Consider the following 115,262-nt stretch of genomic DNA (forward strand, 5'->3'; position numbering starts at 1 on the left):
TATTCTATTATATATTTCAAGCAATCACTGACTGACCCAAGGGTGGAACTACATCACTGGTGGGGGACAACATGTTTACTATTTGCTTGTTTATATGGTGCAATAAGATCTGATGAATAGGATGATGCAAGCCCATCTGATACTTGCATGTTAGCAGGGGCATGTCTAAGGGGTGGCCAGGGCCACCCCTGAAATCTGACTGGCCACCCCAGGTGCCACCCCAAAATCCTGAGTTATGATTGGCTGATGGCCATGTTAGAGGCAGGACCATCAAACCAGTCTATTTTTTTGGGCCTTGGATGGAAGAGGATTAGGGCCACATGTAAAAATAGTATTAGAGTTCTGAGATTAATCTCAGAATTTAGAATTAGAGTTTAAAGTCAGAATCCTAAGGAAAAAAGTCTGAACTTTTTTCATAGCCTTGTGTTCAAAATTTCATCACTTCTCTGTAGAGCTTTCATACCTCCAGATAGCCGGGGACGCTGCTGTCCAATAGGTAGGCTAAACACATAAGGCAAACACCATCTCCAATAGTTGAATCCAAACAGCGATTAAAACACTTCCTTTCAACACAACAACACCGACACAGTAATGGGACCTGCCTACATCCTCCTTAAATGCCGCGCTCAGTGCCACCCTTGCTTGAGTCTGTGCCCCACCGTGGCCACCCCAGTCAAAATGGTCTGGACACACCACTGCATGTTAGGACAAGCAACTTGAAGTCACATCTGGCATGAATTGGGATCTAGTGTAAAGAGAACAATCCCATCCTGGGATTAAAGTGTATGTCCAATCTTGCATACACATACACACACACACACGGACACACTTATACAACCTACAACAAAATGTCCTGGTATCACCATCTAGAGCAGAGTAGTGTGTAAAGCAACATCACATGATTTCCTTGAAATCTGTCCTTCCTTGAAATCTGTCCAGATGTAACTTTTGGTTTTTGTCTTACTGATATGAATCCTCAACACCAACTGACAATATATTATTGAGGTATTGTGATTTAGGTGAGCTGGCAAACAGCTAGCTGGTTACTCTGTTACAGTTATATAAAACAGTTTGAATCTGTTGACAACCATAGAGTTATTAAGAGTGACATTATTCATATTTTGGGTAACTTTACATTATAATGTCATTTGCTAACCAATGAGACTGATAAATCTGACTATAATTGAGTTTGTAGCGTTCGTATTTTTACTTCCAATTCATTTGAATGAAGCCATGAAAATAGCCTGAAAACTTCCATTTAACACGTGGGTGAACAGATTCAACAGCAAATCCCGTTGACGTTTGGTCATATTTTTGAGAACATAATTTTGCCAAATAGCATTTTTATTGATAGAAGAGAACATAGCGGAGGGATACATGCCTCCGCTATGTTCTTTTCTATTGGAGAATCTGTTGTTGCCTTCTCAAGCTCTGGAATAGGGGTGGGCGGATCGATCCCAAAATATCGATACTACAGATACTACGTCTCGTTTTTGAAGATCGATTCTAGCATCAATAGGATCGATACCAGTTTCAGTTTCAGTTTCTCTCTTCTACATTGTACCCATTTCATCAAAGAGTAGAACTGTCTGTGCAAACAATGTTCCGTTGTCGTGAACACATCTCTGTCGCACGTGTGCACTCAAACAACGAACATACGCGTCGCGCACGCGCAGCGCGCCACGACGCGCACCCTGAGAACCATTGCTCTAAATGCAGGAAAGAAGAATGGTTGAGGGTAGTTTGTGCTTTTGTTTAGTTATTTGCACTTTGCTTATTTATAAAAGTTGTTAAAGTTTTAAAACATTCATTGTTCTCCACAAATAATTGTGTGCACTTTGTTTATTCACTTTTTTTTTTTCATGTTTGCACATTCAATTTACAATAATAAAACAAATATTTTTGTTATTTGCCTTTAAAAACTGTCCTGTGTTTTAACATGCATGTGATTAAGTAATTAACAGTGGAAAGCAAAAAAAACTGGCTTCATTTATTTATGTAGCACTTTTTTACAAAGTGCTACATAAATGAATGAAGCCAATTTTTTTTTGCTTTGCTTGCTACGTACATGCTTCAGTTGGGAATCAAACCCAGGTCTCACAGGTGGCAGGTAGAAATTCTACCACTCACCTTACAATGATTGCTAACCTTTGGCAAATAATTTAGTGGTCATGAAAATGTATTCAGATTTAGCCTATTGATGATGCATTTACTTCATAAATCATGACACACTGCTCTCCCCTACATGAAAGTACATAAGCCGCTTTTAATAATAAAAAGTATCGGTATCGATATCGGCGATTCTGGCCCTGTATTACTTGGTATCGGATCGAAACCAAATTTTGCGATATCGCCCACCCCTACTCTGGAAGGCTGATTTCAGGGAAATCACATGACAACGTTGGTACAGTCACTAGACAAGATCATTCTCGAATGTTCGGCCCATTTAGCCCCGCCTCTCAGCCAGCCACAGGATCCCTCGACTGCCCTCTTGCGTTATCACCAACGTCTATCGGAAAATTCAGCTCCTTGTCATGTATGACAACGCCATCTTTGACACGGTTCACGAGCTTTGTTATAGGCTACATTAGCTAGAAGCTACTATTCTGTGCCTTGGCCTACATATGCAATAGTGACTCATTGTATCATTGTAGCACAGGTTGGATCAGTAGCAAATTCAGTTCCATTGTTGAAAGTCCTTATGACTTCTGGAATGCTGTTAGTCCTGATTGGCCCACCTGTTTAATTATGCAAAGATTTATCCAAAACATGATGTGACAAGAAGAGCAGCAGGACAGATTTCAGGGAAACCATGTGACATTGCTTTACGCTACTTGGCTCTAGATGGTGATACCAGGACATTTTACAAATTGTAAGTGTGTGCATGTGTGTGTGTGTGTGTGTGTGTGTGTGTGTGTATGCAAGATAGAACTGCAAGTAACTGATAAATAAGGATGGGATTAAAGTAATTATATCACAAAACATGGAAAATAAAATGTTAAAGAATGGAAAAAAAAACTACAGTAAAAAAACCTGTATATATCCAGACACATACATAGGCATAATTTTCATTTCAACTTTGGGGGAGACATCACTCGTGAGAACTGCCGCCACAACTCGCTACAATTATGGTCATACACCAAAATGAATGGTATATATTTCTTTTTTTGTGATCAATGGTTTTTTAATGATTTATAACATAAAAAAGGATCAACAGAACACTTTTGCTTGGTATAGCTTAGTACATAGTCGTAGACATTACACTTTCCCCAAGGATTATTTAAGGTGACAGTATGCAATATTTAAGATATACATACATTAAACAAAGCAGACAAAAAATAAAATATTAGTGAGGCAAGACTGAAGAAAAGGCAAACACATGAGAGGAGCTAATGTCAAACATAGGGGAGTGTTTCCAGCTGACCCATCAGTTTTCCAGAAGTCCATTACTTTTGGACATTCCCATATCATATATACATTGAACCCCTTGAGCACTCAAGGAGAAGCCAGGCCAACCATAATTTATACCATTACTTTATTAGACAGGTTAAGATAGCGAACAACACGTTTCCACAAAGCTTCAAATAGTCTAGTAGCAAATTTTACACTATTAAACTACTATTTCAGTTACAAAGATGGATAATGTGAAAATGACAATGATATTTCTGTCTGATTACAAGTTAAATTCACTTGAACACATTGTTTTATCACTCGCATTGGGCTGAAAATAAGCCAGAATGTCTAGTTTCTTCTTTCCCGACATTTTCACAACACAACTTGTCAGCTCCACTGCTCAGATTAAACTGTATGTGTTTGTCATTTGATTGTGCGTTTGTTTAATGTTGCCCTGCTTCCCGGTTGGGTGGAGTTTTCCGTTTTTAAGCACTGTGATTGGCCCAATGGTCCAAACACCATCCAGCCGGCAAACCTTGGTGCAACAAACTGAACCAGTTGTTTAAGCCCCCAAAACTTGTATAATAACCGGTACTGCTCTGTTTTTTTTTTTTTCCAGAAGTGGAATGTCCCGTCGTCAAATAAACCTGAGGGGGGAGAGATGTCTTCAGCCAGTTCCACTGAGCTGGACCCCCAAAAGTAGGTTCATATAATCACATGAACCAAACAGACAGTATGTTGGCTACCTAGAATATTAGAGCTCTCAGTAGCAAGCAGACATGCAACTTGCATCTTATAATATCACTGGAAAACACCATTTTTATAATTTTTATTTTTTACATGTTAATTAAATTCATTTTGACATTTCTGTTTTTCAGGAAAAGGGTCAAGCTGAAGGAGGAGCATCCCTTTGGCCCTACTTTAGAAGTTTATGAAAAAAAGTATATACGAAAAAAAAAAAAATCAAGATTTACATGCTGTTGTAAATTAAAAAGAAAAACTATTTTACACATTTGTAAAAAATGTAGAAACGGGTTGAACAAGGTTAAGCAAAACAGATTAAAACACCATTGGAGAAAAATAACAAACTGTAAAGACAAAATAACACTTTTTAATCGTATAATGAAAAGGCCTTCGGTGTTTGATTTTGAAAAAAAGTATATACGAAAAAAAAAAAAATCAAGATTTACACGCTGTTGTAAATTAAAAAGAAAAACTATTTTACACATTTGTAAAAAATGTAGAAACGGGTTGAACAAGGTTAAGCAAAACAGATTAAAACGCCGTTGGAGAAAAATAATAAACTGTAAAGACAAAATAACACTTTTTAATCGTATAATGAAAAGGCCTTCGGTGTTTGATTTTGATGTTGTTGCGGAACTACTGGAGCTACACATGGAAATTCGAGCTATGGAAGAACAGAAAAAGGACAGCCAATATGCATATGCTGTTGTAATCAAGAAAAACAATCGTGGAAAGATTTTTCCACATGTTAAACCTTTAAAAAACAAACAAAAAAACACAATGACACACTGTGAAGAAATTCTAATAGAACAAATTGCTGCATATATTCAAGGTTCAATATGCAAGGTAAATAAATATGTTATTATTTTTACAAACAATAGCCCATGTTTAAAAGGTCGAAAAAACATTGCCCCTTGCATGTTAAAACTTTTAGATAAGGCCTGTGAGTGGTACAATAAATATGGAATTATCACTGTTGTGGCCTTCACAAAGTTTTGGGGATTAACTGGTCCAAACTTTTTTAATGATTTAACTTGTGATATCAGTGATTTTTATCCAAATTTGGATGAATGCAAAATCCATTTCAAATTGGACCATACAGAGTTATGCAAAAATTTTAAAAAGAGTAAAATATTTGAGATACTCAAAAGTGTAGACAATGAAAAACAACAAGTAAACAAGTACATTTCATCGGTTCGTAAAAAGCTTTTGAGACTGGCAAAAGAGAGTTCTGACAGACTGTACAAGGAACATTTGGACAGTGCAAACAAGACGATCGCTTCCTTCACATCTCTCCAACAAGTGCCTGATCAAGTTATTGGAAAATTACTGAGCGGGTGGGATGAAATGGTTAAAAAGTGTTTGATGACAACCATTAAAGAAAAAGAAGTTGCAGAATTCAATAGAAAGGTAGTTCAAGTTTTTTTGAATGAATTGAAGTCATCCTGGGAAAGCAAATGCCCCCTATTCCTTTACCATATTCCTCCTGTCTGATGAACTGTTTGTTTGCCAGTCCTGTTGAGAGAGAGATCCACACACATTTTGGTATATAATATAATAGTATCGATAATAGTTGACAGCTAAATTTGTTAAGTAGAACTGACTTTCCCGGCAGGTTGAAGCAATGTAGTCCTTCATGGGCTCGTTGGTTTGTTGTTTTAGTTTGTTGTTTTTGTGCAAAACAGCAATTAGAGCAATTGCTCGGGTACACTTCCATGACGGTCAGGTGGGGATCAGCATGCTGGGACCTAACCGCGTCACTGGGCTCTGTGTTTAAAACACCCGTTGCAGTTTTGCATGAAGACTAGGGTTGAGAGAGCAAGTTAGTTTTGGGGTAGGTAGTCAGCCAGGGGAAAGTCATTCTATTTTGTAGGCTGTCATTTTCTGTCCTGAGTAACACCAGGGTCGGGTAAACCTGTGTTGTCTAGGCCTAAATGGTAATTTAATTTAATTTTAATTTAAAAAATGTTTTATTGTAGAGCAGTTTTTAACTGTGTTGAAAAGTGTCCTATAAATAATTTAATATAATATAATATAATATAATATAATATAATATAATATAATTTAATATAATATAATATTATATTATATAATTAATAATATATAATGTATATGCTATGGACCCTTTGTGAGTCCGAAATAAAGTTTGAATTGAATTGAATTGAATATATGATATTGGTATTATTAATAATAATATTTCTTAACATTTTAACCCACCGATCGAAATCAATTTTAGCGGTTCTATTTGTTTAATACTATTTTATCACAGCTCCATTGGTTTTACGAGATTTCCCAATTGGGTTTTCTTTTTATTGGACTATATTCTGCCAGCTTGATAGCCAAGCCGCCCCGGCTATTTGCTTGGCTAGGCTCGCCTTTAGCCTGAGGCCAAGCTGAACAAAGTTAACTTCAACTATGCCCTGTGAGGACTGTAGCCAAATATGCGGCCCCCTCTCCGGGCAATGACCTCCTCTTCCCGCCATAAGATGGTGAAGGAGGCCGTGATCCGACATTCTGGAGGTCTTCCTCGCTCCGAGCCAGCAGGAATTCACTCCCCTCCCAAGAGTGATGCCACCTTCTCGCCACAGCACTTTCCACAGCGTCCGGCCTCGCTACACGGTAGTCGTTGCTGCTCCCTCATCACAGCCTCAGCCAACAACCCTCATCATCGGGGACTCCATCATCGGGGACTCCATCATTAGGGACGTCAAGTCCAGATCGGCAGTGACCCAGTGCCTTCCTGGAGCTAAGGTAACTGATGTTATCACCGAACTTACTGGCCTACTAACTCTATACCCCTCTGTATGTACGGTCGTCATTCACGCTGGCACTAATGTCATCCCACGTCGACAATCTGAACTATTGAAACGGGATTTTTATCTTTTTTATAACGCACTAAAGTCCAGTGGAAAGGATATTTTTATCTCTGGCCCCCTACCGACAATCAATCGGGGCTATGGGCGTTTTAGCAGACTGCTTAGCCTCCACAGTTGGCTTCAATCCCAATGCACTCGTCTGAATTATGGTTTTATTGATACTTTTATTTTTTTCTGGGAACGGTCTGCTCTTTTCAAAAGAGATTGTCTCCACCCTAACCGCCGTGGCTCACAAATGTTGGCTGTAACATATTTTATTCAACCACATACAGCCATCACTCTGCCTCCCGTGACCACCTTGTGGCAATTAACAGTGGGGGGATGTCCCCAGGGGCCAAGTAACTATAACTTTGGTTCCGGGTCAAAATTAGAATATCCCAGAGTGCTTGGTCTATCAAATAACAGTCCCATTGATAATTTCTCCCCCACCAACATTCCTGTTATTACCAGGGAAAGACTTAATTTAGTGAAGCCGTGCATCAGTTCCAGAGGCGTCAACTCTCAGAATCTTTTATCAATTGTCTGCACTTCACTCTCAGATAAGAAGAGATCTTACACTCCCACCTCCGACCTAGTGGTCAGGTTTGGACTTTTGAATGTTAGAGTTTTCAGTGTTAGGACTCTCACCCTGACCTCAAGTAAGACATTCTACGACATGTGTACGATGTGTATCAACCCCTTGTCTCACAGTCAAAACATTGATCAATGATCCTCTTTTTTCAGTGCTGCTGACAAGTTCATTGTGTGCCAATATATTTTTTGTTTGGGTTATACTAAGTGTTGACACTTGTAATATAATTTGTAATATATTTCTCGTAGGTAAGAAAACAGGTCAGAAACATGCCTGTCTGCAATTTGTTGCTGAGTGGGGCCATCCAATATATGGGTTGCTTGGCTACCCGAACCATCAGGATGCTGAAACTGTTTGGGCTTCAGTGCATCAGTGCCAGCACCTACTTCTGCCATCAGCGCCATTACACCATCCCCACCATCATGCAGACCTGGCAGAGTGAGCAGGCCGGGATCATCACAGAGCTGAAGGAGATGGAGGGGAGGACTAATCCTCTCTGGTGACTGCAGGTAAGACACTATAGGCCTATCATTCAGATAGCAAGCAGGTCAAAACAATATAGCACAACACAAAGCAAATATTGATAGTGTAATTTATCTATTTTCCATGCTATAATGCCTAAATCAGATCATTTTTGATATCCCTAGGTCTGACTCTCCTGGCCATTGTGCTAAATATGGCACTTACTCTCTGATAGAGGGCAAGTGAACAAAGTTTTGGACCTTCAGCTTGTCCAGGTCAGTCTAACCAAAGACACTATTCATAAAGTTATGCATTTGTCTGATGTAATGTCAGTGAGTGAAATTATTGAATAATGTGCTTTACAGAGCTCAGAGGTCCCAAGCAGCACCTGGTGTGAGCTGGAGGATCTGAAGCACAGGAGGAGCAAGGCATGCAAGTGTTAGTCATCATCACCGACAGAAATCGCCAGGTAAACACACAAACACACACACACACACACACACACACACACACAATCTCTGCATACAATTTTCACAGCAAACCCACATTTTCTTACATTGTACTCCAAACTGTAGGTTGCCAAGCGGGTGTGGGAGGACTTGTGTCCAGGAGGAACAGACCATTTCTTTGACGTCTAGCACATTGGTAAAAGTACGTTTCTTTATGTTGGTAGTTCAGTTTAGGTTTCCAGTATTAGAATGACAACATTTCTTTTTTAACATTTTGTTTCTGTTCTGAAACAGGCCTAGGTAAGGCATTGGATGCTGCTGCAAAGGAGAGGGAGTGTGAGGACCTGAAGCTGTGGAGGCCAGCAATCATTAACCACCTGTACTGGACTGCAGCTTCCACCCCAAATGGAGACCCAAATGGGATGGAGGCCAAGTGGCGAAGCATGGTGAACCATGTGCAGGACATCCATGAACATGGCACTCCTGCATTCCCCACCTGCGCACATCCACGTCTGGAGGGAGAAGCACGGGACAAGCAGTGGCTGGAACCAGGTACAGTATACAGATTACAATATATGGACCTGCATCATCTCGTATTTATTCACCATGTGTGACAAATGCTGTATATGTTGACAATTCTAATGGCTAATTCTAATAATGTAACGATGCTGAACAAAGTATTTGTTTATGCAGGATCAACAGTAGCTGTCAAACTGGAGAGCCTAGCTACCCGAACAGCATTGGTGAAGGACTCTTCACCATCCTCCGCTTTGCACCAAAGCACACTGGGTTCTCCTTCCTTGGCATGTACAGCAGGTAACTTCAGTCAAACAACCTAATTTTGTTGTGTTGTGTATAGTGCTAAGGCTACTCTGCCACCCTGTGGCTAAAAGTTGGAAGCAGTAATTCTGTATTCAAATGATTCACTCAGTCAGTACTCCCATTCCTATTGATTGAGTTAATTATTTGAATACAGAAATATTGCTTCCTATCAGTGGGCAAAAAAAGTGTAGCCTTAGCACTATGCACAACACAACAAAAAAGGTTCTACACATGTGCTGTTTCCTTTGGATTTATTCACATCCATATAGTGGTTCCATTGGTGAATTTCATAATTTACTTTGTCTACAGGCTCCTCTTGGCAGCCTTGCATTATAATCACAATAGCAGCCGAGAGGTAGCTACCACCAATGCTGGGGAGGCGCGCTATGCGGTACGCTACCCAAGGTTCTGTAAGGGTGGTTGGGTAGTCCGCCCTATCAAGGAGAAGCCATCATACGGTTAGCAATTTCAATCTTCAAATGTGATTTATGTTCCACATGAATAGACAATAAATATTTACATAAAACTATTACCAAAAATATTTACAATCATAATAAATGTTTACACACCCAAATATATACGAAAAATACCAATAAATATCCTACATCAATAAATACATTCAAACAGTACAACAAACTCCCCCTCTATCCTCTTCCCGCTTGCTGTAACCCTCCCGGAACTAATAATAGGTACGCAGGTCCCCGGGGAATTCTTCTGCCCAAACACCCTGGGAGAAGTTACAATGTGTGTTTATTTAACCTGTGTACCAATATATGCAAATCTGTGCATCAATTAACCTATTTCATCTAGCAATATTATTTACTATTCACGAGAGAACCAGTAACGGTGACCCGTCGTTACAGTGCTATTTACAGCTTCACTAAAATGTGAATGTTTGTCAATGTTACATATAAAAGGAAAAGCTATGTTTTTGACAGCAATGTGAAGATGTCTGTTTGGGTTTAGATATCTGGTGATGAGCACGTTTAGCTTAGCTGTTAGCCTTAATACACGGTCCTTCACTAGTTTTGACCTTAGTGGCTCCGTAGTCCAGCAGTTTTGCTGTACTTTATTTACAAACTGTGTTGCAGTTTCTGTCACCCTCTAGTGGTCAGAAAATCGCTTAGTGCAGCTTTAAGGCTGCAGTGCTGAAAGCTTACGAGTCGGTACCGGAATCTGAGGAGAATTGACAGGAAATCACATGTTGAACTTGCACGTGAGTTGACCACCTTGTTCAACCGGCGGTGCATGGCTTCTGGGGTTAAAACTTTTGAGGATGTGAAAGATCTGGTCCTAGAACAGTTCAAGGAGATTCTCCCTGATCGTGTAGCCATATATCTACATGAGCGTAAGGTAAAAACAGTGTCTGAAGCTGGGGTACTTACAGACGAGTGCCACGGTGTCAACTGCTGCATCATCTCTCTCTCCATCCCAGTCCCCTTCTCCTTCTCTCTCTGTCGCTCCCTCTGTCTCCTCTTCCCCTTCCTCCTATAGTGGACTATATAGTATGTCTGCCATTTAGTACTAGTGTACGAATTCTCAACGGTTGCACTATTCATCTCATTTTTAAATTTATGTATTAGATTACAGATTTCATTTAAAAACTGGTCATCAAACACTGGAGGATTAGTATACATAGAGATTACTAAAATCTGCTCTGTTTCAAATGTAGATTTACCATTTTCCATTGTAATCTCCATAGGAATTATCTTATTTCTTTTGGGACCCATCTTTTCTTCTCTCCTTCTGATCCTTACACATCCTTAGAAATGTTTTCCCTGCTAATCGCAGGTCAGACCACAATTTTTTTTTAACTCATTGTTCCAATACGGTTTCTTTGTTTTGTTTTGTTTTTTTAAGGCTTCTTGAAACTATTAACATTCTTTGCTGCTCCATACTTATCCATTTCTTTGTACAGCACATCACAAAGAAGGTCATAACAGCTCTAAAAGGGCCTTACAGAACAATGCAGAGGAAAGAAAGTTAACGGGACAATCCCTGGGTCGTTTCTTAGACCGACATTGAGGGCCAGTATTGGGGTCATTATCAGAGGGATCATCAACAGAGAGTGGTCGGGTAGTCTGCCACCTATCAAATTAAGGCATTGAAGGCCTATATTTTCCACCAAATCAGAGAGTGTATAGACTTTAAATTCTAGACATTTGAAATTGGTCTGTGGTGTCAAAATATAGTCAACAACAGCTTTGCCCCTAGGGGAGATACAGGTAAAATTATCATTCTGCGGGTTTAGTCTCCCACTGAGCACACAAAAGTGTTCTTTAAGAATTCAAAGTCTTCCCATGTTTATTTACAACTGTATCAAGATTGATCCTTGTGGAAATGTCATCATGGTCAATACAATCTTTCAAGTCGGAGATAATCGACTCATAAGTAAATAGTCTGCATCCAGAGAATACATTAACACCAGTAAGTGACTAAATAAACAACGGTGGAAGGTTTTGTCCTGGGGAGGAGAATAGGAGTGAAAGGCATCATTAAACATTTCAATAGATGAACTGAGAACAAATTTGAAGGGAGGTTAAAGGCCTATTTCACTGCTGTGAATATGATGATTTATTAAAACTAGGTCACCCATATAGTAGAAATGAGCAATTATTTTTGAAATTGGAGCCCTATGACCAGAGAAAACTGAGAAAATGGCTGTAGATTCCCCATATCGCTCTTAAGGGGGAATCCTACAACAACCAGAATGCATTGCGAGCGTCACTGACTCTGACGGTGTGTTCATGGCCAGTGTAGCACCAAAGACAAAGTTAGCAGAGACAAAGTAGCAATATATCTCTTTACTGAGGCTTATTTTCATTTACAAAACATTTTTCCTCATCGTCTGGATAAATCACACCCGTTTTCAAAGGATCAAAAAACAAACCAGCGCGCTGGAGTCAGTTACGTTATGTGGATCAACTTACCGAGTGCTGAACGGTGCCGCCGGATGTAGCCACAAGTTACAGGTAAAGTTAACACAGTTGCTGTTGGCTGTTCTGTATTCAGAGTTGGCAAAGTCCGATATAATATTCTGTCAGAAAACAAAGTCAGGTTCACCAAAGCACTGTGAAGTTTGTTGCAGCGCGGAGTATTCTGTCTGTCCCCCTGACGATCATCACCGGGCGTTCACAGGTGTTCAGCCTCCCCCGGCTGCAGGCGCGTCTCTCTCGGCTGACGCTGTTACAGCTCCCGTGGTCGCCCTCTCCTCCACACTCTGTTTTGTCTGATTCCACAGCACTATATTCGGCCTCATAAGTTGTAATAATGGCGCCACATCTCTGCTCCGACATTATATTGTAAAGCTAGTTGTTTTTTTGTGTTAGATTCAGCTCTTCTGGATGAATCACGGAGAAACTTAGCAGCTTAGCTTAGCTTAGCTGCGGCTGAAACGTCGCTCCGGTCCGGTGGTCGCTTCCTCTTGCAGACTCTGTTGTGTCTGATTCAACAGCGCGATATTCGGCCTTGTATCATGAAACTAGTTTTCTTCCAAATATATTGATATTTTAAAGTATTTAGTAGTATGATATTTTAGTGTCTGCTTTTCCCTATCGCTAGCATAGCATGGGACGGGAGTGTTTTGGGAGACCCACATTTTACCGTCCTTGAAGGCACCACTACAGAAAATGCGGAAACGTAGTTTGTGGTCTAAGGCCGATCTCCAAAGTCCGCCGGATGACGCGTTTTGCGTCACCCAGCGGACTTTTGCCGGCAAATGAGCGGGGAGCTCTGGGTGCAGGCAACATGGAGGGAAGTTAAGTATTGTTCATTTGCATATACTACCCATATTGTAATGATATAATGCTGGTTGAAAATCGGCAAAGTTTCCCTTTAAAGGTGATTGAAACCACAGGTTGTAAAACTACTAAGAGGCGAGAAAAGAGAAACCATAGCAGTGCCACGCTCCTTTAGTGATGAATCTGACCAGGTTTGCCAGGGTTATCTAAGCTTCCAAGTAAAAACATGTGAGGCCACCATAGAGCTCAACAGTGACCGCCCACTTTTTGAACGGCTCCGGTTCCAGGAAGTGAATTTCCCATTCATTCCTCCATTGACGTTTCAGAAAATCCTTATATAAAGAGTTTTAAGCCTGGAACTAAGCCAACCAACTACGAGATGAATCGTGACCATAAAACATTTGATTTGGAGCAAAATAAAAATTGGAAACGGAAAAAAAGGCAAAGGTACAAGACTGTGTACATAATTATTTTAAGAGTGAAGGAACTACTCATCCCATAAACCATTGTGAATCCCATAATCCATTGCGAATGATACCTTTTCCAAAGACCTTTTCCAACCTAATGATAGTTTAGTGCGCTTCTTGAATTTAACCTTTGTCATTATTATAGTGTTTGATGATAACGACATGATTAGTACGACTCATGTAGTTTCATGTAGACTCATGTTAGCTAATGTTAGCTACCTAACTAGGCAGCCTACAAAACTCACCACAACCCTGTATGTCTTGTCTTTCATACTGGCCCTGACAGAACCCACAAGCTGGCCCTCACAAACACTACACTCCAGTACATGGCCTGACTTGTAGTGATTTTCACCCCTTTGGACACTCTTGTCCTCATCTCTAAAAAAACGCAGCATGTCAGAAAGGGAAATCATGGTTGCTCTGTGGTAAATGTAACGTAAACGATCGTAGAGTTCACAGCCGACATGACGTTCGCGGGTGCGGTAAACATTTCCATGGTAACAGCGAGCTCCACCAATCAGAGACGTCACTGTTACACTTTAGGATTGTGGGTAGTGTAGTACTTCTCCATGACATCGCGAATAAACCATGTTTTTCTTAAAACAAGGTTGATATCATACGGACTTGTGGCTTCTACAGGAGCATATACCATCGTTTCACAATCTCATAGCTCGTGGTAAGTCTACCTTGGATGGTTACGACATTATGGCTAATAATCAAAATCCTTGATTCAGAATATGAATGGGATTTTCTCTTCCGGAACCTCACTGTTGAGCTCTATTGAGGTGCTACAAGCGAAAGCCAAATATTTGGGGAAGTAGAACCAAGGACGAGAATGGGGTGATTCTGGAGGGTTTCCTTGATAGTTCTAGTTTGGTAGTTCTGAATGATGGTACAGGCCAACCAGGTTTCAGATGGGACAAGAAGAAAAATCATCAGCAAAATTAGCTAAGTCTCAGGAATGCGATCTCCTGCAATAGATACACGCCGAGAAGTGATCGTTTCTAAGGAATTAGATAAAATACCTCGACCATGGGTGTGACAGAGATATATAGAAGACCGACAATGCCAGTTTTTGAAGATGGAGACAGTGTGGCAGTGTTGCCACTGCCACACTGTCTCCATCTTCAAAAAGGCCAAAGGAGACGTGTGTGAGGGCATTCCAGGCTGCACATAGAAAGATAGTTAGAGAATGTTTAAATGAGGACAAAGTAAACTAGAGTTTGGCGATGATAATGAGGATGTAGCAAATACAGGAGAGATGGATTAAGTTATGCAATGTTCTGCCATCTGGGGGGGCTGGTGATTGAAGAGGTGTTGGCTCTTAATGGAAGTTGGGAGACTCCCTAAAGAATGGAAACATGCAGTGTCTCCTATTGTAAAGCCAGGAAAAGAGGCGACTATATCCAGGTTCTTACCGCTCAGTATCGCCCTCACATCCGTGCTGTGCAAAATGAGAGGATGGTAACTGACAGATTGGTGCATATGGAGGGGTTTCTTGTCTCCTTGTCAGAAAGGCTTTAAAATAGGCCACTCAACAATGGAGTCTGTATTACTATTAAGAGATACTGGAGATCAAAAAAGAATGTGCGCACTATAAAAGGTAAAAACCTCAAAAACAAATTGTACAAACAGAAAATGTTTCATTCGTTTTCTTTTGTTTTTCGCACCCTTTTTTTCACCTTGTCACCATGTAAACTTTTTGTTTTTTACCTTTATTAGTGTGCAAATTCTTTTTGATCTTCCATGCTCTGAATTTTTGAATTGACACACCTGAGACATTTTTAGTTTTTTTGGACTTGACAAAAAGAGCACAGACATTTTCACTTATTAGATAAGAAAAGTAATAGCAAATAGGGAAACAATAATAGCTGCATTTTAAGGCATAGAACAAGCATGTGATATGAATTAGTGGAAATCAATGGGGGCTTGGGGCAAAACTGCCCGTGAAACTATATAAAATACATGTGAAATTAAAAATGAGGGGGTAAAAAATACCCTCGATAATTAGAAGCAGCCAACCCTTTTTTGCATCTCACCCTGTTGTGACGCTGTTGTCAGTCACCGTGGTAATTCGTGGAGCCTATGACCGGGAGGTTCTTTCCAGTGCATTCTGGGCAAGAAAAATGGTGTGGTTTTGATCAGAAAACAACAGAGTATGCAACCTGAATCAGTAGAAAATTTTGGCACCGCACAGCTAGCAGTAGAAGAAAATGCTGACCCCACCCAAACCACTGCGTCAACAAAAAATAAAACTATGAATAAATAAAAAAACGTAACAATGGAGGATGGATTGTTTGGGTACAGAAATTGGAAAGTGGCATCGTCCTCTTATGTAAGGCCTGCTGCCAGTTTCCAGAAGTGGAAACGAAATTAAAACAAATCTTAGTGGTACCAATTGAATGTTTATATGGACAGAATAGGAAAGCACCCAGCTGGCAAATGTGAGTGCCAGAGAAAAAGACGTGTTATGCTTCATTGTAACAAGTATAACAGAAACAGCTTTTTGAGTGCCTACAATAACTGGGAGTCACTTCATACTCCTTAAGGACCCTGCTAAAGTAAACATCAAGACAAATTAGAATACAGAGTAGTAAGTCTCTCCCTCGGATATAGGCTGCGGTGATCCCATCAAAACAGAATCAATAGAATGGCCACGTCTTCATGGATTATGTGAGAGTTATGATTCCATCAACCTGAGGATGGCAACAATACGCCACTGTGGTGTCTAATCTACTGGAAATTTTAAATAGCAGCAGTAGCGACAGTGCCTGCACCATGGTTGATTGCATCTCCAATCTCCAATGGTTGATCTGTTTATGCTGGAGCTAAAAAAAAGACAGAAAGGGACGAAAAAGATTTGGCAACAATTTCTTGTAACCATATTCAAGCAAATTACTCTGATTTCATAGATATTACACAGATGGGTCAAAGAATCCAGAAATGGAGACTACAGAATCTGCTTTTGTAGTTCCAGTCAAAAAGTTGGCATTGTTTTCAAACATCCATCCAATTTTTGAGTGTTTACACAGTGGCGAGTATTGCTTTAAGAAGCACTGCGGGGATGTGAATGCCGTCATTATTTTATCAGAGGAAGATCTGTTTTTCTGAGGAATGATAGCACAGATCAAGTCATTATGAGAAGATTAAGACTGGGACGCTGTGGTTTGGCATGGTTGTTTGCTCGCATTGGAAAGCACAAAGACGGACTGTGAAAGCTGTGGGGAGGCAGAGATGGTTCATCACATCGTTATAGAATGCTTGGCAGATAGAGAAGAGAGCAAGACTGTTTTGTGAATTGTCAGAAGTGGGTTTATCATCTTTTACAAAGATTTTTTTTTTTTTTTTAATCAGTATGCTTGTCTTTTCTACGGGCCTGAACCGGGGTGTGAGCTCTGGAACGGGAGTATAAGAAGACTGTGTAATACTCAAAACAAACTGTGGGCGGCAGCAGCACTCCAACAGGTGTCAAGCCTGCCGAAAGGCCACAGGAAGAAGAAGCCAAACGGCGAAGGTAAAGAAGACGAAGAAGAAGAGATAGCAAGAGAGCGAGAGGTTGCCAGTCGAGCAGTAGTGAGTGAGAGAAAACAATGCCGTGGTGTGCCGTGCCGGGTTGTTCAAATTACAAAAAAGCCGCCGAAGAGGGCGTTATATTCCACACGTTACCGTCGACAGATCTGCCGAGGTGCAAGCTGTGGCTAGCTGCCATCAAAAACGACAGATACCCTGTGACTACACCTGCGGGAAAGTACACCAACATCAGGGTATGCAGCCAGCACTTCGTTCAGGGGGATTACAAGCGGGACATGCGGGCGGACCTGCTCGGTGAGCGGCCGCGGAGGCAGCTGAGCGAAACGGCGGTGCCCAGCGTCTTCCCCTTTCCGGTCAGACAAAAGCAAAAAAGGCGAAAGCCAACGCCGAAATCGGCACAGGAGAAGAGGAGTCGCGCGGAGGTATGTCGCGCACCAACCAGCTGCCTTGCTAGTACAGAAGAGTCACTGTACTCACACTAACTCCATAAATGTCAGTAAATATCACCGGTATGTTTCAATTCAATACATTAATAGGAAGATAGCTAAAAGAAAAACCCCATTTGTCACGACACCAGAAACCCCAGTCGTCCTGGTCCTCCTCCCAGTCCACACAAGTGGTGTGGAACCAGTGGTAGGTGACACACTGGACCAAGACACCAGGCCAGGGCCAGGCTGCTCACACTGGCCACACTGCCACATCTTTTTGACAGCCGCCCCCTGTTGGGAGTGGTGTGACCTGCACAGACAAGAAATGAGGTATTAGAGCACTGCTTGGATGAAAACTGATGATCATGTCAATGTAGTAACACCATATAACATGTTACCAGTGGTTGTCAGTGGTTGACAACATAAATGAAGGTCCAGGAAGGCAGGCGGCTTTCTAAATGAAGAGACATGTTATGGTAGTTTGTGCTGTTTGTAACACTGTTAACTGAACCCTTCCGAAATTAAAACTACTGATTGGCATACATTACACTGGCCTATCCTAATCAACAAAATATTGGACCTAAGACTGATTTGAAGTAGTTAGGGAGAGAAACTGGCAATACTCTACATCAGGGATAGGCAGTCATGTGCCATGGAGGGCAGAGTGTCTGCAGGCTTTCATCCCAACCAAACACTGAATGTCACTGATCAGTTTCTCCTCTCTGGTTGAAGGTGTTCTAATCAGTGACATCAGCTGGTATTTAGTTGGAATGAAAACCTGCAGACTCTCGGCTCTCCAAGGCACATGGTCGCCCATGCCTGCTCCACATGAGGACACCGTTGCCCAAAATGGAATTTAAATGTTTGCACTTCTTACATGTATTTATGAAATGCAGGGTTCCCGCAGGTCCTTGAAAAGTCTGAAAAAGTCTTAAAATAAATTCTTGAAATTTAAGGTCATAAAAACTATTGAGTTGTCCTTTTTCTTATACCTCCCTTTTTATTTTATTTTGGTTTTTAAATTGGTCTTAAATTCAATTCCAGGAGGCATTAAAAATGTCTTAAAAAGTCTTAAGTTTGGCTTTCTGAAACCTGCAGCATCCCTGGAAATATATAATTATGATATTTATGAAATGTGATATTTAGCATGTTTGATTTCACATCACTTGCGGCAAAAGAAAGGAAATCACGTCGGAGAGTATGTGCCGGAATTGGCCACAGTTCCACTAACTTTGCTAGCCTGCCCTGGATCTGCCTAGATTGAGGACTGAAAATATGCAGGATCACTGAATACCCCCTTCCTCTCAATCATCTACCCATCTCAGGTACCACTCCACTTCTGTGTGTGTTGTAGGATATTCCTGAGTGCAGCACTGCGCCTGTGACCTCTTCACCACTGAAGGACGTGGACACAAGCTACTCTTGCGAAGTAACCGTAGAGTCCTACGATGAAAGCATCAGACCGGAGACGGGCTCCAGCGACTCTTCCTCTGGGTCGGACTCGGAGGACGAAGGCGATCCCGACGGGTGGAGAGGATCCAAGACCATTGTGTATGACAAACACATCATGCAGCTCTTCAAGCTCTGCCAGAGATGTGGTCGGGCTATTTTGGAATGGGACGTAAGCCAGATGGGAGCGCAGATGAGAATCAAATGGAGTTGCTATAACGGGCATTCTGGCACCTGGAAATCATGCCCTGACTTAGGAAAAATGCCAGAGATCGACATGCTGGTTGCGGGTTCAACCTTATTTACAGGGGGCACTTATATCCAACTGGAGGAGTGGTCCAAGACTCTCAACCTGAACATGATTTGCCATTCTACATTTTATGAGATTCAAAGGGCGTACCTCCACCCTGCAATTGACGAGATGTACAAGCTGCAGCAGAACATACTCATGGCCCAGGTCTACCTGAAGCAGCTGGATGATGGAGACGAAGCCAAAGGGATCAAACTCTGTGGTGAAGCATGCACGGACAGTCCTGGTTTGTTGACGGTGGATTTAGTGTGTTAAAATTCCGTTTCATTGATCCAAATTATTTATTTAGGAGATTTAATTATTATTTTTATTTTGCTCTTCTTTTCTGCCCTGCAGGTTATTCTGCTAAATACTCGACATACACATTTATGCTCAATGGCAGCAAGAAAATCCTCCAGTCACATCTTGTCCAGGTGAGAACAACATCGATATACATCAGTAGACTAGTATCCAGTCTGTTATCTCATGAATAGAGAATAAATCTCTGTTGAATAGAGTATAGAAAACCTTCTCTTTCTTTTTTTATTGTTAGGTCAAAAAGAATACAAGGTCTTTTGTAATGGAGGCAGTGGGATTTGAGCGTGGGCTTCAGGAGATCTTAAAGAGCGGTTTGAGCGTGGACCTCCTGACGACGGATAGGTCGCCGTTCATCCGAAAGATGATGCTGCAGCAGTTTCCGTGGATCAAGCATAAGCTTGATGTGTGGCACATATCAAAGGGTAAGTGTGAAACGGCATTCAACGCACATCACAAGTCATTTTCTTCCTGTATTCTCATGTATGACTTCAGGGTGTTTGGTATAAGCTTGATACAAAGTCTCAAACCAAAGACATGTAATTCCAGGAGTTCATAAGAAAGAAAGTCTCGTGTTGGGAAGTCTCAAACCAAAGACGTCTAATTCCAGGAGTTCATAAGAACGTCTGGGCCAAAGCTAGGAAACGAGATTACCTGGAGACCTTCCATAGCCTGCTAGTGAAGTATGCACCCAAATGCCAGATGTTTGACTACCAGGGTATGCAGCAGAGAACCCACCTGGCGATTCTTGATCACAATGAAAACACGCTGCATCGACGGGCAAGAAAACATACAGGTATTTAGTCAAATTACTAATTTTGGTTTTGCAGACCAATGTGCTGACACACAGCACACTGAGTACCAACAGGATACAACTAATGACTGAACTTCATGTGTCGACAGGTGAGCTGAAATTGACGCGGGTGTACTGCAGGAGGCCTAAGCAGCGGGTCCTGCGAAAGGTGATTGAGACAAAAACAAGCCTCTTCAGGGAGAAGCTCATGCAGGAAGTCATCAGGATGCGGCGAGGATCTCGAGTCAAGTGCGAAGACCCAAGCGGATCTCCCCACAAGCCCTCGCCACCTGCTGATATTGTCCTTATTCCAAAGCCTCCAAAAGCTGAAACTACCTAGCAACACCAAACACGCTCCACAAACTGAACATGTGGCTAGAACTTGGGAAACCAACTGGGATAGACAAAAGCAGGTTCCTGAACTTTGTTTATTTCCTACATTTCTCAGCATTCCTTAGTGGTGATTCTTTAGTGGTTGACTCATTCCCTATATACCACAATAGCTATGGTCGATATAAGCAAGACAAAACATACCTCAAGCTAAAGGGTATCTGCCTTTTAGATAATAAAGTCATCAATAAATGTATCAAACATGAAGTTACACTTGATTTACATCTCACTTTCTATTAAATAGACAACCAACCTCCCCAACATGCAATCCTGCCGGAGTTACATGGAGAAATACTTCTTGGTGGTTCCTCCAACAATCTGGAACTGCAACGGGAACTGCTACTGCACCCTGTGTTAATGGTTGAATTTTTGGAAATTGTGAGGAAGCTGTCATACAGAATCCTAGTAACAACCCTTATCATTCTAAAATAAAAATGTAAAAAAAAGATATGATGATATTGTACTATTTTGGAACAGAAAACAGCAAGAGGTTTTTGTTTTCTACATTAATAACAGCTGAATTTCACTTTGTTTGGGGGGATTAACCATAACCAAAGATGAAACTAGAGCCATCCATCCCCCAATCTATTGCAAACAGATGGAAAGAAACTCAATGCTATATGCTGTCAGTAACCATCCTAAACATTCAAATGCCAACATTCTGTTTGCCAGTTTTATCTGAAACTCAAAACCAGGGATATGGCCAGCTGATTCAGAGAGAGGGGCTACTCCCATAACTTTTGAGAATGCCGTTCAACAAGCAAAACAGATCATCATGTTAACAAAGGACAGCACTATCAAATCACATTTGTTTTATCACAAAATACAATCATTCATCTAAAATAAAAGATTGTCAAATACTACTGGACTCCAAGCAGTGACATTTCTTAGAGGGGTCTTTCCTAGATGGGGGTGCCATTTCAATCCTTTTACGTTTGGGCTAAAATGTAAACACTAATTTCATTCATGGTTAGGCCATATTTACCATACAAACAATTATATGGTCCCGTAAATTAATTTCATGCAACTGGCCTGAAGTCATTAAGCACCTAGGGGTTTTTACTTTTAGCTACAGGAACAATCGTAGAGTGTTTCCAGATCTTTGGAACCCTCTGCAGCTGAAGACAGAATGTGAAAATAAAATGGAAGATATCAGAGTTGCTCTGCAGCATTATGAAAAATTGAAACGCAGAATCTATATCATAACTGGAAGTTGCAAAATCAGGTTACATTTCTAGAATGTGCACAATTTCTATCAGCAGTTGTTCCGTTACATTCAGCGTGTATTCAGTGACCGGAGCAGAGCAGTGGATTGTGCAGTACACTTGATGCTGGAAGCTTGCATTTTCTACCCTTTGTACAAGGGAGGAAAAACAAGGGAACGCAGGATAATAAATGATCCCTTGTTTAAAAGAAGTTGGGACCGAATCCACTTTGTCAGACATTTTTCATCCTGGCATTTTGGGGATTCCCCCCTCGAGTCAAAGGAACCAAATGCAGCCCTGGGCTCTTCCTGACCTCAGTTTGATGGAAGAGGTTTGCAACACGAACACACCCTGAACACTACTGCTGGTCGCCACGGGAACAACACCCCTTACCTTATATGTATTACTTGTAGCACATACAAGAGCCAAACAGTAACTCAACAGAGAAAAACCCTGGGGAGGCCCAGGAACTTACCGTTTTGCAAATTACAGAGGAACCAATTTAACCCAATTCTGACTATCTTTATGCACAAACTTATGGATCATTGCCTTGAGAGTTTTATTAAACTGCTTAACCAACACTAGTTCTAATCAGTATAATGGCCTGTAACCCACAAAGGACTCTGTAGAGTTTGTCACGTGAATGAGATGCCTTGATCAGTCAGAATCTCTGTTGGGTTTCTGACACGAGATTATGCAAAACAGCCTGTGCGACACGTAACATATGTCAAACAAGGCTACTGCATTGGGATTACCGCGTTGCACAGTCCACAAGGACTAACACAAAGTGATATCTCCATACATTACACTCTAACGGCCCAATGAGAACCATGCCAGTTCTTTTGAAGGGGGACTCTTGATAAGCAGGAGAGAGCACAAAGACACTTCTGGGGTGGACGGGATATTCACTAAATGATATTAACGACAAGCTGCATATCACACATGCACATCACTGTGACTATGCAGCTAGCCAGCCATTGGGTTATAATGAAAAGCATTCCCCATGTGGACACTGTACTATCACACTCCAAGGCCCCAGCCTAAATAAGGTTGTGATGAATCAAAGTCTGCCACCAGCCTGAGTCCACCAGCACCTGGTATATACAATATTTCCTTGGATTCTTACTGGAAACCTGTATATCACAGCTGGATTGGGAGAGGAGGCCGACTTGGTGGCAATGAAGATAACTTGATGGAACTTGGACATCATGGAAGTGGACACTAATTGTAGAAGTGACCGTGCCATCATTCCTGCCCAGACTAACCTTGTGAGTCTGTGTCTATGAATCAGTCTCTGTTCGTTCTGTTTGTCACACTCAATATCTTAGATACCACTCATCTTTGGGGGGAAAAGATGCATCTCACCAGTGCTTTCCAGCATTTTCAAAATTACATTGATCACACTGCAATCGTAGCCCCCCCCCCCCCCCCCCCCCCCCCGACAAGCTAATTTTAAGGTACCTCTAATTAGCAGTACACTATGTGTAGCTTAGGAAACTGAATATTGTACCAGAACAACAAAATCAAGACATTGGACCAAATCTTTGAATCAGTAAACACTTGAATCGACTTAGATGTAGTCTAGTCAAAAGTAAAAACAGGCACAACAGTAATTTTACTCTCACTTCATAATGGGGAGGAAGAGTAACTGTCGGCATCCTTGCTGTGATGATGAGAGGTAACTTTAATGATCCCTGTGGGGAAATTGGGTTGTTGTAGCAGCAAGAGAACATATTAAGTAGAAATGTATGAATGAATGTATGAAAATGAACAACAGCATAATGATGGTATGCAAAATAACAGCAGTAGAACATACATAGATACAGAATGTACAAATGTGCGTAAAGTTAAAATGAACAGGTCTACAGAAAGGCCACACCTGTACAAAATAGAGTGCAGACGTAGCCTATGTTGTGAAAAACTATTCACTTTATATATTACTGTATATTGAATTTACAGATGTAGATAGTAGAATATGCAGATTTCAAGAGATCCTTTGAGTTTTGAAGTATCTCTTTACGGGTGATCGTTCAGCAGTTCACAGTGTGGCCAGGGATGCATAATTCCATACAATAGCAGTGACAAAACGCTATAAGCATTTCCTTTTTACCTCAACATCATGTTAAATGGAAAAAAATAAGATTGTTTGTATCTACCACGGGTGCATAGTCTTTAATATCCACAAAGTTTCTTGCAGAACTGTACCAGAAGAGTCGTTTTTCAACACATAATGTTACGAATGCAAATGTTAAACGAAACATTGTTAAAAAAAAATGCCTTTAGCAGTCCATTTGTAATTACAATCAATAAAGGAAGATTGTTTTCAATGGAAATTGAAGTCTTGTCATGTTTAATTCAGTGTGTCATGTTTAATTCTGTTTGTGTTGCTATCATACTATCATACATGTATAGCCTAGCTATGGCATAAATTACAAAGTCTAAGAAATAGCCTATACGCCACTCTTGGAACCCCACTTTGTTTTGGTGTACATTACATTACCTATGAAGTTTTGAGCGCAGCCACTAGAGAGCAGTATGATACCTTTCCCTACGGTGCGGTGTGTACGGCTGACCCGGAAAATACTGGCAGTGGTTCCGTTATTCTACCGGTTGAAGATGGCCGCTTCGGGAACCGGGACTCCTGGCCGGCTTGTCCAGTATGTTGTTGTCCGGTCGGATCTGGTTCATAAACTGGCCTGGCCTCTGGGAGCCGTCATAACACAGGCCTGTCATGCCGCTACCGCCGCCATTCACCTCCACTACGGAGACCCAGACACACAGCAGTACCTGGCGGAGCTGGACTCCATGCATAAAGTAGTGCTTCAGGTAAGGCCGACACGTCACGCCAAACAACATTGAAAAATCTGGCTGCGTAATGCTTGTTTACTTATCGGCAAATGCACATAGCTAGTAAAACATAACATGAGACGTTGTCTTAAATAATAGGGTGTTCTGGTAACTTCGGCGTGTAGATAGTCCACCAACCAGCACTTTATTTCAGTAAAATCTCGACTTTTTCAATCGCACTGCACGTTCGGTTCGTTCACGCTGCTCCCTACTGCTCACCACGATGTATTTTGGTGGAACATTATACAGCTAGTTCTAAAAGTTGAGGTTTTATGTTTGGTGTGTTGCGTTTATGCCGAATGGAAGAGTGGCTCCTAAAGATTCCGAAAAAGTCTTAATTCGTGTTCTACTAGGTGTATACTTTTGCCGATAAACGAGGCAGGATTAAACTAAGTGAATTTTGAATGGAGTTTTGTCTCTCGTTCTACATACAAGAGGTTATACTTGTACGTGATGTAGACAGTAACGTTTAGGCCTATTGTCTAATCTCTGAATAGAACCAATGAACTCGGAAGGAAATTACCTCAAGTAAGTAATGTAACTGACCACAAAATGTCAACTTGGAAGTGGATAATTTTAATTTTTGGTGTTTGGACATGCGGGTAACCTAAGTCAGTGGGCGTCAAAGTTAGGTCTGGGGACCCCCAGGGGTCCTCGGGGGGGGGGGGGGGGGGGGGGCTCCAGGAGGTCCCCAGCAAAATCAGGACTAATTTAGTTTGACTATAATTTAATTCACTAGAAATGATCCCAATTAGAGAATGTGTAAGAGTGACTATTGTAATCTTATATTTCACCACTATTATCTCCCCACATACAGTTTTACAATTCAATAGTAAATCAACAAGAACTAAAATAGTCCCATATCTCTATCGTCCCTGGGACAAAATCTGATCAAATGGTGATGTGGGTCTATTTGGAGGTCCATGGTCTAATGTGGGTCTATTTAAGGAGCCTGTAGTCTAATGAGTGTTTATGTGGGAGTCCGTGACATAGCCGAAGTGTGTGTATTTGCTCCCCAGGCTCCAGACCAGGCGTCGCTCTCCGGCCTGTCGGAGACTCTGACAGAGGGAGGCGTGGCCCACAAGCTTTGGATCGAACAACCAGAGAACATCCCCACCTGTCTGGCTCTGAAGCCTTACCCCAAAGAGACTGTCCAGCCGCTGCTGCGCAAGTTCAAACTCTTCAAATGACGCTGCCACTGTCCGCTGACCCGGTGCAGGGCAAGTTGTTATCGTCATCAGGAGAACATCTGAACTCATGCATCTGTGTGATTTCTAAGATTAAACTCTGAAAAGATGTAACAGAGGATGAATGGACTTTCTCTGAAATGGATTAATTAGGTCAGAGGTTACCAAAAACACAAGATGCATGCCATTTGATGTTTTTTGTTTACATAGTCTACAATACAAAGGTAGGCATTGTGTTGTGGCTTTATAACATGACTCAATGCATTTTCGAAAGCTTTCTTATTCTTTTCGTTTGGTTTTTTTTCCTCCAAAAAGTAAAAAAAAAAATGTTCTGGAGGATATCAACTATTGGTAAAAGCAAAGTCTTGAAGCGTTTGACTGGTAGCCATAAAACAAGCATTTCCAGTTTTAATTTCCTTATGTCAAATGGCTGGTCTAATCTACTCCAGTGTCTACAAATAAGTTTACATATAAGTAAACAAACTTATATGTACTTATGTAAACGTATATGTTGTATGTATAACAAACCATGCTTTGTTAGCACATTGCTAGTCTTCAATTTGAGAATTAAATATATCTGCTATCCCATGTTCCATGATGGAGCGACTCATTTGTTAATATATGGTTTAAGGTTGATTTAAAACCTAAAATAAAAAGACAGCCTGTGTATTGTGTGTACTGTTGAGGCTCATACTGTAAGTCACACTGATATTTGACTACAATTTCAGAAATATCTCCACCAAACCATATCTCTTTTTCACTTGTGTTTTAAAGTAGTAATCAGCAACATTTTCATATAAATCTGTCTGTTTTGCTACTATACCCAGTTCATGAAAGCCTTTACATTCTCTGTTCTAAACACCCGGTGTCTGGTAGCTCTTTCCTGGGAAAAATCCTGTGACACACGGGAATTTACGTTTTATGTTTCCAGTTTGTTTGGAATAAATATGTAAACATGTAAAACTTATTAGAAAGTCCCCTTAACTTGGTTTCAAACTTTATTAGATTTAGGAGTAAGAATATTATCACCTAAAAGTAGCAGCAAATTCCACTATATTCTGTGAAATGAGCACCAAAGTTTAACAGAACAGGGACATTCATAGCCTGAGTAGACTCATTAACAAACCTTTATTTTGCATTTTGACATGAACCAACTGTCACTGTATAGCAGTTTACATTTGTGCACATTTTGTGTTTTGTCTGTGACCAAAAACATGACACACAGAAATACTTCCTGTTTGTGTTTTTCAAAATTAAAACCACAATGAACTTGGCAGGTAAAGCCAAGGAATTACTTTAATATCTGAATTAAGTTTATGTTCTTATATAAATTAACGTCATTTTACCCGTGAGGTGATAGAACCTCTTTTTTTTTGTCAAAAATTTCAGCTCACATCTGCATACAACATGTTATACAACACCTCCTCTAGGGGGAAGCACTGCACCAGTGCATCTCTTATTGTGGTAGAACTGTTTGAAGGCAATAACTTGGCAGCTTTACAAGTTTGAACAAGTATACTCCTACAGCACATTTGTGGCAATGACATTTAAACCTAATTAATGATTATTGTATTACTTAATGATAGTGTACAGCTATAAAAGAGTGATGTTAATGTGATCTCAGCTCTCTGGTTCCCTAGTTGATCAGCTGCCTTCATTTCTTCTATGGAGAATACAGTGACATACATACATACATATATACATACATACATACATAGAAGCACTGCTTATTCAACAGTGTGATTTATTCTAAATGAGACTGTGTCCATGACCATGTAAACTACGAAATAAAGCCCAGCAGTTCATTATCATCTAAATTAATTTACATCCAAGTAGAGGATTATGGGAGTTGTGTGAAAAATCGTAGCTAAGGTGTGAGGATTCATGGTTAAAGGTACATCTTCACAATAATACAACTTTTACTTTGTTTTATTAATTAGCTACTGCTCAATAAAGAATAGAAATGATTTGTAGTATTTTTACTACACTATGATGTAGTTTGATAGTGTTCAGCTATAGAGGAGTGATTTAGTTTGATCTCACATTTCAAAATTTGAATGGGCTACAACAGAGAAGAGCGTCCCATCCCCACTAACTGAGACCCTGTAGATTCACCCTGGCCAGGCTGTGTGCAGTTTACTGACATCACATGGCAGGATTTCAGGGTGTTGAAGTCCAAATTTTTCAAACAGTTGCCTCTCTCTGCCATCTGGGCCCGCCAACGTGTGAAGTCGCCTAGTGCTGACATCTAAAAAAGCATGCTACTGAAATTGCTATCTGCTATTGGCTGATCTTTGGGGCCAGGTGCTGTCACCTTCTAGAGTACAGGTGGTGACATCACCTGGCACCAAAGATCAGAGGTAAATGATTTACATGTAGCTGGTTATAGTAAAAATAAAACTTTGATGAAACTGATGAAGAATCACAGGGACAGTAAATGATTTGTGGGCAAGCTACATACTGCAAAAAAAACATACTGGCAATTTGTATTATTGACCTACACCTATTTTTCTATCAGATTGTGTACCTTCAGATTCCACCACCCTTTTGAGGCATGCCATAATGAGGAGCCTATCCGCAATTATAATAAATAAAAAAAAGAAAGAAAAAAACATAAAAAATCATAACTCCCATGGAGTCATATGCCTGAGTGTTCATAAGTCATAATCTTGACATGAAGTAAGCCTACAAGCTGTTTAGGAATTTTAGGAATTAGAATGCCCAATCAACATATCACACGCAATGTAATTACTTCTTCAAATATTTCCTGGTATATTCACATAAATCTCCAAAACATCATTGTATGTCAGTTATAAAAGGGGGAACATTAAAGGTGTATTAAGTAATCTATGACTTCTATCTGCCTCTGCTGGTGAGCAGTAGGAATTGCAACAACATTGGACAAGTTTCTGGCACAGACACAAACAATACCGTCACATTTTCACAATGTAGAGGAGTGAATTAAGTGAATTAAAGCAGAGATCCAACAGAAACGTGCAGTGAAGAGGTAATACATCACCATCCAAAGTACTGGAACAATAATATGGCTTTGCCATTTGTTATGCTGGCTTGAGAATGAGGCTTTTTTAGCTTTTGGAGCACTGTCCGCCATCGTTGAGCATTTGAGAATGCCAGGAGGTGAGGGGGTGGGGGTGTCTTGAAATTCGAATGAGTGTTTTGTTCCAAAACAGCGTACAGGCTAGAAAGTGAGTTTTGAAAGGCGGAAATCTCAGCATCTGGCCAAGTAATCGTTGAGTCATTGGTATTGATCTATCAACCCCCACAGATATATTATGCTAATTTTGTGCTATGGGGCAGTAAAAATCTCACTTAATACTACCTTAAAACCTTAAAAGACTGTTAATAAGCCAACTGCTTCATCAACATCTGTCAAGCGTTGCACGACAGAATTACTGATCTTGGATAGTCATCATGTAGTGGTCTTCCCAACACGCTGTGTTACTAATGTAACGGTCAAGAGAACCCACTCAATGATCCAAGATCAAATGTTGCCATTCATAGAATCGGATGGCCTAAATGTAGCAAAGTAGCGCTGACTGAAGCCTTGCAAGTATAGTCTAAGGGAGAGGCCAGGCAAAAACAGGAGAAACGCATGAAGTATATGGATCACTCTTCGTCCTTCTCTTTTCCTCTTTGTCCGATTTGAATGTGAAACATAGACGTGCTGTTTTTGGAAAAAAGCGGGTGGATAATCTGTAAACACAAACATGGATCTCGATAAGCATAAGCTCTTCTCTGGTATTGCCATCGTCCATCGTCCATCAGTGTCATTTACCTTTGCCATTTACCTGTAGCGCGGTCTGAAAAAAAGTTCAAATGGGGTTAAAAAAAAACAAAAAAATACAGACGTTACGTAAAAAAGACCAACACAGACCTCTGTTCTCGCCGTCAGCCACATAGAGAATACACTGGCTCAATCTGTTTTTGACAGACAAAATCTCTGTCTGGCTGCCCCCGAAATCATTCACCAGGCAGAGACGAATCCCTTTTGACTGAGGGGATGTTTGGTTTCCTTCATGGGAGACCAAGTCTGTTGTTGGTACCCACCTCAGGTTGGGTTTTTCTGTGAGGGTGGAGCATAGCTAGCTGTGCCTGAGTCATTGTAAGCCCAGGTACAGAGTGTAACTCAAGAACTTTTCAGACAAGATTTGTTTTCAGGACAATGTGTGCAAAGTAGCTGTTAACACGGGACATCTGTAATGTTAATGGGTAAGAGATCTCTGTAATCTGTGTTAAAAATGCCAGAGATGGGGGTGTCTGTTCCATTTTCGCATTATCATCAGGCCAAAAATTTACCGAACATCATACAACTTCCGCAATTGACGTTGTCGTGGTCAAACAATCACAATACAACGTGACTGCAAGAGCGAAGACGAGATGCAACAGTTGAGACTTTGGGTCTGATCACGACATCTTGATTGTTGTCGTAGAAAAATAAATAAGTCTTTGGACAGGAGTAGCTTTACCTGAGGTTATTTTTGCTATAGGCATTGTAGAGTAGGTAAAAGAAGCCAGGGTTTTTACATGGCAGATTTGGACAGGAAACACTAAAAAAGAGAAATACAAAAACCTTATATAGAACCTTTATACTTGATCCTTGAATACCTATAATGCTAAATACTACCTGCATATTTACCAGCATTTTTTGGTAGAATATTGAATGGAAAGCCAGGGTACTTCAATGTATTTCTTCCCTCATTGTGTCAGCCTAAACACTTTCTGTGTCTGGAAGGGAAGGCCCTATGGATTTAGCAGTGTTTCTTCAACCAGAAAAGCTGGGTTTCATTCTGTTAGATCAAAATCTCTTCTCACATTTCTGAAGAGACACTGATCAAACTGCCTGGTCGGAAAAAACCTAGTGGCGCTGCCAGTCCACCACATTTGTCTTTGCTCACTTCCTTGTCTCTTTTCATGTTGAAAAACAATTAATATGTATGTGTATACCCTGATGAAAATGTGGAATCCAATGAAATGCTTAACACACTATTGTTGGCATATTATGTACACATAGTGCATATGTTAAGAATTTCTTCCACAAAACTCATGTGGTAGATACTGTCTTAACAATCAAATTTTAAGTGTAACCCATCTTTACCAACCAAGTAAAGTATTAAAAACAGAACATTTGTTGTCTCAATAAAGATATAAGTGTTGAATAACAACCCATGTTAGCGATATCATCGCAATCATCAAAAGAGTAGTCTGATATTTAGGTAGTTTGCCTAAGTAGGTCTGATTCACCACAACAGTATTTGATGACATTTGTATTTTTTGCGATGTCCAGAAGCATCTTAATCAATAAAAAGGAGTATTTCATTCCCTGAAAGCAGGGGTGTGTAACAACACACTCTGCTATACAGTGTATAAACACACACTGCGCCTGTATGTATTCAGCACAGTGTATCAACACACACTGCTTCTGTGTGTATTCTGTACAGTGTACCAGCACACACTGATTCTGTATGCATGCTATACAGTGTATCAACACATGCTGCTTCTGTATGCAGCATGTATAGTGTATCAACGCAGCGTATGTGTGTCTGCTTATAGGTCTATGCAGTGCATCAACAATACAGTGCGTCTGTATGTAGCCAGTAGTGTATCAACAACACACTGCTATTTAGTGTATCAAGAATATACACTGCTGTATGTGTTCTGTACAGTGTTTCAACACCCTGCTTCTGTGTGTATTCTAACGATACAATGTATCAGCACACACTGCTTCTGTATGTATTCTGTGTAGTGTATCAACACGCACTACTTCTGTATGTATTCTGTACGGTGTACATACCTATGTCAGTGGAAGCTGCTCCTCGTGAACGCGCCTCGGAGCTCCGCGCGCACGAGCAGCCCTGTTTGTTTGTGTTGAGAGATTGGAAATGGCGGAGAGGAGAGACCAAAGCGACAGTTTAAGATTGAAAACACCACTGCGCCGTCATTGACAAACAGAAAACATACCGAAGTGATTCTCGGAGTTACTTAAGATTTGCTACTGCCGACCGGAGTTAAGGCGGAGACAGCAGAAAAGGATTTTGGAAACAAGGTTTCGAATTAGCAAGCTGGTTAGCTAGCTAAGCTAACCGTGCTAGCTGCCTGGCGTTAGCTAGTTTCAAGTCGTGTGTGATTTTAACCACGCAGGCTTGTTTGTCAACATAAGCTGACGTTAGATTGTTAGCTAGCCAGCTAACAACATCTTTTATCCGGTCATCGAGCTATTCGGCCATATAACATGACCACCACAACTGACTGTAAAATGATCAATGCAAAGTAATAGCGGATAAAAAGTCAAATACATCTGCCTATCCTTGTGAGCAAGCAGTAGGCTGGTTAGCTAAATTAGCTAACTGGCTTGTTTTACGGCCGATTTAGGCTGCCGTTTGCATGGGAATTAATAATCCAGTTTGACAACGTACAGCAAGATCCTGTGGGCAGAATCATTATTTACAACAGTTGAACGGCCGAGAAAACAGGTAAGCCAATCTAGAAACAACGCCACCTGACCTCAAATGATAACATGTCATCTTGACAAAACCTGATTTTAATTGCCCGCTGCAGCAAGGAGGATCCAGGCACGCTGAGGGCTCTTAAACGTGCCTGCCCTACTATTGCTTTTCACAGATAACGTTACTGAAATGCAACAATTCCACCTTTTCCAGCTAAATATTGTACTTGCATGGATACTAAAAGAACATTTTTACTCATTCACCTGTGAAGAAGAAAAGCAAGCAGCCCTTATGTAAGCCAACCCGAACGGCCTCAAGGTGTCACTGCAATTTTACCTGTATTTTGATTCCAAACGCGAACATTGTGAAACCAGAGATATTAAAAATTGAGAGGTTTGCCACTTTGTATACTTTCAGTGTTACTGCTGTATAATGAGTGCACCCTGGCACAGTATGTGTAAAATGCGTAAAAAGTGACTTGATGTGAATGGGGGTACATAACAGACTGTAATGTTTTCGTGGTTTTGGAATTAAATCATTCTCAACATATGAATACCATAGCTTGCATGGCTACTTACTTACAAGTTTTCTGACTCCTATTCCCTAGCATTATGGCTAACCATCGCTGAATGGCCAAGTGGTCTGTGTTGTAAATAGGAATTTTATTTCCCATTGGTACAAAAGTTAAGAAATTGCTTTCATGACAATCATCACTTGTCATCTTTCAATGACATTGCTTGATAGCTCTAGTACATTTGAGATGCATATGGTAACAATTTGCTCACGTAAAATGAAGTGTCATGGTAGCTAACATTCTTTATGTATCATTGATGGCTCGCTGACTGCCAAAACACGACTGGAACCAACATCACTTCTCAAACTAGTTTTCCCGTTTCAGTGTTGAGCATCTAGTTAGTTTTGCAGTCTAGTCATTTAGATAATTTATATCTGCTGATGTTGGGTCTGTGATGCCATGGCGTTGTGCAGCCATTGGCTATTCCAACAAAGCAGCAGAGTTTTCTCTTTTCAGCTTTCCAAAGGATGCAGAGAGGTAACTTAAGCTATGGACCAGTAGCAGCAACACATCCATTAATAACAACCTAGCCTCAAGAATCAAACAGGTTTAAAACTGCATATGAAAGCTTTGGTAACGATAAACACATTTTTCAAAGTACAGCACTTGCGAAGCTTTCTAGCTTTCAAACAAAACAAAAGCTGTATCGTAAATCAGTTTTAGCACATAGATGCACAGACACCCTCATTAATTGTTATTAATTATTCATGATTAATAGGCTAAATAAAAATGCTATTTTCCGATCAATTTACATACCGTAAATTGGTTCATAATTCATATGAAAATGATAATTTAATAGTATCTGCGAGGACACTTTTTTTTTTCTCAAGGAGCCATCCCAAATTAATTCAACTCTAATTTATGATTTTGTACAAATCCTCCATTGACACCAATTCATTATAGACTTACTGTGCGTCGAGTGCCACCTCTGGCAAATCTGTGAGTGGTTTCCCTCCTGCCACACTCCCACCCCCTTTGGTGAAACCTTGGAGGCAATCTTGACCACATAACGTGAGGCAAAAAACAGGTTCTGATGCAATGCCCTCCTCCTTAAATAAATTGCCTATAAAATAGGGCTGCACGATTATGGCTAAAATGATAATCACGATTATTTTGCTCGATATTGTGATCACGATTATTTATCATGATTATTCATCCATTTTGTTTTATTGCACTTGAGCATTTTAAGTTAACCGAAATGCCTTCACATTCATAATGTATTTTATAAACCTATAAATAAAATAACATTCAAATGTACAAATCTTTGAACCTGTGATTCCGGTGCACCGGGTCCGTTGTTTTTTTTTCCGGGACCATCACCTCTGTAGCCTTAGTTTTTGGGCATTTGTATTCTAAGACACTTATTTTGTAAGAAGTCTATTTGGGTGTTTGTGGGCTTTTATTTTGAAGTTTCCCATAAGGACCCGCGGGAGAATTAGTGTAAATAAGGAAGTAGTACGATTGCCTGTGTACTGCGTCTCTGGTCGGAGATTAAAAAGGAAATATTTTACCCCGTAACCCGTGCTTCATTGTATACTACACTTGGATCCAAGCTAATGGAAGAGTTTATACGCACTTTGAAAGGTCAGCGGCAAACTGGGTCAAAATTCAAGTAATTTGAGTTTTGATTACATTGACTAACTGTTGCAGCCCTACACCAGAGCAAGCTAAACCCAGCGTGAATAATCGCCCGCGGCCACAATCAATTAATTGTGGAAGCCAATATCGACATCGCGATTAATATACGATTAATTGTGCAGCCCTACTATAAAATAGATATATGGAAAAAAATAGACATTTAAAAGTATGGTTAGACTGATGTATCAAGACAATATTGGCCTTCGATTAAATACTCAATATCATATTAGCCAGTCAAGTAGGGTGAATGGTATAGGCTTGGACATGGAGTGGTCTGTTTCTGAGATGATTATTTTGACAGCGCAATTGAACTTTTGAGACTGTTTTTTACACAGATCTGTTTCACTTATCCTCAAGGAGCAAAGCATTTTATCAGAACTCGTTTTTGCCGAGTTGCTTCTCGGTATGTTGCACGGTATGTTGTCACGATTTCCTCCAAGTTTTTCAATGGGTCGCTTTCACACTTATTATGCAATTAAATGCAAATGAATTGCAGTGACAACTCGAGGCCATTTGGGCTTGTAAGTAGACTAGATGCTGTGGGATCAGTTAGTGGTGATTGATGATTGATCTAAACCAGTCTTGATCATGTTTTTTGGTCATGTCAAGATGGGCAATGCCTATACACCACTGCTGTCAATCTCTTATTTGGTCATTGGCAATCAACACAGGATGATGATCATAATGTAAAAGTAAGCTTCATGTTGCCACTTTTCATCATATTAAATATATATTCTTACATCGATGCATGCATTTCACAATTGACAACGTATTCCCTGTGGCTTCAGTGTGTTTGGTGATACCAGTTGATCTGATTGTTTGCTTGTGTAGTTTTGGTGTTGCATACTTTGTCAGATTCTGAGTGAGGGCATTGTAGCTGGGCCTCTCTAGACTTAGATGTAGCCTGATAAGGACTAGGCTATAGAGTTCACTGCAGGCCTCAGTTATTCAGTTCAAAGTTTGGGACTCTACTACCACTCCAACAGAGCAGTTGTTATCTGCTGCTGACGGGAATTGCCTCAATATGAACTCGGGGTAGGGAGGTAGGTAGGTACTTCATTTATCCCAGGGATTCAATTTTTCCACCAGCAATATACAATAAACAACAAAGCAAAAATGCTATAAGAAAATAAAAACAATCCTAATAATTTCTTTATTGCTTCATCAAACCACCTCCATCAGAAAAATCCTGTCTCTGTGTTTAGGCCCCGTGTTATTTGTGTCAGCAACTGGGCCAGTTCATAGAATACATACAAATAAATAGGATATCAATAATGCACTTTGCCTACCCCCAAAATAGGACACAACTGTGGAGAAGATGTAAGCCTAGGCCCTTTATCAGACCTTGTCACTGCTTGGTGACATGCCAAAACACTGTAGTCATCCTCACCTTCCCAGTTAAAATAGAGAGTTTCTACACGCTGAAGGGGATGTGGAGGCAGGGGAGTGAGGAAATTGTAGCTGCTTGACTACCTTAGGAGAATATGCTTTGTGTTACAATATAGTCATTCACATTTATGACTTAGCCTATTCCCTTGCAAGCAATGGCATTTTCAGTGTTAGCTCTGTGTGGAGGCTGTCGGGCCTACCTAGGGAAGAGCCACATCTGAGGCATATTGTTGGGAGTGGGAGCCCTCCTCCTTCCAGCTAAGCTCTCTGTATGGAGAATGAGCAGCCATTTTAGCACTCAGCACTGCTGCAGCCTGCCTGCCACTGTCACATACAACATTCTTCCACTGGAGCCGGCAGTAGGTATTCATGCTGTTTGTTTTGAACCCCCAGGGCACCTGCAACCAGCCTGTGAAAATTTCAGCCAGACACTTATAATCAGGGTCCGAAATTAACACCCGGCAAAGCGCTAAATGCTGGTAAAAGTTGCATTTGGCTGATAAACCAGTGAGGGTCACCTGCCACACAGGCCGGTAACTTTTTGAGACAATAACATTTGAATGCATCAGTTGTTGATAGTTTTGTATTCTTTGCCTGTTGTCAATCTTTGTCCTTGCTGGCCACCGTACACTCTCTCTGACCATGAGCCAATCAAATCAAAGCAGAACAAATGGTTCTGTATCAAACAGGCTCCTGATTGGCTGCCTGATAATGCTTATTTTGACACATATCTGTGAAAAATGACTGGTAAAATTATTATTGGCAGGTAAATTCCTTTAGTTCACCATTCCTTGGCGAGTGAGCCAAATAGTTTATTTCAGACACTGCTTATAATCATCAACCCAGAACTCATGTTTTCTTCTTAACTTCAGTGAACTGACATGATACATTTAAACCTGTTTTGTTGTCATTTGTCTTTTGTCAAGGTGTAATGCCAAATTTTGTGGTCCAGTTTCAGCCTGCAAAGTAGGGCCTTGGCTTACCTTGTCCTGAGCAGATCAACGCTATTACAAACCTGAGGGCTTAGGTAACATAAAGTAAACTCAGTGTTTGTTTTAAGTATTTCGGATTGTTTTTGATATTATGCAATGGGACGTGTAGGAGCCTCAGTTTCTGCAAAGCTGAAACAGGCTATTGGTGTAGCCTGTGCAGCACAGACTGCTGTGTGCTGTGGTTTGTCCCTCCACTCTGGCACCCTGAGTCAATGTGAGGCAGACACACACACACGCACACGTACTGTCTTACGCTGCTGTGAGCGAGCAGAATGCAGGGAAGAGGAGAAGAGCGGCGCTGCCTCGACTCTTCGTTGCCTTCCTCCCGTCAGAGCGATGGCCTACATTCTCTCCTGGAAAAAAAAAAAAGGCTTGTGCAGCAGACTGTGAGAATTTGTGGGGGTAGGGAGGAAACGGAGGGAAGGAGAAAGAGAGAAAGGTAAAGCTGCGAATGAGAGAAACAGAAAGAGAGAATACAGCAAGGAATGGAGAGGACAAGTGAGAAAAGAGAGCAACGAGAGAAGTAGCTGTGGTGTTGTGAATGAGCTAACAGTGGAGCCCCAGTGTCCCATTTTTTTCCTATCAAAGTCGGGCCACAATAAGAAGACAAGTGAGACAACAGTTTTCACTCTTCTGTGGGTATTTGTGTGTATCTTGGAGTAGGTCTTTTTGTATGTGTGAGAGGAAGCAACAGTGTTTTGACAAAAAGACAATGTGACTTGTTTTCATCAAATCACTCTATGCCAGAGTGTGACGATGGAGAAATAAAACTTTTTCTTCAGGTACATAATCCTCCAGTGATTTGACTGGATGTGTGCCTAGGCCCTGGGGATGCTGTTTAGCGAATTAGAGCAGTTTAACAGTTGTGGGTAGCTCACCTAAGATGCTAGGTGAATAGTGTGTGAAGAACATAAGGTGGTGTAAATGCCTTTTGTGAAATAGAGCATGTAGATGTCTGTGTGCTGGTGTTTAAGATAATGGGTGGTGAGAGACTTCCAAATTTTCCCCAAGATGTTAGTGGCTGTCAGTGCTCACACTTGCTATTGCTTCCACTTATTTTGATGATCTTTTTGTTGTATCACTGGACCGTTGGATGGTATGTTGTCTAACTCTGAAGCAGCTGATGGCCCAGGGACAAGGGATTTACCACCTAAGGTGAAGGTGCACAGGAGAGTCTTTGGGCGGGAGGAAAGAGATTTTAACCCTACCTTCCATCTATCATCTAGAATGGTACCTCTAGCAACCTCAGAATGTGAGGTTGCTAGTGAATAGTAGGGGTAAGATGTCTCCCTTGGTCAGAAGTCAGAGGGAATATTGGGGATGCAGCCTAATTTGTGACATGGCTACAAAGGAATACACCCGACTCTGCCATCGCACTAGAGTGTTTAGAGTGTGGGGATGGACAGAGGGAAACGACAGTAAGAGGAAAGGGGGTGGTCTTGCTCTTTTTGTCAACTCCATAAAGTGTAATCCGGGACAAGTAGCAAGTGTCTCTAGTCTGGATCTTGAACTGCTGGCTGTGGGCCATATTACCTTCCACAGGAGTTTTCACACCATTGTTCTGGTTGTTTACATCACTCCTTCGGCTGATGCTGTCGCAACATGTGACATCATCCACCCATTCGTCACAGGATTACAGACAGAACATCCCAGCGCCATTGTAATCTCTGGTGATTTCAACCATGCCTCTACCCCGACAAACGTTGCCCTGTATGTAAAATGCAAGACAAGGAAGAACAAGACTTTGGACTTGTATGTTGTATACAAATGTAAATGGTGCAAAAAGCTCTACTGCCCTCCTGCCACCAACAGGCCAGACCACAACCGGATACCCAGGTACATGCCCACTGTCCTGCAGCAGCCCCTACCCACCTAGACTGTGAGCTTGTGATCTCCCAAATCTGTTGGGGCTCTACAAAACCGTTTTAAGCTCACAGATAGAACTTGTTGTGTGGGTCGCATGACGACAACATTGACAGGCTCTCTCACTGCATTACGGATTAAATTTCTTTCACTGTTGGCACTATGATAACTGTGAAAACGGTCCACTTTTTCCCAATGACAAACCTTGGATGATTAAGGACATAAAATCCCTCCTCTACAGGAAAATGAAGGCTTCCAGGGCTGGAGACGGGGAGGAATAGGATGGGGAAGATCACAGGCTATAAGCAGCCAAGGTGCCCGAAGGCCGAGGGGAACCAGGAGAAAGCAAATGAACGAACCCTTTTTTTTTTAAAAGGAGAGTGAGCAGTCCACTCACCCTGAGTGTTGTTATTCTATATTCAGACCGTGGGGCCAGGGGGAAACTAGAGAGCGAGGCGGGAGAGAAGAATTGGGAAGACACAGGAGAGGAAACTGCGGTGGGATTCGAACTTAGGCTAGTGAGGGCACAAATTAGGTTCCAGAGGCGGGGGGACTGAACCACTAAACTATCTCTGAGCACTTTCACCTGCTTCTCAACAGGTTTGGTAAGGGGACCCCAGGCCAGCTGTCCCCAACTCCCTGCCCAGCAGGCCGGTCTAATGTGACCCCGCTTCCCTCTGCCCACGCACATCCTCCACTTCCTGCCCACCCCAAACGTGCCACCACATTTGCAGCTGACAACACCACGGCCCTTGCCCTCCATCCAAGCCTCTCCATCACTGCCATCCAGGGGCGAAGGGAGTTAGGGAGGTTCCACACGAGCAAGGCAGCAATTCATCAGCTTCAGGATGCTCAAAGCATGTACCAGCCAATTAGCAGAGCTTCCCCAGCACCTATTCAACCTATTCTTGAGTCTGACAAGGTTGTTTCAACTATGGAAAACCTGTTGCATTGTACCAGTGCCCAAGAAGGGATACCCCAGTGTCCTGTATTCCACGGAGGAAGTTTACAACAACTTAATAAAAATGAAGAATTTCCGTGTGAGACGCGTCCATGTCCAAATTAAATCAAAAGGGCTTCCAGCTGCACACAACACAGGGGTAAATGTTTCTGGGCTGATTTGTTTATTATTATTATTAAGAAATCAACTTGTCCACTTGCTGTTGTAACACTCAAAAGCTTGCTTGTTATGGTACCCCATAGGACTTGCACTGGTGTTGTGTTTGTATGCCACATCAAAATGTTTGCAAGGTAGCTTATATCTTGTGCCAATACATGCATATTCCCTATCCTCAACCATATGGCTCTTTCTTGTGAGCAGATGAAACATAGAACTTTCCCTGCAAAATAATGCTCAAATTTGCGTGACTCGCTGCTATGGCACAGTTTATGGCACACTCAATTCAGCTCAATTACTCAACAAAGAACATTGAAACCAGGAGTTATGATGTCAGATTAGGGAAAAGAAAACTGAACTCCATCCTGGACAACACCACCCGCTGTTCCGCCACACAAATACATCTGGCCCTGGCACATTAGTAAACGATTCAGCTGGGGCGCGGCCTTGTGTTGAGCGAAAAAAAAATGTCACCAGGTTAACTTCATCAGGTTAACAAACTATGTGACGCTATCAATGGGTGCCACATCTACATGTTTTTTGACATTCATGGCTGACAACTAGCAGCTATATATGCTAAAGAGCAAGCTGTAACTTTTATCATTTGTAGGCTACATGACGTGAGCCTCACCCACCACAATCCCCTTGAGGTTTTCAGCAGCCAGCATATACCAACACTTTTCATTCAGCAAGCAAGCCTCTGGGCTGCCGAATACAAGTCAGCAACGACCATGCAGGATGTCTGAATCGCTGTGGACACCAATCTACATAACTGTGATCCCCAGCTTCATAGCTTCACGGATGTGGTCCTCCATGACAGCGATCAATGGCGGAACAACATTGAAAATCAGGTTCTTGACCGGTTTGCTGATAAATTGAGAATCTTGACGAATCCAGTCGGAAGAAAAGCCTTCACAGCTGACTTCATTATTTAAGGATTGTTGTCCATTTCAGATATAACCGATTCCAAAGCTGCATTTTGATTAAAGTATCCCCAAGAGCCGGCCTTGTTGTTTTCGAAATTCAGCAGCCCCACCTTATAGCGCTGATTGGCCGCTCATATTCTGTGCAGAGCTGAAACCCAATCCAGTGGCTCGGGGCCAGACAGATCTCATGCACTGTATTTTTATCTTAAGTATGTACTATTTTTTTCCGGTATTCTCCATATTGTTGCAATGATCCAATGCCCCCACAGGGATCATTTAAGTTTCATCTATCAAATTGTCTCAAACTGTTTTTGTCTTACAGCTAAATCCAAGTAAGCTTACCTCATATAAATTAATTGATGAAGTGAGGCATAACAGATAGACAAATAATAATTTTCAGTTATTCTACATAGAGTTATTGGCTTTAAGGCCAGGACAGGACTTATCTTTGGACAGGGTCTCAAATTCTCTCATATAGCACCTGTTGGGTATTTTTGGTCACTTTTCCTCAGATGCACTCTCTCCCCCCTTCTTACCTTCTCTTCCCTCAGGCTCCATATTTTTCATTTATAGAATGGAATTGTGTAACGTGAAATACCTCTGAATTGTGAGATAATTGTAGAAATGGAGTAAAAAAGTATTTTCTGTCTTGAACATAAATATCATACTATTGTGAATGGGTAGCAGTGCTGTCATAGTTGAGGGTGCATAGTGCTTGCATAGTACTTACTTATGAATAGTCATGCTTAGTACTGATCCTGCTTGAGTGGCACTCGCAACAGCTTACCTCAGCATAGTCGAGAGAAAAGTAGATCTCATGCAAAAAACAGTTTCCCACACCTGGTTTAGGACCATACTGTGTGTTGCCTAAGGTGATATTGTGAGCAGCAGAATGATGAGGTAGATAAAATAACATTCTAATCCACATTAAAAATTATGGAAAAGTCATGCAATTTTATGTCAGATCCAGGGGTTGGAATCTGTATTATGGGTCGCTCTCAGTTATTCTGTTTGATTTCTCACCTGTAGCTCTTAGAGGTCGTTTGACACAGTGCTCTGTTTGACCAGTCAAAGCAGCTCACCTTCCCTCTCTCATATATATAAAAAAAAAAAAGAAACCTCCATCCTCCTTTCCTTCCTTCCTCTGCCCCTCCCCCATGCATTCGGCCCCCTGCCCCATTCAGCTGAAATACAGGTCACTGAGGTGTGGTTACTCAGCGTCTCAGGTTGGTCGGCCAATACCACAAGTGCTTGGCCGCACTTGACAGCTAATACGTCTGAAAGAAAAACAGGTTCGGTGGTAGTGAGTGCAGCGAGCAGCCTTGACACAAAGGGCATTATGTCACTGCTGCCCGCTTGCCTACACTTTCCTTTAGCTCCCCCTTTGGTGTAATTGAATTTTTATGGCAACATCAGAGATCAGGTTCTCTCTCACACACAAACTCACTCCCAGGCGGCTAGAGAGGATTGTGTTGTTCTGGTTCTGGTCATCTATACCTATAGGCGATACAAACACAATACACATGCTGCACAGCTAATGTCAATGTGAAAGTACCCTTTGGTTCAGATAGAGATACATTTCCTCCCTTTTGGGAGGCCAATATGGCCTACAGCCTCCTTCTCAGGGTTATTTGACTCAGTGCATGGTTATTCCATTCATCCAGTGTTTAACCTGTCGAGCAACAGGTGAACAGAGAATAGCAGAATGGCCATCACTCACTTTTAAAACGCCAGCTGTCTGATGGATGCAAATGGATGCATGTCAGTGGCATATTGTCTGCAGCACTACAAGCAAGAGAAATATGATTATAGGGAGGGAAAGCAGTCGTGTTGCCCCTTACTGGTTGCGTTCAAAGGTTGGCGAGAAAAGGTTTGATATAGAGGGATTTGATATAAAATTTTACTACCATCAACTTTGAAGAAACGTGATTCTGTCTCAGTTGAAAAATAATGCTTGTTTACTAATTATACTGTCTGTTGGCCGCTAAAAATAACTTTAATATTTACTAGGTTTCATTGCAATGAATTTGTTGTATGATGTACTTTAGAACCTCATCAATTCATAAACAAGCCAACTGAAAATCATGAAATCTATTAGTTAGAATTTGAAACTTGATGACTTTGGTGAACCCTTGAGTGCCTCAGTGGTAGTTTTTTACATCAGCTGTTGCAGAGACTTGCCACTCCGAGCAAAGTTAACTAATTGTTACAACTTAAGATAACATTAAAGACATAATGTCAGCATGCCCTAAATTGCTCAGTTAGCAAATAATTTAGTCCATAGGGTTAGCAAACCACAAATTATTTCCTTCATACCATTGCAAACCATGACTTTGCACTGTGAGCACACGCTGTGAGCCTACTACTAAGTTGATACGAATTTGAGTTCTCAAACACAGTGTAAACGAATTAATCAAGCTTATTTATCCTTGCATATTAAACAGAAATAGTAGATAGAAAATATAAGTGTATGTGTTATTTATTTAGGTATTAGTCAGCCACTACCACCTTCGATAATACATTTCCTGTGGTAAACACTGACACTGAAATGGGGACACACAGGGATAAAAATAATTCTAAAGTTAATTTTAAATTAGATACTTGTTCTTTATTTTTTTCTTGACTGGCAGGACTTGCACTATAATTCAAAATGAACAGAAATATGAAAAGGTCGCTTGCACATTTAAAAGCTACGTCTCAATTGAAATCATCACGCCTACGCCATGTGTGTGTGTGTGTGCCCGTCCATCCGTCCGTCAATTCCAAGGGTGGATCAAGCTGGCTTGTTTTTAAAGGCAACAACAATTACCACAAACACACACTGGATGACCACAGCTTGAAGTATATATAAAACAAAGCTGATAACTTGATTTTCAGTTTTTGGTACATTTTAAACGATTTAAAAATGACGGGCGCTCTTGGGCGCTATAGTGAAATATAGAACGGGCGCTCTCTAGCAGCTACGCTGTGTCTTCATTGAAATGTTTTTTTTTCTTTAGATGCGTGCAAGTAGGCAGAGGTGGAGAGAAAAAAATACTGGGGGAATCGCGAACCTGCTTGTGAATTCGAAGGCGAACGCTCGTTTCGATCGATTTTCAATGTAGAATCGAAATCGTGACACTCCTAGACATTACACATTACCACTTTGTTGCTTAATAAATAAAATGATAAATATAACTGCAAGCGGCGATGGCAGGGTTCAGTCCCATAATGGCTAACATTGGGAGAATAGAGAGCCTAAGTCCCTCCCCTTCCGCTGTCCCCCATGGGACCTTATTTCGGAAAAAATATATACGGTAGTCAACGGCGAGAGACAAATAATTGTTTGATCCCGTTTGAATTGTGCCATGACTTACACATATGATGTTTTGTCAATTTAAAAGATAATTTTGCAAGTCAAGAAAGTCGCAGTTTGTTGTAAAACAGTACAGTAACGTTTAGTTTTGTGTGAAACCGCTCAGTGAACTACATCTCTCGTCTCGCACAATATACGTCACCAACACCAACATGGAACGAAACATAGGAAACACACAGGCATCGCGTTAACGTTAGCCCCCACTGTACTAAAACTATCCTAAACCAGTTTAAATCCGTTCTTACTGTCTACCTTCCAGGTTGTGTATAATACTCCTGCTATCTGAGAGGGACTTAGCTTCAGCGGCTCTGGGTAGCTTGTGGAGAGAGGAAGTTACGTCACTTGCGCGACTTTTGGGTGTGTAGTCTTTCTAATTACGTATTTTTACAGTCTTATAGTTCAACAGTTTTACGACAAACTGCGACTTTCTTGACTTGCAAAATTATCTTTTAAATTGACAAAACATCATATGTGTAATTCATGGCACAATTCAAACGGGATCAAACAATTATTTGTCTCTTGCCGTTGACTACCGTACATATTTTTTCCGAAATAAGGTCCCATGGTGGTCCACCGGAAGGGGAGGGACTTAGGCTCTCTATAGATGTTTGACAATAATGTCAGGTTATCTAGCTAAAAATAAATTACATCATTGGAAAACTACATCTACACATTTACAACCATACAAGTCACATTTCTGTGCTAAGTTTGTTTTGGACTTGGTGATACTAAAACCAATTATATTAAGTGATCTAAAGGCTAGGAACTCACCAGTCATGTCGCACAGACAGGCGAAAAATGGACAACAAGACTAATTTGAATATTATGTACGTTCAGCAATAGGACCATCGTCCAAATGCAATATGGCAAATAGTTTAGCCAAGTTTAGCAAGTGTCAAATCAGCAAGCATGATAGCTCAACAGTTGCAAAACGAAATATCTGCAGCTCATCTTTATGCTTATGTGAGCAAAATGCAAGTTAGACAAAACAGTCACAGTCAAAACATAACAAAAGAGATTGTTAAGGTAAGGCAATAAGGTAATTTTTGCATGTGAAGCTACTGATGTTACTGTATTGTAGTTGCTCAGTTTGCAAGGGTAACAACAGAGTTGTAAAAATGCTAAATGTAACATATCTTTGCAAAGATGAAGTTAAAATGATAACATCAAAATAATAATAATTGAATGCATTTACATTATACTGCCATTGCCAAACAATGACAAATTACAGAAGTGAAATGTAGCAAACAAGAAACCAAATGCCAAATTGCCAAATTTCATGTCTCTATCATGTACCATCTCATGGCAATTTGAGAAAGAAGAACAGCACCAGCACAGAAACAAGCAATTTGAGAAACTGCTGTTTCTCAAATTGAGATGGTACATGATAGAGACATGAAATTTGGCATAATGATGGATAATGGTGTGCAAATGCTTCCCAATAAATATGACCCCAGTCGGCTTGATGGAGACGCTATAATTAAAGGCCCAGATTTCAAGCCTTTGAAAGGCCGTAACTCCCACACTGTACGTCCGCTTGACATAAAACGTGCTACGCATTATTCTCTTGTGTTTGAAGTACAGATTTGCCAGATTTGGATTCAACCCTAGGACATTGCGGTTACATGGCATATGCCACTAGGAAGGCACAAAGGATAATATTTTCAGTGACTCAGAAGTATTGTTTTAGTTAATAGAGCTCTGTATACTATATAGCAGTATAGGCTATATATTATGGGAAATTACATTATACGTCAGCTGCCTAACCCTCAGTCAAATGTGTTTCAGTGCAACTCCAAAAAGAACCAGTTTTAAACTGTAGTATTCAGCGTACAAATGGAAAAGTGGGCATAAAACATACTGACATAACATTTATATCAGCATATGTAATATTTTGTAAGAAAAAGAGCTGTGAAAAGTAGCAAACAGGAGAATTAAAATTCCTCAGACTGTGTGAAGTCTTAACCTAATACTCACTATTCAATTCATGCAGGAAGTAAACCTACATTTGGTTTACATTATATTACACTTGCAGTGGGTGAGACCAGCACCCATGACTGGCCTAATGAGTGGCATCGCTTTCACTGTCACGCAGTGGTTCTGATGCGAAACAACAGCGTGCTATGAGATTGAAATGAAGAAACACCAGAGCTCTGATGTTGGGCTTACTCATTGACCTTCTGGCTGATAACACAAGCTTGTATAAGCTGGTTGACCTTTCCACATCTGCATTGTTTGTCACATAGTCTCTGTACTTATTTGCAAGCATTGATAGATGAGGCGAGGAGTCCGTCACGCCGTTCTGAAACGAGTCGGTGTGGACAAGATGTGGCTGGACCGAACTTGGCGAAGTGCAGATGGAGCTTCTTCTGGAACTTACAGAAATCCAGGAACATGCAGCGTTTATCTTCTTTGACCAGGACAGTGTATGATTGGCTGAATATAACATGCGAAGGAAATGGGTTGCTGGTTGTCAACCATCCATGTATTTGGGCAGTTTGTTCCTCGCAAGTCGGTAGGCCTGTTCAAAATGTCTCACCTTCTCCTTGTTTGTAGCTTGTGTGATGCGCACATGCAGATAGCAGCAAAAATGATATGAAGAACCTCCAGTATGTGAGCGCGTTCATTGCCAAGGACTCGTTCCTGTTGAAAGAGGTTACATAGCAGACTTTGACTTCTAAGGTGGAGATGAAGAGTTTGAGAGTTTGATCTTGTGTGAACAGCCTGCAGGGAATTTTAATATTTATTTGTTTAAATGATGACACTCAGTTGAGGTTAAATAAAACTGCGCATTTGTCTTGCAAGAGGAGAAAGCTGCCCATACAGACACACACACACAGTTACTTGAAAGCGTGGCAAGATGGAGGAGTGGGAAGTAAATCGATGTGTTCTGCGCCACAGTTGACTTTTTCCCAGTTGTTAATGAACATGTCATTCACCAGCATCGAACCACAGATCATCATTTTGTGTACGAAATCAACAATGAAATTGTCAAAATTAGAATCACTGTTGGATTTTTTTCCTCTGCTGCCATTGTTTTGGTGTATAGGATGGTTATTGGTCTTTGTCTTTCAAACGTTTTCTCTGTGTTACACTCTTTTCATTTCAGGCCAGCTTGAGGTGGTCATCATATCTAAATGTTCTCCATTTGTCAGTGACTATGTTACACGTGGTACAGAACAGCTTCTCCTCATGCTCATGGAAATCTGTATAAGATTTTGCCCATATGCTTTTTTGACAACCATGGAGCTGAAAAATGACGCCATTGCAGTCATTTTTCGCTCCCAACCCAGACTTGCTGTCTGGGTTGGGTTTTGCATAGCTGTGAAACTCATGTGAGTGACCTAACACGGGAGTTTTAATGTAAAGGCAAAATACTGGCTTAAACAGAATCACACTTGTAATCACTCATCATGAAGGCCCCCCATACACACACACACACACACACCTTTATACAGAAAGCTTCCAGTTCAAAGAATCAATGAAATGCACACACACACACACATACCATTGGCTGTAAATTAATGTGAGATATCGTAAATGACTCCACTCCTCATCTGTTTGTTTCTTGTAACCATTATATGCTTTTTGTAACAATGAATGTCTGTAAGATCCAAAGCCTAACCAGGGACAAGGGTCGCAAATTAGCTTTAGCTAGAAACCCAGTATGCTGTGCATCTGTTTCATGTTTTTGTAACCTGTAACAATGATTTTCTGCATTGTCCCTGACAAATAAACCGATAAATTAAAAAATAACCTGTTTCCGGTGATCCAACCCGTTCTCATCAGCAGCCATAGTTGTGTATAAAGCTGTGATCTCTATGTTGTGGAAAATTCCCTAATTGTAATTTGGTGACTCTATGGGTGGTGACAAGCGATGATCAGTGGGGAACTCCGGCTGGAAGCCAGACTGTGAGTGACAACAGGATAAATTATGTGACTATGTTAGACAGCTCATCTGTCCTTTATTGCTGTCTAGTAGGCGGTGATGGGAAGTTGCAGTGTTTTGCATGAGTTTCTTCATGAATCTGTGACGTTCCAGTAGAGCTATAATGGTAATCCTAACATCATCAAGGTTTTTTGGCCATTCATTTGTAGCAAAGAGGTTTCAAAATAGCTAGCTTCTATGTAGTTCTACTCATTCAATCTGTAGCACAATGTACAAGGCGAGACAAGTGGCTAAACTGAAAGTATGTGTATTTTTTTGTAGGTTTAGAAAAATGCGAAACTCAAAACTGAGAACCTTAACCCCAAAATGGAGTACAAGTTCCAGAATTTTGCGCTAGAGCATGTAGTGTGGTTGACAGTGACAATGGTGCAATTTCTTGTGTGGGATTGCAAGTTATTAAGTTTAATTTTGTCTTGACTTCACAAGCCTGGCACGTCAGTTAATCATCTAGACTCCACACAGCATATAACAGAACAGGACTAGCTACACTGCTCTACATGTGAAGATTTGTAATGATTTTCATGTAAACTAACTCTTTTCATCATCCTTTAAGTAGGACACTGAGAGGGCACAGGTCTCCTCTGATCATGTGATAGGTTGGGATGGGTGATGGGTATTGTAGTAGTTGTAGTAGTTGTTTTCACTATCCAGCACATCAGTGCTGGATGGTGAAAAAGCTTATTTCTTAATATGGAGATTGAAACATTCATATTCAATGACTAACAGTCATGTGGTGCAACACACAAAAAAATTCCAAGCCCTATGATTGCATGGTATTCTGCGTTTGTCTCAATTAAATTTTTAAACTCAGATTTTGTGATTCCGTCTTCAATCTCTGCAAAATAATAAACAATAGTGCCTTAGGTCTCATAATGAAGGCCCGGTTTGAGGGTGCACCTTGTAAGGAATTAATTGACTGATCAACTTCAGCTGTCTAATTGCCACTCTATTTTCCGTTTCCATGAAGGTTATGGAAAAGTTATGGGTCAAGTGTGAATGAGAGCTGGACTCAAAAGTTGTAGGGTTAGAAATAAATAAATAGCCTACATCTGATCTTCAACAGATGAAGCACACAGAAGTTATACATTTAATCGAATTTTGATTTGGATCAGAATTCTGGCATGATGAGAAATAATAGGCACCTGTCAGGGATGGTTAGACATGACAAAATCAGTAACCTCCTTAATTCGTGTGAGATAAAAACAGAAGACATGATAATAATAGTAAAGATAAGTGACATTGATGTTTTCAACTCTGCGTGCTTCTCCGTGAGATTTGTGTGAACCTTCTGCTACTTTTGCTGGAAAAGCTTAATTGGCGGTTACGTGCATCAAGTGTGAAAGTGATAGATTTGTGAAAGTATTGAAAGTCAGCAATAATGTCAACCTAGGCAATTTAAAGAGCAGCATCACTCATTTTAGAAAATCCTAGAAATCCAAGTTCACTAAATCAAAAAAAGAAGTGTTCTTTGGGCATAGGGATCGCACATGATTACTTAAATTCAGTGGTACTCCTGTTTGGCAGCTCAACCATAGTCGGAAGAAAGTTTTTTTGCACAACTGCATGAGTGAAGAACCTACAGTAATGACTGTTTTCTGTTTCTCTGTCTCTCATCCCCAATTTCTTTCTCCCTCCTCCTCACCCACTCAGAGGCTAGTGGGGCTCCTCTCTCCCCCAGGGATGGTGCCACGTGACAGGGAGGCCGTAGAGCCATAGCCCCACCACCACCAACCCATCCTCTGGACCTCAGGCTGCTCGGCCACCGTTGATCTCGCCCCCGACCCCCACTTCTTCCCGTCATCATTGCTCTGAGCCCAGGACGAGGCCACAACAGCCCCCACATGACTCACCCTCTGGAGCCCTAGATCAAGTAGGTACAGAATGTCAAACCAGATTTGTGTGTCCTGTTTGAGCACTGCATTGTGTCTCAGGGCAGGGCTGTGTTAGGCTAACTTTATGTAGCCTAACCCCTACCCTTTGCTGTTGCTTTCCCTGCAACTTCAGCTGATTCTCTGCAGACTCTGTGTCACTCTTGTTTGACCCTCCGCTCAGAAAAAGAGCAGCTTTTTTCTGCCAAACAGCCAAGCGGCACAGTGGTCAAGCACTTAATGGGTGCGTGTATTCTCACCACCACGGAAGGTGCGCAGCCTTGCTTGCGCGTGGAATAGAAGTGTCTGAAAACAACTCCGCTTGTGTCATTGACATTTCATCAAACTGTGAAGTCCCACAGGAGCGGTGGTAAAAATATTGCCGCTGCTGAATGAATGTAGCGGAAACACTGAATCAGAGGGTCTGAGAGTTCTGCCAAGAACATATTTACTGAGCAGATCCTTAATAAAGTCAGGGGCCAGTCTGTTAATGGATTTAAAAAACAAACTATTAATGAATCTTTTAGAATCTATTCTAAAATTAACTGGTTACCAACATAGGTGCTTGGAAACAGGAGTATTGGGTGCTCTCTTCCTGGTTCTAATTAAAACTCGTTGTAGCTGTCCTATAGTCTGGAAGTTCTGAGAGAAGGGCTTGATAGTAGACAAGCCTGTTAGTGATAAAAGTGTGCATTAATTTCTCTATATCATCATGGGTGAGAAAAGGCCTTACTTTGGTAATATTTTTCAGGTGATAAAAGGCAGTTGTAGTTAGATTTCTGATATGTGCTTCAAAGCTTACATCACTATCAAAGATAACCCCCAAGTTCTGAGCATTCTCCCAAGCAGGAGATTTCAATAGTAACTAAACCCCACCTAAATCTGTGGTGAAGCCTGACACCTAAAGGCCCTGACACACCAGGCTGACGGTTGGCCGTCGGCCAATGTTGGGCCGTCGGTAAGCGTCTGTGTCCCTAGTTTTTGCGGTGTGTCCCGCACCGTCAGCACTAGTCGGACCCCTGTCGGCGTCTTTTCGGCCGATTGAGCATGTTGAATCGGCGTCGGAGCCATCGGTGAGAGAGATCACTCTGATTGGTAGTTCGTGTTTTGCCTCTGGATGATTGGACTGATAAATTCCTTCAACATGTGGAACTGAACAGGAAAGAGCCGAGCGAAATTTTTAAAATCGGAGGTTTCATTTATCTCCAGCTCTCGACACAGGTTCGGGAAAGCCCCTTGAGCCTGTCGCTGGAGTAACGTTATTCATGATTTCACCCATTTAGTGCGGTTTCTCCTTATTTTTCGCCTCCGCCTCTTCCTTTCTTCTTCCACAACCAAAAGACCAAGGGCTGACAACGCCAGTGCCATTTGCAACTTCTTATCAGACATAAGGTATGGAGAGTTATTTCCCCTCACGCAGGCGCAGAACGTACGTGCTAGTTGGCCGTTGGCTGTAGTCTTTGCGGTGTGTTCAAGTGCAACTTTTTGGACCAGACGCAGGCGATGTGAGGCGACGCAACAGTCGGCCTTCGTCGCCGCTGGTTCTTTGATGTCGGTTTGGTGTGTCAGGGCCTTAATGGTGAAAAGTAGGGTACTGAACTGGCCATCTTCTATTGGCTGCTCTTTGTGCCAGGTGATGTCACCACCTGTTGTACTCTATAGAAGGTGACATCACCTGGCACAAAGACCAGCCAATAGCAGATGACCAGTTCAGTACCCTACTTTTCACCATTAGATGTCAGGCTTCACCACAGATTTCGGTTTGGGGTTTAGGTACTCTTTAATGTTCTCTGTCAGTGACTTCAATTTAGTAATCAACTTCTCTCGTGGCACCTCGGGCCCAATTACCAGAATTTCAGTTTTATCTTTGTTTAACTGATGAATATTTTACACCATCCATGCATTGATCTCTGAAAAACAGTTACTAAGGATATTCATAGAACACAGATCATCTGGCATGACTGAGATATACAGCTGTGTACCATCCGGATAACAGTGGAAATCAATGTTGTGTTTGCAAATGATGAAATGAAGCAATTGAATTCAACATAAATTGTTTGGAACTTGTTGGGCAGCATTTAGGATCAGGTCCACTGCAGTGTGAACAGCTAACTACTTTATTCTGTGAAAAGTCATTGTTACCAGCTTCATTTGTATGTGTGGCTTGTTTTCCGCTGCTGGCTAATTGCTTCTAAGTTTCTTCTCCATCTCTCACTCACACTCAAACATACATACAGGCTAGTCTTCTGCTTACATACCTCCTTCATCCTATGTCTTTACATACAGTATACACTTGAGATTAAAATGAAAGAATATTTTGAAAAATCTTTCTGGGCAGGAACAAATCTTAAAAGGCAGGCTGCCCAGGCAAAGCCTAGAAACACTGAACGGTACCGAAAACAATTCCCTGACTCTAGTGGATAGCAAGCTAACACTGCAAGAAATACATACCTTAGCCATGGCTAGCCTGTTAATGGCAGTGCTGGCAGGAGTGCAGTCATTGGCCTGGGTGCTGACAGAGTGCTTAGAAAGCAGCGTTCTGTCAGAAAAAAGGTGTAGGTAGCTTGGGTTGGCCAGTTGCAGCCTCTGGAGGACAAAAATGTAGCTCTAACCCAGTGGCAATGCTAGGGAAGAGCTGCCAGCCCATTCAGTACCATGACAGAGTGATAGTCTGTCCCTTGACTTGACCTGTAACTGCAAATGATCTGTTACCGTTTCCTTGGGCCCTTGAAGCAGGTTAAAGGGTAATACCGGTGTTTTTTTTAAGCTTGTGCCCATCGTATAGGTTGCTCCTCTCCTTTACATTATTCCTGGTGGTGGCACACTGTCTGCATAGTTGGAGATATCAGGGCTTATTTTTCTACCTTCAGAGGAAGCCATTTGCTGCCATTCATTCTGGCACAGTATGAAAAATAACTTCCACAGAGTTGGAAATTGCCCAAACTAGATAATCCATCGCAGTAAAAGTGAAGCCTTAATTTGCTTTTGTCAGAGTTTGTTCTATCATCTTTTCATCGTGCCTGAATTGAGTGCGTTCATATCAGTGTGCATTATCTTATGCTCTGCTTACTGTCAATCATCAGACACCCACAGGAAGAAATGGAAGTCTCCGCCAGGAAATTATCTATGTATGAATTCTAAAATAGAGTGGTCTTCACCTTCACTTTTGTCCCAACGCCACCTCCTCTACACTGTTTCTATGCTACACAAGGTGACAATATGGATTGAGTCGAAAATGACCCGATCTGCTTTTTCCACTACCTTCTGTGTGTAAAAAATGAGCAGAATCTTAGTAGTAAGCACACGCAGAGCCCTCGTCAGCATTGCTGTCGCCATGGGAATGTGAAATATGACCCAGCCTGCATTTACTGGCATCATTGTGTCTAACCTGAATGCAGTGAAATTTATCCTATCACCTCTTTTGGCAACATGTTGTTGGGTAGATGTAGAGCACAGAGCATCTTACAACTAGCAATCTTTTCAGTAGCATCAAGTGCTCTTCTCAGGACCATCAAGTGCTCTTTATATTAGAGCAGGATTAATTATCCATACAAAGATGATAGCGTTCTCCCGCACTCTGGAAGGCTTCAGACCCCTTCCACTATTTGTAATTCTTTGATGTTTCTGTACATTAGAGCAAACATTATTCACTTCCAGGTGTTTTTCACAGTCACTCATCAACAGTAAATGGGTTGAAATGGTATTTTCACCCAAAAGAATGAACTGGAACAGAACTGATGCTGATGCATAGTATATGTTGGGTTAAGGGTCAAAGTTAGAATTAGGTTTAGGTTATTACGAGGCCCTCTGGGGTGACATGGTAGAAAAAAAAACTCGATGTGTAAATCCGTGCGAACGGATTTGTAAACTGTGCGAATGGATTTAGTTTACAAATCCGTTCGCACAGTTTACAAATCCGTTCGCACGGATTGTGAATCCGAGGGCACGGTTTAGAAATCCGTTCGCACAGTTTACAAATCCATTCGCACGGATTTACACATCAAGTTTTTTTTTCTACCATGTGACCCCAGAGGGGCTCCGTAGGTTATGGTAAGGGTTAATGTTAATTTAGGATTAGGGCGTAGGTTTTGGGTTAAGTTTAACTTGCACATAGGTGTTGATAAACTGGGTGGGTATTAAATATATAACGCTTAGCTAACATGTTGATATCGCTGAGAATCAGGCAGGGATAATGTGGCTCTGTGCAGTAATCACAGCCTGAGTAAATTCATGAATAAATTCAAATTACTGAGCTGCAGATTTTGCGCACCACAATGCTGTTGCCATTGAGTATCATAAATAAGGGCCACAGTGGCTAATTAACGCCATTTGTATTGCCAATTAGGAATGTGTGTGCCCAACAATCATGATATTGATTTATAATAAGTATTGTGGGCTACATGACAGTTTTGACTCCATATGATGGTTAAAGTGTGCTGCAGCTATCCTTGGAATTTTCCCTCTTAGTCCAGAAGGTCTGTGTAAACACAGTCTATTGTCGCAACAAATTCAACAAGTTCTTTTTGGAGGACAATGGGTTGCCCAGCCTTCTTAAATTTGTTTCTTGGTTTTTGTAGTAGCACGAGCTGGATTCAATATGTGTTTCTCAGTACAGCCCGCTAGACTGCTGAGTGCCTGGGGAGCCCCGAACAAACTAGCTCATCCTCAAGTCTTCTTGTTTCCATCAGGTGCTTGTATATTCGCCATACAAGCCTCCTGGCTCTGCGTCTCCAGGAACCACTGAAATTGAGGATAAATGTCAGCAATACAAATTCAATCATCATTTGTCTCCTGATCACTTTGCTTGTCCTTCACAAACATTCCTCTGTGTGTCACCTTTACTTTTGACCTGAAAGTAAGAGTGAAAACAGAGTGAAAGTTGGCGGGCGGGTCCAAACTAATTTTTTGACCACTGTCCTAAAACACAAGTCTAGTTGTCTCTAAGTGCAGGCGAACAATCCTGGATAAAAAATTCAGCAGCACTTTTCTTAGTCATTTGCATGATCATTACCCTGGTCATGTGTAACATTGTAATATTGTGTAACATATTTCATAACTAATGACAAATCTCATGTGATCTCACAAGATCTATAGTCTGCTCACTTTTGGCCAGAATATTTGATCAGACCTAGTTATTCACCTACATGTGTCCATAAATTGATATGGGAAATAAAAAAAATGTAAGAAATACAACATTCGGTCTAGAAAATATTGTATTTTATGCAGTTGTTTATTCATTGTAAATGTGCACTGATATCATTGTGCCGTGCAGGACTTGTGCTTTTTTTTCCTGGCCATGCTAACATGTAGTGCTTGGTTCAGTTGGTACAGGCTATAGTAACAAGAAGCACATGCAGAGCTTCTTGTCCTTGTTCAACACCAAGACTAATGAGGTCCTTAGAGGGAGCGATATTTTATATGTGAATTTTGGTAGTCAGTAATTTTCAAGACTGAATCAAGAAGCATCAAGGAGAGATATAGGTACAAATTACTGTTAAATCTATCCATACCTGTATTTTATGAAATAACTAAGCTGACATAGTCATTTTTTTGTACTGATACCATAGATCCTACCTAATTAATCATTCTCAATGAATATCCTTAAAGTATTTTTAAGTGTCGTGTTTTGCTTTATTAAAATTGACCATCATTAACTGTTTAGCATTTCAGAGCTCATGCTTTTCTGACATATGGGCTTGCAAGCCAGCACTTTGTTACTAGCTAACTGTAGACCATTATGAGTGCATCCACTGCCATGCATTGACTTCTATTAGGGGAAGGAAGCCAGTTTGACAGTATTCGTGCAACTAACTATATAATAACTATATTCTATATAACTATAATATGTTATATTATAGTTATATAGTATAGAATATAATAATAGTTCATTATATTCACAAATGGGCACTCCAGATGATGCAGTATCAGTGTGGTATAATTACAGACCTTGAAAAATTAAACCTTAAAATCTTTTTTCCCACCCCAAAACAGTAACCAGCTGACTGTAATTACACAGCTAAATAGCCGGCAGCCGGCGCAATTTGAGAACTCTGGACATCTTTATGATATTCCAGTTACTTCCTGTGTTTTGAAACATTGGTTTGTTTGCACAATGTAACATTGGACAATATTAAAACAAGTGAAACAATTTATGTAGGTGAGATTAAAAAAAAAAAAAGGGCCCATACAGGGTGTTTAGAAGAGCAAAACAGACTATTTTGAAAAAATCGCGAAATATTACTTTGTCATAAGCATGCCACAAAACGTGACCGAGACATTAGCTGACTACCCTCCTGTCTTATTTAAAGCTGTCAATGAATGAATCAATTTCTTCCAATCAATAGGCACTGCAGAACGCATAACTGGCTGAATTTGCAGGACTCCAGTCTTCACTGTCTTCACCACAAGCAGCTGAGGCAAACTTAATGGCCTCTCAATTTAATTTTAAAGAGGACCCATTAGTCCAGGCCAAATGAATAGTTTAGAGAGGCAGGAAAGATGTATTTTCTCTGAGCGGCCTTAGTGCTAATGAAATGCTCTGTATGTGTGTGTGTGAGAGAGAGATAGTTACACACGCACACACTCACACCTGTTTTCTTCCCCTGTGTTGCGGGCTCTGAGACTTGCGGCCCCGGACCGACTGCTCAGCTCTGACTCGGCCTCCCATGGCAATTCACGGGTTGAAATGAGGACATACACAAACACACCATTACACAGAGACCAATGGAATATACAAAGTTCAATAAATTATGAATATTAATATGGAATCATAGGGCAGATGGCAATCTTTTAGATAGACATACTGTATATATCTAGGAGTCATGAAGCCAGCTTGTTACAGCTCACCATCCAGGTCCAGGACAAACTGCAGTGCTATTGTTCACTTGTGAATGAAACATTTCACATGAATTTGCAATCGGTAATCGTCAATGGATGCTTTAATTGAAAATTACTTGTTGACCTAAATTTTAAATTTTACTGTTCTGCAGTTCTCAGTAAATGCAAAGGCAGACAGCTATGGAGGCAGAACGAAGTATGTGATGCAAGCAAGCCTATGAATTAATGTTCTCCAAGGAAAGAGAATGCACTATGTATGAAAACAATGCATATCTATCTGTCAGTCTGAAGCCAAATGCATATAGCAGGATCATATGAGGCGCATCTGATTTCGCAGTCCCTTTCCAAAGATGATATTGTTGTAAACCCAGTAGAACGTTTATTTTGAAGAATAAGAATGCTACAGTTTTGAATTTATTATGTTTGAGGACACATTATTTACTTTATGAAAAATCTGATATTTGGACATTCGTTTGTCAAGTAAGACTCTTAACATTTAATGTTTTGCTCTGCCAAAATCCAGAGAAAAGATTTTAAAAAATTTTGATGGTTGGATTATGAGAGAAAAGACTCAAGCAGTGAAAAATAAATTAATGCAATGCAATGCGAAAACCCTTTCTGCAGAACTAATTTTGTGCAATCCTCAGTTCATATCAAAGTGCAATATATCTTGTTTTTTTTCCATTTGCCGAGTTAAATTCAATTGCCCAATCCTAATTTCCATTTTCAAAATTAAATTCATAATTTCTTTACAGCTCAATCCTAAAGATGGCAGTCAGTTCCTCCATGAGCAGATAGATCTGTAAGAGGTGTCAGGTAGGCACATATCAATAAAGGTCTTTTAGTTGACATGCAGCACTTTCAGGCGGCCATATTGGAGGTCCTGAGCTTTCTGGCAACAGTGGCTGTAAACATATGGTTGGGTTTCTAATTGTACAACAACTCAACAGAACTCAATAGGCATGTTTAAATCCCGTACTGTTTTTGACTGGGAACTAATCATTTCCCCCCAGATCTGATCAATAAAAATAATGTCAGCTTGTTAGCTAGCTAACCATAGTATCTGGTCAGCTAACCATCACTGTCTTGTGGTAAACACTTCTGATTTGTGCATTTACTAATCTATCTAATAGAAGCTATCATTGGTAGTGGCTAGTACTCGCATCTTAATATTAACATTGGTTGCTTTGCTTAATTAGCCTGCGGTCTGGCTAGCTAACAAAGCCAAAAAACAACTATTTATGCAGGCTAACTGAGCTGACTCTTGTCTAATAACAACTCTGAGTGCTTTGGAGTAGAGACTAGGGCTAAAGACAAGACAGTTTACTATGTCCCAGTAATCTAAATTTGGAAACAAATTATCTTATCAGACTATTCACTTTTATAAGATTACTGAATCAGCCTTCACCCACACCACAATCTTTTTTGAAATATCTCTCCATGATGGTGCCAGATGTGGTTGCTAGGAGATTTGTGACGCAACTGCAATGCCTCTACACACTACCTTATCCAACTCTGAAAACAGCAGGCTGACTTACAATAAGGAGACAATTTGTAAAATAACTACTTTTTTGTCTCCCCAAATAGGCAGAGTATGAATTATTAACTTATTCATACTTTCATAGTATGAATTGTGATTTTCACAGAATGTGCTTAACTGGTGCTGGTAGATCTCCCCAGCCTAGTCAAGTAAAATGTGTAAAATGACTTTCTGCCAAGAAAGGTTACCCACCCGTTTCCTTCATTTATCAAGGTTTCCAGCACAGGAATGCTAATCTTTTATCACTTGACCACTCTTACTGTATCTGTGCTGTAACATATCCCACACACTGACAGAGTTTTACATTTTGCATGTTTTGTAAGTATAACTTGCCTCATAGATCTCATGGGGGTTCCCACTTAGTTTCTAGCTCCTTTCCTTGTTACACAGTTGTTGAAGAGAATAGCGGCTATGCACAGTACTCCATCGTCTGCAACTTACTATGCACAGGTTTTAACATGTATTCCATACTCTAAGGAGGCTAACTGTAGCAGGGCCTGTAGAGCTTTATGCAGTCCAAGGTAATTTCCTACTCTTGGTAAACATCCTGGATGAGGGTGTACACACAGATGGTGGGAAACAATGGACTGGGACTGAGACAAGAGGAGGCAGAGACTGAACAGGCTATTTACTAGAGATGGGGACTCTAGTCAAATGAATTGTACTTGAGTCTGACTCAATCAATGACACAAGACTTGCTTGGTACATGGAGAACTTGAGAATTATACTTTTATATAATTGATATGTTGAATCTGATACTGTATATATTGATTGATATTTTGCATTTTTTCTGAGCCATGTTGCATACTCGTGGATACAGTTGTAGGTCGATTCTCTATTCTAATTGGACATGTGTTTATAACCCCCCCCCCCCATCAAATTGGAGAGGTGAACAGCTATAAAACAAAACAAAAAACAACAACTTAGTAACTAACTTAGAAGCATGTTTACCATCTTGTTAAAGTCAACTTAAACTTATTGCAGTGACACAATTGTTCCTATAGGTTATAGAGTGGGTTAGCTTAGTTGAAGATCTGGCAACATTCACTGTCAAACCTAATGACTTATGACTCTGGGTATGGAACAATCAATTCTGAGCAGAAGACCGCTTGAAGTGCTCCTTGGTTCACCTAAGGGGAATAGGTCGGGTGCTACAACGCGCTCTGTAGCTCACTGCAGAGAGAATGGGATAGATCGTCCAAGATAGAGTTCAGCTTGGCCCTCATCTTCTGCCACTGTCTCATGACTGTCAAATCATCTGTTGTATATTTCGAAGGACCTAAGTGTTCTTGAGAACAGTCTACTCTGGCCTCTCTTGTACAATGTGTCCATGTCAACATTCATTGCGCTGCCAGGAGAACTGTCACTCCAGAGAAGCCGCCGCAGTGTCAGGCGGATGTACACGTAATAAAGTGATGGACAGCTGCTTGAAATGCGAACCAACGTGTGAGTGATTTGCTGTGTATGAATATGGGTCAGAGGAATAAGGTGACTTAGTTGGTTTGTTAGTTTTTTTAGTTTCATTTAGTATATCTCCATCATACTTGGGATTGCCTATTTCTGTTTTGTCCTCTTTTGCACTTTTGATTTTACACTATATGGGTTGATAGCATTTAGTAAGGCAAACAACATACTTACATGAATGATTTCAAGAAAGTTCTTCATTGTAGTGACCTCACTGTACTGCTTGCATAGTGGAGTCTGCAGAATGCACTTTTACACTTGCATTTGACATATCTTCTCATGTTATTCGGACACATTGCTTTAGACGTTTCTGTGAGTACGTCCTGAAATTAGTTGTTTCCGCTGTAGATGCAGAGTACCTCTGCTGACATATTTATCTATGCCAAAACTTGATGCCAAGTTTGACCAGTTTGTCCTGTACTGGGTGAATGGGCATTGAGATTGTAGTACAACAGTGTACCAGGGTACTACCATGCGTACTGCAGGAATGCCTGGTATGGAAAGTCATAGCATGGCTGGTCAAATGTGTAGGTTAGCCGCTGAGGTTTAATAGTTTCACAAAGGAGCAGAAGCACATAGGGAAACAGCTTGTTTCCATATTGGAGTTTGGAGTTCTTTGCTCGTAAAGCGCCGGCTTTGTGGTTGGCACCCTACTGTCTTTGAGATGTCTCACCTCATTTACAGCATAATTTAACCAACACATAAGTGTGAACCGACACATTTCTCTAACTAAAGTTTACACTTAGGCCTAGCAAGCAAAGCATTAAAGCCTCGGGCAACTTCGCACTGGGAAACTTTGCACGTTGCTGGCTCCAAATGGCAGGAAGAGGTAACTGTTTGAAAAATGTTGTAATCATGTAATGTGACGTTGGTGAACTGCACACAGCACGCTCATGTTTATGTGGCCGGTCTGTGATGCTTTATACCAAAGGATACCAAAGGGACAAAAGAGGCAAAAGATCTAATGTTGGTGAGTCCAGCTTTCTGTGGACAGAGCTTTCACTGCTGTTTAGGGAGATAGTTTGTATTTTGCTCTTAAGTTTTGATTTGTCACTTTCTGCGGATGGAGAAGTGTACATACCCGATACCATAATTTAATCCGGGCAAATACAGTGAATCTACGACGTCTCAGTTAGTGGCGATGCGTTGCTTTCCTCTGTTGCCCAAAATTTCCCAAATCAGGATTTACTCTAGGCCACGCCGTTACATTTGTGTCCTTAAATATCAAATGTCTTGCTAGAATTTGTTTAGTCTGCCCAGTTTTCTCCTTGCAACAGACACTTTATTACAGTTTGCACTGAACATTGCTGGAGCGCCTTCTCTGAAGGTAGCGCACTAGTAAAACCACTACCTGCTATTCTGCATGTTGTGAGTTTTTCTCACAGTCCAAGTGGAAAAATCCAAACAAATTCCTGATTTCTGATTCATTATTTAGAATTATAAAAAAAATCATGAAAGAATCCAGACCATTTCTAATTTAGACAATTTGGTCTCTTTTTTTTGAAAGACACTGTTCACTCTCGACCGCCTAGCCAAAACCCACTAGTCTCTCAGTGGGAACCCTCTTCATATGCTATCTGATGAATGCAGTGTAGTTAAATCATGCATACAGGCTAATATTTGGTTTTGAAAAATATCAAAAACGAATTGCAACATTTTCCCAAATTAACCGATGCAGTCACTGTGCTCTGTACAAACTGAAGTGAACTGAGCTGATCATGAAATGAAGCGATTTGCTTGAATGCCCAATTACAGCCTGTATGTGGATGGCCTGCTCTTCTTCAATTTTAAATAATAATCAGCATGATAATTGCAGTGATTTAAACTCAGAAAAGTATCATAATCAGCCAGACATGATGCAGATTACTGCCTTTTGGATTTGTGGAGAAACATTAGGCTTTAGTGACGCAATTGGGTAGATGTCTGTGCGCAGTAATTTATCAATAGTAGAGTAATAGCAGATTCAATTTCGGTCATTGATTGAATTGTGAGTGAATGGACCCTAACCCCTGGCCTCATGTGGCAGCCACATGTGGACAGCAGCTTCCCACAGCAGAAGAAATCTCTTCAGTCTCTTCAAAGCCAGACTTGAAATGCTGCACAATTATTAGTACTGACTGGATTATAGTCTAGCTATATGCTAAATGGAGAGATTTCAAAATAAATTATATGCCAGTAATTTGGACAATTGTTGTTAATGATCACCTGTCAAAATATCAGTATTTTCATTGTGATATGAAGTGAGAGTGAATCAATATAATCCCACAGGTTCTTGTATGGTATTGTGTTGCACTGTAGGCCTGTTTGAGAGGAGCTGTATACATTCTCTGGTCGTGTCCTATATTCCAGAGGGCGGGCCTTAGCAACAGTGACTGAGCAGCTTCTCATGGGCTGTACCAACTCAGCCAGGCAGGGAGGGGTGGTTGTCTCGTGTGCACGGAGCAGCATGGTCAGTGTGGCGGCCTCACCTATAGGCAGCCGCACACTTTCACACACACACAGTCAATGCGATTCAGTTGAACAACTTCATTGGTGTGCGTTTTATCAGAAATAGTATTACCAAAGCAGTTTACAAAATGTACAGTTTATACATTCAGACCGTATTGAGATGATGAATGATTTGGTTTGAAAGCATGAACTATACAATAGCGCATAATCACAGTTATTTATCTAGGGAAAGTTAACTGAGCACCATACTCCTCTGGTCATGGGATTCATGGAATTTTTATCATGGAATTCCAAGAGGTGTATTCCAGACATGCGAAGTCATTTGATCAATTCTCCGGGGAAGTCAGGAAATATCATTTTTAGGTCATGGAAGCACTCCGACTTAGTTATGGAAAGTCATGGAATTTTGTATCAGAGCCACAGTGGGAACCCTGAGAAGTAGAATAATGAATGAAATCAAAGCTCATACATGTAATACTCATGATGTTGCTCATGTGTATGTGTGTGTCGGTTTTTGTCTCTCTCTTTCCCATCCTCTCTTCTCCCACAGTCGCTCTTTCCTCCCTCTACCATCTCGCACTCGTCCCTTTCTCCTTCCTTTTCCTCCCTTTCTCCGGCCTGCCTGGTAATGCACCTCCCCTACTTCCCCCCCCCTCAGCTCTCCGCCCGGTGGTCTGTTCCTCCCCCCTCCAAGCCATACATTGCTGCTGTTGCTGCTGCTGCTGTGTGTGTATGTGTGTATGCGTGTGTGTGTGTATGTATGCGAGGTGATCAGGATAGCCTGCGGAATGAGAGACCGAAGGAAGAGAAAGCTCCGAGAAAAAAAGAAAGACAGATCTAAAGATAGTGGGACGGCAAGCGATTGGAATGGAGAGCCTGTTAAGGCGTTGGACTGCATTTCTGAGAGGTCCGGCTCTGCCGTGCTGTAGCGGCCGCTTCTTCTTCTTCTTCTTCTTCTTCTTCTACTTTGGCCGCTGAAGGCTCGATCCTCCTCCATACATCACACGGAGAGGGAGGGGGGGTGGGGGGTGGGGTGACATCAGGCCCGAGAGGCTGATCTGGTCTACAGGTGCGTGGATTGAACTTGTGTCTTTTTTTCCCTTCCTCCTACTTTTTCTTTGATTTCTTTTTTTTGACCTGTTGTTTACTCGTAGGTCGGCATGTACGAGTGTGTGACTAAGGCTGTGTTCACACCGCAGCTGAAACTGTTCTAATTCTGTTTTTTTTTCCTCTCACATGTGTCGCAGATCTGATGTTTTTTAATCATTGCAAATGGATACGCGGTACTCATTGGATCTTGAGGCATGCGACCTAGATTCAGTTTGTATTTGAACGCTTAATGTGAAATTTGTCAGCATTGCCATTACAATAAGTAAACCTTATGTCATTCACCTGAGAGTCCTAATTTTGGTGCAACGGCAGCTTGGCCCAGCCAGCATTTAGCATGGAGGAAAGAAAGCAAACTAGCTGACTTGATTGGTGGAGATACATATGTGTTGGCGGGCCTCGTTGCTCTTCACATTGGTATCAGATATGGGTTACCTGTTAAAGTCGATATGAACAGTCATCCCAAAAAATCATATATGATCAGCAATTCCGAATTGAGCATTAATTAAAGCCTGCAGTGTGAACGAAGCCTAAGTGACCGTGTGGGGTTTTTTTGTGTTGTGTAAAGAGTAGGAGAGGCTGGGCAGAGGCCCTCTGGCAATGTGTTTGTATGATACAGCTTTTTGTGTGTGTGTGTGTGTGTGTGTGTGTGAGAGAGAGAGAGAGAGAGAGAGGTTAGGTAGCTCCATGTTTTGCCATGCTATCTGGCTGCTGTTGTAAATGCATGCTCTCTTGGCTGTGCTGTGTGTTTAGATTTTTTCAGCATAGACCTGCTCTACTCTATAAAGGGAGGGAAAGGACTGAATATTTGCTTTAGGAGGTTATTCATTTTATATGTTTGTGTGTGTGTGTGAGAGAGAAAGAGAGAGAGACACACACAGAAAAGACAATTTGGTTACCTTCCAGAGTTGTTAGTAGTAGTTAGTTGTCAGACTTACCTGCCACCAGCATTTGCCTGATAAAAGTCAAACCCTGTTGGTGTACTATGTGTATTGTTGAGCAACAGATCATGCCTAAATGAAAGTGCACAGCTCATTTTTCCACGTGTGACCTGTGTGCCTGACATCTCTCCCTTTTTAACCCTGTCCGTTCACCTCATGTTTTTGTTTTTCCCCAGTAGTGCGCTGGCACCGTGTCATGTTTGGTTTGCGCTCAGCTCCTCTGGGGGACCAATCATGTGGTCTCACAGGCATGTCACATGGACCACATTCTTGTCATGTAAATCACTGCCTTGTTGTTTCCTATGACCAGACCATATGACCACGGAGCTTACTTTATATTAGCATTCTGTGCGTGGGTGTAAAACAGCCTATGAAGCTCATTATTTCTCAATAAGCCCTCATCACACAACATATTTATCATTCATCTTGTGATCAAAGGGACATTTGCATTGATGAGATTCATGTATGAACGTTTGATGTAGCCAGGCGCAGTTTGATTTCTCATGCATGGGACTGCTTGTGATTCACGACTCGCATAGTAACAATCTTTGATACATTACCGAGGACATTGCGCAGTGTAAACACGGTGTAACAGGTTCTTGCAGGCTGTGGCCATAGTTAGCTACCTGCAGTAGATGGTCGGTTGACTGAGGGAATGATCGAATGAGATCTGAGAAGTTGAACTGGCAGATTGTGCCAGTGTTTCAACTGATTTGCAATACTATTATTGACAGTGGAATTGGAGGTAAAATGGTCTTTTCTTTCCGAGACAGATTAAGAATATGGCTCTTAATATGAGAAAATGGCTCTTAATATTAAAAACATGACATGTTCTCAAATTCATAGAAAAAAGGGTTACCTTTTATTTGAATAGTCCAATGTTGATACTCTACTTTCTATCAAGTGACTGTAATGTGTCATTAAAGGTCTACTGAGATTCAAGTGATACTCATAATAGTATGGAAAGTAGTATCAGTGTCTGGGATAGAGTTAATCTTAGGGTTGGGGTTGATAAATAGAGTTAGGTTTAGGGTTAGGGTTTCAAAAATTGGGTTAGGGTTACAATAGTGCATAGAGATGCAGCAAATGACACTTTGTTGAACATCTACTTTTTGTCACCTGATAGTTGAGTATCAACATTGGACTATCCAAATTAAGTGTCAACAGAAAAGTGTTGCACCGCGGTCCCAGGCACAAAGCGCAGACAAATATTCCACAACACTGAACAAAGCATAGCCTAAATGTTGTGCCACTGTAGCCTCACTCTTTATCAAACTTACTAAGGATTTTTGGCAGAAAACGACACATTCTGTAGCTAATTCCACAGCAGCATGTGACAGAATGGAATCTTCCAGTGAAGTTTGCAAATTCACCCCCCAGTCAAAGAGCGATAAACGAGAAAGATCGGGCAACCTTGATTCTCATTCCAAAATAACAAGTCATAGCTTTATGTTTCTATGGATGAACCTGCTGAACATCGGTTGATGAAACACGTCTCTCTGCACTTGATGTTGAGGGGTTAGAATGTGCAGTGCAACCTTTGGACGCATCCATTGTAGACCAGGAGACAGATATGGAAGACGGAAGGCAGGATGAAATGTGTCATCTTAATGGAATACTGTTGCCTCTCACCATCCATCAGTTATTATCTGCTGTCCTGAAAGCAGGATGTGTGTTGGCGATGGCAGAGTTAACTGTAACAAGTACTAGACCAGAGCTCCAGCTCTTTGCCAGGGTCTATCTGCTTCAGAGAATGCAGGACACAGGCCATGGAAACCTGATAAAAGCACACAGGTCAAGGAGGCAGTATGTTTAAATGCACACTAATAATGCGATTATGGCTAATAATCAGAGTAAGGCATTACTCCGATTAAGATTAAGAGACATGACTCGCCAGTTCCTCTATATCTCGTTTACATGCTAATTATTTGCAGAATTGTGGGTAGTTTCTAAATCCGTTCCACCACTTTATACTTCTGTTGTTTCACCATCAGAAAATTCTACAATTCTACAGAAAACTCCCATTTCATATCTGTTGCTGCCATTTTTATCGGCCTGTTCCAGTTGCAAAATGCTGTCCTCTTGACACTTTTGACCTTAGAGGATACTTTATGAATATTTATGTACACTGTGAAATCTAGCCACAAAGTCTACCATTTGTTGTTGCTTTCCCCTGCTGCTTCAGCTGATTCTCTGCAGACTCTCCGTGTCACTCTTGTTTGACCCTCCACTCAGAAAAAGATGAGCTTTTTCCCACTGTACAGCAGAGCAGTACAGTGTTCAAGCGTTTCGGTTCCACGGCCATAATGAATGCATGTATTTTCACCACCATGGACAGTACGCAAACTTAGAAGCAAAAATTTAGAAGTGTCTGAAAGCAACTCCGCTTGTGTGCTCCAATGATTTCAGTGTGATGTCGTCCAAATATGACTTGCTTTAAACATATGGTGTTTATTGGCCACTTAACGCTTTAACAAAATTGTCCCCAAAAAATTTTAAATGCCCCTTAAAATAAGCTCAAGGGAGCAAGATGCTGATCTACACCGCACCATTGTTCTGTGCTTCAATATGCTTGTTTGCGGCCCACCAGTTAGCTTGCCAGATTTGTGCCATTCTCCATTGACCTGTCTCATCAACAAGCTGTTTTCACTACAAGGCCTGTTGCTGATGGCAGCCGTGTGCCAAACTTTGCTTCCCCTAAAAAAATAAAAAAAAAAGAGTTTCCCTGGCGGTGTCTTCGTCTTGATTTCACACCGGCAAAGAAAAGAATCAAATCATTTTTGTGGATTGTTTTCCTGACACTGGCTTTTCAAACGGTAAAGGAATGTTTTGAGAGGATTTCATTTGAAAGAATGAAACTAGCCTAGTGAAAGTAACAAACCTAGTTGCCGGAGATCATGCTTGCTTATGATCATATTAAGTTGTTAGGCTGTACATTCGTCTACTTGACAAATGCATTTCCCCCAAGATAATTTCCTTATGCAGTAGCAAAACAACAACACACACGAGGACAAAACAAGGACACACCACCAGGGAAACACACTTTTTAGGGAATACAACCTACAAAGTGTCCTACTTGGCACCTGCTCAATCTGATTATTAGTCATGTATGAATCAAATTCAGATAATCAAGATTTTTATTACTGGAAGCCATGTGCTGTTTCAAATATTAGACTTTGATACACACTAATTTGTATATATTCAGTGTACAAAACGTGGAGAACACTTAAGCTTTCACCTGGACTCGACTGGTCAGTCAAATTCATGGAAGGAGCAGATGTTCTTGATGTTTTGTACGCCGAGTATTTGTAAGTCTTGGCCAGTTGAACGCAAGATCAAAACACATGGGGTTATACAAGGACTGTCCAACAGTTCGACGCACACACACACACTGATCACGTTCAACGCTAATGATTTTAATCAATGATGGCATGACTATACAGCACACAATGCCTCAGACAGTTGAGAAGTTCCGCTACACTGAGCACTAGCCTGTACATCTGCCCGGCTTATACAATTCTGATCTGTGTCCATGCACATGACCTGTACATATTCCTGTACATATCTCTGTATACATGTTGCTGGGCCAGGATCCGAAATTACCACCCGGCACATTGGCCAGCAACTATATGACACAATGAAGAACTTGTCAAAAGATTTGCCCCAAAAAGACAGAAACCAAATCATAGAGTGTCCAGAATTGGCCACAGTTTGCTAGTGAATTCAACAGTTCAATATGAGCATGACTCATTCATTCATTCATTCATTCATTCAGTTTACATACCTGCTTATTACTATTCAGGGTCATGGGGGGGTCTGAGATGCAGAATGAGAATGCTAAGGTAGTGCTAAGGCTGTGTGAAGCCGTTGACATCAATGCCAATTCTGTATGTCTATTTACAGAAGTTTCTGCAATGATATAACTAATGCACTGTTGCAACTGAAATGTCACGGCCTGAATAGCTGCAAGAGCAACCGTGTGTGGTCAAAAATTCACACCCTACTGCCACAGTGTGTCCAGTACTGTGACGTCTTTTTTCCTTGGATTTTCTGTTGATGCAGTTTGAGTTTCTCTTTTCTTTCTCTGTTCAGTCATGGTGGCTATCACTGCTCATGCTAACTACCCAGTTCTTCTTCTGCTTATTCCAAACAAACCAGAAACGTAAAATGCATCACTTCTTGTGCGGCAGAGGATTTTTCCCAGGAAAGAGCTACCAGACACCGGGTGTTTAGAACAGAAAATAGAAAAGATTTCATGAACTGGATATAGGTGGAGTCATTGTTGTGTTATATCAATCAGATAAAGAGTAAGTAAAGAGTAAGGAAAAGTAGGCATTTATTTGTATGGCAATGTCCCTGATTATTACTTTAAATAGAGACTCAAAACTGATTAATTCAGCACAGCCCATTGCCTACCTTCCTTCCTAGCTGCACTCTGTCCTTTGTTGTCCTGTAGACTGCCTTGGTATTGCCTAGTACTCCTATATCCACTCACACACACACACACACACACACAAGCTCTGGTCCCGTTTCTGGGAGTGTGCGATGTACTTGTTCTGTCTTGTTTTTATGATTCTTATTTTTATCTGTTTTAATCCGTCCTTTGTTTCCTGCAAAGCACTTTGTGACAAATCCGTTGGCTCTATTAATAAACTTGACTTGATTGGCGGAGCGGCATAATTGGGGCTAAGTTTGGTCAATATTCCGTTATGCACGTCTGCCTACTGTGGGGCTATAAAAAAATGTGCTATCGCTGGGAGTCACGTGGTGCGAAGCCGAAAGCGATTTCATTGACCGCAGTCTTTTGCTGTGTATTTAAGCATATCATAAAGCGGCCAGTCTCTCAGAAACTAGGGCTATTGCTATTTTTATTGATGCTCTAATGATGTGCGACGGTATTCTCCCTTCTCGCTGTTGCGGAGGGATCTTTTTTTAAGCGCCGTTTGTTTCGCAGCGTGAGGAGGGCAAAGGAGGAGAGGGGTGATTTGAGGTGAAATGTAAACGAGGCTGGTCAGGAAGGATTAGCATCCTGTGAGCAGCGTGGCCTTGCGGCAGCTCCAGCGCTGTGACAATGGCAGCTTGTTTTCGCTGGTTGCCCACGGATTTTAAGTGCGTTGTGTGTGTCTGTTACTCTGTGTGTGCGTGTGTGTACATCCGTGCTTTACAAATTTCTAGTGTGCAGATACTACAGCATGGATGCAGTTTTACAGTTTAAAGGGCCTAGTGATTCCTACTCAGAATATCCATAGGTCCTGAAAATGTCTTCAATTACTAAACAGTCTTAGGTTTATTTACAGGTCTTATTTTTTGCACCAGTCAGTGATTCTTTGCACTGCATGTCCACTCTTTTTAACAGGTTTTGTAGTACAATATGCATTCTATCTGCTTTACTAAACACACTTTGACTTCATGTCCCTAAACAATTAATTTCCTGGTGTCCCGTTTCTTATTCTGCTCATTTATGGTTTCACAACTTTAATTAGCTATGTTCAGTCAGAAACCTGCAGATACTCTGTTACTCTGTTCTATTCGTGGTGTGCTCCAGTCTCTCCTGTTGTAGTTTCTCCATCGGCGGTGTGCTCCAGTCCCTCCTATTGGTCTCTGTCAGCCTGTAGGGTTGCCTCACACACAGCAGAGGATGCAGCGTTTTCTGTTGCCATGGCTACCCACCTGATGCAGGGAGTGAGGTAGTCTGTAGACATTGCAGATAGGGAGCGACGGTCGTGAATCCATTGAGAGAAACAGTGGAGGAAGGTTAGAGACATTAGCTATGTTTCCATTCAACTGTCAAGCGAACTTTTAAAATGTGGCAAATAAAAAATGTGAATACTTTTCCGTCAGCTGGGTTGAAGTGCATACATCAGCTTCAGTGGTTCCCATATAATTTCAATATTTTGGGCGGCCCATCCAGGTAGATTAAGAGCCACTTAATCGGAGTCATTTTTGTTTCAGATTCATTTTGGATGCTGTGATAGACTGGCATTCAATATACTCAGGTGAGAGACTATAGCACTTGAAAAAATATGAGATACAAGGCTCGCTGCATTAAATGTCAGTATCAGTGCAATTGCCCCCCAATTTTATTGTAAGTGCATTAAGCATCATGAGCACTTTGCAAACATATTGTAAATGCTGATGCAATGCATTGTTCACATCAGAAAATGAAATACATCATTGCGTTGTCATGGTTTGTAATACATCTACCACATACAAAATGTGGTAGATTCTAATACTTGTATTAGCTTTCCATTAGGATTGTTTTATTAAGATTGTTGTATTGACACAGTAGATATAGATGGCAGTGTTAATCTTATCACAAAAGAAATGACAAAAATGCTTGTTGTCAACTCTCCGTCTTGTCTCTTGGCTTGATTTAGTGGATTAACGGATTATCTTTTTCTTCTTTTCCTTCCAAGATATAGCCTAATACAACGGCTTCTAAATCCTCATATTCCCTTAGCCGTATTTTGCTCTTTCACCGCTGCTGTTGTTGTTGTTCTCTTTGAGTTTCGGTCACCGCTGTTTCCCGTTTCCCTTGGTTACGGTTGCCTCTTTAATCTTCATGTGCCTCCACTGGTGTGGAGTGTAAATAAGTGAAAGATATAGGCTGCAGATTCCAATTTAATACAGATGTAAATGGGGTGTAAATGACATCCATGTTATCAATTCTCCCACCTTCCTAGGAAGCTTTATCTAATGGCTAATGTGTGTTGCTGAGCGGTTAAAGGATTGTTTAGTGCCCAGAGATAGACGAGCGGTCCCTTTCAGTTCTCTGTCTGTCTCACTGCTAAACAGATGGATTGGGAAATGTCTAAATGTTGCAAGTATATTCTACACGAATGCAGTGGTGCTAATTTTTCTAATCTACAGTCAAAAGGAGTATATTCAGTTTTAATCCATGAGTAGAGTAAATTGGGTCAATATGACATGACTAAAATCACACTAAATGTAAAGAACATTTTCATCCAAAGACTATGACTAAATTAAAAAATGGCCTGAAAATTAACACTGACAGCTGATGAGTACAGTCGGTGTACTGTCATATTTCTCAACCATAATTGAGTCTGCTCCAAAGCCTCTCTTGTTTCTACAGCTGCGGGAATTCCCTGTAGATAAAGTGCCACTGCTGTTTTCATGGGCTCACTCCAACTGTAGGGCTCTTGTTAGAAGAGACGGTACTCGCAATTGCATTGCCCTGTTTAAAGTTTGAAAACAGGGAAATTCCTGGGTTTTTTATTCTTTTCAAGGGGCTTCGGACGGCCTTAGAGGAGTCTGAAGAACCATTGGGGAGGGACTATATGTGCGTCATGCACATTATCTCGGACACCACTGATCGGATTTTGACAAAACTTCAGGGAATGATGCGTGTCATTGCTCCATTCCGGCATTTTCAAAATTGCACTAATTGGCCTAAGCGGGGCGCCACAGCGTTTAATTGTCTGTACAACACGTACAAAATATCTTGGACGCCAATGAGTAGCACCACCTCTTCCCCTTTCCCTGCTGCATATAATCAAGAAACATGATGTAACATATGATCTACTTATTGCCCCACTACAACACTGCATGATTCGTGGGGGACGACATGTGTACCATTTACTGGTTTGGTTCTCTGGTAAAACAATCTGGTAATAAACATAGCAGAATTTAGTCAATGCAGCATTTCAAATTTTGAGTAAAACCATCCAAATTAGAGTAAGATCATACCTAGATTGTTTTCTTTCGTCTGAACCATAGTGGAAAAATTGACTTTGTGGCTTTTTTTGTATTTAGCTGGTTTATGTTCACACTGCTCAATCACAAGTGAACTAAGGCTTGTAAACAAAAGTCACATAGACTCACAAGTAGCTTGTTTATTGGACAGAGTTTTGGTAACCTGTCATCCCACCAGGTTAGAGATTTTGGCATGTGGGGAGTCAAAACAAATCTAATTCCAGTCCCTGTAGCTTTAGCAAATTGACCTTTTCTGGTGTTCATACAGTTAAGAACACATGAAGAAATAGCTGAATATGAGCATCAGTCCAGACTGCGGTTTGCCCTCGCTTCATTTTGTTATACTAGGCTTTCTAAGAATGAGGAAATACTGGCTATCAGATATCAACATCTGTCTCCTCATACCCATGAAACCTTGCGTTTTGGGGTTGTTTCCTGTAGTTGGTTCTGATTACGTTCTCACTCCTAATGACCCACACCACAGTTCTCTTGGAAGAGGACCGAGACTCGCATTTTCAGGGGCCTCGGTGCAGTTATTTGGTGCCACCCGAGTTTGAATGCCATTGTTTTCACCTGGATAACAAGTCGAACTAAAGGTATAAACGCTCCAGAGTTCGAATTAACCGCTCCACACATGGTTTGTGCGAACAAGATTAAAATAAGATAAAATAAGATAAAAAGATTAAAATAAAGTTTATATATAAATATATTAAGATTAAAATAAAGCAGTGGCTAAATTTGTTGATGTTTGTGTGGTGAACCAAACTCTGTTTTCCAGTTTCACCTTGTTCTTGGTCTTAACCAAAGGTAACTAAAGAATCACTTGAATATCACTTGAAAGAACAGGAATTATCCTTTAAATAGAGACAACCAGGGTCTTAATATCAGCATTTGGCCACCAGCCTCCCATTTGTGGCTCAGAATGAATGGCGAAATTGATGGATTCACGTATTTATTGAAATTTTGTTTCTGACCTTTCTGATCTCCCTCCCACAGGTGAGTTGAAGCTGAAGATGAGTGCAGTAGGGGAAAGCCCCCTGGACCCTGCCATGCCAGAGTCACGCAAGAGGAAGGGCTCACCATGCGACACATCAGGGCAAAGGTAAAGACCCGAGCATGCTTTTTGTTTGTGAGTGACTGTTTAGTGACAAGGTGAAGTAATGTGACGGATGACGGCAGCGGGGGCCGTGATAGCAGGAGAGGGAGAGAGGTAGAAGTCAGTGGTTATGATCGTGAAGTTGTTGATTGACCACTGTTGTATCTACTTGGACTGAGTCTTATCAACTGCTCTTCTTTCCAAAGAGCAAATGAGGTACATTGCTAACTCATTGATCGTGCAATTTGTCATGGAGCCTCAGCAGAGTGTGGCAGAAAGAAAGATGGTGCACCAAACAAGATTTATGATTTATAATTTTACAGTCAATCAGGTAAGGTTCAGCTTAAGTTAACATTTTTTGGCTGCAAAAAGGGGAAACGAAGAATAAAACAAAAAAAGATGTCATGGTGGTAACTTCACCAACGCTGCCATAAGCCTTCAGATACCGCAGTATGGTGGTTATGCAGTTATTGCTGTAGTAAGTTTAAGTAATATATGAGCCAGAAAGTGAGTTTTGAAAGCCAGAAATCTCAGCACCTGGCCAAGTAATCGCTGAGTCATTGGTTTTGATCAACAACTCTATCAACCCCCGCAGATATATTATGGTCATTTTGTGCTTCCGCAACATCCGTACATTTACGTTTACATACAGACTAATAATTAGATCTTAACTCAACTATTACAGTTGTCATGTAAACGCCTTTATCTGATTGCTAATCGGGGTAAGGTCATAATCAGAGTAAGCATAACCCGGTTAACACACCTTGAATTCTGCTCAATCTTTCCATTTATTAAAGCGTGTAAACACTTAGTCACATTTCTTTTGTGTTTTTTTTTTTTCAAACTGCGTGTCAAAGGTCACCACTCGCAGTATCCCGGATGTCGTATTTACAAAGCAAACAACATGGTCCAGTGCAGTGCAGTGAAGTGGACAAGCAGTAGACAGACTATTAACTGAATCCATGTCAACCGAGTTATTAGAGAAATCATGTTACTTTGAACCACGCAAACGTTGTAAACAAAACCCGGCCTCGGGCTGATAACTCCCGGTAATTGGGGTAACGGTGTGCATGTAAGCGCACTCACGGACTTGGATCCGCTCTGGAAGTTCACAGCTCTCCTCACTTCTGGCCCCGTTGCCCTTCACAAGCACTTCTAAACAGCCACTTATCGCCACTACAGAACACAAGGCGAGCTGCTGGTTGAGTGACAGCATTGTGGAGAGGTCTAGCTGGGCATTCACAAACGGATATCAGTCACTTGTGTGTTGAAGGTGTTGAGTGGCCTTTTGAAGCCTGGCTTGTGTGCGTGTGTGTGTGTGTGTGTGTGTGTGTGTGTTCTATAGGGGGACCAAATGTTCCCTCAAGGACAGAGGGATGAAGAAATTCGCTGGTACACACTTCTTTAGGACTTGGGTTTAGAATTTGGCGTAACGCTTTATTTTCCAGGTCCACAATTTCCTAATAATTTCCTAGAAAGGAACTTTTAATTTCTTAGGAAGTTTCCTGGAAAGAACCATGAAATTATGCACTAATTGTAGGGAAAATAGAGAAAGAGTTCAATGGTAGTTGGTAAGTACCTCCAAGTTCTACTGTTGTTTCCTGGAAAGAACCATGAGATGATGTAGCAGTTATATAGAAAATATAATCAGTCTGGTGAGTCGATATGATACTGCCAATTTCTAAAAGAGTTTCCTGGAAAGAACTGTAAAATTATAAGCTATTTACTGGAAAAATAATAGGCAGAGGTCAATTATCAGAAGTCATTATTCATAGAATTATATAATATAGTCCTGGAAACAACAGAAGAAATAAGAAATTGGAGGAACTTACCAACTGCAAACTACCATTGAACTCCCCAAAATTAGAACATAATTTCATGGTTCTTTCCAGGAAACTTCCTAAGAAATGAACAGTTCCTTTCTAGGAAATCATTCGAAAATTGCGTACCCGGAAAATAAAGCGTTCCCGAATTAGGTTTAGGTTAGAGTTAAGGTTAGTTTAGGATTAGGACTTGGGTTTAAGGTTAACATTAGAATCAGGATTAGGTAGAGGTTAGTGTAAGGATTAAGGTTAGGCATGTGGTGTTGATGGTGAAGGTTAGGGGTTAGTGTAGTCGATGTTGGTCTTCACAAGTATAGCAATACAAACGTGTGTGTGTGTGTGTGTGTGTGTGTGTGTGTGTGTGTATACAGTGGGGTCTCCTCCTCCAGGCCTAAGAGCTGATGTAAGCTGATGTAACAGCCCAGCTAACAGTTCCTACAGCAACCGAACGCAGCCACTGACCTGCGCATTCACACACACTGTCCCCCGCTCTCTGTCTTTCTCCCTCTCTCTCTCTCTCCCTCCCTCCATCACCACGCCTGTGTGTTCTGGCTGGCCAGTGCGCTGACCTACTTTTGCTGTTGTCGTCTCCCACACACACACACACACACACACACACACACACACACACATACACTCACACACACACACACGTCTTTTTCAAGTTTACCACATGCCTTGCCGTTAGTTGTTGGTCTGAAAATTTACTCTTTACTCTTTCTGGAACTCGAGAGAAGAAGGTTAGGCACAAGATTCTGTGTGTATGGACAAGACTTAGGCTGATATGGACTTTAGAAGGCCGGTACCGATAGTTTTGGATTCAAGTTGTCAATCGTTATTTTGTGCCGATATTCAGTATCTTTATATTTGACTATTTTCATGGCTGCATATTACAAAAACATATTACAAGTATTCAGTAGGGCAGGGTGAAAAAATCAATACACCAATTCCAACTCAGAATTGATTCCACAAATCCTGATATTGATACTTGTGACTCCCTGTTGTTTCATAGAGAAGCAGGTTTCACTTTTATAAAGGTGTCACTCCAGTGAGAAGAAGTACGGATGCTAGTGATGGGGCAATAAGCTTATCTCATGATTAGATTTGATTCGCGATATGGGGTTCACGATTCAATACAACCACAATACGATATAATAAATAAAAGTTAAATGACAACAAAGTCTGACTGCAGACTTATGTTTATTTCTGAGCCACAAAACTTTCTATGGCATTGCTAGAATGTACACAACAATGTCAACAACAACATCTGCCTTGAGCAAACCTCAAGGCAGATGTTGGGGTGAATTTAAGAATTAAAAAAAACAAAAGAAGTGACATGAACTCAACATAAGTTATCTGTAAGCTTTGACATTTTGTATTAAAAAGCTGCGGTAACACAAATTTACACACACACCTGATGAGACAGATGTTAAATTTAACACAACTGAGCCTGTTACTAGTGTAAGTTCAACTAACTAGAGCACAGAGAGTTGTGTATTTGTGTGTATAATCCCATGCTGTTACAAGTGATTTCAGTTCATTACAGCACACACAAGTCTTCTTTGTTAACATTCAATAAAGAGGAATGGAAATATTAGGAATGGAATTTCAGCTTTTGACTCTATAATCCATATCAATAATCAACTAAATCATGTATCACAATACTAAAAAGATGCATTGTATAGTCCGTATAAATTCACTGTAAATATCAGTCATATATGCTGTGTAATATTGAGTGTGAAGTATCAAATCGATGAGTGTTTCCCCCAGAATTGTATTCTTGTCAGGGTGGAAAAGCCTCTGAAACAGCATTTGACCATCATGGGACACGAAAACTCTCCACTGAAACTCTGAAATTAAATAATAATGTATTGCTATGTGCATGAGGGTCACACCGATATAGCTTTTTGAAGGCTGATACTTTGGTTTGAAGCTGCTAGTAACTGAGATTTTGTGCTGATATTCAATACCATTAAATTTGACAATTTTTATGCCAAATTTTCAGCGTTTATATTCAGTGTTTCCCCCAGAATTGTATTCTTGTCAGGGTGGGAAAGCCTCTGAAACAGCATTTAGAACATGGGACCCTATATGCTTTTAAACCTATAGTAATAATAAGAAAACATTCATTGTGTGGAATCTGATCAAAATGTCTCATTAGAATCAATTCAGGTTAAGGGCTTCCCACTGACAGCCAGTGTTGTATTAATAAATTCAATGATTCAATGAATCATTCAATGATTCAACTAATTATTAATTCAATTTGTTGATGTTAAAATGATACATGTAGCACCTTTCAAAAAGATCAGAGGAGGAGAGAGAATGACATTGGCATGGTTCTTATCTTGACAAAAAAAACCTACCGGCTAAAAGAACAATAAACCACCAGCACAGTCAACACCACTCTTTCTCCACCTCTTTCTCTCTCTATCTCCACATCTCCTCTCACTGCCTTGCCATCGGCAATTTCCTTTCCTTGCTCTGTCGTTCTTTCTCTCGGCAGGATCTCCTGTAAGACATGAATTATTAACGTTCGTCCTGTCCGGGCACATCCTCTGGTCTCTCCTCCGTTCCCTTCTTTTCTCCATCCCCTCTTTCTCCTCCCCTCTCACGCTTTGCTAGTTGGATTGATTAGCTACAGGATAATACCACCCTTTCAAAAAAGTCACATGTGAAAACCCACATGTGAATTCACAGCATATGTGCTTTTTGGACACTTGTTGAGTTTCATATGTGAACATCTTATGTTTTTTTACAGCCTGTGGTGAACATGTGAAATTTCTACATTTCCCATGTGAAATTTCTACATTTCCCATGTGAAAATGACATTTTAACCTGTGAGCTGTCTCTCTGCATGTGAAATTAAGTTTTCACGTGCAACGACAGGTGAAAATGTGAAAAAAAAAATGTTATGTTGAAAAACAACCCTGAAATTTTCACATCTTAAGTAAAAACTGGCATGTGATGTCAGAATACAATGTGAAAAAGATTCTTCACATATACATATACCAGCATGTGTCCAAAAAACACATGTGCTTTGAATTCACATGTGGGTTTACACATGTGACTTTTTTGTAAGGGCAGCGTTTGTTTCCCTGTGACAAAACTGAAAGTCTATGTTGTAATATTGTACGTTGAGCATAGTGACGATACAATATTGATTCAGTATTATTTCAGTTGTGATGTGTCTGTGTCCATCTGACTTATGAAAATCCATATGAAAAGTTTCATTGCAAAACATTTCATCTATATATCTATTTTTTGGGGGAAAAATATGTGTCACCCTATATCTCAAAACTAGAGATGATTCTATCCTCAAAACAACTATTTTGTAAGTAAAGGTTTGAAGTTTAATGTGAACCCATAATCATTCTGTCGTACAGAATGTGAATCTTATGGCTTGTGTGTGTGTGTGTGTGTGTGTGTGTGCGTGCAGCGTGGAGAAGCGGAGGCGGGAGCTGGAGTGCCGCTACATCGAGGAGCTGGCTGAGCTGCTGTCGTCCAACATGGGCGACATTGCCAGTCTCAACGTCAAGCCAGACAAGTGCCACATCCTCAAGAGCACCGTGGACCAGATCCAGCAGATCAAACGCCGTGAGCAGGGTGAGGGAACGCACACACACACACACACACACACACATGCTGGGCTGAGTTGTGAGTAGGGTAACAACATAATTAATCTCTCCCCACAGACTGGCAGCTTGTTGTGATAGCATCATATCTCATTACACACCTTCCTTACCTTTTCTATGACACCCCGCCACCAGTCAGACACTTATGAACACTAGCGATGGGACGATATGCTGATCTCACAATACGATTCGATATTCGATATGGTTCATGATTCAATACAACCACGATACGATGTAATAAATAAAAGTTCAATGACAACAAAGTCTGACTGTGCAGAATTATGTTTATTTCTGAGCCACAAATCTTTCTAGCAATGGCATTGGCTTGTTAGAATGTAAACAACAGTTTAAAAATGTCATTACAAAGTGTAAATAATATAATTTGGATGGAGAGCTTGTGAAATTGTGATGGTGAAGCGTCTCATTTGTGATTACTACAGCAGAATAAAAGCTAACATCTCGATTCATTTTTCTGCCCCACAATACGTATGGTCACATTTTTGTATCGCGATATATTGAATTATCGATATATCGTCCCATCCTTAATGAACACATATGGAATCTGTGGTTTTTAGGGCTGATCTCCCTTGGTCAATACAGCATCCGTCATCCGATTTGGACCAAATTCATTCTTGTTAATGATTCAGATATGAGGAATCCAAATGAATTGTCAGAATCCACCCATTCCCACACCAGCAGACTGTGTATAAGTTCTCATTTTGGCAATGATGATCGCACCATGAAATTTTGATAGAGGTCCACGCCCTCTTTGTTTTTCTCCAGAGACGTTTTTATGCACCAGGTAAAACAAAGCACTCTGCTGTTTGAGTGGATCCACTGCTTGCGTCCTGGAGGTGTCGAGGAAATGTCATCACAGCTGTTGGAATAACCTCATCATGTGAACTCTTGCCAGGGACCTGGGTCTTTTTTTCATGTTTTATTGTCCTCCTCTATTGATCCCTGGCCAGCATTGTCAGGAATGGTCATAAAACAATTAGAGCACCAACGAATCGCTGTTTGTCCTTAGTCTCACACACACACACACACACACACACAAACACCACAACCTCTAAATCCTTGCAGAGTCTAGATACCAGTTAATTTCAAGTTCAACAGTTCATCAAGTTAATTAAATGTGAAATATGGAGATGTTTTCAGATGTAGGTTCTGTTTCCTTACATTCACATTTCATCTAGAAATGAATCATAGGGATTAGGAAAAGCATCACATGAACAATTGTTTTTATTTGTATTTCAGATGTTGACAATCTGAATTAATGATTGACTAAAATGCTTACTTAAAATGTAATGCAAGACTGACAGACTTGTACCTTGGTGGACAATTTGAATATTTCCTCAGGCAGATTGAAACATGGTACAGAACAAGTTCTAGAACTACTAAATTTCAGTTTATATCTTGACCATAGCCTTGCAAGTGGCTCTATTCTCTATCGCCGATTGATATACCACAACAAAAGTGATCCAACCAGTGATAGCCATGGCTGAACAGACGAAGAAAAGAGTGCCACCTACAGGAACTCAAACTTCATCGACAGAAACTCCAAGGAAAAAGACGTCCTGGAAGTACTGGACACACTGTTTGATTAACAGGTGCAGAAACACCACAGCAACGAGCGCTGAGCACCAAAGATGGAGACAAAAACAAAAAAACAAAATCAGGATCTCGTGGTTTTAATGATGCAAAAACAAAACTTACAAAATGGAGTGTGGGAGCTGAATCTCTGTGGTGCAGCCTTATCCTACAGACGGGAATCCTCTTATCACATCCTTGATATGACAATATGCTTGAACTTCACTCCACAAACGAAAAGCGAGGTTAAAAGGAAGGGGGCAGACAACCATCTGACCCATTTTGAGCACACACACACACACACACACACACACACACACACACCCAAGACAGTGTTTAACCTTATAGTAGCCGGTATTGTGGCTCACAGGTTAAACATTAGCCGGTTGTAAGTCGGCATGCCCTTGAAGCCTTGAAGACTGTATCAGTCCTCTTGCTCCTCATTAGCCTGTGGGTCAATATTTGATGTTCATCAGACCTTAATCTAACAGAGTATTTATGTCCTTGAAGAGGAGTGTGTTAATCTATGTATTAATAGCCTATATGCTTAAAGAGTAACTGAACCCAAAACCCAAATCTGTGGTGAAGCCTGACATCTACTGGTGAAAAGTAGGGTACTGAACTGGCCATCTGCTATTGGCTGCTCTTTGGTGCCAGGTGATGTCACCACCTGTTGTACTCTATAGAGGTGACATCACCTGGCACCAAAGATCAGCCAATAGCAGATGGCCACTTCAGTACCCTACTTTTCACCATTAGAAGTCAGGTAAAAAGAGTAAACAGTGCTATGGTAATATTAGCTCATTGATCAGTCTATCTTTCTCCAAATGAATGGCCACTCGCTGCCCAGCGAAGCATGCCATTTGCCCTCTTTCATTCACATTTGAATTAGATAAGGGGTTTTATGTGTGGCGTGTGTGTGCACATTTGATTTGTCGGTGTTCAAACATCTCGTAGTGGTTCAGCGGTGTTTGTGTTGTTTGACACACAAAGTAAAAGCCAGAGTTGCTGGAATGTCTTTGAATTTGGAGAGGTGTGTTCCAGACAGGGAAAGTCAAGGAATTTGAGATGATTACATTAGACCAGTGGTTCTCAACGTGGGGTCCGGGGACCACCAGGGGTCCTTGAGGGGGTTCCAGGGGGTCCCCAGAAAATCTATTAATTGTTAAACTTCACCATTATTTCATTTACATGAAGTTAACACAATTAGAGAATGTAGAAGAATGACTGTTTTGATCATAGTTTTAGTGTTATCTCTCTACCTACAATACAGATAGTCATGGAATACTGGACAAAATCATATCTAACAATAAAAATATTCTCAGATTTGGGTCCAAGAGACAAAATCTCATCAAATGGGAGTCTGTGGCCTTGATGTGTACTACATTTGGGGTCCTTGATATGAAAAAGGTTGAGAATCACTGCATTAGATGGAAATCAGACTGCAACTCAATGTATGCACTGGCCCAACATAATAATAGACAGTCAATGTAGACTGCGGTTAATAAATGATGGCGAAACCTAGCAGTCCAACAGAAAAAGAAACCACATCTCTATCTCTCCTCATTGTCCCTTCTCATCTTGGAGTTCTTTTCATCTTCCAATGCCGACGCTCCCTCTTTCTGGCTCGGAGACAGTCGTTTTCCTTCTTAGCAGCTTGCCTTCCTCTGAGCGATTCATCTGTTTCTTTTCCTTTTGGATTTTCTCTTGATGTCGTTTGAGTTTCTGTAGCTGGTGCAGCCATGGCGGCTATCACTTCACCAAACCAGGAAGGCAGAACATTTTAGGTGATGATAGTGATCTGATTTACATATGGAAAGTCATGGAATTTTAAATCGGGTGTATGGTGAGAGTCCAGAGAAGTAGAGCTCTCAAACGGTAACCTTGCTCTCCTTTATCAACAGTCTTTGGAGGCTTGAAGCCAGATTAATAGAGTCAAGGCCACAAGTACATAGAGCTTAAGTAGTCTCTCTCTCTCTCTCTCTCTCTCTCTCTCTCTCTCTCTCTCTCTCTCTCTCTCTCTCTCTCTCTCTCTCTCTCTCTCTCTCTCTCTCAGTCTTTCTCTGCCCCGTGTGTGTTTTTGTTCTCAGCTTATGGAAGAGAGCAGGGCGTGCAAGAAAGCAGCCAATAGCCAAGCAACCTGGCCCCCTGACCTTGTGTAAGAGGGCCTCTCTCTCACTCTCTCTCTCTCTCTCTCCCTCTCCCTCTCTCTCTCTCTCTCTCTCTCTCTCTCTGGCATGACTGTTTATCAAAAGAAAAATTGCAAAAGCCAAAAATGTATATTTTCAAAAACAAAACCAACAGTTTGTACTCGAACCATATTGAGATGATAAAGTACTTGATTTGAAAACAGGCACTACACACTAGTGCGTAATCATAAATATTTATAATAACATAAAATAGTTCCAAAATGGAGAAAATTAAGTTATACAAATCATTCAGAAGCCAGCAAGGGCATATCAGACATTGTAGCCTGTGTGTGTGTGTGTGTGTGAGGATATGTGTGTGTTCCTCTGTCCCCGCCAGTGCCCTATTTCCCTCTCACCTTTTGCCCTCTCTCTCTCTCTCTCTCTCTCTCTCTCTCTCTCTCTCTCTCTCTCTCTCTCTCTCTCTCTCTCTCTCTCCTAGTGAGGACTAGACTCAGGTTGCTGTGTAGACTATAATTTAATTCACTTGAAATCCCAATTAGTGAATGTATGAACAGTGACTAGTGTAATGCTAGGTTTCACTCTCACTCCCCACGTACAGTGTAGACAGTTCTACAGTTTAATAGTAAATCAGCAACAACTAAAATCTTCCCATATGAATCCCTAGGACAGAATCTGATCAAACTGTGGTAAGTCTAATGTGGGTTTATGCTAAAGTGTTAGCATGGAGCCTGCTATCACTCAACATAGTGTATGCTAAAGTGTTAGCATGGAGCCTACTATCACTCAACATAGTGTATGCTAAAGTGTTAGCATGGAGCCTGCTATCACTCAACATAGTGTATGCTAAAGTGTTAGCATGGAGCCTACTATCACTAGTATGGAGCTAAAGTGTTAGCATGGATCTACCGGGGACACATGGATGATTTTGGTGTCTATGGTCTCATCAGTTAACGGGGAAGTTGACCAACAGGGCAATCTACCAAAAGCTTAGTGTACTCCTTGAAGCTCGTCCTGCAGCCCAACTCTTAATACGAATAGCTTTCATTAACAGTATTTCTCCTATTGTAATTGAAGAATTTACCAATGAATGTACATGAAGTGAGACTCTGAGGCATTCATTCGCAAGTCTTGTTTTGTATCACTTGGTGCTGTGCATACCCATGGACAGAAGTGTGCTTTAATGTTTTTGATTCTGGTTGTAATTGGTTATGAAGTTGATTGATCACACGCTTTCATTCATTCATTCATCAATCCTTTATTTACGCAGTCTGGAATAAAGTATCTTCTTTTGTAGGACATTTCAATGTGTCTCCATCCAGATGCCTGACTGTGTTTGTTTCCTCCCAACAGAGAAAGCGGCCCTGCTCTCTCCAGATGACGAGGTGCAGAAGAGCGACATCTCCTCCAGTAGCCAGGGGCTGGTGGAGAAAGAAGCTCTGGGGCCCATGCTGCTAGAGGTAACTAACACACACACACACACACACACACACACACACACACACACACACCAGACATTTGATAGGTGCTTTCACAAGGTATCCGCCAGTCCTTCAAAAGTCTGAATCTGAGGCTTTAAAAACGATTAAAAAGTGTTAAATACAGCTATTAAAGGACACAGAACAGGGTTAATAGTACAATATACATCCTATCCGCTTTACTAAACACAGGTGGACTTCATGTCCCTTACAATTTGCTGGTGTCCTTTTATTATAGTGCCCAGTTATATTTTCAGAACTTAAATTAGTGACGTTCAATCATAAATATGTTGGTTTTGCATCTTAGTTTATGTTTTTTTTTAATTGGTCTTAAATTCAATTCCAGGTAGCATTAAAAAGGTTTTTAAAAAAAGGTCTGATATGGTCTTTGTCTTTTGGCTTTGAAACCTGCTTTTGTAGAATTAAAACATAACAGAATAAGTGCATGTGTTATGTAATATGTGTGTATAATTCTCCAATCAACACAACTCCAATTAAACTCCAATCACCTCCTCTCCGTCTTCTCTTACTCCTCCCCCCTTCGTTCTTCTTCCCTCTGCCGCTCACCCAGGCCCTGGATGGGTTTTTCTTCGTCGTCAACCGGGAGGGTCGCATCGTCTTCGTGTCGGAGAACGTCACCGGTTACCTCGGATACGGCCAGGAGGAGCTGATGACCTCCAGTGTCTACAGCATCCTGCACGTCGGAGACCACAACGAGTTCGTACGCAACCTGCTGCCCAAGAGCCTGGGTGAGTGAGACGGTGTCGAGGTACTATGAGTGTGTGTTGAGAAACCTGACATAAAGGCTGTGAGAGAGTATTTCATAGTCTGAGTGAATGGGTATGCATGTATTAGGGTTCAACCAATATGGGCTTTTGAAGACTGATGCCACTATTTTAGAGGCAAAAAAGGCTCAGGAGGTGGGTTTTGGCAGCAAAATCAGTATACAGTCTTTAAATACCGGCATGCCCAAGGTGTTTCTATGAAGCAAGCTGGGTCATAGTTCTTACCCACGGCCTTGGTGAGGAGATTGTGATGAGGATGGAGCGGGGAGGGGCAGAGTGGGTCACATGAGGACGGAAGATTCTAGAAAGCAGGAGGTTGAGCCGTGTTTTATTTGCTGTCAGTCCTAATCCCCTGACAGGTTAATGCTGTCGAGGGCTCCACAGCTGTCGTTTCTCGTTGGGGAAAGAACAGGAATCCTACTGTCATGGAAAACCTAATAAAGAAATGGAATTTTGAATTTGAGGCTCGCTCAAGTTAAGCACATCCCAAATGTTTGGAAAAGGTCATGAAAAGTTGTTCATAAAATGTTTTTCTGGGCTTCCCGTTTTGTCATACCTGCTTCACAAAGATGCAGAACTTTCAAGATTCTTGTGAGAATCTATGGGGTTACATGGGAAAAGGAGTAAAATGACATGATAAGCTACGTGCCAAAGACAACATCAGCCCCGGCGAGATCTATTGCAGCGAATTTCTTAGACTATTGCGTAAGAAATACTGGAAACAACGAGGGGTCTCACACCAAGAAGATTAACAGAAACAGTTGTGCCAAGCGATTGAACAGCTCAAGGACTAACGTTAAAGCCAAATCACCTTTTCCTACACAACTCAAATTATTTTTAGACTTGAGGGATGCAGTGCTACTCTTAAGGAGGATCCACACCCTTCAGTACATCTTAATGGGATTTTGAGGGTGTCGGACAAACTGCTTCAGAATTGTAGAGCTCAGTGTGGAATACCTGTCGCTTAGAATGGATGATATTTGCATTCAGCTCCTGGGATTTTAAAGAAAAAAATAAATCGTCAACCTTCCATTTTTGTCTGAGACTCCCTCTATAAACTAAACAACCCACTGACCAAATTAAATGCCAAAAATGTGCAAAAATGCGGAAAATCAAACCATTGGGAAATCATCAGATCGCATCATCACATCGACATAACAAATAAATCACTACCACATTAGTTTTAAGACATTTGAATGACCGTAAACACTCACACATTTTACATTGTGTGCGACTGGGTCGGATGTTGTTCTCTTTATGTAAATCAACATTCAACCCTGCGTGTTTATTTGTCTTTGTCCAGTAAACGGCGTGCCGTGGCCACAGGAGCCCGGCCGAAGGAGCAGCCACACCTTCAACTGTCGCATGCTGAAGAGGCCGCCGGACGAAGCGGATTCCGAAAACCTGGAAGCCCGGCAGCAGTATGAGATCATGCAGTGTTTCACCGTGTCCCAGCCGCGGGCCTTGCAGGAGGAGGGAGATGGTACGTACGCACGCACACACACATACACACACACGAGTGCACATAGTCAATGTTTCCCACAATAAGTCAACAGATTCCATTCTCTACACTATGTACACTGATGACTGTCACAGCAAACAAAGGACATGATCATTGACTTCAGAGAGTCACCAGCTAGTCCCAATCTGACTGTGATCATAAGCAAAGGCATTGAGCTGGTGTCCTTTGCCAATCACATCTCTGCCTGTTCTAGTCATTTCCAGTCGTTTTCTATGAAATGTTCCATAAAGCGCTGCAGGGATTTAGTAGTGCCTGAGCAGCAGCGAGTTGTGAAAGCCATGTATGGAGCCTTCTCACAAGACTCTTGACCTCTGACACTATTCTGTCATATGTTGTATTAAGCATTTTTGTGTGGTTTAATTTTTCATCTTTAACCCTGTAACACGGCTCGGCAAGAACCGTAAGCCAAAGAAACCCACCAACTGAAACCACTGGATGGATTAAGTAGGCATCATCCATACAATGCTTTAACCATCTCCTCGGTCCTGAATCCATCCACTTTATCCAGTGATCAAACAGCTGAGGGGCTATGGCCTGTGATGTGACTAAGTTCTTTAATTGTCTGTCTTTTAATCATGGCCACACTATGGGCCAGTGGATGAAACTGCTTAAAGCAATATTCCACTTAGTTTTAACATGGGGGTTATTCGGCACTTGACTGCCATGAAAACCAGAATATAAACTAATCACCAAGATCAGATGCAGCTGGACGAGTTTGTTAGGATTTTTACTTCCTATTCATTTGAATGAGGCCACGAAAATAGAAAAACTGACATTTAACACGTTGGTGAACAGATTCAACAACAGATCCTGTTAGACTGTCTTGTTTGGTTTAGGTTTTGATCATCCCATACGACTTTTTCGAAATTCCGCACATGACCCTTCCTGGAGCTAAACAAGTCAAGTCAAAATTTATTTGTATAGCACATTTAAAACAACCACAGTTGACCAAAGTGCTGAACAGGCTTAAAATACCAAAATAAACGAATATAAAAGTAAATAACACATAAGAATAAAAGAAAACAATAAACATAATAATAATAAAAGAATTGCGGCACAACAGAAGATGAGGTCAAGGTGTCAAGCTCAACTCGAATTAAAAGCCAACGAGAAGAGGTGGGTCTTAAGCAGCGGTTTCTAGGGTCTGAGCAGTTCTTATATGAATAGGTAAGCTGTTCCAGAGATTAGGGGCAGCCACCGCAAAGGCTCGGTCGCCTCTGTTTTTGTGCCTAGATCTCGGAACATCCAAGAGCATCTGGTTGGTCAACCTCAGTGCTCTAACTGGAGTATGATGATGCAATAGTTCTGCTAGATAAGGTGGCGCCAGCCCATTTAAAACCTTAAAAACAAGCAATAAAATCTTAAAATCAATCCTGAAACGGACAGGAAGCCAGTGGAGGGAGGCCAATACTGGTGTTAATGTGATCACGCTTTCTTTTTCCAGTTAGAAGACGAGCGGCTGCATTTTGTACTAACTGCAGATGACGAAGAGATGAATGAACAAAACAACAAAATGGTCCCACACTGGCACTTTGGTTCCCTCTGCCATGATAAATGGATGGAAAATTTGCCCGGTGCAGAGAAAATTTGTCGGTTTAATGTTTCAATGTTAAGTATTTTTTGCAATAGATATAGGTACCACAAAGGTTAACTTATTGATAGCATGTGAAACATCATAAAGAAAAAATGTTATTTTCAGTTTATCTTATCCATAAGGTACTTTGGGTGAAGTGTGTCTTAGTGAAAATTCCTGCAAGTCACTTATTTATATTGACTCTATTTTTCCAGCATACATGTATGCTATGCCAAGAATGACTAAAGTGTTAGAAAATGGACATTCCATGGTTTTCTATATGTAGGCGTTGTAGTAGGCATTGTTTGAGGCAGATTGACGTGGTACTACATTTCTAGGCATTTGTCATCTTTCAGAAAAAAGCTCAAGGTTTCGCCACAAAACAGAAAAATATGCATCAGGCTTGGCTGATGATGGTTATTTTAAAGGTCCCATATCGTGTAAAACAGGATTTCCCTTGCCTCTTTGATTATAAAGGAGTTGGATGTGCTATCTAAACATCATGAAAGTATCAAAACTAAATCCACACAATCCATATTAGAAAAGCGAGCCTCTAAACGAGCCGTTTGGACTTCCGTAACTTTGTGGCGTCACAAAGGTTCGCTCATTATCATTTTTGTAAGAAATAATAGACTAACAAAGTGGTTTTTTTCAAAGCGGTCGAGCGGTTGTCATTGTTTTCTACCGGAGAGTTTTCCCTACCTGTAGCTGCCGGGCTGCGGTGTCTCACGTTTCACTCTTGAAACGGTTAGCCAATCAGAACAGAAGGTCATTAATATTAATGAGCCTTAAAGACACAGCGACAGAAACAGCCTGTGTAAAAATGGATTGAGAGTGTTTTTGGTACATGACACCACACACACAGCTTTGAATGGACCTCAAGACAGAAAATAAAACACTGGAAAGTGGAGAATATGGGACCTTTAAAATATTTTTAAGCATTGCCAAGATAGATTGTTGTTAACCTGTGGCATTTTCCCACTGAAGATTTCTAATAAATGGTCCACTTGCTTATATGCTTATAGGCTCTGGTTTAGTGTGATGTTCCATGCAAAAGCTAAATATTTTAGGTTGAATGATATTCTGTTTGTGTAGAATGCATTGATTATGTCGGTCAAATACTTAATACTTATTCCTTAATACTTAATTTGAACCAATTGACACACTGACCAAATTCTTGCAAGACATATTTTAGGGAGTCATTGGTGCAATGGCCTGGATCAAATCTTATGGTGTAGTTCATGCGTCGCAGATTTACAAGGCTGTTGAGCACTATTAGTCATTTTGATAAGAACTGACCTAGTGGATTGTGGCACACTCTTATAACACATTTTGTACTGCCATAGCTGTCACTATCAGCAAACAGTATGTAATAAATACAACTCTGAAACACTTTGCAGAAACTGCCACAGCACAGCTAATGTGCTCCATACTGACTCCTAATGATCAGAGTAACTACTACCAGCTTTACTAGCGTTACTTTATCCATTTTCATTGTGGTTGTTGTTTTAAACTGTCACTTGTGTTCTCTTTTTGTTCTTTTTTTTTTAAGATCTGCAGAGCTGCCTGATCTGTATTGCCTGCCGGATGCCGCGCCCCCAGCCACTGCCTGTCAGCACCGAGTCCTTCATCACCAAGCAGGACCCCACAGGTAACACACACACACACACACATACACACACACACACACACACACACACACACACACACACACAGGTATAATACTCAGGGTTCCCGCTGGTCATTGAATTCCTGTAATGTCAGGGAATTTTGAGAGGTGTATTCCAGACAGGGAAAGTCAGGGGAATTGATCAATTCTGTTGGTAAGTCAGGGAATATCAGGGAATTTTACAAATGGGTTGCTTGACAGGAATATAGCAGAATGTATTTTTCAACTTGTTTGACACATTTATTGTGTTAGATGGTGGTTTTCAGCTGTTTTTCTCCACAGCGACCCAACTGGAATAGAAACCAGACATTTTTGAGCTGAAAAATAGCAACAAACCAAGAAAGGAAGAACATTTTTAGATCATGGAAGCACTCCAACTTAGTTAGTGAAAGTCATGGAATTTTACATCGGGGCCACAGTAGGAACCCTCAATGAGTGTAAGCTACTGCAAATGCTGTAATCTGTGTGGACTGATCTTTTTGTGTGTGTGCGTGCATGTATGCGGTCCTCCCCTCCAGGGAAGATCATCTCCATAGAAACCAGTGCTCTGCGAGCGACGGGCCGGCCTGGCTGGGAGGACCTGGTCAGGAAGTGCATCTACGCTTTCTTCCAGCCGCAGGGCAAAGAGCCCTCCCACGCCAAGAAGCTGCTGCATGAGGGTAAGAAGCCACAGCCGGTGGCGCTCCAATCTGAAACCGTCTTGACCCGCTCTCTTCTAGCTTTGTCACAGCAACCGAAATTTCAACACTTGTTGAGTTCAGTTGAATTCAATATTGAATTTCATAAATGTCTCAGCTCCAGATGCCGTATATGTGCAGTTTGGAATAGTTTAAAGAAGAAAAAGGATGTATGTGAATAGTTATTAGAAGAAGAGGGATTGTAATAGACAGAGCCTCAGTCTGGCTTTTGACAGTGGAGTGCAGCAGTCATAGTCCAACTGCTGAAACCATGGCAACAGCGTTGAACAGTCCACCATGTCTTCAACTGGATCCCGGTCCACCTAAACTGGTTTACAAACTGGTGCCAGGAGCCAAATATGGAACTATGTCACTTATAGAGCCAACGGACACCCAGCTGACATCCAAACACCTGTGCAAAAGTTGTTTAAATGTGTTTCTTGTACACCAGTGACTCTCAACCTTTTTCATAAGGACTGCAAATTCAGTACACATTAGGGCCACAAACCCCCATTTGATGAGATTTTGTCTCTTGGACCCAAATCTGAGACTGTTTTTATTGTTAGATATGATTTTGTCCAGAATTCCAAGACTATCTGTATTGTAGGTAGAGAGAGAGAGAGAGAACACTGAAACTGATCAAAACAGTCATTCTTCTACATTCTATAACTGTCTTAACTTGACTTAACCACTGTTGTACACTATGTCAGATTTATGTAAAATGGCACCACTGTAGACGCAAAGAGGAATGTTGAATCTAAATCAAAACAAAAACAAAACCTGTCTCCACCCCCCCTTTCCAAATAAGGCTGCATACACACTCACAGAATACACACAGAAATTGCTTATGGCCATGTGGCATGACTTCTATAGTAACGTTACAAACTACTCGCTACAAACTCCCTAATGGGGAAGTAAAGACCTGCATTATTCCACCTTTAAGGTACGTTTTGGAAGGAAAGGAAGAGAAGCAGACAGGAGATGAGACAGAAGACAGTCTGAATCTTGTGTTTATCTCTTTGTTCTGTGTTTGTGTGTGTGTGTGTGTGCGAATGTGTGTGCGCATTCCCACCAGTGATGACGCATGGCACCGCTATCAGCCCTCTGTACCGGTTCACGTTAAGCGATGGCACCCCCCTCAGCGCTCAGACCCGCTGCAAGTTCTGCTGCCCCCCCAACCCCGACGTACAGCCCTTCATCATGGGCATTCACACTATTGACAGGTACTGGACACACATACAGTAATACACAGGTTTTCATATACACCACTGGTAAATAGGGGTTGATTCCAGTTACCAATTTTGTAACAGTATGATCATCTGATTGCTGATTGTTCTGATGCACTTTCTGCTAACAACGGCACATCATGTAAAAGTGCACAGCAAACATAAACAGTACACTTTCAATCCAGCACTGTGTTTAACAGATTGTTCTCATGGCTGCATGACATTGCTGCCAAACCATGTGGAAATAAATCAGTTTTTATCTAAACAGTTACTACATGTTGTGCTTGATGAAACAGGTTTTAATTTAGGCAGCATAGGCTGCGCCTTCTGTCCAATACATGAATACAATTAATCCAATACAATTGTTTCTAATCATATAGGCTATGGAATTCATAACACAGTGTCAGAGATGAATACATGTGAGCTGTCAGTGTTTATTACTTTTTCCCAACAGCTAAGACACATTTCTTGAAATGAGGTTCCATTTTCCCAAAAACACACACTGATATATACAAACCTCAAACTTCTATGACAAAATCAAGCACTCGCCTCAAAAACATCTTCCATCTATATCAAACTTTGCCTTCAGATGGCATACCCATTACACACTGGTGAGATCAATTCAAAACAGTACTATAAAAACCTGTTACTGCAATGAATATGCTTTTTCAGAACAACCTCTATACATTTTGAACTTTGCAACATCATGCTACTGTAATCTTCATAATCAAGGCAGGGCGACATCATGCTAAGCGGCAAAATTATTTAGATTTTTTTTAAATTTTATTATTATTTTGAAAAATGGCGGCGGAAGAACTCATATGATAATTAATTATTAATAATTTTGCATTATTACTTGAATAAAGCTAATCATAAAGCATGCTAATCTCTTTTTAAATTAAATGACAGTACTAGTATATGAAATGGTAAATGCAAATGACATTATTGAATTTTCATTTTCATTTTGAGCCAAAATTTTCACATACGAGTGGCAAATTCTTCCTGCAATATACTTCCATACAGAGACTAAAGTAATTTTGATCATCATCTTTAAACTTGATCACCTTCTTTAAACATTTTCCGTAAGCGATTTTTTCTGACCACTAGAGGGTGACAGCAACCGCAACACATTTTGTAAACACACACAGCAAAGCTACTAGGCGACGGAAGCCCTTAAGGACAGACAGTGCATAAAGGCTAATGGCTAAAATAAACGTACCTATGGAGAAATATCGCCGCTTACCAGTCTCGCTTTGCCAGATTTTTCTCCCACTGAAAGTTACATGTCCCACAATGACAAGTGATTCGCCCTTACTCAGGCCAACTTTGACAACAAGCTTTAGGAAAGAGGTGAAAACAACAACACAGCTGGTCTGCATGTGTGGCTATTTGTTTATATCATTACATCTCACGGAAATCTCCACGTAGCACACATTAGTTTCAGGATTGGTTACCGGGTCTGAAATCGCTTATTGCAGGTTTAAGACAGTGGCAGTTGTTCCAGACATTAGGGTTTCTTTACATAGTGTAGTGTCACAGTGTTGAATTTGCACCACATAAGTTTGACAGTATGCTTCTCTATGCTCTGCCACCTTGTCGCCTCCTCAGGTTACATTTTTCTCTTATTTTCCTCCTCTCCTCTCCCAGGGAACACAACACTGCTAGCTCTCAGGAAAACACTAACCCCAGCCTTCCACTGACCCTGGGCAGCCCGGCCCAAGCCCCCTCCCGCTCCCCAGCCCTCCCTCCCGGCAGCGACTCGACCCAAGCCCCGGGCCTCCCCGCCTCGGGCCCCCACCCCAACAACAGCAACGGCTCCTCCCACGGACACGGCCCGGCCACGCCCACGGGCTACCTGACGCCCAGTCGGACGTGTCCCCAGCAGGTCAATAGCCCCTCCCCTTTGAGCAGCCCTCTCACAGCCACCCCTACCTCCTTTATGTCACCCAGACTGCCGCGGGCCAGTCCTGGGCTAGGGGGAAGCCCGCGGGTCCCAGGGAACCCCTTCTCTCCCTCCACACCAGGCCTCCACTCCCCATCAGGGGCTCTAAGCAGTGGAGGCAGCCTCAGCAGGCAGCAGTCTGGCGGGGATGGGAGTAGTGGTGGTGGTGGGTCAGCTGGGACCTTCTCCCTGTCTTCCCCTCTCCCTCAGAGACAAGCCAGTACGCCCACGAGCTCGTCGGCTCGGCCTTCTCCGGCAAAACCCCCAGAAGGAGTAGGAGGCGGTGAAGGAAGGGGCGAGGACTCAGTCAAAGCTCCCCTTCCTTCTCCCTCGCATCTGGGCAACCCCAGACTCAACCAGCTCCTGGACAGCAACGGGGCAGGAGTCGAATCCAACAACAACAACAACAGCAACCACTGCACCTCATCGCCTCACCCTAACCCCCCTCCTGCCCCTCAGTGCCCCGCCTCCCACAGCACCCTGACGGAACGACACAAGATTCTGCACCGGCTGCTCCAGGACAGCAGCCCCAATGACGCCTCCACCACCACTGAAGAAGGAATGAACAGTAAGGAAGTTGAGATCAAGAAGGAGCCACCCGCCAGTCCGGCAACGGCCTCAGCACCTCCCAAGTCCAGCTCCAGAGAACCACAGGACCACCAGTTGCTCCGCTTCCTCCTGGACACAGATGAGAAGGTGACCATTAAATACGCCTTTCACATTCTGTTTTATTTCTCTGTTGTGGATAAGAGGGTGATGGTATTAGATCATCATTCAATGTGAGTCAGACGTGTGTTTGTGACCTTAGATACATGGTTCCCACAGTGGTCATGGAATTTCTGGAATGTCATGGAATTTTGTGAGGAGTATTCCAAGATCTTATCCTAAATTTGATAGGGAATTGTCTTGGGAGGTCCAGGAATATCAGGGAATTTTACAAATGGGTCACTTTAGAGGAATGTATTTTACAAATAGTTTTAACACATTCATACTATGGTTTTTGTTATGGTTTTTTTTAGTGAAAACCAGACTATTCACCCCTTTAGAAAAACTATTTAACAAACTAGAAAGGAATACAATTTTTAGGTCATGGAAGTGCTCTGAATTAGTTCTGGAAAATCGTGGAAAAGTCATGGAATTTTACATCAGGGGCACAGGAGGAACCCTGTAGATAGATTTTCAAGTTCAGGTCTCAATAGCTTGACCTGGGAGACCTGTTACCTCTTCCCACTAGTCATACATCTTAGTCTTAGTAGCCTTTTGAAGTGCACTCTGATTGAAAGCTCATTTGTTTTTGAAGGACCTGGGGGACCTGCCACCTCCATCCGCTCTCAGCCTGCAGACGGTCAGGGTGAAGGTGGAGAAGAGGGTCAGCGGGGAGGGAGCACCCTGTACCGGGGCTGCCATCGCAGCAGGAGGTACATCCAAACCTGCAGGAGTTTCCAGCGCCTCGGCTTGCCTCAGCCCCAAGTCCAGCCCCGTCGGAGAGAACCGCAGAGACAGCCGCAAGGACAGCCGAGACTCCACGGTACATTTGTTGTCAATGTCATTGTGATCTGGGTCATGGCTGCACAAACTAGGGCCAAACTTGCCCAAACTTGACCGACCACAAAAGAGTTGGCCTTGCAAAGGGTTCTTGTGTTAAGAATAAAGAAAAGTCATTAAAAAAGTCCTCCACTAAACTATTATCCTCTTTGATAAGAGTTAATGATAGCTGAGAAGTAACGGTACTGCTCCATGAGTCAGTTCTGGCCAACCTATACCTGTGTATCAAGACTTACCCAGTGGTTTGTTGGGGTTGATGGTAGGGCTGTGATGGTGTAGAGCAGTGGTTCTCAACGTGCCATTTAGGCCCAAGAATTTACCAACGAGAGAAATCAGCGTGTGTAGTAATTGGTTCAAATGAAAACCAGAGGTGATCGTCAAATCCAAGAACACCAAGTCCTGTCTGGAAAACGTTCTTCCCAAGTTGTCTTGGATTAAACAAACTTCTCAAGAACGCAAGAACAGAGAACATCTTTACCATTTGAGATGGACTGAAGAACAGAGAACATCTTGACAGTTCAACATGTGCTTGAGTCCATGCAATCATTGAAGACGCACAGGTGTTCATTTTCCCAGCTCTTTGAACTGGCTCTGTACTATTGACTATAGCACTGTTTGGATGTGACGCGTCATGGGCTTCCAAGTCACCATTCGATGCATTCTTGGTTGGCAAGAAAACTTCTGGGATCTTTAACCTTCCTCAAGTTCTTTTGTTGTGGAATCATGTTTGAGCGCATCATGGAAGACACAAGAACACACAAAAACGCATATTGAGAATGACTCCTGCAGACTTTTGGGCCTTGATGGCACATGATTGAGAGTTACTAGTATAGAGGTTCTCTTACTGATTCACCAGCCCGAAAGAGGAAGGTATAAGCTATAGAGTACGGGGAACATAAACACACAAACGAAAAATGAAACTTGATGTGGTGCTGTGTGATGGATTTCATTGGAAATGATATGAGGCATGTTGCTAACATTTTGATGCGGTATACAAACAGTATACACCAATACAATACCCAGTTTTTAGAATTGATAGATATACCCAATACTTTATTAAGTAGGTCATCCAAGGACCAATCCAAGCATTCACCAAAATCACCAATGAGCCAGTATCAGCATTGGTGCATACCTAATTGTAATTTGTTTGAATTTTAATCCAGAATTCTCTTTTCATTTGAAGATATTGAAATAGAATTGACTCAACAGCAGCAGGCTGCTTCCTGGCTCTCATTGTCAATGTCAAGGTTTTCTTGTTGGGTTAACACTAAGTTAACACCCACTCCATGCATGGCATGCGACTGTTGCTTTCCTATTTACACAAGCAGAGAGTGTCAGAAAGAATACTTCCATTTGCCTCTATTTAGCTTCGCTCCTGTATTGGCAGTGGCCTGACAGCCGTTGTAAATCGAAATGTTGAATGTTGATTCTCTTGGACTTTGTGTCCACTGTAGGCTCAGCTACCAGCTGCAGCCTTTGATGTCCCCTAGTCTTTGACATTGTGTCTCTCCCCAACTCTCTGTCACTGATTCTCTGTCCCCCCTCTCTCCCACCCACTACGCTTTCATTCTTTTTTCTCTTCCTCTCTCTCGGTTACATCATTCATCCTTCCCCTCTGTTTCACCGCCTCCCTCTTCTCCCTCTATCCCCTTGTTTCTATTTTCTCTCCCTTTCCCGCCCTCAGTTTTCTGGTGGCCCCGCTGACCTGGACCCTCTCAACCAGCTGCTGCCTGGCCTCAGGGGCCCAGTCGGGGCCAAACAGGGCAGTGAGGACTCCGCAACCCCTGGAGCAGGCCCCCAACTCCAGTCTCCAGCCCCCCAGGCCCAACCGCAAGCTCAGCTCCAGTCGCCCATACCTCAGCTCCAGTCCCCCCTGTCGCAGCCCCAGTCCCTTCCCCAGCTCCACTCCCCGTCACCCCAGCTCCACTCCCCCTCCCCGCAGCTCAAACTGCAGTCACCCACTCAGCCCCAGCCCGGCGAGGCCAACACTCCCCGCAGCGTGACTGTGAAGAGAGAGCCTCCCGGCACTCCTAACAGAGGTACTGTGGTTGGGGGGGGGGGGGGGGGGGTGGTCCATTCAGAGGAGGGAAGTGTTTAGCTGGACTACACACCAACACCATAGCAGGGTGTCTGCCCCTGTTTAGTACATGGACACTCAGCCTCACAACAGGGACAGTTGGTGTCTCTATTGGGATTCGAGCGACATGGGTTTTTGAAGCCCAGTACAGATATTTTTGGATCGAAGCTACCAATATCTTGAGCCAATATTCAATATCTTATTTGACCATTTTCATGCATAAAATAGTATTTCCTGCTAGAATTTGAATGCACTTAAAGCCTCTAAAACAGCATTTAGACCACTAAAATCTCCATTGAAACCCAGCATAATAATAATAATAATAATAACAACAACAATATTAATCATATATTCTTGAATACCTTTCGGCTTCCCATAGACAATATTGATCAGTATTGATGATAATATGATGATAGTAATATGAATCAATTCTACAATAAATATGGAATCAATCAAACCTCATCGTTTATATCAGAGATGGAAATCACTGAGTGGACCATATCCCATCTTTAATAAATGGTCAATATTGGCCTGATATATCGGCCTAACCCTAACCCTGCCATCATGAATATCATATATCCGTGTCTGTGTTTTTCGTAATCTTGCTCATGTGTGTATGTGTGTGTCCCAGGGCTCAGTGATGGTGGCCCCCCCTCCGGCTGCAGCCTCCAGAGTCAGTCACCCTTTGATTTCTGCAGCCCCCCCACTCCAAGCCAGACCCAGGCTCAGGGACAGGGAGACGCCTTCCAGACCCCCAAAGATGGCGGCAGCCCCTTTCCAGAGGCAGAAGTTATCAACCCATTCACTTCAAGCACTGGTATGGAAGAAGTAGCTCAATTATTTTCAACATGCGTTCATATCATTTTAAAGTCTAAGTGTGGCCGCACCCCAGCAAGCAGGACATACTCAAGGAACTGCATGCATTAATTTGTTGATCAGCAGATTTCTGGAATTGGACAATTTGTGTTTGAATCATGACTAACAATTCAAAGTCGAGATTTAATGTTCAGGTACATGGGGTGTGAAATGCTCACTTGAGACGTGTTGTATTTCTGTTTCAGGCCTAGCCAAGATGGAGGTGGCAGACTCCCAGTTTCAGCCTCTAGCTCTGTCTGACACCCTGTCCTTTGATGGAGGTCTGGGAACCCCGATACAAGCTCCCCTGGCTTCACCACAAGAGTAAATATCACTGCACTCTCTTTGTATTTCTGGGTAGCTTTTTTAGTTTAACTTCCGTTTTGCAGTTTGGAGGTGGGGTAGAAAAGAGCCCCACTGAGTAACAAAGTTGATTCAAGCCCTGCTATGTCCGCTACCACCAACAATATCGCAGTTATCCAGATGCTAATGTGCGACTGTGCTATGAGAGGCTGTGTTTCCCTGTGTGAGCAGGCAGTGTGTGCCCTGTCCACTGGACGAGATGCTGTGCCCCCCTACCACCCCCGAGGGTCGCAACGATGAGAAGGCTCTGCTAGAGCAGCTCGTCTCCTTCCTCAGTGGGACAGATGAGAGTGAACTGGCTGAGCTGGACAAGGCCCTCGGCATTGACAAACTGGTACAGGTGAGTGTGTGTGATGAAGATTAGGAAAACGAAGAATGTAATGTAAGTTGGACAGAGCCGTGGCGCCTAGACAATGTTGTGCAGGTGAGAAAATAGTGGAAATGGAATAAAGTTGTGGAAGTAATCCACAACTTTATTCCATTTCCACTATTCTACCTGCATAGTTTCAACTTCATGTTAGCTTACCTCATCGGAATGCATATTGGCTGTTATCAAGGCCTGTTATCGGCTCGTATCCTTCTTGTTCTTCAAAATAAATGGAGCGGTGCATCCCTTTAGAACCAGGGAGCATAAACATCTCTCTTCCATACTTGTTCCCCTCTCTCCAGGGTGGCTGCTTCGACCCTCTTCCCCAACGCTTCCCCTCCCAGCCCCCCACCGCCACCCCGATCTCCATGGACCCCAAACTTCCCAGCTACCCCTCTCAATTCAGCCCAGCCCCACAAGCTCAGTTCCCCCCAGAGTTGGCCACAGTGGGGCCACAGGGGCTGGGCTTCGGAGCACCGCGGGGGGCTTTCCCCGGCGGGACCATGGGCATGGGGCTGAGGCCAGGCATGACCAGACCACAGGGGATGGGCACTCAGCTCCGGCTGCCTCCCAACCAACTGCGACTGCAGTTGCAGCAGAGGCTGCAGGGCCCACAGCAGGTGAGGACATGGTGGTGGTCTTTTGGGTTGAGTGGGTTGTTGACCTGGTTGCTACAGGGCGAGGTTGCTCCTGAATCTAGCGTCAGTTTTTCCCCTCTAAAGTTGGAATGCTACAGAACATTTGTCAAAGTTGAAAAATTCAACAGATAAGATGCTTCTTATCACACAGCCCTGTACACTATTCCTGCTGGGCCCAAATGTGCTTAATGCATACAGTGTAAATTACTGTGGAAAAAGGCACCTGTTCAATCACCTCATTGGGTTTAGTTTATTCCCACAATTCAACAGCTCATGAACCTTAATACAACAACAGTATGATGTTGAGACACAAGAGAGAGACAGGAACACCTGTGAGTTATTTTATTTTTACAACCTCTGTGCTCTGGCAGATCACACATACACACTTTTCTCTCATCGTTGTAACTTTCTCATATACATATATACTGTATATGCTATGGCATTTTTAGCCGAAGCAGCTGCATAAAGACAGCTTAAAACTCCAGTCTGCGAGATGTATCCCTCTCTCCCCAGCATAACTCCACCTATGTACAGTATTTCATGCTGTATTTCATCTCTGCTCCACTCACCGCTCTCATCAAATCCTCCGCCTCCCTCTCCTCCCTCCTGTCCTCCCCTCATCACTAGTCTCTAATTCATCCCTCTTGCTATCGCTCCCCTCTTCTCTCTTCATCCCTCCCATCCTTTTTTCGCCTCTGCCAGCAATCCGACTCGCTTCCCCTATCTGCGAAGACCTGTCTTCTCCTTGTTATCGACCTTTCTCTTCCCCGTTCTCTTCCCTCCGTCCTTTTTTTTTTCTTTCTTCAATCTCTCCCGATGTCTTCCTCTTCCTCTTTCTATTATCCTCCTCTGCCTTCATCCCTGTACACTTGTCTAATCCCCACACTTCTCTCTTATTTCTTTCTCTTTTCACCGTCTCCCTCTCTGTCTCAGCTCCAGAGCAGGCTGGCAGCCATGAGTCAGTTTCCTGGAGGAGCCCAGCATGTTAACATGGGGATTCGTCAGGGGGTGCAGCAGCCTCAGATGCCCTCTCAAGTGAGTCACAGTGGCAGCAAATACTCCCCCCCCACCTCCCACCGCTGTCTCTCTACAGTAGAGCTGGAAAGACTACCAAAACATCCTATTCAAATAGATACTCTTTGCTGAAATTTCACTTTAGTTGTAGTAAAATTACTGGTGCAAAAATGTACTTCAAAGTGAAAAGTAGCTCCTTTAAAATGCACTAAGAGTAAAAGTCACTGAGTTCTAAACAGACATTGTTGCATATGATCTTTCCTATGCAATGCGAAAACGAGAGGACGGAGTTCAAATGAGGTTCTGTTCAGTGAAAATAAAAACATTACACAATAAAGCGCATTAACAAAAGTGTGAAATGTGATAACGTCTTAAAGTCGAGATGAAACGGCATTTCGAGAGTATCTAACTTCCGTATTGTGACGTATTTCCAAGTGAAACAGGAAAGACAGGCGGGACATAACGTTGGGAGGAATTTGATTTGAACGTTGAAAAGTGGGTGTGCTGTTGCTAGCTAGCTAACTAATGAATCTTAGCCTCTTAGCTCTGTGCGCTAAAAGTTGAAGATTGATTGATGGGTGAATGTCATGATATTATTGGTTGAAATTAGTTACGAGCATGCTTACGTAAGCACACGGCATATTTTGTTTTACAGGAAGAAAACATGATTGAATTTTGATATAAGAATACAATGAAATTGATTTTTGGTATTTTTTTTGGCATATATTGTTAAATAGGTGCACAGTATGACCGGGGATGTGATCTAAAAGGGTTAAAAAGGCATTTTTCATTTCATCTCGTCTTTAATGAGGCAAAAAAATATTTAATGATGAAATAAAAATGTCCCAGGTATACAGCAACATAAGAACAATCAGAGCAATGGTGAAAAGAAAAAGAAAATTTACATCAATTTGATTTTTTTTAATGAATTAATATAGTGAAAATTCAGACTTTGATGATTTGTTTTTTTTTTAAATGTTTCCCTATTTTTTCTAGACATTCTTTTTGGGCTCTAGTGAAGTGTTATGGTCTCTAATTCATAGTTAAATTTTCAGAGTTTTGCTTTCAGTCCACCATTCAGGTCACTCAGTGAAGCTGACACACTTCACTCCTCTATTCATAGTATTCCCAGGATGTCACATGCATTTCCCACCAATATGGTGCTTTACACACAGCTCATTGGCTGTTTGTCATTTGATTGTAATCACCTGTTAATTTATTACAATCACCTGTTATTTTCCTACCAAGATGGCCGTGTGGTGATGCAACAAAATACTATGAATACAGTAGCTGGACATTATGAAACTACATTGCAGTGTGGTAAAAATCATATTCTACAAATCATGTTTGAGCAGTATCTACTTAGTAAAAGTAAGTAAAAGTTCTGCTACTGTGAAAATGTAACTATAAATCTTCACATCCTAGCTGTGAATTTTCACACAACTCCCACAATGCGTATTCAGAAAGGACTATATGTCATTACCATAAAGGCACTGTGGAACTGTAAAGAATCTGCTTGTTGCATCACACTGCAGCTTAAGTACTTTGAAAAGCTAAGTGATATGTTTTCCCTGTTTGTTTTACCTACTTATCTTACCTCTATACTGTCCTTTGTTCAATCCCTCTCTCCACCCCTCCTCCATCATCCTCTCACTCCTTCCCTCTGGATTCCATACTATCTCCTCCCCATCTTTTACCTTCATCACTGCATGTATGACGGGATGTGTGTGGATTCTTAAAAAGTCTGAGAAAGTCTTCAATTAAAGCAAATGTATAACCCTAAAAAGTATTAGAATGTATCAATACAGTAATTAGAGTAGCCTGTAATGCAGGTTTATTTTGAATTAACTTTCATATAGATCAGTCCCTCCAGGAAATTGCGATTTTGCGATCACAATAATTAACGCAAATTCAAGAAATCTCCGCAATATTTGCGAGAGCTTGCAGTTTTGCAAAATTGCCGCAACTTTTCCGCATGAAATGGCCAAATCAACAGACCGCTTATGATTTGGACCAATTGTCGCATTTCATGTCGTGATAACTTAGGTCATCGCAGTGCGCATTCAGGTGGAAGATGAACAAAGCTCACCTGCCAACAAATTACTGCCATAGACCGTGCAAAACAAAACGAAACGAGTGCTGCAAGTATCGAGGTGAGTACAAAATTCAAGCTCTTGGAAGAGTTAATAGCTTAAACGGAGAGTGGGAGAGAATAGGGGGAGGCTGTGTGTGTGTGTGTGTGTGTGTGTGTGAGAGAGAGAGAGAAAAATCTTTTTTTTCCTTTGCTTGCAATTTTTCCCAATTCCCACAATTTTACCGCAAAAAGAGCACATAAAACCCCGCAAATTGTATCGCAATTTTTGAGAAAAGCCGCTGCAAAATCAAGCATTTTTGGCCGCAATAATCACAAAAAACCTTTGCGAAATCCTGGTGGGACTGATGAAACTATGAAAGTTATATTGACAGATTCTTTACATTCCGTGACATTTAGTGGAAGCACAGTCGGAAAGTATAGCATACAAAATAATTGAAAAATGTAGAATTGTGTATTTTCACCAAAAGATGTGAATGGGACTGGCAGTAATGTTTTGTTTTGTTGTTGTTGTTTTTTGTTGTACTAGTGCAGTGCCCGTTCGCCCCGCTGCTGCACAGAGCGCTGTTCGCTTGTTTATTCAAAGTTTATTAATATTGAACGTGTCGCGTGTCCAAATTGCACCAAATCTGACACTGCACGTCCTTGGGTCCCCAGCAATACACCCGCCAAGTGTGAAGTAGATCGGACGAACGGTTCTCGAGATATGTGAAGGACACATACACAGAGATTCCTTGCTTTATAGTATGATTAGGATTATATTACTTTCACTTCAAGTTGGTCACAGTCAGTTTGACCCACATGCCAGCCTACTCTTAGATTAATACAGAACAGAGCTAATACAATATGTCAAACATCATGACCCTAAACTTTGAATTTCCTGGTGTCTTTTGTCTTATACTGCTAAATCATACTTTCCTTAGCTGTGTTCAATTGGAAATAGTCTGTCTGTTTTCTTGTGGATGTTAAATTGGTCTTGAATCCAGCTCCAGGTAGCACTGAAAGTCTTAAATTTGCCTTTCTGAAACCTGCAGATACCCTGTACCAGCAAGCACTGTAAATGCAAAACATGAGTAATGTGTGTATAGTATAGTATAGTATAGTGTGTATTGTTTATGTAGCATGTTTGTTAGAGAGCAAGTCCTTTGTAACCCGTTGTTTCCCTCTCAGCAGCCTCCACTGAATGCCCAGATGCTGGCCCAGCGTCAGAGGGAGCTCTACAGCTTCCAGCACCGCCAGCGCCAGCTCCTCCAGCAGAAGGTCATGCTGATGAGACAGGGCATGGCGGGCGGGCCGACCGGAGCCGCGGCGCCCATGGGAGCCGCCAGGGTCCCGAAGGGTCCCCCCACGACGCCCCAGCCGCAGCAACAGCAGCAGTTCAACTTCCCGCCGGGCTACAGCCCGATGACGGGAAACCCCCCTACCTCACCCAGCCACTTCAGCCCCATGTCAGGGGGCCCCCTGGACACCAAGCTGCCGGGACGGGTTCCCCTGGCCAACCAGGCGCTGGTAGGGGGCCTGCAGGGCCAGTTTAGCGGCACCGTGAACTCTTCGTTGCAGCAGGGGCTGTTTCAGCAGTTTGGAGGATCTGGTGAGTCCAAGGAAAACATGCTTCACAGTCATTTGATGTTAGATTAAAGTCATAATCTGCATAATTTTCATATAAATACATGTCCATTTTGCCGACTGATGTAGTGTAAGACAGTAGTAATTCTTTCCTAGTTATTGAAAGCTTTTATATTTGCTGTTGGGTAAGTCTTTCCTGGGAAAAATGATGCATTTTACATTTCCGGTTTGTTTGGATAGTGATAGCAAGTTTTTATGGGTTGCACAGACGTGCAACTCGAAAAACGCACCTTTGCCCCCTAGTGGTCAAATATGGTAGTAGATTCTCTTGCCGAGAGACCCAATTGAATGGTGCCGTATGGAGAATTTGCATAAAAGCGTGTGCTGTAAATGATTGAATATACTGACATGTATAGTACGACCCAGGTAGTGTTTCAGCTTGATCATATGTTATGTTTTTGCTAAAAAGAGTTTTTTTTTGTCCATTACCTCATGAATAATTAATTTACGTCTGACGTCAATCGTCGACATGATTTCCAGCAGTAGCAAACCTTTTTACGGCAGTGGTGTTTTGCTGAGTGTGGAAGTATCGAAGACTCCTCCAGTGCTACTTTGCTAACTTTTTTCTGTTTCTCCCGTCAAAGGTATAGTCCAGCAAGACCCATCTTTCCCTCCTGAGCTCAGCCCCACCAGCCCATTGTTGTCACCTCAAAACTCCACCTCCCAGAGTCCTCTGCTTCAGCAAGCCCCGCCTCCTGGCTACCAGTCACCAGACATGAAGAGCTGGCAACAGACGGGCATGGGCAGCAACAGGTGAGGTGGGGGTACAAAACGAGGAGGGAAATTGGCCTTAGTGTCATAGATAGGTCTTAAGTGGTAGGATCCAAATGATGATATCAAGTTGATATTGGTTTTGCAAGGATTCAAGCAATATCTATATTTAATAATCATGGAAATCCTGTAATATCATGGAGTTTTGAGAGGTGTATTCCAGTCAGGAAAAGTCAGAAAGTTTGATAAATTCTCTGTGGAAGTCAGGGAATTTTCCAAATGAATCACTTTAGGAATATAGAAGAATGTATTTTCCAGCTTTCACACATTCTGCATTAGATGGTGGAAGCGTTCTGACTTAGTAATGGAAAGCCATGGAAAAGTTGTGGAATTTTACAACTGGGCCGTAGTGGGAATCCTTTATCTACGACTATTTATGAGTTCTATGACATGCTCGCACCTGACCACAGTGTAATGTCCTGTTTTTCCGTATCGTTTCTGCGTGCCATAGCCTGTTCAGCCAATCAGGACAGGGTGCAGGGCAGGCCTTCGGCCAGCAGGGGGTTTACAACAACATGAGCATCACCGTCTCCATGGCCGGGGGGTCCGGGGGCGTCGGCTCGTTACCTCCCATGGGGCAGCCCGTCGGCATGAGCAACAGTAACCTCAGCAACGTCAGTTCAATGTGCAGTGACCAGCAGGTTAGTGGCTTTCGGATCATTTATCCATTCAATTGCGCATCCATCCATCCACCAACTGATTCTGTGGTGTAAGGAGTTAGTGTCCCTGAAGTTCCAAGTCCATAGAAAAGAGTAAATTCCTCCACACAAAGATGAGCTTTGCAGTTACACTCACTGGGTACTTTATTAGGAACACCTTACTAATACTGGGTAGGTATCAGCTTTTAGCTCAGTGTCAACCGGCTACCAAAGTGCCATCCGCCTCCAGGTTGGACGTGTTGCATTCTGAGATGCTTTTCTGCTCACCACAGTTGTAAAGAGGTTATCTGAGTTACTGTCGCCTTTCTGTCAGCTCCAACCAGTCTGGCCATTCTCCTCTGACCTCTCTCATCAACAAGGCGTTTCCGTCCGCAGAACTGCCGCTCACTGGATGTTTTTTGTTTTTCGCACCATTCTGTGTAAACTCTAGAGACTGCTGTGCGTGAAAATCCCAGGAGATCAGCAGTTTCAGAAATACTCAAAGCAGCCCGTCTGGCACCAACAACCATGCCACGGTCAAAGTCACTGAGATCACATTTTTTCCCCATTCTGATGTTTGATGTGAACATTAACTGAAGCTGCTGACCTGTATCTACATGATCTTATGCATTGCACTGCTGCCACATGATTGGCTGAATGGATAATTGCATAAATAAGCAGGTGTACAGGTGTTCCTAATAAAGTGCTCAGTGAGTGTATGTCTCTTCATGGCACATAGTATGCAGAACATTGACGTCATGGTAGCGTCTGTCTGTCTGTCTGTGTGTGGACACATTCTTGTTAACACAATAATTTAAGAACAATACGTGATAGAAGCTTTGAAGAAAACTGAACCACAGTTCATATTAATACCACCTATGTGTTATGTAAAGACAAGTAAGTTTGCATGGAAGTATTTGCTAATTAATGCATTAATTAGCTTAACTAATGACCACATGAGGCCTCAGGACATTGGGCAGCACAAGTGCCTCTTGTTTATTTTTAGTTGACATTTTGGTCATAAGGCCGCTCTTAAGACATATCACCCACATACTGGCACAGTGCTTATATACAATTACCCATAAGTAGAAAATTGCATGATCATTCACAGCAGCTGTGTAAAGGAACTCACCAATTATGTAAAAATGCATAATGCAACATTTACATTTGCAGTCACCTGCAGTATGTTTCATAATCTGTCTGTTTTGACATTTGATTTGTGTTTGTGTCCTGCCTGAACACGATGTTTCATTAATTAGATGTCTTAATTTTTTTACCATGTAATGACAGATGTTTTTAAAATTTTGTTTCATTTTCATTATGAAATTACATAGTATTATTGACATATTATTTACATTCAGGGATAGCTAGTTGAGGCAGAATTAGAAAGTAAGGCAAATGCCATGAATTGTCTCGTTTCCCCAAAAGCAGTGTTGGTTTTATTTACTTGCTTACTTCACTTTTACTTCCAGTTGATCACAGTACGTTTGACCCACATGCATGTCCACTCTTAATGCACTAATACAGGGTTAACAATGTGACAAACATGTTGGACATTATGTCCCTAAACATTTCCTGGTGTTCTTTTTCTTATTCTGTTCATTTATAGTTTTCTGAACTGTCATTAGCTGTGCTCAGTCAGAAATAGGCTTTAATTGGTCTTGCATTCAATTCCAGGTAGCATTGAAAAGGGCTTAGAAAGTCTTAAACTTGGCTTTCTGAAACCTGCAGATACCCCCGTCTCAAATGCCAATTTAACTGCACTAAAAAGCCTATCTTCATAGTAAGCAGCATAAGCATTCAGACAACCAAGCCCTAAAATATCCAATGCCCCCTCGGGTCTTGTATTATTGTCGCTCTGTCTGTGCAGGTGCAGCAGGTCCAGGTGTTTGCAGACGTCCAGTGCACGGTGAACCTGGTTGGCAGCGACTCCTACCTGAACCAGGGCTCCATGGGAGGTGGCGCCTCCCAGAAGGGCCCCGGGCCCCAGGGCTCCCAGAACAACCAGGCCCAGCAGAAGAGCCTCCTCCAGCAGCTGCTCACCGAGTGACGCGCAACCCCACCCTCCGCCTCGCCCCCCCACCTCCCCTCACCCCTCTCCTCTTCCTTCTACTTCTTACTTCTGCTCCTCCGCGGAGGCCGGCCGCACCAGACCCATCGCTCTCTCTCTCTGTCGTCACCTTTCGGATTCGGTTGGATGGACGTTCGGACGGCCGCAGAACAGGCTGAGAGGCCTGGCTGTCAGCGGTGTTATACAGCCTAACTACTTCTATGAGGGGAGGGGGGGCTTGGGTTGGTTTTAACCCCCCCGATACCTTTAGGAGAGACTGGAGTCAGAAGCAGCAGCAGTGTATTCAAACCTGCCTGTCTGTCTAATCTGTCTGACAACCTGTCTGTCTGCCTCAGCCTATTGAAGGCAGTGTTGTCTCGCTGCTCATTCCTCGGTGACCTACTTTTCTGCTTCCTGACCTGAGAAAAAAAAAAAGAACCAACAGCCGCAACATCATTGTAGATTTGCCAAGTTGTCGTCGTCGCCGTCGAAATCGGGGCCGGCCTCCTCCTCCGCTCCCGATTGGACGGCTTCTGTCAGCAGTGCATCCTGGGAGCGCGCGTGGGAAGTGTACAGCCGCCCCCCGCCCCCCGCCCCCCTCGCTGCCACCCCCCACCCCCCACCCCCCCGGCGCTTAGCGCGGGAGCGTCCCAGAGAGCACCACCTCTGGCTTTGTTGTTTTTTTTTTTTGTTGTTTTTTTGTTGTCGTTTTTTTCCTACCTGTCTCTCAGCGATGCGGGAATGTTAAGGTTTCAGACCTCTGTGGCATTGTGGGATAGAAGCGCAGTTTCAGCTGGTTCTGTGACTGTCTCTCTCTCTCTCTCCGCCGCAGTGCCTGACGGGAGTCGGAGCCTCTCGCGCTCCACTTCTTCTTCTACATATTATACGACTACGTCTTCTGTTATTCTTGGGTTGAATTGTATTTTTTTTTTTTGTTTGTTGTTAAATTTCTGCTCTCGCCGCCGTCATCATCATCATCATCTTCGTTTTATCATCAGAACAAGCTTCGTTAACAGCCAGAATGGACAGATTGATGGATGGCTGGATGGATGGGAGACAGACAGGATGCTGCTCAGTTTGGAACTTATGTGTCTTTCTCCCCCGGGAGGAGGTTTTTCAAAGTTAAAAAAAAAAAGAAAAGACTGTTATGATTATTTAACTGTCTGTCCTTCACATTTTACCCCTCACCTCAGCAGCTGTGAATACAGAGCCCTGTTGGGTTCTCTCTCTCTCTGTCTTTCTCTCTCTCTTTCTCTCTTCCTGTCTATCTTTCTTGCTATCTCTTGGCCTATCAGTGTTGTTTGCCATGTGCACCAAGCAGGCGGGTAGTATTGTACAGTACAGAAGGACAAAGATTTGGGGGATGAGCTCACTCTTCTCTTCTAACTGCTTTCCTTTTTCAAAGAAGTGTAATTGATCGATTACTCGGAACAGCAAAACTCAAACTATATATAATGTGATTCAATCCAGGTTTTTTTTTTTAGTTTCCTTTTGTTTTTTGTTTTAAAAAAAAAAATGAGATTCTAATCATGTCAGCTCATGTTTTTTAAGGTTCTTTTTGGCATCATGATCATGTAATACTGCTAAATGTTGCTGCGGAGGAGGAAATGATTCCATCTTCTAAAATGTGAAAAATCTGGGTAAGAATTTTCTTTAGGCAATTGATTTTTGAAAATAGCTCGCTCCCTTCGGCGCCCCATGCAGCGCTACGACTAGCCACGCTTTATAAAAAAAAAATGGAGGCGGTTGCTTCGCTTACTCTTGCGGTAACCAGGGAGCCAGTTAGCCATCTTTCTCGCTTTCTCCTGCGTTTTATTCTTATGTATGTACAATACGTTGAAGAAAACTTTTCAGACAGTACACACGCATTTGTAACCATTGTATAAAAAACTGTAACACCCGCGGAGCGCGTTCTTTACTCGGATTATGTGTCCTTTGGCGATGCCAACGGTACTGAGCCGCGTCAACACTGCACCCGTAATTGCGGTAAACGACGCCCCCTTGTGGGTGTTATTCCTATATAATGACATTTAATAGAGGCTTTAGTAATAGAAGTTTCTAACAATGATGTGATCGACATAAAGTTGTCATGGAATTATATCAAAACAGGACGGGTTGAGTCACAAAAAAAAGCGAGATATTTTATTTTTTTCTCCTCACCTCCGCCAAACCTGTTCAGGAGATCCAATGTTGATGCCCTCAAGGATTCTATTTTTTTTTTTTTGTGATTCAACTCTCTTCTTCCCTCCACCTCTGCTCCACCCCCCCGATGAAGACTTCACTCCACTGGCTACACACTACAGTTTCCTGTTGACTACTGTTGCCCAGTCCGACACTGTCTATCTCAGCGATAACGGACCTCTGTTGATAACGATTCACCTTCACACACAAAAGTAGACACATTACCAGGTATTGAGAAAAAAAAAAAAAAGAGAACCCCGCCTAGACCTTGCCTGCGGAATCAGCCGCGTTCGCATTTGCGGCGACGCTCAAATATACTGCAACTGAAGTATTGTAGGGGCGCAGAAAAATTAGTTTTGTCAGAATCAGTTTTGAGCTCAGTTTGAGTATGATGCCATGACACACTATACCCAAAGGCTTTATTGAAGGGATACCTGGTCTGTACGGTCTCTTAAGCCCTATTCACATGGGACTACCTGGGGACGTCCAATGATTAGTAATAAATACAGAGATCCTCGATGATGTTAATCCTGTGCAAATCTGCCATGTCTGTCATTGTTAAAGTAAAAAATCCAGCACAAATGACAGAGATCTCCTGTTAATACTAATCCTGTGCGAATTTAGATCTAGGTAATTTCAGCCATAATTGTTTTTTTTTATTTGTTCGCATGATTTATTTTTCTTCTACATTTCTATCTTCCTCCTGTGATGACAAACGGAGGCTGTAGTGGGATCTATAGAGGAAGGTTCTGTACTAGCACTAGTCCCGTGCGAATAGGGCTTTACCTGTGTACTATTTTCGCAAAGATATTTCACAAAGTGTGCAACTTTATCCAAATACAGAGGGATAGTATGTAAGGTCAACATTCCACCTACCGAGCCCCTACCAACTCCTCCAGTGTTGTGTGATGTGAGAACCACTTTGTGTACGGCTGAAAAACTGCGTGTATAAGTGTGTGTGTGTGTGTAAGTGTGTGTGTGTGTGTGTGTGTGTGTGTGTGCGCGGTTGCATGCACTTCGTACCCAAACAGTGGCCCATGAACAGTCACTATCTTTTACACTTCGGAATTTAAGCCCTAAACGCAGGAAAATTCCTCCTCCTCCTGGATCTCCTTACAACTCAAGCAGATCAATTGTAAATGATTCACCAATAATTGCCGAACTGAGTTTTAAGGTCATTCAAGTGTTTGCATCGCTGTTGCATTTTATTTTTATATTTCCCTGTGTATATATTTATGATTAGAACGGCATGTCAATATATAATCAATAGATTTTTGGAGCACCTTTTTTATTACCTCACTACTCTTGTACCAGACAGAATTGAAGAGTTCTTTCTGATATTCTTAACGTTTCCTTTTGTAGTTGAAAGGCGTGTCTGGCCGCGTTTTCACACTGCGAGCGACTAGGGTCGCTCTATTCTGAGCGATTGTGGGCGGGGCTAGAGGCTCCGATCGCATCCACGGAGTGATCTGCAGCTGCGTTTTGAACAGGCAAATCATGTAAATTTCGCTGCTTTGGTATTGCCTTTCATAACATTACACTATCTTGAGTTAACGTCGCTTATTAGGTAGATAATAAACAGAAAAGCGATGGATGCAGCTGTACTCCAAGCATCGCTTTTGAGACGTTTATTCCTGTCATCTTTCAAGTAAAAGCTGTAGAGGACTGGGAAGCTTTGGATGGCTGGAATCCACTTCTCATCCGTTTTGCACTCGCCAGGCAGAACTTCACGAAACAAAGTCACATCAGTAGAGAAACTTGTGGATCATGTCGCTCGCAGTGTGAACACGCGGTGAGAGTCAGACAGTCCTGTGCCACTGTTTGGTCGATGTAAATACTCCGACATCTCAACAAGACAGAAGCAACACAAAGTGGGAAGAATGTAACTTGGAAGGATTCTTTCAGTGTCGACCTCCGTGTGTTAACCCGCTCTAACTGATGATTCCGCCTCACTCACTGAAGTGTTATTTTTGAAAGGTTTCTTTTCATGCATATTGTCATGTACCCCCCTCTCCTCTTCAGCCTCCTCTCCTCTCCGCGGAATAGGCATTCCTATATAAATGGTATCCTATACAATCCTGTTCAACGCAGAAACTCAACAGCAACCGTCAACTCATCGTATGACGAATACATGCCAAATACAAACAATGCACATTTAACCGTTTTTTTATGCAAGAGCCATTCATTGGAAAAGACAGTCCCTCCTCACTACAATTAACAGGTACAAGGTTAAGTATTTTCTAACATTGGTTCAAGATGTTAACATAATGTATATAAGAGACAAATGTGAATATGTATTTGTTCAGAATCAACGAAAAAAGTAGTGCTCCGAGTTTGTGGTAAATAACTACTCGCCTCCATCATGTTTTTATTTCATGTTTTTGATTTTCTACTTTTTTATTTTTCTGATGATGTATGCATGTATATGACTATCAGCGAGTGCGTATGTATGTGTGTAAGTGATTAATACTGTATATCTGGTGTTCTCTAAGATGGAAAACTCGAAGATGTCCTGGTTTGATTCTTTTTATTTTTTTCTTTGACTTTTTTTTTCCGACCCTGCACAGTACCTGTGGGTGTTCAGATTAACTATGCCAGAGAATGGTTTAGCGACTGCTGAATGTGATTTTACTGAGAGAGAAGCAGTGTGGACTGGCTTTTTTTGTACGGGTTAATTTAAAAAAAAAAAAAAAAAAAAAAAAAAGGCCATATTATTTAATTTTCTCTGTTGTCAAAAAGTTTAAGCAGATCTGGGAGAGTGGAGCCTTGGTTTTATGGAGAAGCATCGCCTGGCTGTTGTGTATGTGAGTGGGCTTTTTTTTTTTTATTTTCACACTGACTGATGTAGCCTTTTTGCATTTGTCAATAGTAAATGACCAAAGCTTCAAGATGTTGATGGATATCATATGCAAGCCTCATCATCACTGGACAAGACATAATGTAGCGGCCCGTTGTAAATTTGGTTCCAGCGGAGCTAATAGTAATCCCCCGTAGTTAAATTCTGCAGATGTAGCTTGTTAATCTCACTTTTAAAGAGTAACTGAACCCCAAACCCAAATCTGTGGGTGAAGCCTGACATCTACTGGTGAAAAGTAGGGTACTGAACTGGCCATCTGCTATTGAATGATCTTTGGTGCCAGGTGATGTCACCACCTGTTGTACTCTATAGAAGGTGACATCACCTGGCACAAAGACCAGCCAATAGCAGATGACCAGTTCAGTACCCTACTTTTCACCATTAGGTGTCAGGCTTCACCAAAGATTTGGGTGGGGTTTAGTTACTCGTTAATGTTTTGCATGTTTGTCCTTCCTTGCTCATTTCTTTTCAAGACACAATTTGTCCTTAAAAGTGGCCTATCAACAATATTATGTTTGATGTGCTTTGGTCAATCCCGAAAAAAAACGTCTCCGCGTTGCCAATGAGGTCTTTTGAGCCTGAAGTGCTACCACTTGTTTACAGGAAGAAAGAAACATTGCAACAGTTAGCTATGCACCTTACTGAAACAAGCATTTCCTCACATTGACTTGGGTGTTTAAAATGAACACTGGAGCAACCCTAGAATCTGCATCGGTGATTTCATCAGCGAAGTATTTGTAGTTATTTGTTAATTTACGCAAAATCAAATACCAACAAATACCGCCTTCAGTGTCCCTGTCAGTGAATTTAGACTAGCTTGATATCTGATGACTTCTCTCGGCTATTAATCTCACAGATGAAGCTCATCCCGGAAAAGAAAATCTGCTTTTTTTTTCCATTCGCTGAATACTTTATACCAAATTTGAGGTGCCTCGTGTATATATTTTCCACAGCGAAGATCGCTCCTTCGCTGTTTAACGATAACGACCTTGTTAACCAGGGTTTTTTTTATCTTCACCTTTATAGAAAAAAAAAGCAAGTTTACTGTATTTTACATGACTTTTTTACACATTTAGAATCCAATTATTCCAGGAATTTGCAAATACAATCTAGTTTTGCACTTTATATCGGATTTACTTGGAGTAAAGAGGCCATCAGAAACCTACTGTTTCAATCAGATCACTATTTGGAGATAGAATTAAAAAAATATCCCCTGAATGTACCGAGAAAGTTAGTTGTACTACTTTCGTTTGAAATCCTTGAATCACTCAGGTTCTTTGTAAAGAACTTGGTTGTAATGGATACCCATCATCCAAGTGATGATTTAAAAAATTGTACGCTCTTTACCTTGTTTGTAATGTAATTCTCTCTCTGTCTCTCTCTGTCTTTACGCTAACCGATCCTCAGTATAAATACTATGCCGATCTTCTTCAGGTGACCCCCCGTTCCCCCCCTCCCCCTTCGCTATCAGCTGACACCAGGCTTACAGTTAAACGTCCTGCAGCTTGAACTCTCTCTGAAACATTCCTGCTCAACTCAAGTTTCAACAACCGTCGTACTCTCGCTTCGTTTAGCTTCCGTTTCTGCTCGGTTGCGCGCGTTCCGTTTCCTCTCCCGTAGCTTCGAACGTGTTTTTCCTTAAACCAAGGTTGACGCTCACTTGTATCAGTACAAATCAAGAGTCTGTCTGGCTATGTGAGACCTTTAACTTCTGCTATCTAGCAACAGTTGCACTGACATAAATGACGACACACCAACTGTGTCGCCTGTCTTCTCGCATTGTCTTGTCATAAATATGTGTTGCCTAATGTAGAATATTTAGTGGTGCACTGATACTAGTATTTGGCTGATGCCAGGCATAAGTATTCATAATAGAAACCAAGAACTAAGTGCTATCACAAAGCAATTTGATGCTAAAATAATCCTTATTATTAGTTGAATCCACTGCAAAAACGGAAGGGAGGATGCCATCCGATCACCATTTGGACATAGATTGTTTTTGTCACCATTTCCTTAAGTGTAGCCAAAATTGTCAATGCCAATAACAGTACTCAGACTACTACTTAGATTGGTATTCTTACTTGTAGTTGGTCAGAAATGGTATTGGTGCACCGCTAAGACTATCCATAGAAGTTTAAAGAGTAACTAAACCCCACCCAAATTTGTGGTAAAGCCTGACATCTAATGGTGAAAAGCAGGGTACTGCACTGGCAATCTGCTATTGGCTGATCTTTGGCGCAAGGTGATGTCACCACCTGTTGTACTCTATAGAGGTAACATCACCTGGCACCAAAGATCAGCCAATAGCAGATTGACAAAGCAGTACTCTACATTTCACCATTAGATGTCAGGCTTCACCACAGATTTGGGTTTGGGGTTCAGTTACTCTTCAGTAGTAATTCCCACTCATTCCTAATGCAGGTATTTTAAATCTCTCTAATCAGCTTTCTGTGTGAAAGTTACCAGAGCAACAGTTTACTGATCCAATATTTGTCAAGTATTGTAAGTGCTGCCTTATTGGGACTGAGGATGGATGTGGTTCAGAGATGTTAAAAAAGGCTTATTATCTCACCACTTTGTTTATGTTGTTTGGGGGGCGGGCAATGATGCTTTCTCTGGAGAATTTGAGAAAACAAAGACCAAGGTTCCACTTTCTCCCCTGTACAAATTAATATAAATAAATATATATATTATACATTTTACTCATTTTTTGTCCAGTTTTGTATATTACACTCGTGTAAAGTTTGTTTTTAAAGAGGCATCGGAGCAGCTATTATGGGACAATATGAGTGATGACGATGTTCATCTGGGAGAATTTTATGCATGTTATATTTTCTCTCTCTCTCTCTCTCTCTCTCTCTCTCTCTCTCTCTCTCTCTCTCTCT

The 115,262-nt window shown here is 41.7% G+C and overlaps 3 protein-coding genes and 1 long non-coding RNA gene across 5 annotated transcripts; all 4 read left to right on the plus strand.

Moving 5' to 3' along the window:
• Positions 1-7,844: 7,844 nt before the first annotated feature.
• On the plus strand, positions 7,845-9,311 carry LOC139911234 (uncharacterized). Of its 2 annotated transcripts, XR_011784598.2 has the most exons (6): positions 7,845-8,093; positions 8,232-8,321; positions 8,412-8,515; positions 8,622-8,697; positions 8,790-9,047; positions 9,189-9,311. It is a non-coding gene; the product is annotated as an uncharacterized LOC139911234 (long non-coding RNA). The 2 variants fall into 2 exon arrangements; XR_011784599.2 differs by lacking the exon at positions 8,232-8,321.
• A 7,803-nt stretch (positions 9,312-17,114) lies between these two features.
• Positions 17,115-21,582, plus strand: LOC144542771 (uncharacterized). Its single transcript, XM_078290009.1, has 7 exons — positions 17,115-17,477; positions 18,838-19,468; positions 19,579-19,655; positions 19,775-19,961; positions 20,147-20,332; positions 20,440-20,742; positions 20,964-21,582. Exons 1-6 carry the CDS (start codon positions 17,115-17,117, stop codon positions 20,667-20,669), a joined length of 1,674 nt encoding a protein of 557 aa, XP_078146135.1. The 3' UTR covers positions 20,670-20,742; positions 20,964-21,582.
• A 2,947-nt stretch (positions 21,583-24,529) lies between these two features.
• Positions 24,530-26,373, plus strand: ptrhd1 (peptidyl-tRNA hydrolase domain containing 1). Its single transcript, XM_071898726.1, has 2 exons — positions 24,530-24,750; positions 25,791-26,373. Exons 1-2 carry the CDS (start codon positions 24,541-24,543, stop codon positions 25,959-25,961), a joined length of 381 nt encoding a protein of 126 aa, XP_071754827.1. The 5' UTR covers positions 24,530-24,540; the 3' UTR covers positions 25,962-26,373.
• Positions 26,374-31,867: 5,494 nt separating this feature from the next.
• ncoa1 (nuclear receptor coactivator 1) lies at positions 31,868-107,339 on the plus strand. Its single transcript, XM_078289716.1, has 22 exons — positions 31,868-32,449; positions 49,876-50,095; positions 73,140-73,245; positions 78,499-78,665; positions 83,785-83,891; positions 84,481-84,658; positions 85,998-86,177; positions 89,342-89,440; positions 89,977-90,117; positions 91,211-91,358; positions 93,009-93,999; positions 94,604-94,831; positions 96,533-96,887; positions 97,557-97,742; positions 97,987-98,104; positions 98,315-98,483; positions 98,813-99,130; positions 100,082-100,183; positions 103,425-103,845; positions 104,465-104,633; positions 105,103-105,292; positions 107,160-107,339. The coding sequence occupies exons 3-22, from the start codon at positions 73,157-73,159 to the stop codon at positions 107,337-107,339; spliced, it is 4,536 nt and encodes a 1,511-aa protein (XP_078145842.1). The 5' UTR covers positions 31,868-32,449; positions 49,876-50,095; positions 73,140-73,156.
• The last annotated feature ends 7,923 nt before the right edge of the window (positions 107,340-115,262 follow it).

The sequence above is a fragment of the Centroberyx gerrardi genome, chromosome 18, assembly GCF_048128805.1.
Source record: "Centroberyx gerrardi isolate f3 chromosome 18, fCenGer3.hap1.cur.20231027, whole genome shotgun sequence".
Lineage (NCBI taxonomy): Eukaryota > Metazoa > Chordata > Actinopteri > Beryciformes > Berycidae > Centroberyx > Centroberyx gerrardi.

Excerpts from the sequence above, each read along its gene's own strand:
- LOC144542771 (XM_078290009.1), top strand. The coding sequence starts at position 17,115 with ATGCCGTGGTGTGCCGTGCCGGGTTGTTCAAATTACAAAAAAGCCGCC. Across the intron at positions 17,478-18,837 it reads AGAAGAGGAGTCGCGCGGAG|GATATTCCTGAGTGCAGCAC; the intron begins GTATGTCGCGCA and ends TGTGTGTTGTAG. Across the intron at positions 19,656-19,774 it reads TCCAGTCACATCTTGTCCAG|GTCAAAAAGAATACAAGGTC; the intron begins GTGAGAACAACA and ends TTTTATTGTTAG.
- ptrhd1 (XM_071898726.1), top strand. The coding sequence starts at position 24,541 with ATGGCCGCTTCGGGAACCGGGACTCCTGGCCGGCTTGTCCAGTATGTT. Across the intron at positions 24,751-25,790 it reads TGCATAAAGTAGTGCTTCAG|GCTCCAGACCAGGCGTCGCT; the intron begins GTAAGGCCGACA and ends TTTGCTCCCCAG.
- ncoa1 (XM_078289716.1), top strand. The coding sequence starts at position 73,157 with ATGAGTGCAGTAGGGGAAAGCCCCCTGGACCCTGCCATGCCAGAGTCA. Across the intron at positions 89,441-89,976 it reads CACCAAGCAGGACCCCACAG|GGAAGATCATCTCCATAGAA; the intron begins GTAACACACACA and ends CCTCCCCTCCAG. Across the intron at positions 98,484-98,812 it reads GCATTGACAAACTGGTACAG|GGTGGCTGCTTCGACCCTCT; the intron begins GTGAGTGTGTGT and ends CCCTCTCTCCAG.